General features: G+C 38.6%; 1 protein-coding gene and 1 non-coding gene across 2 annotated transcripts; one reads left to right on the forward strand and one right to left on the reverse strand.

The window, feature by feature from the left end:
• The first annotated feature begins 2,989 nt into the window (after positions 1-2,989).
• TEX11 (testis expressed 11) lies at positions 2,990-121,541 on the forward strand. The gene is made up of 29 exons (XM_053656654.1): positions 2,990-2,996; positions 17,828-17,949; positions 22,768-22,852; positions 26,740-26,819; positions 28,822-28,902; positions 28,994-29,113; positions 36,051-36,131; positions 45,354-45,439; positions 57,539-57,593; positions 58,961-59,056; positions 63,747-63,828; positions 66,124-66,202; positions 73,518-73,669; positions 75,755-75,840; positions 79,733-79,870; positions 79,983-80,085; positions 87,005-87,129; positions 89,764-89,849; positions 92,501-92,557; positions 95,799-95,839; positions 96,956-97,042; positions 98,591-98,661; positions 100,086-100,202; positions 105,850-105,922; positions 110,460-110,609; positions 111,867-111,975; positions 112,909-113,029; positions 120,421-120,585; positions 121,464-121,541. The coding sequence occupies exons 1-29, from the start codon at positions 2,990-2,992 to the stop codon at positions 121,539-121,541; spliced, it is 2,733 nt and encodes a 910-aa protein (XP_053512629.1).
• Positions 11,155-11,259, reverse strand: LOC119040227 (U6 spliceosomal RNA). Its single transcript, XR_005080804.1, has one exon. It is a non-coding gene; the product is annotated as a U6 spliceosomal RNA (small nuclear RNA).
• Positions 121,542-143,773: the final 22,232 nt, after the last annotated feature.

The following is a 143,773-nucleotide window of genomic DNA, read 5'->3' on the forward strand; positions in this document are numbered from 1 at the left end:
CAGGTAGAGAGGGGGAGACGAGAGTGTGGTGGTGGCCAGAGGAGAGGGGGTGGGCATAGGTAGAATTGGGCAATGGGTACAGAAAGAGGGTGTTCCCGGGGGCATAGGAGCCGATGCAGCGTGCGGAGGGTGCTTCATTGGTATTCTTTTGAAAGATTTCATTTATGTATTCATATTTAGAGAGAGGGGAGGGGAGGGGAGGGGGAAAGAGAGGGAGACAATCCTGAAAATGTGGCTGCCTGTCACATGGCCTGTGCCTGGGACCTGGCCCCACAACCCAGGACCGTGTCTGAGGCTTGGAAGCTTACCACGGAGGTGCACAGGCCCCGTGACTGAGGTGCACAGGCCAGCACTGAATCCACCGAGGCAGACGGGCTAGGGCCCTTTATTGGATTTTATTCTTCAAACCCATGTGAGTTTGGGAAGCAGTGTCACAGCACTACATTGAATTAGAAAAGGGGTTTGTGAGGGCAGACGCGGGAAGGTTTGCGAATTGTTCAATTTAGGGCCATTCTCCAAACTTGGAGGCATCGTGCCTTAACACTCGTGCGAGTGGAGATTTCGGTACAGGCCGGTTCCCTGGTTGCAAGCATCGCCCACGGGTTTAGCGACAGACATGCTGACTTACGATTTCTTCCCCGTCCCTGAAGCCTTTAGTGTGGGAATAGGTGAGAGTCCTGCCCCTACTGTGAGCCTGTCCAAGAGTCGTCAGTTTCCTAGGGATTCGGCGAGGGCAGGGCAGCAGGAAGAGTCTTGGACTTGGTTTTCTTCTCTCTCCTTCACTTGCGATCTTTCCAAATTTTTCTTCGCTTTCATAGAAAAAAGGTTTCATTTGTTTTATTTTTAGAGAGGGGGAATGGAGTGAGAAAGAGAGGGAGAGAAACTTCAATGTGCAAGAGCACCCTGGGTCCCGTGGCGGGACCAAAGGGCAAAGCAGGCTTGTGCCCTGAGCGGATTGGAACCGGCAACCTTTTTTACTTTCTCGGGAGGAAACCAAGCCACTGAGCCACAGCAGCCAGGGCCGACCCTTTGCCACTCTCAAATAAGCAGTGGGCCACTTGGCTCATTTTCTTTTCCTCCCTTCATTTTCTTTTACTCTATCTCTCTGTCCTTTTTTTTATCTTTTCAAAGCCTGAGGTCTTTTCTCCTGTTATCCTAGCCCCCTGCAATCTTCCCCTGTAATTGTATGAAGGGCCATAGTTCCTTACACTGAGTGCTTCTGACCCTGACCCTCTGCAAGGCAGTCCCAGGATTTAAGGGCTGGATTGGGCCAGACCTCACTTTAAGGTTTAGCCAATGCAGTAGTGACTGAAGGGCAAGTGGGTGTGGCATTTGATGGACATCCCTGAACCTGGGAGGAACCTCCCAAGACTGAGAAGGGCACAGTGACCCCTGGTATTAAGAAGGATTCCCGGGTCATGTGAGCTGTGGACAGTTGGAGAGGATTCCGTGAGGGCAGCCTGTGCAGAGGTGAGTGATTTCGTAAAATAAGAAGGGTAGAGGAGGGTCCGGCACCGATGAGCGTGAGTAGGGAGGCTTATAACTAGCATGAGACCTGGCCATTACATGATCACTTTTTAGAGTCCCCTAGGCAATGGTTTGGAACTGGGGAACTGCCGAAGTTGACTCACTCTAAGGTGACGGAAGATGGCCAAAGACAAGTTTTTTGTGCTTTTTTTTTTCACTTAGGTAAGACTTGAGGTGCTGACTGGTGTGGCTCAGTGGGTTGGGTCCTGTCCCACCAGGCCAAAGTTCTCCAGTTCATTTCCTGTGTGGGCACATGCCTGGATATCGGGCTTTGTCCACTGTTGAATGTTTTGCAAGAGGAAGCCATTAGTGTTTCTCTCGTCGTTTCTCCCTTTCTTTTCTCCGAGAAAAGTAAAATGAAACCAAGCCACCGAGCCACAGCAGCCAGGGCCGAACCTTTGCCACTCTCGAATAACCAGTGGGCAACATCGCTTAGGCCTTTTCCTCTCTTCCGTTCCTTTCCCTCCATCCGTCCGTCCATTCTCTTTCTTTTGCCAGGCTGCCATCTTCTCTCCCGTTACCCTGTCTGCCTGCCATCCTCCCCCTGTAAGAGTATTATGCGCCCTAGTGCCTTCGTCTGAGTGCTTCTCACCCTGACCCTGGGCAGCGCGTCCCCAGGACTTAAGGGCCAGAGTGCGAAGAACTTGGCGCCCAAGTTTAGCGGTGCGGCAGAGGCCTTAGATGGCGAGTGGGCGTGGTCTTGGACTGACGTCACTGCCCTGGCGGGGGCGGGGGTGCGGTCACCAGGCGGCTGGGCGCGCTGCCAAGCCCTGGTATCCAGGCGGATTCCCGGGTCGCTGCGCGCGCGGGTGGTTGCGCGCACGCGGTCAACTGTTAGCGGGGAGGTTCTGCGACGGAGGCTTGAGGCTTGTGGCTTGCGGGGCGGTGAGTGATTTACTACAATACGAAGGGTCCAGGGGTTTGCGGTACCCGTGCGCGCGTGAGTGGAGGGGGTGGGGTTGCTAGACTGAGACTTGGCCATTAAGTTAGGAGTTTTTTGAGTCACTCGGAGGCACTGCTTGTGAAATGGGGGACTGCGGTAGGTGACTCAGTCAGGTGAAGGACGAGGGGAAAAGACAGGTTTCTTTTTTTTTTAAGGCTCATATAAGGCATAAAGTGCGGACTGGTCCGCGTCAGGGTGTTGGGCGCCGTCCCGCCAAGAGAAAACTGCCCGGTTCGATTCCCGGTCTGGCCACATGTCTGGGTTGGGAGCTCGTTCCTCGGTCGGCGACATTTTGAGAGGCAGCCATCAGTGTTCCTCTCCCCCTTCGACGTTTGTCTCCTCCTAATTTTCGTTTTCTCCCTCCCTTCTCTTCTCTCCAAAAAAAGTAAAATGTAAGCAAAGAAATCTTGAATTATTGCCCTTTTCGTTCATCGCTCATCCACCAAGCAGAGGGCTTGGGAGGGACGCATGGAATTCGGGTATCTGAGTTTGCCTACCAGGAAATGATGACGGGAACTAATGCGTGGTAAGTATCTGCTGTGTGTCAGCCACTGTTCTAGACGCTTAATTTGCAGTATTGCATTGAACCGCAAGCCTAGAAGCACTTTTTATTCTCCCTTTAACGGACGAGGACATTGATCTGCTGAGACTCTTCAGGGAGCTAGCTGGCACCAGAAGGCACAGTATGTGGTGCCTGCTCCCCCTTCGACGTTTGTCTCCTCCTAATTTTCGTTTTCCGGTGTTTAATAATAGATAAATTAAAGATTTGAAAACGCGTAGAAAATGAAACATTCCAATAGTTGAGAAGTCAGAAGAAGATATTTTTCCTTTTCTCTACGAATAACTAAAGATACAGAAGTCGGTTCATTAATATCTATGAATAATAGAAATGTCGTTCTTATGGGACGCGCTCCAGTGTGATTTGTTTAGGGGTTTTTGTGGTAGGAAAGGACGAAGCTGAATCAGCGACCCGGTTTTCAGGGAAATAAATTTAATATTTTAATCTAAGTGCGGCGCATTTGGGGACCATTGAAATCTTGAGGGATAGTTTTGTTAATTTTTATGTTAAGGACCTAAATTCTGTGGGTGCCATACAGTTTGTTCATTTTCAGGAGCAGTTTGTGACCTACAGTTGGCGGGAAGCAGAATGGGTGCTAAGTCTGTCTGGTAGGGCGGGTAATTTTGGCGCGCTGAGAGGAGTAACGTGTGTCATTGGATGCTTTAATCATTAGGCCTGGGATTTTCAACAAGTCAGAATGTGGCAATGGGCAACAGTCATACCAATCAGAGAGTGTGTTTCACTGCGCCGTGGCGTGCTTCGCTGGGCAGATTATGCTAATTGATGAGAATTTTCTTTAAGCAGGGCTGTGGTTGCTAGCCGCCTGTTTCCATCTCCCATTAAGTACTTTTTCTGAGATTTTAAATTTTCTCAGCTTTTCCTCCTATGAATAGCAAGTGACTGAAAAAGTTTTACTAAAAAGCAATTTATTGTGAAATAGTAGTATAAAGGATCTAATATTAAATTATTTTCTTACTTCATAGGTGTGATCCAGAGATTGAAAAATGGAGGAAGTGGATTTTCGTTTCTTGGACTTTCAAGGTACATAGCTTTACATGGTAGTAAAGAAAATGTGAAGTATTTCCTGCATTATCGAAGATCTTGTAAATGTAATTGTTTCCTGAATTTCATCTCTTTGCAGTAGCCAGAGCTCCACCTTTTTTATTAATGTACCATACAAACAATATGGATGTTTAAGACACTGGAATGTTTTTATAAACTAGTATAAGGAAACAATTTTCTATTTTTAGCTTATTTTCTCAAGGTTTTTGTGGCATGCAAAATAACATTGGTTTAATCTGAAATAAAAATTGGTGCACTAAAAATACATTAAAAATATACTGCTAGATCCTGGGCCTTTCTATAATTATTAGTGAAAAATAAATTATATCCTGTGTGTTTTAGGTTTAAGTCCATTTTTGTATCTTTATTCTTTTGAAAATTGGTAATCTTTGTTGCATATTTATGGGAATTCTTAGGAAACAAAAGGAATTTGAGTAGTCATACCAGATTCCTCAGCTATGTCAAATATGGGAGAATTTATGATACTTATTAAATGGAACTATGTCGTATCTAGGGTGGCTACAGATCTATGATTTTCAAAAGTTTAGGTCAGTGGTTTTTTCTTAAAGACTTTATTGATTTTAATTCTTAGAAAGAGACAGGGAGAAAAATGTGGAGGTGTGAGAGATACACTGATAGGTTGCCTCTCGCATGCACTCCAACTGGACCAGCTCAGCAACCCAGGCATGTGTTCTGACCAGGAATGAACCTGAGACCTTTTGCTCTGTTGGACAATGCTCTACCGATTGAGCCATGACCTTCAAAACAGTTCTGTTATTTAAAACAACAAAAACAATGCCCTGTACCACCTGCTTTAAATTTTAATTTAGGATATAATATCTTAAAGATTTAAACATAAAATAGGGATTATGAGTTTGATATTTACAGAAATACAAGGATTGAGACCTTGTATTTATGTAAATATTTGAAACACAAACAAGTATATAGAAAAATATAATTATCACCAGTATACCTATCACTAAGTTTCGTTGAATCTTGAAAGTTTGCCATGTATTTCAGATATTTTATGTTTGAAAGAACTGAAAGATTACATATATTAGTTTTTCATCTTTTAAAGTTTTACATAAATTGTATCATTTAATGTTATACTTTTCCCCCTGCGATTTGTCTTTTTTTACTCAACATTATTTTTTGGATAATACCCATATGGATATTTTAGCTTTAATTCATTTCTTTCCACTGCTGATTAGTACCATTACATTGAATATAATTGTACCACAAATCATTTATTCAACTTCTCTCATTGGATGTATGAGCATTTTAAGTAGTTGCTGTTACAGATAGCAATGAACATTGTGCTTCAGAGAATTTAGTGGGAGCTTTCAAATAGTTTTAACCACCACTTATGACAGGGAAATACAGTACATCAAAAGTTTAATGAAACAGTTTTACCTGTATTATATGCAGTATACCACCATATTTTCTATTTATGCTTTTTTTAGTTAAAATATTCTGGTTATAATGCACTAGGCTGATTTATTTCCTGAGCACTGGGGGCTGAGGGTCTGGGTCAGTGATGTCCAATTAAAACAATGTGCAAACACAATTTTATATTTCGCAGTAATCACATTAAAAAGGTTCATCGGCTGAAATTAATATAGTAATCTTAGGAATACTAAATACAATGTAATAGGAATATAATATTTAGTAATAGAATAACATATTACAGAATATAATTTACCTAATATATGATATATAATAATTACTTAATATAATGTAATAATATAATAGTTCAACGGTAATATAATATAGTAGTAATATAATATTTAGTAATATAATAATTTTTAGTAATGCAAATTATATGGATTAGAATATCCCAAATACTATCATTTCAGCATGTAATTAAAGTTTTTAATGCGAGAGTTTACATTTTTTGATACAAAGCTTGAAGTCTGGCTTGTGTTTTATACTTCAGGCACATCTCGTTTGGGACTTGCCACAATTCAAGTGCTCAGTGGTCACATGTATGTGGCTAGTGGCTTCCCTATAGTGGCAGTGATGCTGTAGGGCATACATTTAGGTTGAACTACTGAATGTGGAACTGCTGGGTCAAAAGCTGTCAGCATCTTTAACTTTATCAATATTGCCAAATTGCTGTCCAAAGTAGTTTTAACAACTTATATTCTCCGTTTTTCTTTTTCCCGTAATCTTGCTAATATCTGGTATTGTCACACTTTAAAAGTTTTGCGATATGAAAGGTGTCATGGTTTTTAATTAACATTTTATTTTGGAATGATTTTAGATTTACAGAAAAGTTTCAAAGATAGTACAGAATTCACATATACCCTCCAGCCAGTTTTATTTTCCCTGATGTTATTATCTTACATTGGTGTTGTTTTAATTTCTATTTCCCTGGTAACTATTGAAGTTGGGTAAATTTTCTTTTTACATTATTTTAATCCTCACCGAAGGACATTTTTTTCATTGCTTTTAGAGAGAAATGGAGAGAAACATTGATTTTAGAGAAAAACATTGATGGGTTGTCTTCATCCTGTATGTGCCAGACAGGATCCTATGGACCCAGACTGGGAATCAAGCCCACAACCTTTTGGTTACAGGACAGCACCCCTGTAACCACTGAGCCTCACTGGCCAGGATGAAGTTGGTTGTATTTTCATAGGTTTGTTGGCAATTTGAGTTTTCTTTTTTGTATACATGACCTTCAGTCAAGTTTTTAAAAAAATGGACCACAAAAGGCCCGTGTGATGGCCCTATAGCTCTTTTTTTTTCTTCATAGGGAGAATCGACATAATGTCAACCTTCTTGTACCAACAATTCCAATCAGTTTCATGGGCAAGAAGAAGTTGAAATTTGTTGAAGTTATACCCATTGGGGCTAAATAAGTGTAGCTCTTTTTCTGCATGCCAGCTCAACTATTTAAAGATACTTATGTCCCCTGGAAAGTTTCTTCTTCAAATGAACCATTCTCAGTTTGCTTACTCATTCCCCATATTACATGGTTTCTAGTCCCCTCATCATTTTGTGTGCTGTTCTCCAAACATGCTCTTTTCTTCCATGTTATTTCTTAAAGTGTGTTACCCAGAACAAAACACAGTTTTCTAGGTTTGATATGATCATCACAAAATAATCTTTCTCTTTAGATTTGGGAGTGATCATCATTCTCTTTAGCTAAGATTGAAAATTTTGGAAGAGGGCAGTCATACCACACTGATGACTTATTTTGACCATTTTTCTTCTAAAATGCTCTTGTTTTTACAAAATACATTCTGCTGTTAAGCTACATCTTGCCTGGCATATATTGGTGCAGTTAGTTTTGAAGACTTAAATGCCGGACTAAGATTTTTTGTTACATTAATCCCATTGCTGCAACTAGAGATTTAACTTTTGTTCCTGGTTATATCATCTTTGTTCTTTTTCAGCTTCTTCATCCAAGTCATTGATAAGACAGTTAAATAGGACAGGGCCAAGGACAGAATGTTATGCCATTAAAAACCTCACTTCAGATTGGCATCAATCTATTAAGCAGCATGTTTGGGTATGCTTGTTTAACCTATTAAAAAAAGATTTTATTCATTTATTTTTAGAGAGGGGAAGGGAGGGAGAAAGAGAGGGAGAGAAACACCATGTGGTTGCCTCTCGTGCACCCCCAACTGGGGACCTGGCCCACAACTCAGGTATGTGCCCTGACCAGGAATCAAACTGGCAACCCTTTGGTTTGCAGGCCAGCACTCAACCCACTGAGCCACACCTCTTTATCTCTTTGAAAGGCTCTTGGGATTCTATGTATATGCACTTCTGATACCAACTCTTCTGTTTACCCCACCCCCAGCTTTTTTGAGATATAATTGACATATAGCATTCTGTAAGTTTAAGGTATATGGTGTAGTGATTTTATATATGTATAATAAAGTGATTACTACAAGAATGTTAATGAACACATCCATTACCTCATGTAGTTATAGGATTTTTGCCATGGGGGTGAGGAAAATGGGTGAAGGTGGGCTAAGGGGACAAATCACTTGTTTACCTTTTTTAAAAGAAGATTTTATTTTAGTTAAAAGATTTTTAAAATTTATCTTTAGAGGAGAAGGGAAGGAGAGAGGGAGAGATATATCAATGTATGGTTGCCTCTCGTGCATCCTCTGCTGGGAACTGGCCTGCCACCCAGGCATGTGCCTCGACTGGGAATCGAACTGAGATCCTTTGGTTTGCAGGCCCATGATAAATCCACTGAGCTACACCAGCCAGGGCTAAAAGATTTTATTTACTTATATTTTTTAGAGAGAGGGGAAGGGAGAGAGGGAGAGAGGGAGAGAAACATTGATCAGCTGTCTCTGGTATGTGCCCTGACTAGTCCAGGGATTGAAGTGGCAACCTTTTGCTATGTGGGACAACGCCCAATCGAGTCACACTGGTCAGGGCTCTGCTGTTTACTTTTGAGGCTGCCTTCTTGATGTTGAAGAAAGATTGATACCACACTGTGCTATCCTGCTCCTGACCTGCAACCTCTAGGATTTCAGGTCTATGGTACTTTTTCTTTCCCTCTTTCTTTTCTTTCTTAGAAATCAGCTTTAGTCCTGGCTGGTATAGCTCAGTGGATTGAGCACGGGCCTGCAAACCAAGGGATTGCGGTTTGATTCCCAGCCAGGGCACATGCCTGGGTTGTGGGCCAGTTCCCAGCAGGGAATGCAGGAGAGGCAACCATACATTGATGTTTCTCACCCTCTCTCCTTTCCTTCCCTTCCCTCTCTAAAGATGAATAAATAAAACCTTAAAAAAAGAAACCAACTTTATTGAGGTATAATTTACACATATAATAAAATACACACATTTTAAGTGTGCAGGTTGATACCTTGTTTTGAGGGGGGAACAAATGTAACCTGTATGACCACAATTCTGATAAAAAAATAGAACATTCTTATCTCAGAAAATTCCATCATGCCCCTTTGTGGTCAATCTATACTTCACATTTCACCCCAGGCATTCACTGTTCTTATTTCTATCACTGCAGATGAGTTTATATGTGAAACAGTACTGTATATACTTTTTTTGTAGTGTCTTTCACTAAGCATAATTATTTTGAGAGTCATCCATATGATTGCATAAGAGTAGTTACTTCCTTTACTTTGTTTAGTACTGTTCCACTGAATGAATATATCACAATTTCTCCATTTATCAGTTGATGGACATTTTTGGCTATCATTAATAAAGTTGCTATGAATATTCATATATATATATATATATATATATATATATTTTAAATGACTTAGGTTTTCATTTTCCTTGGGGCAAATACCTAGAAGTGAATTTGCTGAGATGTAAAGTGCCTTTGTAACCAGGTTTCAATAGACTTGTCTAGGGTATTTCTTTCCTGGAGGACAGGTTTTGAAAGGCCCAGATTCTTAACTTAAGAAACAATAACAACTGTGTTGGAAGGTTTCCTAAAGGTGTCTCTCCTGATTCAGAAAAAAGGTTTTCATCTCGGCAAGCACCAGGAACCGTCCATAATAGAAGGTTACTTAACGAGGGAATAGCAAACAGTTGAGTGGGGTTAACAGAATATTCATTCATACTGCCCTGCCTGGGTAGCTTAGTTGGTTAGAGTGTCTCTAGTATGCGAAGGTTGCAGGTTTGATTCCTGGTCAGGGCACGTATAGGAATCAATGAATAAATGCGTAAATGAGTAGAAAACAAATCTATGTTTCTCTATTTCTCCATTCTCTTTCTCCAAAAGCAGTACATTTTTTTTAAATTAAAAAAAATTCACACCAAGATAATTTGGCCCAGTTTTCCTTCTCAGCGTGAGGGTTATTTCTGCTTAAAGTATGGCAACAGTTTATGAGACTTTGGAATCCCCTTTCCTATGGTTAATTTGGAGATAATTTTCCTTTTTCTAGGTTTCTAATATCTTTGTATTTGCTGTTATATAAATGCTCTTATGGTCTATCAAAATATTCAAGTTCATACTTTAAAAAAAGATTTTATTTATTTTTAGAGAGACGGGAAGGGGGGAGAAAGAAAGGGAGAGAAATATCAGTATGTGGTTGCCTTTCACACGGGCCCCCACTGGGGACCTGGCCCACCACCCAGGCATGTGCCCTGACTGGGAATTGAATCAGCAACCCTTTGCTTTGCAGCCATGCTCAATCCACTGAGCCACACCAGCCAGGTACTTCTTTTTTCTTTTCAATCTATGATAACTGTCAGGGAGGTAGATATTAACTAATTGGTGTCATTGAATATTCAGCATTCAGTCACAATATATACTCTAGACAAGAGGTCCCTAAACTTGTTGGCACCAGAGACTGGTTTCATGGAAGACAATTTTCCCACAGATCCAGGGAGTGTATGGCTTTATAGCCTGCCACCAGATACAGCCTAATTGTCACTTGCCACTCACTATGAGTCTGCAAGCAGTCAGGTCTCTGTGCAGTCAAACCTCTCTGCTAATGGTCTCTGTGCAGTCAGACCTCTCTGCTAATGATAATCTGTATTTGCAGTCACATTTCCCAGCACTAGCATCACCGCCTCAGCTCCACTTCAGATCATCAGGCTTTAGGGTCTCATAAGGAGCTGCAGCCTAGATCCTTCGCATGTGCAGTTCACAGTAGGGTTCGTGCTTCTATGAGAATCTAATGCCTCTGCTAGTGTGACAGGAGGTGGAGCTCAGGCAATACTACAGGCACGGGGAGTGACTGTAAATATAGATTAAGCTTCACTTGCTCACCCACCACTCACTTCCTGCTGTGCAGCCGGTTTCCTAATGGGTTGGGGACCCCTGCTCTAGACCAGCCCTGTCCCGTAAAAATAAGATGTGAGCTACGAATGTATTTTGTCAAAGCATTCTTTTAAAAAATAATGTCTTCTTTTAGAGAGAGGTGGGAAGGGAGGGAGAAAGAGAGGAAGAGAAATGTCGATGTGAAAGATAACACTGATTGGTTGCCTCTCCCAAGCCATCAGCTGGGGACCTGGCTGGCAACCCAGGGCTGTGCCCTGACTGAAAATCAAACCGGCAATATTTAACTTTGCAGGCTAGTGCTCAATCCACTGAGCCACACTAGCCAGGGCTAAAGTGTTCGTAAAACAAATAGAATGCTTCACGAATTTGTATGTCATCCTTGCGCAGGGCCCATGCTAATTTCTGTATTGTCCCAATTTTAGTATATGTGGCTGCCTAAGTGAGCACCAGAACTATAATTTATAAGTAATTTCTAATAGCTACATTTTAAAACTAAAGACAAATAGGTGCAATTATTTTTAATAATAATTTAATGCTATATTTTTAGCCCCACATATCGAAAATACTATTTCAACATATAATCATTATACAAAATTACTGACATTTTGAGTCATAATGCAAACTATTATGGTTATTTTTACATGCTTTTTTTCATACTAAATCTTTGAAATCTGGTATTTTACAATGATAGCACATCTCAATTGGGTCTAATCATACTTCAGGCGCTAAATAGCTATACATGGCTGGCATGTTAAACTGCAAATGTAGGCTAAAACCTTTAGTAGGAAAATTCACTCAAGATAATAGATTTTCAGCCCTGGCAGGTGTGGCTCAGTTGGTTGGAATGTGGTCCCATAACCACCCATAATCAAAACGTTGCATATTCATTTCCTGGTCAGGGCACATACCTGAGCTGTGAGTTTATTTTCCTGTGCTGGTGCATGTGATTCCCAGGTCTGAGGGTGGGATCACCAGTCCTCTTACATAGTGGGTAGAGGAGGCAACCAATCGATGCTTCTCTCTCAGATCTGTCCTTCTCATTTTCCCTTCCTCTCTTCTTTCCTCTCTCTAAAAAAGCAATGAAGGATCCTTGGGTGAGGATTAAAAAAAAAAGAAATAAATATAATAGACTTTCATTGAATCTCAAAGAACTTTATTTATTTGGAAGCCTCCCTGAACTATTTTTTCCCATGTCTTTAAATGCCACGATGGGATCCTCAGAATAGGAATAGCAGAGTTATTAGGAAATGTCTCAAGAGGGAGCCGCATAGTTCAGAGTCATAGCATAGTTTCTGTATGGCCTGTGCAGAAATCTCATTGAGATACTTGGTGGGGTCACCCGGTATACACATATTAGGTAGCTATAATATGGTTTATGAAATAAAGAGGTGGAATAACTAACTGAATTTAACCATCATAGTATATCATACAATATATTTCAAGCTCTGACCTCTATGTACCTTTCTAATGGTGTTTTCCTGTAACCTTCCTTTACTCTTTTCTTCAGCCATACATAAATAATTGTTTATGGTTATTTGAACCTGCTATGCTTTTCCACACCTCTCTGCTTTTTCCTTCTGGTATGCTGCTCGGCAAATCTCTAACTTATAAGATCCACCTCAGATAGGGCCCCAGTGAAGCCTTTATCCCTTTATCCCAAGTCTCAGATGGGAAGAGTTACTCAATTCTTCCTTTATATTTCTGTAGCATCTTGTATTCATAACACTTACTACATTATATTTCAAGTTTTTAAAATTTAATTTCCTGAACAGTGTGGTCCACTAGATGGCATAGACTGCCTCACTTATCTTAGCATTCCTAGTAAGATGCCCTGTATCTGCCTGATTGCAGACATTAAATAAATGTGTGTTGAGGCCCTGGCTGGTGTGGCTCAGTGGATTGAGTGTGGACCTGCGAACTGAAAGGTCACCATTTCCATTCCCAGTTAGGGCACATGCCTGGGTTGCAGGCCAGGTTCCCAGTAGGGGGTGCTCGAGAGGCAACCACACATTGATGTTTCTCCCCTCCTTCTCCCTCCTTTCCTCTCTCTCTAAAAATAAATAAGTAATATCTTAAAAACTGTTTTTTGAATTACCTTTTATAAGGAGAAATGTAGACACTAGCCAGAGCAAAAAGAATGTATTTGTCTTGGATTCTGTTCATGCTGTGCTACCAATAGCTTTGATCTTGGGCAAGATCATTATCAATGCTTTATTCTATTTTTTATTATTTTCTAAAATCTTTTAAATTATTTTTACTTTTCAGTTATAGTTGACATACAATATTACATTAGATTCATGTGTACACCCAATGATTAGGCATTAGATAACTTAAGTGATCATCCCAATAAATCTCACACCCATCTGACCCATACATATTTATTAGAATATTACTGATTATATTTCCTACACTATACATCTCCATGCCTATTCTATTACTACCGATTTGTACCTATTAATCTTTTCAATTTTTTCACCCAACTTCCCCACCCCCTCTCATCTGGCAACCATTGAAATATTCTATGTATTTTTTTTAGAATTTTAAAAAATGATTTTATTCATTTATTTTTAAAGCGAGGAGAAGGGAAGGAGAAAGAGAAAGAGAGAAACATCAATGTGTGGTTGCATCTCACATGCCCAAAATGGGGGACCTGGCCTGAAACCCAGGCATGTGCCCTGACTGGGAGTGGAACTGGTGACCCTTTGGTTCACAGACCCACACTCAATCCACTGAGCTACACCAACCAGGGCTATTCTCTGTATGTATGAGTCTGTTTCTGTTCATCTTGTTCATTTATTTTGTTTTTAGCTTCAACTTTTGCATGTCACTTGTTCTAGGTTCTTCCCGATTGTATAGTATAAGTTTCAAATGAGAAAGCATGAATTCAAGTCCTAGTTGCTACTTTCTTTGTGTCAGCTTTGAGAAGTCACTACACTTTGTTAAATATCAGTTTCCACATCTTATAAAAATAAAAATATCTGCCTTACAGAGTAGATTGATGATTAAATGAAGATGCATATGAAAAGCTTTGAGAGCATAAACCACTATGCAAATGTTCATTTTATTGTCATTTTTTTGTTCTTTTCTCAGTGACAAAGTTGCAGATAATTGTTGTGACTAGAACTCAAATCTTGAGTTGACCCTGGTAGGTCTTTTGGCCTTTGAAATGACTGGTTGAGCTGATGGAAGTCACAGGAGAGACTTGGCAGGACTGTTGATAGATTTTTTTTTTTGCCATGTTGTAGCAGAAGCTTACTTCCTCAAGGACAGGGAAAATGTTTATTTTTTATTAATACTGTATCTACAATGCTGTCTGCCTAATCACAATTAATTGGTATTGATTAACACAGTTGTCTTAATGGTGTGACCACCCCCACCCCCTGTTTTAACTAGGATGGATCTCATTTAAATTATATCAACTGAAATCATGTCGTAAATCATAGTTCACTTCAGTAGCCAGGAAGATGATTTGATTATTTTCTTTCAGAATGTACAGCCTTGCTTGATATAACCTTAATATAGCATGTTATCTTCAAATCTCAAGAATAGACTGTATTTATAGAAACTCCTTTCTTAGCTTCTGCCAGAAACAAGTCTTTTGCATAGTGTAACTCAACCATTTAGCTATGTGATCTCTACTAGTTACCCAGCTTTGCTGACTGCATTTTATTAAAGATCTGCAGTGCTGTCATTGCCTCAGCTGGTGTCAATCAAATTGCTCAAGTAAATGACATTGAAAATATGTTTTGAAAGTCCTGGAATTATTTTGACAAAATGAATTATATTAAACGCTAAGAGAACACGCACAAATCAAAATTAATGTCTTCACAGTCTCATACCATGTGACCACAAGTTATAATTGGTATTCTACTAAACTATTTTTGGAATTTTTTTAAGCAACTCAAATTAAACATTTATATATATTTTTTCTTTTCAAAATCATTTTAAGACATCTGTTTTTACAGAATGGTTGGGTTTCAAAAAAACATTTCAAAGTTTCCCTAATTTTTAAAAATTGAGGTGTAATTGACATGCAACATTACACCACTTTCAGGTGCACAACATAATGATTTGATGTTTGTATATATTATGAAATGATCACCATTCCAAGTCTAGTTAACATCCATCACCATACATAATTAACAAAGGTTTTTTTTCTTGCGATGAGAACTTTTAAGATTTACTCTCTTAGCAACTTTCAAATATGCAGTACAGTATTAATTATAGTTGCCATTTTGTACATTATATCCAGTGAATTATTTATTTTATTCCTGGAAGTTTGTACCTTTGATTCCCTTCACCCATTTTGTCTATCACCTAACCCTGTCCCCTGGCTACAATCAATCTGTTCTGTCTCTATGGGCTTGGTGTTTGTTTACTTGTTTTAAGATTCCACATATAATTGAGATCATATGGTATTTGTCTTTCTCTGACTCATTTGACTAGCATAACCCTTAAGGTCCATCATACTGTTACAAATGACAAGATTTCATTCTTTTTTAATGGCTGAGTAATATCCTATTGTATATATTCACCACATTTCATTTGTAATTAAATTTATTGGGGTGACATTGGTTAGTACATGATGTAAGTTTCAAGCGTACAATCTTGTAATACTTAACATGTGCATATAACATTGTGTGCTCACCACTCAAAAAGTGTAGCCTTCTTCTGTTGCCATATATTTGGCCCCCTTTATGCTCTTCATCCTCTCCCCATTCCCCTACCCCTTTGATAACTGCCATACTTTTGTCCATATCTATGAGTTTATTTGTTTTGTTTATTTGTTGCTTTTACTTTTATATTCTACATGTGAGTGAAATCATATGGTTCTTGTCTTTTTCCATTTGACTTATTTTGGTTAGTATGATAGTCTCAAGAGGCATACATGTTGTCACGAATGAAACTATTTCATATTTTCTTATGTCTGAGTAGCATTCCATTATATATAGAAAGAGTATACCACATCTTCTTTATCCAGTCGAAGGGCACTTAGGTTGATTCCATGTCTTGGCTACCATGAATAATGCTGCAATGAACATAGGGGAGCATCTATCTTTATTAATAAATGTTTTAAAAAATTTTAGGTAGATACTCAGAGGAAGAGTTGCTGGATCATATGTAGCTCTATTCTTAATTTTTTGAGGAAGCTCCATACTGTTTTCCATAGTGACTGTGCTTATCAACAGTGATGTTGATCAAAAAGATGAGAAATAACAGTGTGTTATTTCTCATCTTTTTAATAATAGTCATTCTAACCAGTGTGAGGTGAGATCTTGTTTTGATTTGCATTTCTCTGAAGATCAGTAATGTTGAGCATCATTTCATGTACCTGTTGGCCCTGTATTTCTTTTTTGGAAAAATGTGTAGAGATATCCTCTGCTCATTTTTTAAATTGGATTTAAAAAAATTTTGCTATTGAGCCCTGGCTGGTGTAGCTCAGTGGATTGAGTGTGGGCCTGTGAAGCAAAGGGTTGCCGGTTCAATTCCCAGTCAGGGCACATGCCTGGGTTGCAGGCCAGATCCCCAGTGGGGGATACATGAGAGGCAACCACACATTAATGTTTCTCTCCCACTCTTTCTCCTTCCCATCCCCTCTCTCTAAAAATAAATAAATAAGATATTTTGAAAATGTTTGCTATTGAGGTGTATAAGTTCTTTGTATATTTTGGATATTATCCCATTACCAGGCAGATGATTCACAAATATTTTTCCCATTCTAAACTTTGTTAATTCTGTTACCAATACAGGGTGGGGCAAAAGTAAGTTTACAGTTGTGAGTACGTGAAACACAATTTATTCCTGTATTATTTATTAACTATTGTATTATTTCTATATGAACAACTGTAAACCTACTTTTTGTCTCACCCTGTATTTTGAGCAAGGGTTGTAATACATATGCCTTTCAGCCTACTGCTTACCTAATCTTAGAAGAATCAAGATACAGTATGCCTTTTCACAAAGTTATGGGAGTAAGGAGGCTAGAGATTTTTCTTTTTGTATATATCTTATCACTTGAGGTGTATAAATTGTGGTATGTTTTCCCTAATATTGCTTCTCATGGGTAATAAAGATTCCATGAGCTATAAAACATTTTTTAGTATATTTGAACATAATTTGTTTTGTGAAATCTTTATGTGATTCTATTTTTTGATGTTTAACTCAAATTTTTTCACTTAGCAGATTTATTGTTAATTCTAGCAGGTTAAATAGCAGCTTAAAGTATCTTCCAGAAGTTGCTCTTATAGTATTTTTATGACTTTATGAATATTAACATCTTGCTAGTTGATGCTCAGATATGTTTCAAAAATTACAGACATGTAGGTTATGAACACTTCTGTTATATGAGTTTGGAAAATCCTCAATTTTGATAATATGAAAGGTGTCAACTCTATATCATGCTTGCATTTAAGGAATTCCATGTCTAAGTAAGATTCAGCACTATAGAATGTCAAGTTCAGACTGTTTAGAAAATGGTGATGTCATTTGCACAGATTCAGTAACTGGCTAATGTCTGTAATTGGACATGTCATTTTTTTTCCCCACAGTGTTAGGTTAAGACTTCAGAGACAGGATAAATTAGCTATGTCCACCTAATGCTCGCAAATATTAAAAAGTATTTCAGTTTTACAGGGCACGTATCTAACTCTCCCTTCAGAATCTCTACATTTTCTAGTTTTGTAGACATTATTTATTTCTATTTTATAGTTTTAAGATGACCTATAATAGCGTTACTATTTGTGAAATTAATGCATTTTTACTTCTTGAGAATGAAAGTAATGAGTGTTATGAACAAATGACTCCCAGAGAATATAAATTTTATTTGAAAATTATACTCTACCTTTATAGCTAAAAGAAACTTTTTCTTTAGTTTGGTTTTACGCTAAGGATCATTCACAGTTTATTCATGTTATATTCATTTGACAAACTATCTAAGGACAGATTTTAAAGTGATTTGCTATTTTTAGCCAATGGTGATAGCTGAAAGCACTTTTATCATTCATTGTTATTTCAGAAACCATCCAAACCCTGATCAGAAGCGATAATTCATCTGGCATACCTGAAGCAATTGATAAAATCTTCATGGACATAGGAAATATCAACAGAAACTCAATGGCTAACCTACCGGATGCTCAGGTTGGTATAGAAATAATTTTGTTTGAGCCCTGGCTGGTGTAGCGCAGTGGATTGAGTGCCAGCATCCCAGTCAGGGCACATGGCTGGGTTGGGGGTCAGGTCTTCAGTTAAGGGTGTGTGATAGGCAACCAGTTGATGTATCTCTCACACACTGGTTATTTCTCTCCCTTTTTCTCCCTCCTCTTCTCTGTAAAAGTAAGTAAATAAAAATCCTTAAAATTTTTGAAAAAATATTTTTGTTTGATAGCTTTTGATTATCTTTAAATTAATGTATAAGAAAAAATGATTCTTGCTAAATACAGAGAAATCAAGAGAAAATAGTTTTAGAAACCAATGGAAAAATATGTGCTTAAGTTTAATATTTAATGTGTAACCTCTCCAGGCTTCAGTTTTATCATCTATTAAAGGAGAATAACGAAACCCACCTCCCAGTGTTGTAAATAGTAAACAAAATAATGTATTTTAGGTCCTGGCTACATAGCACTTAGTCACTAAATAATAGTTCTCTTTTCCTTACCTTTGTAGTACAGTAATAAACTACCTGGTAGTGGGGAACTCAGCTGAATATAAGCCTTCAGGGGTAATTTGTTTGGGATATTTTTTATGGTGTTTAAATGAGGGTCTGTCATTTAATTTGGAAATTGTCTTGAGGTTGTGGGACACTTTTGGGAATGTTTACTTTGGGCTAGTTCTTCCACTTTGGTGATTGCGCATATGGAAAGGGGAGAGTAAAGTTTATTCTAAATATCTCTTTCTCTTTTTACATATAATAGATTTATTTAGATATAAATCACAACCATATAATTGACCCATTTCAAGTGTACAATTCAGTGATTTTTAGTATTTCACACAGTTGTGTACCTATCACCACAATGAATTTTAGAACCTTTTCATCATCTCCAAAAGAAATCTTGCATCTGTTCAGAGACACTCTCTATTTCTTCCCCTTCCCAGTCCTGGACAACCTCTAATCTACAATGTGTGTCTATGAGTTTGTCTATTCAGGACATGTTCTATAAATGGAACAATACAACATTTGGTCTTTTGTGACTCAGTTATTTCACTTACCATGTTTTCAGGGTTCTTCAATGTTATAGCATGTGTATCTGTACATCATTACTTTTTAAAAAATATTTAAAAATTTATTTTTAGAGGGAGAGGAAGGGAGGGATAAAGAGAGGGAGCAAAACATTGATGTGTGAGAGAAACATAGATTGGTTGCCTCTTGTACACCCGCAACAGGGGACTGGCCCAAAACCCAGGCATGTGCCCTGGCTGGGAATTGAACTGGCCGCCTATTGGTTTGCAGGTTGATGCCCAACCCACTGAGTAACACCAGTCAGCGCATGTACTTCATTACATTTTTCTTTTAATTATATTTTACTGATTATGCTATTATAGTTGTAGCAATATTTCCCCCTTTGCCCCCTCTACCCAGCAACCCCTCCTCTCTCAGGCAATCCCACCACCATTGTTCATGTCCATGAATCATGCATGTAAGTTCTTTGGTTACCCCATTTCCTATACTGTACTTTGCATCTCCATGGCTATTCTGTAACTACCTATTTGTACTTCTTAATCCCTTTTACCTCTTCACCCATTTCCTCACATCCCCTCCCATCTGGAACCATCAAAACACTCTCTGTGTCCATGATTCTGCCTCTGTTCTTGCTTCCTTTTTAGATTCAATTGTTGATAGATATGTACTTATTGCTAATTTATTGTTCATAGTTTTGATCTTTTTCTTAAATAAGTCCCTTTAACATTTCATATAATAATGGTTTGGTAATGATGAACTCCTTTGACTTGACCTTATCTGGGAAGCTCTTTATCTGCCCTTCCATTCTAAATGATTGCTTTGCTGGATAGAGCAATCTTGGCTGTAAGTCCTTGCTTTTCATCACTTTGAATACTTCTTGCCAATCCCTTCTTGTCTACAAAGTTTCTGTTGAGAAATCAGCTAGTGGTCTTACAGGAACTCCCTGTAGCTAACTAACTTCTTGTCTCTTGCTGCTTTTAAGATTCCCTCTTTATCTTTAACCTTTGGCATTTTAATTATGATGTGTCTTGGTGTGGTCCTCTTTGAGTCCAACTTGTTTGGGACTCTCTGTGCTTCTTGTACTTGCATGTCTATTTCCTTCACCAAATCAGGGAACTTTTCTGTCATTATTCTTTCAGATAGGTTTCCAATTTCTAATTCTTTCTCTTCTCCTTCCGGCACCCTCATGATGTGAATGGTGTGACACTTGAAGTTGTCCCAGAAGTTGTTTTTTTGGATTCTCTTATCTTCTTGTTTGATTGGTTGTTTTTTCTTCCTTATATTCCAAATCATTGTTTTGATTCTTGGCTTCATCTGCTCTACTGTTGTTTCCCTGTAAATTGTTCTTTATTTCAATTCATGTATCCTTTGTTTCTGACTGGAGCTTTTTTATGTTCCTGAAGTCCTCACTAAGTTCCTTGAGCATCCTCATACCTGGTGTTTTGAACTCTGCATCTGATAGATTGCTCATCTGCATTTCATTTAGCTCTTTTTCTAGAGTTTTGGTTTGTTCTTTCATCTGAGCCGTGTTGCTTTGTCTCCTCATTTTGGCAGCCTCCCTATGTTTGTTTCTGTGTATAGTTAGAGCTGCTTTGACTCCATGTCTTTTTAGTGTGGCCTAATGTAGTAGATGTCCTATAGTGTCCAGTGGTACAGCCTCCCCTATCACCCAAGCTGGGTACTCAAGGTGCATCTATCATGTAGCCTGAGTATACCCTCCTCTTGTTGTTGAGTCTTGATTGCTGTTGTCAGGTCAATGGGAGGGGTTTACCCAGGCTAGTCAGCTGCCAGAACTGGCTGTGACCACTGCCTACCAACCTGTGACTGCGGTGGAGGATCAGCTTTGCAGGAGCCCACCCCACAGAGCAGAATTTATTTATTTCATCATGGCTCTGGCACCCACTGAGTCAGTCCCTTGAGTGTGTCACTTGTGAGGTGGTTGGGTGGTTTTGATGTGGTCTTAAAGCTGTCCACTGGGTGCCCTGGCTCTGAGGCCTCCAAGGAGGTACAGGTTAAGGTCAGCCACCACCTGAGTTCTGCCCAGGGATGCCTGGCATAAAGCTACAAAGCGATAAGCATATGGCTGCTACTCGTGCTGGGTTCAGAGGGGCCCAGGTGAGGCCATTATGTGAACTAAAGCTTTCTGCCCATAGTGCCAGGCCTGGAGCCACTGAGTGAAAGGTACAGGGCTTGCTGAAGCTAGATGCTACTTCTTTGAGAGAATTCAGGAAAATCTAGAGCATGAGCAAACAAGCCATTTGTATAGAAAAGCCACTGGAAATAGCTTGGGAGGGCCTGCAAGTTGTGTGGAACATGGCCTCAGGGAATCACCAGGGTGGGGCAAACAGTGTGAGCCAGGTTGATTGAGCCTCAGATATGGTATGGTACCTGCTGGCTGTGTGAGGGGATGGCTCAGTAAAGGAATGATGGCTTTTGCCGGCACCTCTGTCTTATAGCAAGCTGCTCCTTCAGCTCTCACTCTCATGCCAAATAATTCAGTTCCTCCCCATATGTCTCTGTTGCCTTTCAAGCTGCTCCCTTGTGCTGTAGTTCAGAGGGAATGACTCCATGTAAGTCCATGCTGGTCCTTTAAGAGGAATTGTTTGGGACTCCTAAAGCTTCCATCTTCATCATGCTCAATCCCCACTGGTTTTCACAGCCAGAAGTTATGGGGACTTCTCTTCCTGGCACTGAAACCTTGAGCTGGATGGCCTGGTATGTAGCTGGGACCTCTTGCTCCTCATGGGGCACGTCTGCAGCTGAGATTTCCCTCCTGATCTTTAAGCTCCACACATGGATGTGGGACCAGCCCATTCTACATCTCTGCCCCTCCTACCAGTCTGTATGTGTTTTGCTTCCTTTAAATTCCATAGTTGTAGGCCTTCCATTCAGCTTGATTTCATGTGGTTCTTAATGATGTTTATTCTATAGTCTAGTTGCAGTTTTGATGTGATTTTGGAAGGAGACAAGTGCTGTGTTTATCTGCACTACCATCTTAACTGGAAGTCCTAAGTATGTATCTTTATTTAGCACTTTGGTAGGTACTAAAAGGGCTGTGTAAGTCATAAAATCTTTAAAAAATCCTCACCAAGGAGATATTTATTGATCTTAGAGGGGAAAGGAGAAAGACAGAGAGAGAGAAACATCAATGTGAGAGAAACATCGATTGGTTGCCTTTTGTATGCACCCTGGCTGGGGGTCAAACTCACAACCTAGGTATGTGCCCTGACTGAGGCTGGAACTCACAACCTCTGGTGTACAGCATGATGTTCTGACCAACTGAGTCACCTAGCTAAAGCTAAGACAGGATCTTTGATATCAAGGAGCCTGGTTTGGAAATAAGACTAACACTAAAATAAAGAATAAATGATACAAAATAGTATAATTAATTGCTTAATTATGTGAAACTGAATGAATATAGGAATTCAAGGAAGAGAGAGATCAATGTAAACTGTAGTGGTTGACTGAAAGCATCACGGATATTCCTGGTGAGACTGGACTGGATTTGAGTTATGTAAAGAGAATGGAGGGAGTTATATCAGGTGAAGTCAATGGCATGAATAAAAGTGAATAAATAGGAACGAACAAGTTATGTTCATGGGACAGTGAGACAATTACTGTAACAGTGGGTAAATTTGGTAGGGGGGAGGCAAAATATGATTAGATTATGAGGGGCCTATAAATGACTCACAGTAGTCACATAAGCATAAAACATGCAAGAAAAAATATTGGAGGTGAACAGTATTTTGACTGGCTAAGAAAATGTTTCTCTTGTCTAGGTTGAAGAAATGGCAATAAGCCTGTGGAACTGGGCACTTTCCAAGAAAGTTGGTTTGGATGTAACTGGAGAGCAGAGAGCTAAAGGTACGTATGTATTTTATGATTCATTGTGAGGAGTATTTTTATCAGATTGTGTTCCTGTAGTTTAAATAAAAGTTTGACCAGTTCTTAGATGGAAATTTGTTAAAAGACATCTAAGCAAAATAACCCATTAACAGAGGTTTCTCGAGCAAAGACCCTTCCTCAGTTTTATGATTTTTCAGAAATTAGCTCCGTATTAATAAAAGTTTAAAAGTACTACTTCAAGAAATTGTCTGGTGATGAACAACAAAGATGATTAAAGGGTGGGAAAATGAGAACTTGAGGAAGTGTTAAAAGACACAGATTATTTTCCTTGGAGAAGATATGATCTGGATTCTGAAGTACTATCAAATAGTAGTTTCCTCTCTCCATTAAAAATAGAAAGGAAGATGTTGCTATGTGAGGGATTTAGATGGAAAACTCTGTAATGGTTAGTTTCCTCATGAGGTTGGCTCATGAACATTGGACTGAGTTACTGAGAAACACCAGACAAGTTTTTTTCTACCTGTGAGAGCAAATAACAAGAGCAACAACAAAGCAAAAGCCCACAACCAAACTCATCTGCTTGGGTGCATTAAATGTGGTTCACTGGCAAAGTTCTAGTGCTTAAGCTAAATGGCCAGGGTCTAATGTGCTCACAGGTGGTGATTGCCAGCAAGGATAGTGACATTTAATGCAGTTTTGGAAATTCTATTGCCCAATTAATATAAAGGATACATTGAGGGAAGAACCCAAAGGGGAATCTCTGGACTGGTTTACTTTGTAAAGACAAATTTTATTGGTATGTGACAAATAGAGTTTATTACCAAGTATTATCTTTATGAATATAAACCAAACTGTATACAACTTGAGTATAGGTATAGGGTAATTAGTGGTTAATAATGTCAATTATATACTTACTCATTAGTCCACTCCTCTATTAGGATGTTTTTAGAGAACAATTTCTACCTCTTTAACTCAGAAAAATTGTTCAGATCATTGCTCCTAGGAGCCTTAGATCCTGTAGTTATGGGGAGGGAAGAGTTAGAAATTTATCCGTGGAGAAACTTTTTACACAGGTAAACCGTGTAATAGCAAAATACATTAATTCTAAATTCCCACTATTCTGCATATTAAGGAATGTTGCTGTGGCAGATTTTCACTGCTTGTCATGTAGTAGGGATTTGGTAGATGAAGTGGGAGCTGTAGGCCTAGGACCTCTCCCAGTGTACTGACTCTGTGCATGTTGCAGTTCTTAATCAGATATTTGGGTATATACACACATGCATACACATATGTATATATATACATAGTATTTTTAAGATACAGTGGAAAACAGGATGTAATGCAGGAAGCCTCTGATTTAAAAGAGTTTTATTTCAAAAGTATTATGTTGGAAGATATTTTGTCTCCTTAAAAACAAATTCAGTGTGCCTGGTTTATGTTATATGATGAAAAAAGGCATCAAGATTTATAGACTATCATTTTTATTACTGGGAAGACTTACTGAACAATGACAAGAAAGAGGGAAGCCAGAATAGAGGAATGACTTATAAATTTTCATTTTAGACATGTTGTGTTTAAGGTTACAGTAAGGTTGGAGATATGAGAAAGGTCAGGCTGCCTGTAGATTTGCTAGTTATTCACATGGAGGTGATTATTGAAGTCATAGGTGTAGTTGAATTATCTAAGGGAGAAAATAAAGAGCAACAGTTCTTTTTTAAAATTGATTTTTAAAGAGAGAGAGGGACAAAGAGTGCATGAGACACCCATTTGTTGTTCCATGTATTTGTGCATTCATTGGTTGACTCTTATATGTGCCCTGACCAGGGATTGAACCTGCACACTTGGTGTATGGGGATGGTGCTCTAACCAACTGAGCTACCTGGCCAGGGGAGAGCAACGGTTCCTAAATATTGGTATAACTAAAGATTACCTGTGGAGCTTATTTACCTATAGATGCCTAGGCCCTGCCATTGGTGAAGAAAATTCTCAGGAATTCTCATGCCTGCCAAATTTTCAGAACCAGTGGTGTGGAGAGAACAGAGTAGTGAGACTTTTACCCTTGAGTCTTCCAAGTCTGGGGAGAAAAAGAACAAGGGTATAAGACCAAAAGATAGTCAAAACATTTTCAGCAGCCAATCTCCAGAGGAGACTCACTACCCATTTATTGAAAACATAGTTCCAATAGGATTGTCATACCATGTTATGGGAGGCCATAGGAGAATGGGACAAGATAAAGCTCCAGAACAAAACTACCAGGAATACATTATGCTTGAGGATCTGGGAAGGAATGAATGAACAAGAAAAACAAAGAATTCACAAATGCCAGAGGAGACAAAGCTATGTGTTGTCTCAAGTCTATTCAAATGTCAAGCTGTGGGCACTGATGGAGCAGAGTAAGGCAGATATAAGGAGTCAATCAGCAGTCACCTATCCAAGATGTTTATAATATAGAGGGGCCAAGGACGGACTGAGAAGACAAGGATAGAGCAACAGCCACAAAGAGCACATCTTTATACTAAAGGAGCATTCTGTCTCAGCTTTAGCTGCCTTTGGCTGAAGGCTGGTTGGCGATAACTATAAAGAGCTGGATCAAGAATGTGGAGATGGGAGCAAAGTTCTTAGGCTATAAGACATTTCCCACAGAGGGACACTGCTCAAAGCTATGAGGTCAAGGAATTAGTATTTTTCAGAAAGGTTATGATCACTGTGAAATATTGCTTGTGAAGTCAGGGAAGGTGATCTTTGGGAGTGCGGTTTTAAGCGAAGTGGTACAGCTGCGAAAACATTGTAGGGGCTTAAGGAGATGAGTGAGTAGTAAGAAAATAGAGGTAGTAGATAGACCATTCAAATCAAGAAGCTTGGCAGTGAAAGGAAGGGGAGAAATGGGATGAAAGCTTGAAGCACTGTGGGGTTGATTTTTTTTCAAGGAATGGAGATGGATATGTTTGAACATAGAAGGGAATGCATTGAGAGGGAAGTGCTGATGGTATCTTGGGAGATGGGAAATAATTAAGAGATCAGGGTCCTTAAGAATGCTGAAGAATTAGTGAACTTTGGAAAAAATAAAGGAAACATTTTAAAAACTGGAAATGCAAGACAGTATGCATATGATCATTATTATACCACAAGATTTTTTTTCAGGAATAAATTAACCTCATTAAGGGATGAATAGATTTTATATTTTATGATGGATCATAAAATGATGTTTCTACTTCAGTTACCCTGCAATTTTAGCTGGAAATCTCTTTTTAACTGAATACGAATTAAAAGTGGATTTAGCATAGGTAGTGTGGCTGCTGAGACCTAACATCAAGGCAGCTAGTGTACTTATAGGGGAAGGCATCCTTTAAAAAACTGATTGTTTTATGGTAAAAGAAACTACACAAATAAGGAGGTTACAGTTATTCAAACTTTCCTGTTTTCAGGGGAACTGAACTGTATCATGAAGATATCTGTCTAAATTATATTTTAAGAAATTTTACGCCATCTACAGCAAAGAATATATTTAGAAAGTTTCAGTTTTAGGAGAGTAATCCATAATTACCCTGTTGTTCAGAAATTTTGTGAGATGTTGAATAGCTTTAGATTCTAGTTCCGGTTAGGATTATTTTGCTCTTCATACACACCAGAGCATCATGTGGAACCAGGTATTTTCAGTGAATCTTTGGGCTTAAGACCTGCAGAAATTAAACTGAAAATTCAGTCTTTGTCTGACTAGAGCCTTAAGCAAATGATTCATCTGATAAATTGCAGATCATTGCTTTTGATAACTAATTTTTAAAAAGCCTTTAAAGTTCTTTTTTTAACAACAGTACTTGTTTCACTTCACATCTTTCTCTCTGTAGGTTTAGATAAGAGGAGAAGGAATTCTTTGTGTTCATGGGTGTCTAATTACTGTTTTGCAGTACGGCACGTGGCTTGCAAGATGCTATGCATGTGTGAAAACCCAGATGCTACGGAGGAAGTTATTCATAGGCGGATTGTGGTAAGTCCTAATGAAGTGAGGACAATGTGTAGATGCAATGAAATAGTCACGACTCCTGTGAAGATGGTTGAAGTTGCGGTGAACCCGGAAGCAAGTTATAGCCTTTAGTGTATCCATGTTCCTTTTAGGATAATTCTGTGTATTAAAATGAAAGGTCTAAGCAGGACTATCAGTTATTAGAGTGATTCAGTGGACTAAATATTGAATTTATAATTCAAGATTTGTGAAAAGTAATGAAAAGTTATTGTTTTCTGATCCATCCTTCCCTACCCTCTACTTCACTCCCTAGAGGCAAATATGTATTTCTAGTGGAAAGTATTTCTCCAGTGTTTTAAAACAGTATTTTATTGAAAGTATCAAATGTACACACAAAATTGACTGATCCACCCATTTACTCATTATTCAACTAAAGGAATCATCAGCACATGACAGCTTTTGTTTCTTCTGTATCTCCTCCAACAACAAACCCCCATGGATTATTGTGAAACAAATCCAAAATACATCATTTCACCCATAAATGTCTCCATATATGTCTCCAAAAGACAAGGTATCTTTTTTATTCAAACTAACCCAATACCCATTGTCACACCTAATAAAATTTAACAGAGATTTTCTAAAATTATAAATGTCCAGTATCCCCTACTCTGTCTGCCCTCTCCTTCTCCCCACCTCCACTTTGTTTCTTACAATCAGAACTAAGGAAAATCCACACCATATATTTTATTAGTAGGTCTCTTTTTATTCATTGATTTATTATTTTCTACAAAGATTTTATTTATTTACTTTTTAGAGAGAGGGGAAGGGAAGGAGAAAGAGAGGGAGAGAAACATCAATGTGTGGTTGCCTCTCTTGTGCCGCCCTCCACTGGGGACCTGGCCCACAACCCAGGCATGTGCCCTGACTGGGAATTAAACCAGCAGCCCTTTGGTTTGTAGGCCATCACTCAATCCACTGAGTTCCACCAGGCAGGGTTCTTTCTGTAAATCTACATCTTTCTCCCCACCTTAAGAAATCTGTTGAATAAATGTATTTATTGGAGAAACAAGTTGTTTATAGTTTTCTAAATTCTGTATTCTTTTTAAAAATATTTTATTTATTTATCTTTAGAGGGGAAGGGAAGGAGAGAGGGAGAGAAATATCAATGTATGGTTGCCTTTCACGCGTCCTCTGTTGGGAACTGGCCTACAACCCAGGCATGTGCCCTGACTGGGAATCGAACCGTGATCCTTTGGTTCGCAGGCCTGTGCTCAATCCACTGAGCTACACCAGCCAGGGCTAAAATTCTGTATTCTGATGACTGCATCCTCAGCATTGTATAATATAATTCTCTATATCTTGTTTTTCCTGTACTGGTGGATTTAGAAGCTTGATCTGATTCAGGTTCAATTTTGTTGAGAATAATTCATAGACTGTATGGTATAATTCCATCAAAAAGCACTAATGTCTGCTTCTTCCTTCTTTCTTACCTTAGTGACCTTTGATAATTTTTGTTCCCGGATTCATTATTTCTGTAAGGGTTTGCATATTCTGAATTCTGTATTTCTTTGTTTATTAACTGAAATAGAGAGAAACTTCTCCTCATCAACTATGTGGTTAGTCTGAAATATACTTTTACAGGAAAGACAGTCTTGATTCTTTCCTTTTATTTAGCATATTTTAACTTTCTTCAAGTATGTGAGGCATTATTTTTTTAGAATTTTATTATCTAAATTATCCCAATATTCTTTTAATATTTCCTTCAAAGATGTGTTTTCAAATGGTTTTTATTAATGCTTTTCTCAAGACCATTTCTCCTTAATTACGAAGTTCAAAGCAGAACACAAAACTCTAATAAATATTGATTGTTGCCTTTTTGTTTTCTGTGGATTATACTACTGAGTATGGACAGAAAATGAAACACTTTCTCCAGTACCCTCCTCAGCCAGTCTGGAGAAGGTGTGATTTTAAAAATTTTCTTTAACAAAATAAAAAATAAAAATCTTTTCTAATTTCTCTCTTCCAGATGAATATGAAAACAGGAAAAGAATGGGTAGATGTTGGAAATGGTGTGATGGCTGATACATTTTTTGAAGTTGCCATAAATGTAAGTTACCACTGATTTTAAGTCATAGCAATGATTTATAATAGTTATGGTGTTTCTCATTATTACATAATATTGTGGTTTTATTTTTCAGGGTTTGGAGCAATTTTATGCCAGATTAGTAGAAAATTGCCTTACTGAGCCTGCAGTGGCTATGCAGAAGTGTGCTGTGGAGAAGGAGCTTTTCAAAGTGCTTTCTTACCAAGCAGAGTCAGTAAGTATCATAGTTTCCATGACCTCACAGGGCATTTTGTATATGTAAATGAAAAAGTGATGATGCATAACCTATTCGAAGAAGGTGAGGTGTCATTGGCCTTTCATAAGAATATATTTGACCTTTTTTTATCTCCGTTTTGTATCTGATTTTGTATCTGAAGGTAACATTAGTAATGGCAATTGGTATCTATGTCAGGGTAGATGAGTTTGGAAAGACTAATATATAGCTAAACATCATTTTAACCACTGTATGTATATCATTTATTTATGGCAGTAGCCTCTACTTGAAACACTCAACTCTGTGACACTTTTACATCCAGAATGTGCCTAAAATATGTGCCTTCATATGAAAATAACAGCCTTCCCATTTGTGATTGTTCTGGCGGTTTTTGTGAAGTCCATTGCTGTCACCCTGGCTGGTGTGGCTCAGTGAGTGAGTGCCAGACTACAAACCAAAAGGTCACTGGTTTGATTTCCGGTTGGGGGCATGTTCCTGGGTTGTGGACCAGGTCCCTAGTTGCTGGTGTGCAAGAGGCAACTGATTGATGTTTCTCTAGCACACTGATGTTTCCCTCCTTTTCTCTCCCTCCTTTCCTCTCACTCTAAGAAATAATTAAAATCTTTAGAAAGTACTAAAGTCTGCTGTTATCAGTGTTCAAAGTTGTGCTTTACGTTCGTTTAGCTTCTGGTTCCCTCCTTTAGTCACCATCAGTTAGGTGTGCATTTTCAGTTGACAAAATATAAGCCAGGATGAGTTTGTGCTCTGTAATTATGTAATTCTAGAAATAAAAGCGACCTTAAATATCACCTAGTATAATTCTCTTATTTTATTTTAACATATTTATTGAGATATAATTCACATGCTATGAAATTCACATGTTCAGAATGTATAATTGAATGGATTTAGTATATTCACAGAATTATGTAGTCTTTGTCACAATCTAAGATTGAAGCATTTTTATCACCCCAAAATGCAACCCCCTATGTGTTACCAGTCATTCCCCATTCCTCCTGATCCCAGTCTAGCAATCACTAATCTCCAGTCTCTATAGATTTACCTCTTATGCACATTTCATATAAATGCAATCATACTATAAGTATTCTTTTGTGATTAGATCCTTTCACTTAGCATGTTTTCAAGGTTAGTCCATGTTGTAACATTTATTAGTATTTCATCTTCTTATTACCAAATAATGTTCCATTCTATGGTCATACCACATTTTGTTTACCCATTCATCCATTGATGAACATTTGGGTTGTTTTCAATTTTGAGCTATTGTGAATAACTCTGCTGTGAACATTTCATGTACAAATTTTTGTGTGTACATGTTGTCATTTCTCTTACATACATACCCAGGAGTAGAATTGCCGAACAACACAATAACTCTGTGTTTAACTTTTTATGAAACTTGATGACTATTTTCCATAGTGGCTGTACCATTTTACACTTCCACCAGTGATATACGAAGGCTTCAGTTTCTCCACATCTGAGAATTTTATAGTTTCAGCACTTACATTTAGATCTATGATCAATTTCAAGGTAATTTTTAGGTATGGTGTGAAGTGGGGGTCCAACTTCATTTTTTTGCTTGTGGTTATCCAGTTGTCTCAGCACCATTTATTGAAAAGACTATTCCCATTGAATGGCCTTGGCACCCTTGTCAAAAATCAGTTTATCATAAATGTGAGTTTATTTTTTGACTCTTGATTTTATTCCACTTTGATCTTATGCCAGTACCTCACTGTGTCGATTCTAGTAGCTATGTAGTAAGTTTTGAAATCAGAAAGTGTGAGTTCTCCAACTTTGTTATTTTTATGATTTGTTTACACTATTGATTTTTAAATTTTATTTCTTTACTTACTTTTAGAAAGAGGGAAGGGAAGGGGAGAGAGAGGGAGAGAAACATCAGTTGGTTGCCTCTTGCATGCGACCAACCTGGCCTGCAACCCATGCACGTGCCTGGAATTGCATGTGCCTGGAAACCAGGAATCAAACTGGTGACCTTTCAGTTTGCAGGCTGGCGCTCAACCCACCAAACCACATCTGCCAAGGCTTTCATGATTATTTTGAGTATTTTGGGTCACTTACATTTCCAAATGAATTTTAGGGTAAGCTTGTAGATTTGTACAAAGAAGTCAGCTGGAATTTTGATAGGAATAGTGCTGAATCTATTAGTCAGTTTGAAGAGTTTTGCTATCATAAAAAATGTTAAGTATTTTAATTTATGAATATGGGGTGGCTTCCAATTTCTTTAGGTTTTGTTTAATTCCTTCAATATAAATTTTTTTTATTTTAAAATATTTGTTTATTTATTTTTATGGAGAGGGGAAGGGAGGGAAAAAGCAAGGAAGAGAAACATCAATGTATGGTTGCCTCTCGCATGCCCCCTACTGGGGACCAGGCCTTCAACCCAGTCATGTGCCCTGACTGGGAATCCAACTGGTAACCCTTTGGTTCACAGGCCAGCACTCAATCCACTGAACCACATCAGCCAGGGCAGAATCTGCTCTCCTATTATGTCTCTCTGACATTCTGGTCCCCTCCCCCCTAAAAAAAAGAGTGATAGCACAATATTTCATATGAGATATGAAATATTGGGAGGTACTGGTTTAGACAAGTGCTATAAGAGTGTAGAAAAAGGAAGGAGATTATTGTGGACTGGATTGGTAGGGGAAGACACATAAATGATTTAGGACGTGATTTGGACTTTGAAGGAAGGAACAGATTTAGAAAAGTAGAGAAGGGGCACAGGATATTCCAGACAGAACGAAGGCTTGAGCAGGAGCAAAGTTTATAGGCAGAAATATGCATGTCTTACTTAAGGCGTGTTGAGTGACCAGTTTATTTGAAGGAAGGTATTTGTACAAGGACTAAGCTTGGAGAAATAAGTTGGGCCAAGTTGAGAAGGCCCAATATATCTCTTGGAAAAAAATACTTTTTCTGTTTTCCTAAAGGACCTGGAGTGGTTGAAGGTTTTAGGAAAGAGGCAAAGTGGCATAAATTGAAGAGTAATCTGGCCATAGTGCTTAGGATGGGTGAAAAAAGTGAATAGATTGGAGGCATGGTGTAAGTGTGAAGTAATGAGAGCCTGGACTGCAGTAGTGGCAATAACAATGGGAAGGAAGGGAGTAGGTGTAGAAGAAATTGTAATGGAAGCAAGCAAGCATTTACACTCCATGAGAAGGTCAGAATCACTCTGTTCTTGGAGGCAGGAAAGGGAGGATAACAAGAAAGCTGATTCATTCTGCAGTTACATGTTGGGGAGGGTATAGTAAAAAGTAGAGCAAACAAAAAGGACAAGATGACATGAGAGACGAAGGAGGAGTAGAACAGTGAGAAGAGAAAAAACATTCCAAGGAAAATGGGATGATCGGATGTGGCCAGTGTTTCAGAGAAATAAAGGAAAATGAGGTGGAAGAAAGGGCTATGGGAACTTGCATTTATGAAGATGATAGTGGCCACACAAAGCAGTTTTAGCAGCAAGATAAAATTGGCAGACTGTAGGAGTTTAAAGACTCAGTGGATAGTGAAGCAATTCAAGAAATTAGTACTCTCCTGGTCCATTCATGTTGTCACTGTGAGGTCAAAACTATTTTCTTAATAACTCTAAGACATTATTTGCCTTTTTATTTGCTATGTTGACATTTGTACTAGGGGTGCAAAAGCAATGGTAGGTAAAATTTCTGGCCCTTTTAACATGAATCAAGACAGTGGCACACTCTTTCCTAGTCATTATGTTCTTTACCGCTACACACTTACAGTAACAAGAACACCAGTTTTAACTTAAAAATACCCTTTGTGATTTAGTAAAAATAATTGATTTTACTAAATCTTGAAATTTCAGTACATATTGTTTTAATATTCTACATAAAGAAAAGGGAAGAGAGCACTTTGGCACAGCGGTCCAAATAATTGTCTTCAGGAAAGGCCCTTATGTGATTGTTTGACTTGTGAGCTGAATTAACTACTTCCGTCTTCACAGAATACCATTTGTACTTGAAAGAATGACAGGTAAATTTGTTTATTCAGACTTGGGTACCTAGCAGACATTTTCACAAAAATGAATGAAGTGAGAAAGTGACGTCAAGGAAAGCACTGACAGTATTTCTTGTCAGCAATAAAATTTTAATTTTTAAGTAACAATTAGAATTTTGGAAAATTTGTACCTCCACCATGAACTTGACAGCCTCCAGATACTTAAACTTTTTTTAAAAAAAGATTTTATTTATTTACTTTTAGAGAGAGGGGAAGGGAGGGAGAAAAAGTGGGAGAGAAACATCAATATGTGGTTGCCTCTCACATGACCCCCACTGGGGACCTGGCCTGCAACCCAGGCATGTGCCCTGGCTGGGAATTGAACCGGCACCCCTTTGGTTCACAGCCCGTACTCAGTCCACTGAGCCACACTAGCCAGGTCCAGATACTTAAACTTTTATGATAAAAGTGATGGTGACATTAACTAATGTGATTTTTAAATAGTTTTATTTTGAAAAAATTAGAGATCCACAGGAAGTTGCAGAAATAGTAAAGTCTGGTGTATGTGTTGCCCAGTTTTCCTCAATGGTAACATCTTGTATAAATATAGTGCATTGTCAAACTAGTAAATTGGCATGGGTACAATCCATGAACCTTACTCATATTTCACCAGTTTTATACGGCCTTGTGTGTGTTTCTATAGTTCTGTGTAGTTTCATCACCTGGATAGATTCATGTAACCACCACAATCAAAATACAGAACAGTTCCCTCACCGAAAAGATCCCTTGTGCTTTCCCTTGTAGTTATATACATTCCCTCAACCTCAGTACCATGCAATCAATAACCTATTCTCCGCCTCTATAAATTTTGTCACTTGGGAATGTTATAGAAATGTAATGTATGTAACCTTTTGGTATTGGCCTCTTTAACGTGGCATAATTCCTTTGACAGTCACCCAAGTTTTGCATATCAATAGTTTGTTCTGTATTTGTAAGTAATATTCTATAGTGGTATAGATTTACCAGTTTGTTTAGCCATTCACTGTTGAAAGACTTAGGGTTGTTTGAAGTTTTTGCCTATTGCAAATAGAGTTGGCATGAACATTTATATACAGGATTTTTTTGTGTGGACATAAAATTTCATATTGTGAATTTCACTCATAGTGACATTGAATATTTTTTCATGTATCTACTGGCCATCTGTATTTCCTCTTTGGAAAAATGTCTAATAAGGTCCTCTGCCCATTTTAAAATTAGGTTCTTTTTGGTCAATACCAAAATTTTGTGAGTTCTTCATGAATTTTGGATATTAACCTTATCAGATGTATTGGTGAATATATTGTCCCATTCAGTGGGTTGTCTTTTTATTTTGTTGGTCTCCTTTGCTGTGCAAGACCTTTTTAGTGGGACGTAGTCCCATTTATTTATTCTTTTGTTCCTTTGCCTGGGGAGATATATCAGAAAAATACTGCTACAAGCAATGTCTGAGATTTTACTGCCTATGTTGTCTTCTAGGATTTTTATGGTTTTGGGTCGAATATTTAAGTCTTTAATTCATTTTGAAGTTATTCTTGTGTGTGGTATAAGAAGGTGATCTAGTTTCATTTTTCTGCACGTATGTGTTCAATTTTCCTAGCACCGTTTATTGAATAAAATATCTTTAGCCCATTGTATGTACTTGCTTCCTCTGTCAAAGTTTGACTATAAAGGTTTATTATATGGGTTTATTTCTGGGCTCTCTATTCTGTTCTGTTGATCTATGTGTCAGTACCACAGGTTTGATTACTCTAGCTTTGTAGTGAGTTTCAAAATAGGAAAGTGTGAGCCCTACATCCTTGTTCTTTTCAAAATGGTTTTGCCTATTCTGTGTCCCCTCGATTTCCACATGAAGTTTAAGATCAGCAAATCAGTTTCTGCCAAGAAAGCCAGCTAGAATTTTGATGGCAATTGTATTGAATCTGTAGTTCAACTTAGGGAATATTGCCATCTTAAGAGAATTAAGTCTTCTGATCTGTGAACATGGGATGTGTTTCCATTTATTTAGGTCTTCTTTAATCTATTCCAACAGTTTTTTTGGTCAGTGTACAAACCCTAACAGTTCTTTTGTTAAATTTATTCCCAATTATTTTGGTTTTTGACGCTAATTTAAGTGGAATAAATACTTAATATCATTTTTGGTTTACTTATTGCTAATGGAGAGACATACAATAGATTTTTGTATATTGTACCCTGTATCCTGGTTGAACTTGTTTATTCAAGTTTCGTGGACTTCTTTGGATATTTTACATACAAGATCATGTCATTTGAAAATAGGGATAATTTTATTTAGAAATTATACTTACAAATAAATTTCACAGGAGGAGGTGCAAGACTAGTGCACTGAAAATTACAAAAATATGGAAAGAATTTAGAGATAAGCTAGTATGGTGTCCTAATTTTATAGATGAGGAAATTGAAGCCATGAGAGCATAAGGTTCAAGGCTATGCATAATAAATATCAGAGTAACTCTTCTGGCTCTAAGATTAGGTTGTACTAAACTGCCTTTATGGCAATAGCAGACATTCAGAGCAATTTAGACTGTGAAGTTATTGTAAGCCTGTTTTAGGACAAAAGACTGCTATTTAACATTAAAAATTCCTCTGATACAAGACCTATTCAATCCCAGGAAGTATCTGTTAGATGTGGCATTATATCATAATAACATAGAGTTGTACACCAATTTTGACGTTTCCACAAGAAGTAAATGACTTCCAGTCATTAGTGTCAATTTTGTGTTACCCAAGACTCTTGCCTTTTATTTCTTTGTATTTTGTGCCAGTTATTATGTTTAGCAAGACTAAAGAATTAGAAAACAAATTAAGACTTTTAAATAACAGTTAAAATATGTTAAAATTGACCTGTAGACAAATAGCTTGTTATTTCATTTGAACTAATTATTGACATTTTTCACTTTCCTAGGCAGTTATTCAAGGGGATTTTCCAAGAGCATCTACATGCATACTGCGCTGCAAAGATATGTTGATGAGGGTCCCTAATATGGTGAGTGAAATTTCTGCATTTAATCATGAAGAGTTTGAAAATATGTCAAGTTTTAGGAAGAATTATTGCTATTTTATGCAACCCTTTAGAGATTATATTGAAATCAGTTCTACTTAGCTGATCTTTGAAATATTTTTGCTTCACTTGTTGTACAAGAGAGGACCCCCCCCAAAAAGCAGAATTTATTTATAAAAAGTTGTACATTCATTCTTACATGTTTGAACTTTGGGCACCTTCAGAGTGTTCTCCATTTGATGCAGTACACTTACTAAGATATTTTTTCCTCTGCTCAAAACAGTTTTTGAAGTCATCAGTTTTGATGCCTTTTAGTGCTTCTGCTATTTTTGTTCACCTCTTCCACATCAGCAAAATATTTCCCTTTGACGACTTTTTTCATCTGGGGAGCCAGAAAAAGTTGCTCAGGGGGGAGACTGGGTGCATAGGGAGGGTGGGGCATGGGGGTCATGTTGTTTTTGGTCAGAAACTGCTGAACACTCAGCAGTGTGGGCAGGTGTGCCGATAAATCACACACCATGAAGTGGGCAAACGTGTTGAGTTTTCAAAAAAAATTTTACTGAAGCTGAATACAGCCTCTCACAATAACACCAGTTGGTGCACTGATACAGATGGGTCCCCAGAACACTCACCTAGTTGGGGAAGTCTGTACTATAAGGGGCCCACCATCTAGAAGATAATTCCAGTTTTGGGGGGATCATTCTTATACTAGAAAAGGTGTTTAAAAATAAATATGGGGTATTTCTTAAAATTTCTTTGCTTTCCCTGTTATTATCAAACCATCTTGATGGTATTTCCTCCATATTTTGTGCTATGTGATAAAAAAGAAAAAATAAGTTTATTTCTCTGCTGGCAAGTTTAACAAGCAGTTGATGATATCACTGCTATAGTATTTTACTATATTGGGATTTGGAGGTGTGAGATATTTGATAGGATAAATAAAACCTGCTTTCTAGCGTGTATCTCATGAAATTTCCAGAGTTAGTAAGTTTTTATTTTTCCACTTTATCTGCCTTTTTCTATTCTTTCTCCCCCATTTCAGTGCCTATGTCTACTTCATGTTTATTATCACGGAGGGAATTGGTAACAAAGATATATTTGGATGTTAAGGAGAATGTTCCCAGGGCTCCATAAATTATGCTTGCTTGTGAGACTGGTCTTATTTTACCCCTAATTCCATGTTATCATGTAGAAGTTAATTCAGTAAATATTTATATATTGCCAATTAGATGCTAGGTATTCTTCTCAGCTGTAAAAATTTTAAAGCAATTTCATATTTATAAAAATGTTCCAAGAATAGTTTAAGGAACTGCTGGAAACCCTTTGCCCAGAGAACCCATTCCAGTTTCCCAGTACTGTCCTTTGTACAGAATGACTTCAATCTGGGATTGTACCTGGTCCCTAGTTTCTTTTTATCTGGAACACTTCCTCACTCTTGGATTCACTTTCATAACCTTGGCAGTTTAGAAGATTAGAGACCAGGCATTTTATAGAACATGACTTAATTTTTTTAGTTAAATTTTTTATTGAGATAAAATCAGCCATATAACATTGTGTAAGGTTGAGTGTATGATGTGTTGGTTTGATACAGTTATATACCATAATATGATTACTGCAGTGGCATTATCTAACTAACTAACACCTTTACCAGGTCACAGATCATTTTCTGGTGTGTATTGAGAACAGTTAATCTCTGGTCTCTCAGTAATTTTGAAATCTATAATACAGGACCATTGACTCTGTTGTGCATTAGATCTCCGTAACTTATTTATCTACTAGTTTCAGATTTGTGCCCTTAAATAATATTTCTTCAACTTCACCACCCTTAATTTGGGTGTTCAGAGTTTTCTTGTGATTAGACCATGTTATAGATTTGGGCCAGAAAATCACAGAAGTGGTAGGTGGAGACGAATCCTGGGGTGCCTTGGGACATTTGCAGGCCCACCTCCAGGCCCGGTCCTGGTAAAAGTCAGCCTTGAAATTTACCTTGGATCTTTCCACGTGCAGCCAGGCCCAGAGCAGACGCAGCCACAAATGTGGATTGCTTGTATCTTCAAGCAGATGCCCAGGACCAGGCATGGACAGTGTCTGACATGGGTCTATGCTGGAGTCCATCCCAAGGGGCCCAAAATCAACATACCAAGTGACCAGATTCATACAACATTAGATTAGCATCCAACAAACTTCACAGACAAGTCCTTCTACTTTGTTCTTCTTCAATATTGTCTTAGCTGTTCTTGACCTTTTATTCTTTCACATTAATTTTTTGAGTTAGCGTGTCAACTTTGGTAAAAAACTATTAGGATATTGATTGAATTGCCATTGGATTTATTGATTAATTTGGACAGGTTCATTATCTTTATAATATTGAGTCATCCTATCTATGAGTTTGATATATCTTAATTCATATAATCTTTAAAGTATTTCAACATAGTTTTGTAATTTTCACATTTGATCATTAGCATAAGTGATATACTAAAGATTATATATTTTTAACTTTAAAAAAATCCATACCTAAGGATATATTTTTTATTGATTTTAGAGAGAGAGGAAAGGAGAAAGAGAGAAAGAAATATTACTTGGTTGCCTCCTACATGTTCCCCAACCGGGGACCAAACCCACAGCCTAGGTATATGTTCTGACTGGGGATCGAACTCACAAACTTTTTGGCTCATAGGATGATGCTCCAACCAACTGAGCCACCCGGCCAGGGCTTAAAGATTATATTTTTGAATTTTTTGTCATTGCTGTATAAGGATGCAGTTTTTATAAATGCTTATTTAATATTTAATAACTTCTCTGAGTTCTCTTACTAATTCTAATGATTTTATCTGTACAGTTTCTTAGATTGTTTGCACTTGCATGTTTCTACCATCTCTTCTGTTGCTATCTATTTAACATTATAAATTACTAGAGGACAGAGAATTTTCTTTAATATGCTTTGTAGAGTTAATAGATATTGAATTGTGTATTGAAAGATATGATGGGAGATTCTTAGATGGTGTGTAGAGAAAGAAAGCTTTTGATATGTCATGCAGTGTTAGAGCTGATGAAGGGAAAAAGAAATGTACAGAGAGAAGAAAGAGATGAATTAGAGAACATAGCATATATAACAGAAGAGTATGTCTTCATCAAGATGGGGCTACTAGTAAAAGACCTTTTTTTAAGTGCAGAGAGTTAATAGTTGTTGTTTTTTTTGGTTGATAGGACTAAACTGTTAGCAACGTCATTTTAATTCTAGAGGTCAGTGAAAGTATTTAGGGTGTTTTTTTTTTTTTTTACGTGCTTAAGGTTTAGACAAGGGACCTGAAAACCTAGAACAGGAAATCTGAGAATGAAAGGAAATGATCAGGTAAAGGTTGGAGAAGAACTAACATAGTGGGGGTTTTTAAGAGAGAGAGAGAGAGATGGATTTTGTTGTTCTACCCATTTATGCATTCATTGATTTCTTCTTGTATGTGCCCTGACCAGGGATCAGATCTGCAACCTTGGCATATGGGATGGCACTCTAACCAACTGAGCTACCCGGCCAGGGCCTAAAACAATGTTTAAAAGGAATTAATTAGTTAAGTAAGCCAGCTCTTTTTTTTTCCCCTTGAGACATCATTCCTGTATCCCAAGACGAGATTAGGAATTACTGTAAGGTGTTGACTTGAAGGCAGAGGTAATGCTTATTGTTCAGAGGTAAATAAAGTGTTTTGAAAACTGTATTTTAGAGTATCAGGAGAAATAACTAACAGCTTATTGTTTTACTGAGATAATCTGAGAATTAGAGAAAGCTGAATAATGGAGGGATTAGAAGGTAAAGGTCTTAAAGCCATTAAGAAAGAAAGCCAGGCAATTATCATTTAATTATTAGTATACTACTGTATAATAATTGAATGATTAGTATACAGTAATTGAACCTATAAATGTTTAATAGACAACAAAATCACACAAAAATAGTTTAGAGTTTGGAATTGGAAAAATAAGAGCAGGTTGGTTTTTACTAAATTAAAAAAAACCAATTTACAAAATAATTTGCAGAAAATGAAGTTACCTAGTTAATTAAAAATAAAAAGCCTTGTAACAGTGGAAAGTTAGTGCTCAATCTTCTATATAATCTCATTTTAGCATTGTAAAGTAGGTATTCAGTTGGAGCTAAAATTTCTGGGCCTGGAGATGCAGCAGTAGCAGAGGTTCTAGAGATCCCATGGGTCCTGAGGATCCCATAATGCACTAGTAAAATGCAATATACAATAGACTTAGAGATCTAGCTTTGTGTTTTTATTTTCACTGTATATTGCTTGCAAAATGAGATGTTAGTACTCTATAGAAGACTAGGAACATATTTTTGAAAGAGATATTTTTATGAATCTTAGTACTTCATACCCCATTAGAAATGTTTCACGAGGACAGATTTTTGTTTTCTTTACTGATGTATCTCCGATGCCTAATAGTTAGGAAATGCTTAGTAAACATTTATTACTGAATGCATAAATGAATGAGTGAATAAGGAGTATTGGTAGTCAAAAGGTTATTTTTGTCATTACATTAAAAATATGCTGTGGGTCTCTTGAAATGTATTTCAGGATTTTGTAGATTCTCATAAGTTTATTACTGTGTATCGTTTTCTACCCTAGGAAGTAGCATTTATTGTAAGTACATTTGTAGGGATTCTGAGGGCAGACACAAATACTGAGGAAATTGAATAAAAATGCAGTATGCTTAAATGTTCATCAGAAGCTTTATTTTCCATTTTGCTCTGTATGATTAGTTGCAGGCCTCTCTGCAGCAAGTGGGTGTTGGCTTCATAATTCCAGGATAACTACATAATTGGTGTGTCCCTGTGTGAACCTATGGGTTCTGGGACATATAATGAGTTCAGCTTTTTCCACTGAAATGCCAAGAATGTGTTTAAATACTTCTGAGTTTTGGGCATACATCACTACCAAGACTATCCTTTATTTTAGATTTAAAAATACAGTAGGTCCGATATACTCAGTCATGCATACTGGACTTCTGAGTGTACTTTAATTCAAAGGGGAACCTTTTTTTCTTTTTGAAGCAAGACAGGTCTTTACATAGTAGTTATGAATAACTGGCCTCAGAATTCAGAATCCTAAGTGGCGATCTGCTTCTGTAGTCTCACTGAGGTAAAACGTGCAAAGGACTGCTTTATATGGGTGTAATCAGATTCTGATAGAGGGTTCCTGAAGGGGATACTTGGATAAATTATTAGAATTACATTTTTTTCTCTTATGTCATTTGCCAGTATTTTGACAGATGGAAACCCTGGAAGGCATGGCATTGAGGCAGAGACTGAGATACTGATTAACTCATAAAAGGAGTATTTCCCTGTTGCATCATTCACATGCTTATTCCTAGTTTTATCTAACTGGTAATTTATGTAAAGAAAATGTTTGTTGTTAAAGAGGGTCCATTAAAACTAATTCTTTTTAAATAAGTCTTAGGACTAAAAAAAGGGCTTTGGTCACATTTCAGAATGTTAGAATTTTTTGAAATTGTCTTAAATTGGGGGAAAAAACATTTTTTCCTCTCAAGGTGAACTTTTTTGGCTTTGAACATACTCTCTAATCTAAAGCCTTTTTCTGAATCTGACAACCTAAGAAGCATTTTAGCCTGTCCTTTTGATGGGAAATGATTAGATTTTCCAGTTCCTGTTATTAAAGGATTTTTCAGTTTATTAGTAACATATCATATTACTTTTTCATTCATAACTAATGTCCCGTCCTGAATATTTTGTAGTTCCTTTTTAAATAGATTCAGACAGCTTGATAAGGAACAATGGGTTATTTTGATGTACAGAACACTTGAAGTATGTCTTAAAGACTGAACTGCCATTATAATTGGACACACTAATTATGTGGCCATACTGGATTTCTCTTTGCTTAAAAAAATAGAAATTTATTCTCTTCCACTTCTGGAGGCTTGCAGACTGAAGTCATGGTGTCCGCAGGGCCATGTGCCCTCTAATGGCTCTAGGGAAGAATTATTCTTTGCCTCTTCCAGCATCTGGGCAATCTTTGGCATTCCTTGGTTTGCAGAAGCATCACTCCAATCTCTGCCTCTGTCTTCACAAGGCAATCTCCCCTGTGTGTCTGAGTATCTCCATGTGACTTTTTTTGGCTTCTCTTTTCTTTATCGGAAGCTTTATAGATGTCATGTCACATGGCTTTATTTTTTGAATTTTATTTATTTATTTTTTGCCATTTTTATTTAATTATTTTTCAACTACAGTATTCTGTCTTTTGTGAACATATGGATGCATAATGTGTTTTCAATATAGTGTTTTGGGTTTCTTCAGAGAAATGCCCAGAAGTGGAATTGCTGGGTCTTCCATTGTCTCTTGTTATAGCTTTTATTTTAAAGTCTATTTTGTCTGGTATAAGTATTATTGCTGCCCCAGCTTTTTTTTTTTCATTTTCATGAATATCTTTTCCTATACCTTCACTTTCAGTCTTTGTCTTTTGATATGAAGTGAGTCTCCTATAGACCGAGTATGTCAGAGTCCTGTTTTCTTATCCATTCAGCTACTGTTTGTCTTTTGATTGGAGCATTTAACCCATTTGCCTTTCAAGTACTTCTTGACTGATATGTATTTGTTGTCATTTTATTATTCATATATTTTTTAAATCCTCACCTGAGAATAGGTTTATTGATTTTAGTAAGAGAGGAATGGTGAGAAAGAGGGGCGAGTTAGGGAGGAAGGGAAGGAAGGAGAGAGAGAAAAATATATTTATGTGAGAGAAACACCAATTGGTTGCCTCCTGTATGCACCCCGACCAGGGACCAACCCCACAACCTTTTGGTGTACAGGATGATGCTTCAACAAACTGAACCACCTGGCTAGGGCTTATTATTCGTATTTTTATTCTTTTTTTCTTGTTTTCAAAGGTGATCCTTTCACATTTATTGTAATACCAGTTTGGTGCTGATAAATTCCTTTAGCTTTTGCTTGCCTGGGAAGTTTTTTATCCTTCCATTCTAAATGATAGCTTTGCTAGGTAGAGCAGTCTTGGTTGTAGGTCCCTGCTTTTCATCACTTTGAATACTTCTTGCCAGTTCCTTCTAGTCTGCAAAGTTTCTGTTGAGAAATCAGCTGACAGTCTTATGGGAACTCCCTGGTTGGTAACTAACTGCGTCTCTCTTGCTGCTTTTTAGTTTTTCACTTTGTCTTTTAACCTGTGGCATTTCAATTATGATGTGTCTTGGTGTAAGCCTCTTTGGATCCATCTTGTTTGGGACTCTGTGCTTACCTGATTTGTATATTTATATCCTTCACCAGGTTAGGGAAATTTTTCATTATTATTTTTTCCAAATAAGTTTTCTCTCTCTTCACCTTTTGGCACCCCCATGATACAAACATTGGTGTTCTTGAAGCTTTCCTGGAAGTTCCTTAAACTATCCTCAGTTTTTAGGTTATTTTTTCTTTTTGATGTTGTGCTGGGATGTTTTCTGCTTCCTTACTTTCCAAATTGCTGATTTTATCCTCTGCTTCATCTTCTCTGCTGTTGATTCCCTGTAATGTATTCTTCATTTCACTTATTGTATTCAAAGATCCTCTACTCTTCCCTTAAGTTCACTGAGCATCCTTATAACCAGTGTTTTGAACTCTGCATCTGGTAGATTGCTTGTCTCCATTTTATTTAGTTCTTTTTCTTGAGTTTTGTTCTGTTCTTTTATTCAGGATGTGTTTCTTTGTCTCCTTGGGTTAATTGTCTCCATGTGCTTATTTCTATGTATTAGGTAGAGCTTCTATTTCTCTCAGTCTCGGTTGAGTGGCCATGTGTATAGTAGGTGGCCATATGTATCTGTAGGGCCAGGTGGCACAGCCTCCTTAGTCACCCAAACTGGGCATTCCAGGTGCATTCCTCTATGTGGGCTACGTGCATACTCCTCTTGTAGTTGAGCCTTGATTGCCATTGGCATGTCAATAAGAGGGATCTACCCCGCCCCCTGATCAATCAGTTGCAAGGACTTGCCCTGACTGCAAATGCTGTGTAGGTGCTGACCCCAGGGAGCAGAATCCTTCAGTAAGACTCTGGTGTCCACTGAGTTTGTCCCTTGAATGTGTTGCTCATGGGGGTGGTTTGGTGGTTCTCTGGCACAGTCTGAAGTTGTCTACCAGATGTGCTGGCTCTGGCATCTCCCAGGTGGTGCAGGCCAAGATCAGCCACTACCTGTGCCCTGCCTGGAGCATCCTGGTATGACCTACAGAGTGATATGCAGAAGGCTGCCACTAGTGCTGGCTTGGGGCTGCTTAGCGAGAGGTATGGGTAACACTGAGGCCAGATGCTGTTGTTTGGGGTTTTTGACCTTTGAGAGATGTTCAGAAAGTCTGCAGCATAAGCCAATACAGGCTGTTCATATGGCATAGTCACTGGAAATGGCTTGCGAGAGCCTGCAGGTTGAGTGGGGTGAGGTGTCAGGGAATCATCAGGGCCGTGTGAACAGTGTGAACCAGCTTAATGGAGATGCAGGTAGCATGCCTGCATCTATGGGATGGCTCTATGGGAGGAGGAATAAGCAAAGGAATCCCCACTGGTTTTCACAGCCAGAAGATGTGGGGAGTTCTCTTCCTGGCACTGGAACCCTGGTCATGGGGGCCTGGAGTGGGGCTGGGATGCCTCCCTCCTCTAGGAGGACCTCAGCAGCCAAGATATTCCTCCCAATTTTTAACTGCCATAGGTGGCTGTGGGGCTAGCCTGTTCATGACTCTGCCCCACCCACCAGTTTCAGTGTGGCTTCTTTTGTACATCTTTAGTTATGAGACTTCTGTTCAGCTAGATTTCAGGTGATTCTGAATGATGGATGTTCTGTAGTTAAATTTTAATTTTGATATGGATGTAGAAGGATGCGAGTACTGCATTTACCTTTGCCACCATCTTTACCAGAAGCCCAGTATGATCTCTATAGATATATATTTTTAAAGACTTTATTTATTTTTAGAGTGCAAGGAAGGGAAGGAGAAAGAGAGGGCAAGAAACATTGATGTGTGAGAGAAACATTGATTGGTAGCCTCTTGAATGCGTCCCCAACCAGGGACCTGGCCTGCAACCCTGGCATGTACCCTGACCAGTAATTGAACCAGCTACTTCCAGTTTGCAAGACAACATCCAGCCCACTAAGCCACACCAGTCAGGACTCTACAGATATTTTAATGTTAAGGAAATCATAAATCTGACATATATTTTTTTATTGCAGGTCAACTATCTTCTTGTTCTCTGTTACAACTTTGGAGTAGAATCCCACCTGGTGCATAAATATGATGAAAGTTGTTTCTGGCTCAGGTAATATAACCAAAAATAATGTAACTTTAAGAATATTATCATAAAGTTTAGTTAATACTTACTATATGGTACTTTGGCAGTTTAAACATTTTCTGACTTCAAAAGCCAGCATGCTAAATTTATTTACACCTTTGACATGTATTGTTTATTTTTATTACAAGTTGCCAGTGACAGAAAAATGTATTATACTCATAATATAACATAAGAGTATGTTCTCTTTCCATTCTTTGTATCTTCATGAAGAATATAGAATTCTTTTTTTTTTTTGCTTTGGGAGATATTACAGTCTGCTAATCCCACAATACAAGGGTGGGAGGGGTGAGCAAGGGTGGAATAAACTAAAATTATTAGTTTTAAATGAATTTTGGTATTTTACTATCAGTCAAGTAAGTATATATTTAGCACGTACTGTATGCTCAGTACTGTGCTAAAATTTGTACTGTTTTGTTGACTACAGAAATATCAAGGGAATAGTGCAAAAATGTGTCAGCTCTATACACAAATTCTGCCTTTTACTGAATACCTGGGCACAGCACAGGTTCTGACACACAGTAGATGCTCATTTATTTCTATTTCTATAATTTTATGTGAAATGTATTCTTCTGGAGATGCTACATAAGGTGCTATGAATATTAGGGGATCACAGAATAAAATACATCAAATGAATTCACCAAATATTTTCTCTTTCTTAGTACAGAGTTATTTCTGGTTGCTTGGATACCTCCATGATTAGTTTAACTATTGTGAAATTTGTATTTGCCATTAATGAAATAAACATAAAGATGGTCATTTAGATTATGCTACTTGCAGGCAAATATATCTCTAAGAAACTATTTATGAAAATAACTTGTTTATGTAAAGGACTTTAGAGCTCAAAGATTGATCAAACTCTAAAGAACTATGCTTCCACTTTATTGTACCTCCGAAATTGGTATGGATGGTATTGAATGTAGATCGTGGTTGACAGAACAGGTTTATGCAGTTATAAGGACTATACTTGTCTTAATTTAGAATGCTTCGTGCAAGTGCAATATACCTGAAATTTTTATTAATCACATTTTTATAAGTTGAATTACTTAAAATATACCAAAGGAGCTAAGTAGTTTAACATAGCTTTTACAGCAGGTTTCCTTTAAAGAAACATCTTTGTCGTTGTTGTTGTTATTGTTGTTGTTGTTATTCTATTACAGTTGTCCCAGTTTTTCCCCCTTTGCCCTCCTTGGCCCAGCCCACCCCCTGCCCCCACAGTCAATCCCCACCCTATTGTCCATGTCCATGGGTCACTCATACATGTTCTTCAACTAGTCCCTTCCCCTCTTTCCACCCTTATCCACCTCTCCCCTCTGGTCACTGTCAGTCTCCTTTTTAAAAAGTAAATAACCAGTGAGTCCTATTTGGCAGGCTTTGGAAGGATTTAAGGGTAGTGCACTTACAAAGTTTATGGCACACACTTATCAAAACACTAGTATGCTAAGAATACAGGAATGGGAAGGATAAAAGCAACCTGTTGGTGCCATAGATGGATTAAGACAATGGAGATGAACTCGAAGTTTATGCTAAGAATGAGGGAAACTGTTCCTTGGGAACTGGTCATAAGAGTAGGCTGGGCTTGAGATGGCATGACATAATACTTTATTTTCACCTATACCATGGATTATTGACTCCTTATTTTTTATTGTTGTGCAGTTACAATTGTACTGCCTTTTTCCCTGTTGCTCTCCCCTGCCCCATCCCCCACTCCTCACCTGTCATTATTTTTTAGAAGACCTTACAGAAAAAAATGACAATGACAGGATATGACTGACATCAATATCATAAGTTAATTATATCAAATTTTTACTATATATTAGAGGGTGTATTTTTAAAAATATAATTTAACCTGCAGTCATATTTTCATCAAAATCTTTGTAGAGCACTACTATATTTTGAGTCTCTTGTGTTCTTTCTTTTCCTTTTAATTTGATTTTGTATTGGTTCCAGGTGTATAGCTTAATCGTTAGACAATCATACTTTACATAGTGTTCCCCTCAATATTTCCAGTGCGTAACTTGTACCATAATACATAGTTCTCACAGTATTGCTGATTATATTCCCTGTGCTGTACTTTATGTCCCTGGGACTGTTTTGTAACTACCAATCTGTAGTTCTTAATTTTTTCACCTCTTTCACATGGAGCCCCAAACCCCTTCCCTTCAGGGAACTGCCAGTCCCCTCTCTGTGTGAGTATTTTGTGTTCTTGTCACTAGAATGGGCTTGGGGAACACAGGCAGCACTTGAATTCTAGCCCTAGTTATTATATACAATTATAATTTCTTTGCCTGATTATTTTTTCCATATTTTTTGAGATATAAAAATAACGGAGAGTTATTTTCAAATACTTTGAAACAATTATATTTTATGTGTTTTAGAAAGTTAAAATAATTATCAATATAATTTTTACAAGTGTATTTTATTGATTGTGCTATTAGAATTGTCCCATTTTTTCTTCTTTTTATTCCCCTCTGCCCTGTACCCCTCCTCCCACCAGCATTCCTCCCCCTTAGTTCATGTCCACGGGTTGTACATATAAGTTGTTTGGCTTCTCCATTTCCTATACTATTCTTAACCTCTCCCTGTCTATTCTGTACATACCATTTATGCTTCTTATTCCCTGTACCTTTTCCCCCATTCTCCCCGTCCCCCGATAACCCTCCATGTGATCTCCATTTCTGTGATTCTCTTTCTGTTCTAGTTGTTTGCTTAGTTTGTTTTTGTTTTTCAGATTCAGTTGTTGACAATTGTGAATTTGTTGTCATTTTACTGTTCATATTTTTGGTCATCTTTTTCTTAGATAAGTCCCTTTAACATTTCATATAATAAGGGCTTAATGGTGATGAATTCCTTTAACTTGACCTTATCTGGAAAGCACTTTATCTGATCTTTCATTCTAAATGATAACTTTGCTGGAGAGAGTCATCTTGGATGTAGGTCTTCACCTTTCATGACTTGGAATACTTTTATCCAGCCCCTTCTTGCCTACAAAGTTTCTTTTGAGAAATCAGCTGATAGTCTGATGGGAACTCCTTTGTAGGTAACTGTCTTCTTTCCTTTTGCTGCTTTTAAGATTCTCTTCTTATCTTTCATTTTGTGTAATGTAATTAAGATGTATTTTGGTGTGTGCTCCCTTGGGTCCACCTTCTTTGGGACTCTCTGAACTTCTTGGAAGTCTATTTCCTTCATCAAATTGGGGAAGTTCTCCTTCATTATGTTTTCTTTTTTAATATATTTTATTAATTATGCCATTACAGTTGTTCTATTCCCCCCTTCATTCCCCTCCACCCTGCACACCCCCTCCCCCACCATTCCCCCCCTTTAGTTTATGACCACATGTCTCAAGTTCTTTAGATTCTAGATTTCCCCTACTATTCTTGCCCTCCCCCTATCTATTTTCTACCTACCATCTGTGCTACTTATATTCTGTACCTCCCCCCTTCTCCTTCTCCCACTCCTCCGTTGCTAACCCTCCATGTGATCTTCATTTCTATGGTTCTGCTCCTGATCTAGCTGTCCTCTTAGTTTGCTTTCGTTTTAGGTGTGGTTGTTAGGTTATATACAATTTGGAAGTACCCATTCAGTCTAAGAGGAAAAACCCTGTTTTTACACTAGTGGTAAGATATGAAAATTGCTGTTGTAGTGTGCAATTTGGTTGAAATAAAAGCCTAGCATAAAGGGTGACAGTGAGTATTGTTTAAAAAGCTCTTTTCTTCCCCACAGTGTTTGTTAACAAATCTGTTTGGGACTTTTCTCAGTTTCTGTCTCTTCTCTGCCTAAGAAAAGTTCGCTGCTCTCCTTGCTTTGGGCCACACTCTTTTGACCATGTCCCCTTATTAGAGATGTCACAGATTAAGAGAAGGCCCCTGTACTTGTGAATGAAAGTGGGAGTCCTTCAGCTCACTTTACTGTGGGTGTCCAGGTACCTACTTTGATGTATTTAGTGACAAATTGAGTTAGGATGTATAAATATAGAATTTCAGATCTTTGAAGTCAGAATGCCAGCTTTGGAAATATGTTTTAGAGCGTTTTTGTTTAATATAATGTATCTTTTCTACTATTCTTCTCTTTTGTGATTCTTGCTATAGTGAGCACCTCTGTTTGCTCTTGGCAGAAGGCAGGAAGAAGTAAATGGGAAAAGACTTGATATAGAACTTTCTTCCACAGTCTAGGAGAGTTATTAGGGATCTCTCAGTTGCCCTGGTAGAATTTAAATTTGGTGCTTATCTTTTAAAGTCTTATCTAATAATTTGAACATATATTATGTTGAACTTGGCTTTTTATAGACGGTGTACAGAAATGACACTGTAACTAATTAGTATTCTACAAGAAGCACTATAAACCAAACAAATACCAATTAGTCAAACTCTAGTATCTTTGGAATTACATTGATTTACTGCAAAGATTTTACACATTTTTTTCCCTGGGAAGGAAGTGCTCCAATCCCAAACCTTAGTTATATTCTTAATCATTGATGACTTTTTAAAAGTTTCTAGTAGTTTGTTGTAATTCACTCACCTGGAGCTACTGGCTGGTAAACAATTGGAAGGCGTACTTTTTTCCTTTTGCTTTAAGAAGATCTATTTTCTAATGATGGCAAACTAAATTTAGGGGAGAACATTCAAAATGAAAAGACAATACCCATGGACATAGTAAAAATACTGTTTAAAACTTGTTTACTAATTAAGGAAATTATATATGCTATTTAAAAAATTTAAATATCACAAAAGTACATAATATGAAAAGAGAAAGTTCTCTGTAACCCTACACTCATAAATGCTCAGTATTAAGTTTGCTTTATGTTTTTATTTTTCTTCAAAAAACCATTTTAAAAAGCTCTTTCAATATATTTAAGTGACAAGGAAAACATGAGGATCATCACATTGTATTTGGAGGATGTAAGGAGTGAGGGCTTTCTAGAATGGACTGTAAATAAAGAAGATTCATGGAACAAAGCCAAGCCAAAGAGTATACATAGGAAAATCTCAACTTTGTGATCTCTTGTTATGTTAGAGACAGTGAGCTCAAGTGGGAAAAGGACAGAAGATACTTGAATTTGACAAAGTCCTGGAGAATTGGATAAAACCCTGAAGGTGTTCTGTAAAAGATAATCTACCATTGATCTTAATAAATGAAATTGAAATGACCTGACTTCTTTAATCTACATGTCAGAGACTGAACGCTTATAAATTCCTGAAGATGAGAGTCTTTTTGTAGTTTAACAAAAATGAGAGTATTTCTCAACCCCTTGCGTTCGGATTTCTGTCTGTGCTGCCGTTCTTTTTTCAGGATCCAAAGAAAGCATGATTTCTTCCGCAGCCATTGTTACAGTTTACGTTATCTTAAAGGAAACAACAACCTAAACTTAGAATTGCTAGATGTTGTTTTTGGATGTGAATAAGTAATTGGATTGGCTGGTAGTCTGTCAGAGAAAGAGTAATTTTTGAGCTCCCTTTCTAACATTATTTTTAATTTCTCTGAAACTAATTTAAACCTTTCTCAGTTGGTAGCTAATGTGAATTGCTTTCTATTAGTTGGGAATCATTTTTACTCTGGCTGTAGTATCCTCAAATGGAAGAGAAGTATGTCTTTTCTCTGCTTCTATAAAACTTTTTATGTTTCTCATGGAATCAGAAGAGAATAATTCAGCAAAAATTACACTGGTTTTCTAAATTCATAGCACTTAGTGTTAGTGAACACAGATTATGTAATTTCCATGTAAATTCCATGGATTATGTAAATCCATGCTGGATTTAAAAATGGCTATTATATTTACAGTAAAGAGAGTATTTATGAGATTTTTTTATTCATCAATGTTTAGCCTTTACTGGGGTTATATAGAAATGTACAGGGTCCATCAGAAGTAGGGCCTGCTTGAGTGTGGTTGGTAGGGTAGTAATATGGGTGTAATAATTTATAGGTTTTTTTTAAAGATTTTATTTATTTATCTTTAGAGGGGAGGGGAAGGGAATGAAAGAGGGAGAGAAATATCAGTGTATGGTTACCTCTCATGCATCCCCTGCTGGGAACTGACCTGCAACCCAGGCATGTGCCCTGACTGGGAATTGAACCACGATACTCTAGTTCGAAGGCCCGCGCTCAATTCCCTGAGCTACACCAGCCAGGGCTTAATTTATAGTTTTAATTTGAACATTTCACCTAAAATGTCATGGTGTGCTTGAGTGTAATTTATAGTTTAAATTTGAATATTTCACCTTAAATGTCATGGTGTGCTTGAGTGTGATGTTGTTATGTTACAGAATGACATGCTTATGATTTTGTAAGAAAAGAGGCATTATTTGTGCTGGACAGTGTATATCCCCAGATGTCTTCTAATAAGAAGTAAAGGAAATAACAAATATAAATGTATTTATGCGCACAAATATTAATCATTCAATACTTGGGCCCAAGAGAAGTTTGTGTCTGTTTTAATGTTACTTAATGTTTATTCCTTTATTTTCCCTTCTGTTTCCTTGAGAATTTGACAATATTATTCATAGGCAGTGAGATTTAGGGAAAGATTACAGAGCTAGTAGAAGAAAATCTTTTACTAGTCAACTGTGTGACTTTGTGTCACTCACCTACTACTGCTACCTTCTGGGCTGTTTGTTATCTGTGTCACAGGCTTGTAATGAAGATAACAAAAGTAACATAATAGTACTTGGAATAATTAAGGGTATTATCTAATCATAGACTATGATAAAGTTATTAACTGTAAAATTAATAAATTTAATAAAATATGCAACACCTGTTTTAAGGAAAAATGGAGGTATTAGCACCACCTTGTGGAAATAGAATGAATTGTATAGTGTCCATTTTAATAAGTTAATTTACTATAATAACACTTTAGAGTGATGAGAATCCTTACAGATCATGTAGTTCAGTAATTTAGAACCTTATGTTCTGTAATACCCTAGGTTTTTATGAAAGGCAAAAGATTTATATGATCTGAAGAGAAATCAGAGTATGATACCCTAGGTTTTTGCCAGAAGAGCTTCGAGTCTCCTTTAAGAGGATGAGGACACTTACCCACAATTCTCTAGGATTTCCATCTTGATGCAGAAAAGTTAGGCTTTTATCAATTTTCTGTGTAGTGTGTCCTTGTAAGATTTTGCTTGAGAAAAAAAATGACTCTCCTGCTTTATAGTATGAAAATGGTTGATAACACATCAACTTCATTTTGTTGATGTGCAGATACGGAAATGGAAATTTAGAGAGATTAAGAGATTTATACGAGGGCACCTAGTTGTGGCACTAGATCTCCAGTGTTTCAGGAATAGTCTTTTTCCAAATGTTAGGAGTGATGTTCCCTCTTTGATTGCTGATTTTAGTAATTTCTTTTCTTGGTCAGTCTAGCCAAAGATCCATCAATTTGTTGGATCTGTCAAAACACCAACTTTTGGTTTTCTTGATTTTCTCTGTAGTTTTCCAGTTGTCTGTTTCATTTATTTCTGCTGTACTCTTTATGATTCTTCCCCTCTGTGCTTGCTTTGTTTGGGGTGCTCTTTCATTTTCCCAAGGAAGGTTGAGGATATATTTATTGATTTTAGAAAGAGAAAGACAGACAGATATCAGTCTGTTGCCTCCCATATGAGCCCTGACTGGAGATTACACCCACAACTTAGGTGTGTGCCCTGATCTGGAATTGAACCTGCAACCTCTTTTTGGTGTACAGATGACACTCCAACCAGCTGAGCCACCTGGCCAGGGCACCACTTCTATGCTCTTGCTTACTTGAAGTATATCTGAGTTTCTGAGCTGTGTTATTTTCTTTTCTCTAAAGAACTTTTTGTAAGGCTGGCCTACTGGAAACAAATTCCCTCAACAGGAGAAAGTCTTTATTTTTTTACTTTTGAATATTCTCACCAGGTACAGAATTTTAGGTTGGTGGTATTTTTCTGTTAACACTTTAAATATTTCACTGCACTCTCTTCTTACACAATTTCTGAGTGTTGAACTGAATTCTTGGCACCTTTATTGGTGAGTTTTTCCCCCTATGGTTTGCTTCAGGATTTTTTCATTTGTTTTTGATTTTCTATCATTTGAAAATGATATGCCTAGGTGTAGTTAATTGTTATTTATCCTGCTTTGTGTTTCCTAAGTTTCTTGTATATATGGTTTGGTATTGGACATTCATTTTGGTGGGAATTCTTAGTCATTCTTTCAAGTATTTCTTCTGTTCCTTTCTCACTTTTTCCATTCCACTTAGTTTATTCCTTTTGTTAGTTCTCCCATAGTCCTTGGCTATTCTGCTCGCCTTTTTTAGTCTTTGCTTTCTTTGCTTTTCAAGGATGCTGTTGACATAGTCTCCAGCTCATAGATTGTTTCCTTAGCCATGTCCAGTTTATTAAAAAGCCCACGAGAGACATTCCCTGTGTCTGTTACAGTGGGTTTTTTTGAAATCTCTAGCATTTCTTCTTCTTTTTTTTTGTTCTTTCTTAGGATTTCCATCTCTCTGTTTACATTGCCCATCTGTCTACTTTATGCATTAGAGCCCTTATAATGTTAACTAGAGCTATTTTATATTCCCAGCTTGATAATCTCAACATCTCTGCCATGTCTGGTGCTGATGCTTGCTCTGTCTCTTCAAATTGGGGGGGGGGTGCCTTTTGTTATGTCTTGTAATGTTTCTTTATAGGTGAATATGATGCACTGAGTAAAAGTAACTGTTGTAAATAGGCCTTTAGTAATGTGGTGGTTAGGTTTGGGGGGGAATGGAAGCGTTCTGTAGTCCTATGAATATTTCTCAGTTTTTTGGTGAGCCTATGCCTTTGAACTATTAGCTTCACAAGTTTTTCTGCTTCCCCCCCCCCCCCCCCGTTAGGTGGTATGGAATGGCTAGAATAGGATGGGGGTGAGTATTTCTTTTCCCCAGGTCAGTTAGGCTCTGACAAATATCTCAAGAGGTGAGGATCTGGTTAACTGGTTTCCCCTGAGGGCAGACCTTGCTAAAATAAAGAGTGCTCTGGGTCATTTCAGCATAGTTTCTTTTAATCTCTCCTGCCAAGGCCCCAGGGGATATTTTTCTGTGGGAATCTGGTTGAGCTCCTGTAGATCCGCCTGACAGTATTGTGGGTTCCCCTCTATAGCTCTGTTCCCCTGGAGTTTTTAACTCTCTGTACTTGTCCACATTGAGCTTTCAGCAGCCTATCAATTTCACAGTTCACAATTTTCTGTTCCAGCACCGGTTCCCTTGGCAAGTTTCTGCTTTTGAGTCAAACTCCTTGTGTTTGCCTGTTCGCTCTCCAGTCTAGAGGGCAGTGGCTTTACCCTGTGTCTTCCCTTCTTTTCTGGATCCAAGAAGAGTTGGGTTTTTTTTTTTAGTCTTTTCAGTTTTTTACTTGTTGGAATGGAGTAGTGACTTCCAAGCTCCTTACAGGTGGAACCTAAAACCAAGGGTGTGATTTGCTTTTTAAGCTCAGCTTCCTTACCTTTGTAAACCAACATTAATTTTAGACTATGATAGAGAAGGAAAGGCATTTATTTGAGAAAAAAGGGGCTGTTGCCTGGGAGGTACAGATTCAGGTAGCAACTTAAATTGTGTTCCATCGAGATAAAGGGGAGGTCCTCTTTTATAGCAAAACTTCTCACCCAGGGGACAGAGAGAGACTTTGCTTTGGGCAATGGGTTCATGAAGCAGTGTGCAGTTGATGTTTTGTTGAGTTGTACACTCGAAACTTGTGTGGTCTTGTGAACCAGTGTCACTCCAATAAATTCAAAGAAAAAAGTTTTGGCCCAGCTTCTGTTTTTGTTTAAGTTGAGTCAGACATAAACACACAGGCATAGAGCCTGAAGGAAGCTGAGATTTCAGTCTGAGGTTCTTCCAGGAATACAGATAGCCAAAAACCTGTCATTAGTGGCCATTTGCTAATGGAAACTAATTAGTATTTGCTAATGGCCACTAGGCTCTTGTTATTTACAGTGTTTGGGGCCTTGATTGACCATGTAGAGTCCGTCTCAGCACATTAATTCCTTCTTGGGGTACATCAAATGAATCATTTTCCTTTGGGTTCATACCATCACCCCTGGATCAGAATACCTTAATTTTTAGTTATTGTATTCTAAGAGGTTCTCCTGGAGCCATTTGAGCCATTCCAGCCCTTGGCTCTTCACTGATGGATCTGTGTATTTCTTGAATAATGCTTTTTAGTCTTCCTCAGACCACCCTCTGATTACTCCTGCCTTGCCACGCACCTATGCATAACGTATGCATAACGTTCTGTATCCTCAGGGATGAGTGTGACCCCAGGATTGTTGTTGGCCATGTCTCTGTGAAACTTGTGTTTATTTTTCATTTCACTTGTTGCTATTATTATGGTGGAGCTGCTGGTCCCCTCTTAATTACTCACCACCAAGATGTCTATTGTTTTTGACAATGCCCCTTAGGCAGGAACATCTCCTCCTGTGTTCTAAATAAAGTCAGTCCCTTCATGCAGAGATGCTGAACTTTCCCACTTTATTGCATGCTTTCCCCCTGGGAAGAACCCCTGTGCCACACTACAGGAGTTGGGGGCTGGAAATGGCGTGCTTCTAGAGTGACACCCCTGCTGTTTGAGTGGATGCTGAGGAGATGGTTGCCCCACATCTTATTAGCATGCCCTGCAGGCATGGAAGCTCTGCCACTTGAGCCAGCCTGGGTGAAGGCAATTAGGGTCTAGTATTCTTAATCTGTTACACTTGAGGTAGAGCCCTTACCCTAAAGAGTCAGAATTGGGTGGAGAAAGACCCAGTTCTTTCACTGTGGCCCCTCCCAAGGTGAAACTATAGCCTGGGAGTCTAGGAGCTGAAGGAACAGTGAATTCCCGCCTTATCTACAGTACTCCTCTGCGCAGCTTCTATTGCATGGAGCTGGGTTGGAGAGCAGCAGGTGTGGATAGGAGAGGAGACAGGAGCTCAAATACCACAGGTTTGCACTGTTTTGAGATTTAGTTGTTGTTTTGGATAAATATTTTTTCATTTGCTATAGACCCTTTAAGACAATTTCCAGAGACTTTAAATGGTCATTTATTTTAACGATTTCCCTAGGAAAGTGGTTGTTTCAGTGGGGAGAAGGTCTGAGAACTCCATATACCACCATTACAAAAGTTCTATCCTCACTGGTTATTTTAAAAAACTGGATGTAGAAGGTTTAATGTACCAAAAGAGGCATCTATGAGATAGATTTACAACGACTAGGCCAGCATTATAGTATCCTTGTTAGCAAGAGGAGAACTCAGTTTGGTAGTTCTGGGTCTTTTTAGGGTTTTAAAAAGGAATATTTGAAAGTAATGTCTTCAATTTAATTCATTTTAACAAAATTTTATTAACATCCTCCCCTGGAATATCAATTTTATGGTGAGTGATCTTTGTTTTGTGTTTTTTAAGTTTTAGGTTTTGAAATCCTGATGCTCATATTAATATACTACTTGTGGTTATCAGCGTGTCCCATAGATAACATGGTTTTGTAATTAAAGCAGAAAACTGAAAGTCAAATTTCTCTACTCCCCATTCCCTCATTCTCATTTTTAATATCAATCCAGGAAATATTAGAAATCGTTTAACTGCTAAATTGGTTCTTTCAGCTACAAAATGGAACTAATAGTGCTTCACAAGGGTGTTGTGAAGCTTAATAAATATTGCTAAGCATTTGTTTTCATGGAAATGCTATATTTGTTTTATTTTAAAATATATTTTTATTTCTTAAACTTTAAAATATGCCTATTAAGAGTTTGTATACATATGTAAACTAGTTCAATGCAGTATGCGTGTGTATATATATATATATATGGTTATGTATATTTCATAAATATATAGATTTCATTTGGTTTTATATATATATAAACACTAATATAATTATAGCATTGATTTATTTGACAAATATCCTCAGAAAATTGTGGCTTTTTGTAGTTAGAAAGTAATGCTTTATAAAATTGACTTTCATAGGTTAATTGTCTAATAATCTCTTGTAGTGCAAAATAATTGGAATAAAGTATGATTATACCATGTCTGCTTAGTAATATATAATCTTGAAAAATATAATCTAAAATGAATATATATTCTTTTCTTTTCTTTTTTTTTTTTGATGATTAGCCAAAGCTATGATATTTCGAGGATGGAGGAGGTTTCTGTTGAACCCGAAATGGTGGTAAGGATCATATTATGTATTGCAGAATTAGAAGAAATGCAGTTTATATTATTATAAAATTATAATAATCTATACCCCCAGTTATGAATAGATTATCTACTAGGCACATCATTTAATACCTCATTATATTAGTTTCTGTAAAATTGATATACTAATACCTGTAGGGTAGATTCCTGTACCCATTAGTTAATATATGTAAAGTGCTTAAACAAAGTTTGCCTTTGTAAATATCAGTTTTTCATTATTGCATATTAAAAAATTCTGGCTTTTCCTCTAGCCACACAGCTAGAATGTGCTTGGTATGGGAGTTAATTTTAATATTTAATCAAGCAAAATGTGATATGTAAACAAATCTGATGTAAAACTAATTTAATACGTGCTACAGCAAAATTGAATGTTTTGAGTATCCATTTCTGCTTCTTACCATTATAGTATATCAGTCAAAATGTGACTGAATATCACCCTGGCTGATATGGCTCCGTGATTTATAAGTTGAGAGTCATTCCACAATGATAATACTGATATTAAGTACATATATACATCTTATTTGATCCATATTAGCTACTGAATTAATAAACTCAAAGATATAATACCCTAAATATCATTTCTCTAGTCTCACAGAGCCTTAATGTGCTTAACATATATATTTTAAATGTTAGAACATCATTTTTGTCCTGTTTTACTATACTTATTATACTTAGAGGCATATTCTTTATTGAAATAGGGCTCCTTCTTTCAAAATGTGAATCTTTGATTAAATATGTTCATATTGTATAGTTACTCCCCTTATCAATGTAGAACTGGCTGGAAAAAACTGACTCAATTCAGCAATGCATTATTAATTTGAAAACTTAGCTGAGTTGAGAGAAGTCTTCTCTGTAGGAAAGTATATCTGTCCCTACTGAAATGGTGGTGTGTGCCTTGGTGCACTTGGTTGTTCTCTACTAAGCTATAAAATCTGAGAAAGGGATTATATCTTCTTATGGATTTACCTCTTTATACAGACTGAATACAATGCTACCTATGCAGTAGGTGGTAAGATGGTTAAATTAAATATTTCTGTGACTTAGCCTTAGTTTCTTTTATTTGTAAAGTGGGGATGATAAAGTACTCTAATGCTAAAACACTTATGCAAACAATTAGATTAATATAACTATATTAAATTAGAATAAGCTATTACTATAAAATCCTTAAACAGTATTGGGTGTGGGTAGCATAATGAGGAGACATATCCCAAGACTATATGGTTATTTAGGAAATGATGACTTATATTGGAGAAGATGACTGTCACTGTGTAAGTGCTAATGAGCTGTTGTATTGCAATTTAACCCTTAGCTGTGTGCTTTTTTTAATATTTTTAATTATAGGCTAAAATTCTACGGTTACTGGCCATTGTTTATTTCGATTGGGAAGGTGAAGATAATTATGATAAGGCTCTCCACGCTATAAACCTAGCAAACGAGGTATGAGATGTTTTTACTGTTAAATATTAGATTAATGAACTTTTTAAAGCTTTGATTCATATTTTGAACTCCAGTTTAGACACTTGCTTTAGTATCCCTAGGGTTTTTTTTTAAGACAACAGATTGTAAGAATCTTTTTTACAGCACAGAAAGGAGAAATAAAATATACCTCATTGACAATGGATATTTTTTAAATAAAGGATTTTGTATGAAACATAAAGCCTTTTCTGTCTGCTGTGAGTTTTTAGGGTAAAGAAGAAAATAATGATCAAGTAGGCAGACAATGGAATTTAGTTTAAAAACCAACACCATGAGAGTGAAGGCAGGCAAGGAAGAAAGAAGGAAGGAGGGAATAGTAGTTGAGTAAGCCAACCCACTGTGTGGACCACCACTGTGCATCAGGTTAAATATAATATTTCATTTATTCATTCAACAAGTGAATATTGAACACCTCCTGTGCCCTGAGCTGAGTGTTGGGGATGATTGATGGAGAAAATCAGACTTGATGCTAACGGGGATGATGAATGCTTTATTGTAGGTGGTCGTGGGAGCAGCATCAAAGTTTAGGGGGAGGGGATAAAGAAGATTTCCTGGGTGGGTGCTGGCAATGAGTAGGAGTAAGCTAGGTATTTGGAGTGGAGGGAGGTGGGGAGGCTGCCCATGTGGTTCCAGGCAGAGAGAACAGCATGTGCAAAGACTTAGCAGCGAGAGAGATTATCACAGGCATTTGGGGAATTGAAACAAATTCCCTGAGGCCATCAAAGTTTATTCAGATAAGAAAGATCAAAAGCAGAGCCCACAAATGTGAAGTGGGTAGATTGGACTAGCAGGGCCATTAAACAGTAGCCAGCCAGTCTCTTCCCATGGGAAAGAGAAGGCACTGGCAAGTTTCTTAAACACAGAGGCTGCAGAAGCAGCAGAAACTCTGGGGAGCTGCTGTGGGCAAACTCAGCTGCCCTGCTGGCAAGGTCATTTGAGAGAGGAGAGACTCTAGACCTGGCTAGCTGGGTCCTGCAGTCAGGGGGGTATCTACCCTTCATGAAATCCTTTACAGGAGGCCTTGGCACCTGCTGTGCCCTCACCCCCCTAGTGTGCATGCTCCTCATTCCCCATCCCCGCCCTTCAGAATGCAGTTCTGGCCACACTTCCTCATGATGCTCTTCTGAACAACACCTGTCCCGTAATTCAATTCATTAACTCAAGGACAGCCCATGCACCAAGGACTTTAGCTTGTGGCTATTATCACAGTTGTGATATTATATGTGTTTGTGTGGGATTTTAAGAAAATTAATGACCACCTCTCCTGGTAGACTGTAAGCCCAGTGAGGGCAGCAACCAAGGCTGGTTTTGCCCACTGCTATACCCCAACTACTTGGCATTGTGCCTGGCACATAAGAGGAGCTCAATAAATATAACAAGCTAGACCATATCCAAAGGACAATATTAATCATCTGTGACCTATGGAATGACAATTTAATATGATTCGTCCTAATATTAATTGAATGAATAAATAAATTTGATTTTTTTCTGAGCACTATACACTGCAGTACTGAGTTCAATATAAGGAGGGTCTACCTAGGACCTGTTCAAAGGGCAGATTTTTCTTGAAATTACAAAGAGCTGAGTATTTGGTCCCTGGTCACGGTCTAGACTTGAGCAACACTTCTCACACTTCAGTGTGCATTGGGAATATTGTTCATGTGCAGATTCTGACTCAGTGTCTTAGACCTGACATCCTGTATTTGTAACAGACTCCCAGGTGATGCCTAGAGGGAGGGAGGCCAAAAGGCAGACTTGGAGCTGGTTGGTGAAGGTCCTGTGTGTCTCACCAAGGAGTTCCCCATAAGGTTCCTTTCTCTTTTCTTTCTCAGCCAATACAAAATTCAGAAATTCATTTGCAAAGAGATGTGACTCCAGGTCACTACCGTAGTTTCTGGGGAAAAGGCTGAGCAGCTGTCACATATAAATGGAAACTTTCCAGATCACTGAAACTGAGCCGTCCATGTGCCCCCAAAACTGTTTTTTCCTTGTTATTGGAAATATTTCAGATTGATGTTACGAACACTATCTTGCCTTCTTAAGCAGAGTAAATTGGACAGAACCTGGAAATAACCAATACCAGTTGTTTTCTTTCATCTCATGCTCATACGAACATGCGTACCTATGTATATACATATATATGAAAGTACATGCATATGTACCCCTACACTCTCTGATGAGGAATATTGATAGTCAGGCCCGTGACCATTTAGGGAGATTCAGTTAGGATCAATATGTTTTACTTAATGAGGGAATTGAATATACTGAATACTAGGAGAAATGTACATAAAGCTGATGCCTGGATTGTTCATAATAGCAATTGAGTTGAAAGCAACTCATGTCCAAAGTAGACCTGGTAAATAAACTGTAATACAATGGAATAGTATAGAATAGTCATTTGCAAACTTTAGCATTTATAAGTATTAACTAGAATGCCTGTTAAAACACACTTTCCTTATTGCCTTACTAAACAGGTACTGGAATTTATGTTGAAATGTAAACTTTCCATAATGCAAATCAATAATAATGATTTTACACATTTTTCTACCCCCCCCATACACACACTTTATTTGCTGGGCCCCACCTGCAGAGTTTCTTTTTTTTAATTCTTTTTTTATTTTATTGAATTTTATTGTATTTTTTTACATTATCTTTTCGTCCCCTTATACCCCACTCCCCCCCAGCAATCACCACACTGTTGATTCAGTAGGACTGGTGAGGTCTGCATATCTAACATGTTTCCAGGTGATGTAGACAAAGGGAATACACTTTGAGGACCACATTGCAGAGTAATGAAAACAAATACATTAGTTTCATGCAGCAACATAAATGAATTTTAAAATCATGATCATGAAAGAAGCAAGTCACAGGAGCATTTGTATACATTATGATTGTTTGAATGAAGTTTAAATGCAGGCAAAATGAAACAATATATTGAGTATATAAAGAAGAGCAAGGAAATTAACTGCACAAAATTCAAGGTGGTGTTTACCCTGTGGTGAAGTGAGGAGGATGCAAGTGGGCAAGGGTAGATTGGAGGCCTCTAATGTGCTGATAGTGTTCTGTTTCTTATGTGGTGAATAATATGGGTGTTTGTTTCATCACTATTCTGTAAATTATACATACATATTTTCTATAATTGTGTGTGTTTGTGATACACTTCACACTAAATCATGGAAAAGTTGTCTTTAGAGCTTGCAGGAGAACCAAACAGTATAGGGATGGGAAGGTCAAGGGTAGAAAGAGCCTCAAGGGAGGCAGCCATTTATGGTCTTTAGAGTCAGAGAGACCCAAATTCAAATTTCATTGCTAGTGCTTAGCAATTGTGTGTCTATGGGTGAGTTACTTTATGTAGGCCTCAGGTTCCTTATCTGCAAAACAGCATTCACAGCACATGCCTTAGAATTTGTTATACCTGGATTCTGTTTTCCAATAACTATTTGGTAGAAAGAAAAAAAGCAAACAAAAATCTAAGGAAGAAGAGTGAGAAACAATAGTGAGAAAAAATTAACAGATAGCACAAGCAGATTGATTGCAGGGAGAAAGCTGATGGATTTAACGGGTACTTAGTTATGTGTTTTGAAAGCTTAGTTTCAAGACATAGTAAGGATAGACAATACAGTGTGAATATTCATGGAAGTGAATAGATGATACAATAAAAGCCAAGTACTCTCCATTCTCTGGAGTTGTTTGATAATGAAATAGAAGAGAAAAACATAATATTAACTTGTGGGAGTATCATAGATGGAAGGAAAACATCCCACCAAGGTCTGGAAGACCTGTATATTCTGAAGGTAAGGTGGAATTGAGCCTAAGACATATTTCAGCATGCCCATTACGAAAAGCAGTAATGGAATAGATTCACATTTGCAACCTTAATTTATTCTTTGTATTAATGTCATCTGCATTTGCAAAACCTTTTAATACCAGTGTTTACTTTCTCTAACTTTCCATTCTTAAGACATCTCATACATGAATGGCTATAATCATTTTCAGAGTTTGGATTTAATGAGTACAATGTTCATATAGAGGATAATTGGTTTTGTAGAGAGAAAAGTTCTGTGGATCTACACTGCACTTTTAATCTTAGCCAGCTGTTTAAAGATGTGCCCTGTCAGGCAAAAGTGGAACCAGGGTAGAGATCACAGATGGCTTAAGGCCAGCTAACAGGACTTGGAAAAACCATTCAGAGTACATTGTTATGAATAGTAAATATGACAGGCATATCCTATAGGAAAGACAATATGTTTTCTGTTTTTTCAACCATTGTTTGCAGAGTATGGTCATTCTTATTAAAGTCTCAAAAACAAACCCAATTCTAATTGATGTTTAAGGTTTTGCTTACCAAGACAACAATATGGATATGGCCTTATATTCACACAGTTGAAGTATTGACTTTGCCATTTAAATGCTTGCCACTCAGCGGAAATGTTTACATGTTCTTTTTCTTGTTTCATTCCATTTAGATTGAATAAAATATCAGAAAATGTCCTCAGGGATAGACTGAATGTTATGACCTGATCTTTTGTAATTTTGATTTCCTTTGATCATGAGTCATCCTGCTGTAGTTGAATAAAACAGGCAATTACTTCAAAATTGTCTTTTACATTCCACAGTTTTAAAATAATCATGATTTCTCTGTTTAAAATAGGAACATTTAAACTCAGCTGGGATTTACTTGAAGATCAAAATCCTCATGAAGAGCAAAATAGTTAATGAAGAACTCATGGAAGGTATTGTCTCTCTGTGTAAAGTGCAATTTTGAAATTTAATCACCAATTTGTTGAACATGACATCTTTCGTAGTATAATTTGATGGTGACCGAAAAGGAAATTGATTACATAAGAAAGGGAGAAGATTGTTATCCAGGAAGAAAAAGAGAAAGGAGAGAATAATAGCAAATTTAATAGGTAGTAAAAAAAACTGAATAAAAGCTATCAGGCCCTGGCCAGGTAGCTCAGTTGCTTGGAGTATCATCCTGTACACAAAAAGTTTGTGGATTCGATACCCAGTCAGGTCACATACCTAGGTTGTGGGTTCAATCCCCAATTGGGACACTGAACCTACTTATGACAACAATTACAACCTACTTATTACAATAATTTGCAATAAGTAGGACAATAATCAAATTTGGATGTATCTCTAAATTTAGTGATAATTTAGTACTACTGAAACTTTCTGTGACGTCTTGAATCTTACCCAGTCACTACGAGACCTCAGAAGCTGAGATGTACAGAGGATTCTGCATCTCTAGGTTGTTAACATCTCTAGGTTGTCATCTCAGTATGCAAAGTTTTAAAAATGCTAGCAACGAGGAAGACAACTCCACTTTTTTACACTAGGGGAATAAACAAACCAACTAACCAATTAAAGGAACAGACTTACTCAAACTAGTGCAATGTAGAAAGACCAGAGCGATTATTGGAGTTACCTAGTGTAAAGTTGTTTAATTTGTACTAGATTTCCCCATTACAGTTTTTATCAAAGTGCATATAAAAAGCTGAGTTTAAAGTGAAATTATTCTTTATTCCCAGATTGTTTTACTTAACTCAATCTAGATATTGTTTTTTTTTCTGTTTCAACAAAACCAATTTATTTATTTTTCTTTTTTTATTTTTATTTAATTATTTTTCTTTTTTTAAATTTTATTGTTATTTTTCAAGTACAGTTTTTTGTCTATTTCTCCCATCCCAGTCCCCCCCCACCCCGTGCTCCCCACCTCCCTCCCATTTCCTCCCCCCCAGTCCTCATCCCTGTGTCCTTCATTCTTGTTCCTCCAAATCCCTCCCCCTTTTCCCCCCCTTAAATTCCCTTCCCTCTCCCCTCTGGTCACTGCCCCCTTGTTCTCTATTTCAGTGTCTTTGTTTTTATTCTGCTTGCTTGTTTGTTTTGTTGTTTAGCTTCCTGTTAAAGGTGAGATCATATGGTATTTGTCTTTCAATCTAGATATTGTTAATATTCAGAGTAATGAGGTTGCAGTGTCAGATTACAAATTAGGAGGCTTCCCTGACTCTAAGTTTTCCATAGTTTAAAATAATAAAATTATCTTTTACTTTGTTGCATTGAGAGAATGTATGAAACTTGCATTTTTATTGTCTTTATTCATTTCTTTGCTAGCGAAAGTACTTTATTCTTAGAATAAGCAACCTAAATGCTGGCCTTAGAATTTCACTGATATTTCTTTATTGTAGAGAAAAAAATTAAAAATACATACAGTTCTTTAAATTATGAAAAGATAGCACATTCCCATTAAGGAAGTTTTTGGTAAATACTAAAAATATCTGTCATCCACCATTTACTGGAATATATAAACACCTTGACAGCAGAGATTTTGTGTTTTGTCCACTGCCGGCCAGCACTAAGCACACAGTGCCTGGCCCTATAGTGTGGACTCAGTATATTTCCTTTTGTTATAATCTACACTGCTTTTAATATCTTTGTTCATAAACATTTTCCTATATTTATTCCAGGTGACTTTTCAGAAATATTTCTGAGGTACAGGGAATAATAATAATAATAATAATAATAATAGCATCTATCACTTATTGAATGCTTACTAAGTACCAGGTACTTTGCTGTGTAGTTTACATATATAATCTCATGTAACCCTCTCAATCACCTCAACAGATTAGTGATCTAGTCCCCATTTTACAGATGACAAAACTGAGGTACAGCAAAATCTAAGTAACTTGCTTATGGCAATATGGGTTGCAAGTGATTTCAAGTATACATTTTTCTGATTTCATATCCCAAGCTTTTAACCACTGTGTTCTTAGCATATAATATTGCCAAATTGCTTTTCAAAACAATGGTACCAGGCTACTTTGTCATCTATTTAAGGGTGGCTGTTTCATTGCACTCTCTAGCATTGTATTTTTTATGTCATAAAAAGATGTTGATATATTTTTAGGCAAGACATGGTATGTGGCAAACATTTAGAAAGTAGATTTTGAGCAGAGAAAAATTATTGAAAATAGCTAAGCTTGCTTCAAAATGAAACTGACATGATTATTTTTTCTCTTTGTTAGCTGTCAGAAGTGTACTGCATTTTGACGTGTCTTTAGACTTCTGTCTGAGCATTGCTAAACTGCTGATGGATCATGGAAGGTACAGAAGAATTGATTTTCTTTAAAGACTAACATGTTTCTAAGGTTTCCATGTACACGGATTGAATCTATGTCTTTCTACCTATTTCCATCCATATCCACGGAGCACAATATTTGCCATTGTGCTGATCAAATTAGAAAATGGAACTTTTTGGTTGCTTTAAACAATTAATAGGTAATTTAAAAAATTTATTTTAAATTTTTAAAAAATAAAATGAAAAAAGAAGATAGGCACGGCTTTATCAAATAGGAGTTAGAAGAGGTTAACCTGCAGGTCAGTGTCAGGTGGAACAGGAGGGTGTGAGCAAAGTATAGTCCTCGAGTGATATACCTCTCTGGCACTATCTTTATGGGATCATTAATGTCAAAAGGGACCTTAAAGTACTTACAGACCTCTTAATGCTTCTCAAACATCAGTTGCATCAGAATTTCTGGGAAGTGAACACTTCAAAAGATGCTCAACATCATTAGCCATCAGGGAAATGCAAATCAAAACCACAATGAGAAACCACTTCACACCTGCTAGGATGGCTAGAATCAACAAGATAGGTAATAACAGATACTAGCAAGGATGTGGCGAAATTGGAACCCTCATAACACTGCTGGTGGGAACGTAAAATGGTGCAGCAGCTTTGGAAACAGTCTGTTAGTTCATCAATAAGTTAGATAGTTCCTTACCACATGGCTTTTAGCAACATTATTCTTAATACTAAAATGTGGAATCAACCAAAATTTCTATTAACTGATGAGTAGATAAACAAAACACAGTTTATCCATACATACCATGGAATATTAGTTGTCAATAAAAATAAACAGAGTAATGACAGGGGTGTCCAACTTCTAATGTCTCTGGTCCACACTGGAAGAAGAGTTGCCTTGGGCCACACATTAAATACATTTCAACTGGTAATCACCAAAAAAAGTCTCATAATGATTGAAGCAAATTTATGATTTTGTGTTGGGCCACATTTATAGCCATCCTGAGCTGCATGCGGCCTGCGGGCCACAGGTTGAACACCCCTGTAACATGGATGAACCTTAAAAACATTATGCTAAGTGGAAGAAGCCAGCTACGAAGACCCTATATTATATCATTTCACTTATATGATATTTTTAGAATAGGTACATTTATACAGACACAAACTAGATTAGTGTTTGCTAAGGCTGTGAGAGATTGGGGAAAATGGGGAGTAACTGCTAATGGGCTTAGGGTTTCTTTTTGGTGTGATGTAAATGTTCTAAAATTGATTGGGTGGTGGTTGTATAACTGTGGATATACTAAAAGGCAAAAACTGTACTTGAAAAATAATTAAATAAAAATTTAAAAAATAAATTAAAACCAATGAATTTCTAGTCTTTAAATGGATAAATTATATGATATGTGGCTTATACTTCAATAAAGCTGTTAAAAATATAATCACTAAGGAACTTGATAAAAATAAAGAGACCAGGCTCAACCTTACACCAACAAGCGCAGGTCTCTGTATTCTTACTAGATCTCCAGGGAGTTCTGAAAGCCACTATTTTAGATCAGGGATCAGTAAACATTTTCTGTAAAGGACCAGGTAGTAAATGTTGTCAAGTCTATCACACTTACTTAATCTGTTGTTGTAATGTGAAAACAGCTGTAAACAATCTATAAATTAATGAAAGTGGCTTTATTTACAAAAGAAAACTTTGCCTATAAAAACAGATGGCTGGTTGAATTAGGTCTGCAGGCTATAGCTTGCCAACCATTGTTGTAGACCAGTCTCCTACTTGTACATGGCTTCTTGGGTGAAAAGCCACTCAGCCTCTTCTGGAATACCTGTGGAAGAGATTTTCATTATTATATTTTTAAGAAAGATGAAATATAAAATTCTCCCTCACATAGAATTTATACGTATTTCCAGTAATCTCTACATATTTATACATATTACACAGTAGGGGAAAACCTAGTTCTTCCCTACTGTGTGTTTTTCTCCTATATACATATTTTTCCCTGTGAGTCTCCTTTACTGCTTACACAAAATGTTTTACTTCCGGTCACCAAATGTGTGGAGGTTTTTGTGTACACCAAGCAATTCTCCGTGACACCAACTGGGTATTCTACAATTTGACTCTATTCTGACACTGTCTACTTGGACATAATGTCAGATCCCACAAGGTTAAGTAAGGGCTCAGTCTCCCCACCACCACCACCCCAACATACTTCAGACACCAGTTGCAAGCCCAGGTTTCTGGCCTACTGGCTATGTAGATCAGAGGTTCCAACAACCCCCTGCTTGGGTTTGAGTAATTTGCTAGAGTGACTCACAGAACTCAGAGAAACACATTGACCAGTTCATTAAAGAACATGATAAAGGATTCAGGTGAACAGCCAGATGAAGACATACATAGGGCGAGGTCTGGGAGGGTTCCAAATGCAGGAACTTCTGTCCTCATGGAGTTGGGGTGTGTAGTCCTCCCAGTGTGAATGTGTTCACTAGCCTGGAAGCTCTTTGAACCCCACACTATTGGAATTTATGGAGGCTTCCTTATGTAGGTGTGAACAATTGTTAATTCCATTTCCAGTCCTTCTCTCTGGAGGATGTGGGGGTGAAGTTGAAAATTCTGTTTCTACTTACATCTTGGTCTTTCTGGTGACTAGCCTCCACCCAGGAGCCCACCCAGAGTCACCTCAGTAGGAAAAAAGATGCTCCTAGTGCTCTTATCACTTTGGAATTTACAAGGGTTTTAGGAGCTCTGTGTCAGGACCCGTGGGGTAGAAACCTATATATGTTTTCAATTATCTCACACATATTTTAAGCCATTAAGTTTCAACCTAATTTTACAGCTTATTTTTTCAGATGTTCTGATCTTTGTGAATTTTAGTTCTATCATGCAATGTGTTTAACTGTTCCTTTAGTTCATCTTATGTTCAGATAAGACAGTATACCTGTCTTATCTAATCTGTCTCCACCTGTCTTCATCTAATTCACAGTGACATACTTTTTAAAGGACAAGATAGTATATATTTTATTTTTTTAAGATGTTATTTTTTTATTTTTAGACAGAGGGGAAGGAAGGGAGGAAAGAAAGGGAGAGAAACATGAATGCGTAGTTGCCTCTTGTACACCCCTACTGGGGGCCTGACTTGCAACCCAGGCATGTGCCCTGACTGGGAATCAAACTGTCACCCCTTTGGTTCACAGGCCAGCACTCAATCCACTGAGCCACACCAGTCAGGATGATAGTATATATTTTAGATTTGGGGGCTGCACAGTTTCTGTCACAATTCCTCAGTTCTGCTGTTACAGTGAAAAAGCAGCCACAGATAATATATCAATAAACATGCATCCCTGTTTTCCATGAAAAACTTCAGTTTTTTTGGTGGTACAGTACACACCATAAAATATACTTCAGTGATATTAAGTACATTCATATTCAGCAAACATCACCACAATGCATTTCTGAAACTGTACCCATTGTACAGTAACTCCCTATTTCCCCCTTCTTCCAGCCCTGGCAACTACCATTCTGCTTTCTGCCTCTATGAATTCGACTAGTGTAAGGTACCTCATATAAGTGGAATTATACTGTATTTGTGTTTTTGTGACTGGCTTATTTCACTTAGCATGATGTTTTCAAGGTTTATCCATGTTGCAGCTTGTGTCAGAATTTCCTTCCCTTTAAAGGCTGAAGAACATTCCATTGTATGTATACACCACATATTGCTTATCCATTCAACCACCAATGGATGATATAATACATGTGAATTTTAGCTGTTGTGAATAATGCTGCTATGAACTGGGTGTAAAAAAATCTCTTTGCGAACCTGCTTTGTGGTAGGTAAATACCTAGAAGTGGACTTGCTAGATACCATGATAATTGTATTACTGATTTTTTCAGGAACTGTCCTACTGTTTTCATAGTGAATGTACCATTTTACATCCTTACCAATAGTGCACAAAGGTTCCAGTTTCTCCATGTCTTTGCCAACTCTTGTTCTTTTCTGGGTCTTTAATTTTTTTTTTTTACATTCTAATGGGTGTGAGGTGGTATCACGTGCAGTTTTGATATGTATTTTCCTAATGACTAATGATTGGTCATCTTTTCATGTGAGTTTTGGCCATTTATATAGCTTGTTTGGGGAAATGTCTATTCAAGTCCTCTGCCCATTTTTTAAATTGAATTACTTGCCTTCTTGTGTGGTTCTCTGTGTATCCTGGATATTAATCCCTTATCATATATATGATTTACAGCTATTTTATCCAATATTGTGGATCACCTTTTTACTTTGTTGATGGCGTCTTCTGATGCACATTTAAAATTCTTTCAGGAAATCCAGTTTATGTATTTTTCTTTTGTTTTCTGTTCTTTTGGTGTCACATCTAAGAAATCACTGCCAAGTCTAATGTCATGAAGATTTCCCACTTTTTCTTCTGGTGTTTTATAGTTTCAGGTCTTATGTTTGGGTTATGGACCACTTTGAGTTAGTTTTTTTGTATATGGTATGAAGGTAGAAGTCGAACTTTATTCTTTTGTGTGTGATATCTTGTTTTCCTACTATTATTTGTTTAGAAGACTGACTTTTCCCATTGAAGGTCTTGATATTCTTGTCGAAAATCATTTGACCATATATGCAAGAGTTTATCACTGGGTTCTATAGTTCACTGCCCTGTATGTCTTTCTTTGTGCTAGTACCACATTGTTTTGATTACTATGTCTTTATAGTAAGTTATGGAATCAGGTAATGTGAGTCCTCCAGCTCTGTTCTTCTTTTTTCAGAACTGTTTTAGCTATTCAGAGTCCCTTGAGATTCCATGTAAATTTTAGGATGAATTTTTCTTTTCCTGCAGAAAACATCATTGGGATTTTGATAAGGATTGCATGAAATCTGTAGATCACTTTTTATAGTATTCACATCTTAATCATTTTAAGTCTTCCAATCCATGAGTGTGGAATCAAATGTCTTTCCATTTATTTATGTCTTTGTTAATTTTGTTGAAAAGTGTCTTACAATTTTTACTAAGTCCTCCAGCTCCTTGGTTAAATATTTTTATATCATTTTATGTGAATTGTTTTCTTAATTTTCTTTTCATAATGACCCAAGAAGGTAGTCAAAAGGTACAGACTTCAGTTACAAGATAAATAAATAAGTACTAGAGATGTAGTGTACAACATGGTCACTATAATTAACATGGCTGATTGGTGTATTTGAATGTTGCTAAGAGAGTAGATTCTAAAAGTTCTCATCACAAAGTGACTGGTGAATTTTTTAAAAATATATTTTATTGATTATGCCATTACATTTGTTCTATTTCCCACCTTCATTCCCCTCCACCCTGCACACCCTCCCCCACCATTCCTCCTCTTTAGTTTATGACCACGTGTCTCAAGTTCTTTAGATTCTATATTTCCCATAGTATTCTTGCCCTCCCCTATCTATTTTCTACCTACCATCTGTGCTACTTATATTCTGTACCTCCTCCCCCCTTCTCCTTCTCCCACTCCCCTGTTGCTAACCCTCCATTTGATCTTCATTTCTATGGTTCTGCTCCTCATCTAGCTGTCCTCTTAGTTTGCTTTCGTTTTAGGTGTGGTTGTTAATAACTGTGAGTTTGCTGTCCTTTCACTGTTCATCCTTTTTATCTTCTTTTTCTTAGAGAAGTCCCTTTAACATTTCATATAATAAGGGCTTGGTGATGATGAACTTCTTGAATTTGGTCTTATCTGAGAAGCACTTTATCTGTCCTTCCATTCTAAATGAAAGCTTTGCTGGATAGAGCAATCTCGGGTGTAGGTCTTTGGATTTCATGACTTGGAATACTTCTTTCCAGCCCCTTCTTGCCTGTAAGGTCTCTTTTGAGAAATCAGCTGACAGTTTGATGGGAGCTCCTTTGTAGGTGACTGACCCTTATCTCTTGCTGCTTCTAGGATTCTCTCCTTCATTTTAATCTTGGCTAATATAATGATGATATGCCTTGGTGTATTCCTTCTTGGGTCCAAGTTCTTTGGGGACTCTCTGAGCTTCCTGGATTTCTCGGAAGTCTATTTCCTTTGCCAGATTGGGGAAGTTCTCCTTAATTATTTGTTCAAATAAATTTTCCACTCTTCCCCTTGTGGTACCCCTATAATTCGGATGTTGGAATGTTTAAAGATGTTCTGGAGTTTCCTAAGCCTCTCCTCATTTTTTTGAATTCATGTTTCTTCATCCTTTTCTGTTTGGTCATTTTTTTCTTCCTTCCGGTCCACTCCTTTGATTTTAGTCCCAATTTCCTTCCCATCACTACTGGTTTCCTATGCATTTCCCTTCAATTAGTTTAGCCTTCATATGTTCCTCTCATTTGTGACTAAAATCAACCAGTTCTGTGAACATCCTGATCACCAGTGTTTCGAACTGTGCATCTGTTAGGTTGGCTATTTCTTGGTCGCTTAGAGTTATTGGCTCTGGGGCTTTAAGCTGTTCTTCTTGAGCCATAATGTTTTGCTCTGTTCACACCTGTTAAGTATGAGGAGCAGAGCCTTGGGTGTTCACCAGGGTGGGGCTACCCAGGTGGCTGATTTGTGACACTGTATGTGGGGGCGGGGTCAGAGAGGGAAAATGGCGGTCCCCTCTGCTGCTTCCCGCCACTGGGGCCTGTGTGGTCTGTCTCAGTCTCACTTCTCACTCCTTTGCCGGTTATCTGTGCACGAATATGTGACCGCGATCTGCCCTCAGTGGGTCCACCCGCTGCTACTCCACACCTGGGATCCGCCCACTGCCTGCGTGCCTGGGTCACGCGCCCGGGTTGATCCGGTGGATCTTTCCTGCCCGACCCCAGTCTGCTGCTGGCTCTGCCCCTCTTACCAGTTTGGCTGAATGGTTTGTTGTTGTCAGACTTCCATATAGTTCAGTTTTCTGTGGTTTGGCTGCGTTTTTGTTGCTAAAACTTTGTTGTTTTTAAGCTTGGTTGTGAGAGAAGGCAGAGTGTTTCCACCTATGCCTCCATCTTGGCGGAAGTCCCTGACTGGTGAATTTCTAATGTTCATGTGTCTTTTTACATTGCTCATAAAGCAATTGTTATAAAGTAGCATCATTTTTGGTAAAAAAAATAAGACATTAGGAAAGAGATGATTATCTGACTATAGGTGTTCATGAAAAGAAAATATTTGTGGCTTAATAAATTAAACAGAAATTGAATTAAAAGTTTCATTTTGGCAAGTAGGCATATTTAGACATTTAGTAATATTACCTAAGCTCAGGTTTAATTTTCTATTGCCTCTTTTACTCATATTCAAATAAAGTTTAGTCCTACTGATTAAAAAAATAACTGTTCTATTCACACCACTTATAATTTTGTTTCATTAAACAGAGAATTTGTTGGGTTTCATTTCCTGAAGATCATCTGTGATCATTTTGGATCATCGGAAAATGTTGGCAAAGCTTTACTGTTCCAAATTGAAATACTTCTACGGAGGAAGGAAGATGAGCTTGCCAAGGAGAAGGTTGAAGAAATCATTATAGGTCAGTGGGATTTCTACAGATGTTTTAGTTTGTAGTGTTAATTTAGTGTTAGTTTAGTGTTAATATGCATGTAATTCCAGGGAACAGTAGCAAAATACTCAGGTCAACAGATTCTTTTTTCCTTTTTCTCACTCCTCTTTATTCTCCCTAATAACCTTTAACTATAACACCTCACCTATCCAGATTCCACTTGTTTGGCAAGCTAGAATGAGACAATCAGCAAAAATATCAAGGCATCCACAAAACCAAACCTTTGAACTTAAAACTCATGTATGGTGGAAAATTGTGATGTTAGAAACCCAATTTCACGTTTCCAGTGTGATCTCAAATTTGCTGTGCGCTTTCGGGCAAGTCAATTGTATCACTAGATCTTGTTTTTTTCCAACTATGAAATAAAGCTTGTGAACTACAATTCCCGTTTTTTTTTTTTTTACTTTTTTTTAGCAGCAGTATCCTTTTGTGACACACTCTTATGTGAACCCTGTCTCACATAAAGTACTCTGGAGTTGCTCTGATTAAGGCAGAGGCAGCTGCTGTAGAGCCAAATCTAAGCATTCCCTGATCCCCCATCTCTCTGTGGAACACTATATCCTGAAGAGCACAGATAGTATGATCCCTTTCTTAGAAAATTCTCACCCAAATTTCTTCCAACTCTGCGAATATATATAAAGTCACTAAATGTTTATTTTTATTTTTATTGTTCTAGTACAGTTGTCCCAATTTTTCCCCCTTTGCCCTCACCACCCAGCCCACCCCCCCACTCCCACAGTCAATCCCCACACCATTGTCCATGTTCATGGACACAATTTAATAAGCTTGGTCATTTCATGAGCTTTAATAAGCAGGTTTATTCAACACTTAGCATTTTAATGGTAGTATATTTAAAAGAGTGAAAGGGCGTACAGGGAAATATACGGCTAAGCTGACAACAAGGTAAGAAGAAAAACTCTACAAATTTTATTTTCAAGTTCCGAACATTAAAAAAATATAATAATCTGTACTATACTCTATAATAGTTACCAAAGACATCACTGTGATTTATTAATAGTACAATAAAATGCAGTACTTGTTAGTGTTGTTGACTTTGAATGGTCAAGCAAAGGTTAAATTGTGCTTTAGAAACTAGAAAGTATATTTAGAAAAATACAATGGGTAAAGCATAATTTTAGAAAAATTAACTTAATGAAATGATTTAGACTTTTTAAAAGAAAAATGTTTTATGTTTAGTTAAAGTAAATAGTCAACTAGAAAACTTGGTTATTCAGAATAACTAATTTCCTCAGATTATAGTTAGGGAATCTTAGTTTCATTGTGATATCTGATTATACACTTATACTTTCAAAATATTTTAACATTTCAAGTAGCTACATTAAGTACATTTTTACTCTCCTGTGGGTATTTTTAACTAAATCCCGGAACAAACTACATCTGCTGACTAGGCTTGAGAGGAGTTGGAAACTCTGTCTCCTAATCAAGTCTTTGTGGAAATTGATAGTGCTAAAGGGGTGAAAGAGAAGTGGGTATGGAATTGTATTATTATTTTAAAGTTTTCCTTAATGTGTGCTAATATATTTGAACTCTGTAAATGTCTAGACCAGAAACAATCAGACACAAGTTACAATTTAAAGTAATAAAGTTTATGTGTAAAGATTGTCTTAAAGTATTCTACAAAGGCTTTAAGGTATAATTGGCCTTTCTTGTGAACTTTATCTGATCTGGTTAGTACACAATAAACATTTCTTAGTAATGATTTCTAGCATTGCTGCCTATTCATTCACAATAACATTAAGGCACCAGATGATGATCAAATTTGGAACATGGGAAAGATGTTAAAGAGAGATTAGGCTGGAAAACTATAACAGATTGATTGGTGAATCACTGTAATTCTACCAAACTCTTGACTGTATCGTATAATCAATTTTGCTAGTAAACCTAAAATTGATGATGACAGCTGTCTGAATGCGATTGTATTTGTAGCCATTACTTAAATATTATAGGTTCTGTATATACTTAGCTGTTTTATTTAATGTAATATAACTTGATTCTTGATTCTAGATCTTGAGAGTTTTTTTTTTCTTTTTTCAGGTCTGCAAACAGGAAGAAAATTGTCGACAGGATTAATAGGATATTTACACAACCTTCTGTGGAAGAAAGGTTCCCATTCTTTTCAGGTTTGGGAATAATGTCTTTTTATTCTTTATATTCTCCCTCAACCCCAACAAAGAAAACAGTGTGTTGACTATAAAAATCATAGAGCATCAAATACTTTAATAATCTATTTATTAAATATTCATAAAGTAGCGTGTTAATGGGCATTGAAGAAGAATTTATTTTATGTTTTTATAAATTATATTTTATTGATTATGCTATTACAGTTGTCCTAATTTTCTCTCTTTGTTCCCTTCCACCCAGTACCCTCTATTCCCTCAGGCAATCCCCCCACCATTGTTCATGTCCATGGGTCATATGTATAAGTTCTTTGGCTACTCTATTTCCTAATACTGTACTTTATAGACAAGAATATTTTTAAATACTAACACATGCCCTGGCTGGTGTAGCTCAGTGGATTGAGCACGGGCTTGTGAAACAAAGGGTAGCTGGTTCAATTCCCAGTCAGGGCACATGCCTGGGTTGCAGGCCAAGTCCCCAGTATGGGACACATGAGAGGCAACCACACATTGATGTTTCTTGTCCTCTCTTTCTCCTTCCCTATCCCTTTCTCTAAAAATAAATAAGTAAAATATTTAAATACTAACACATGATTTGTCCCCATTGAGGCTTTACAATGTAGGAAAATGACACCATGGATATTAAACTATAGGAAAGTAACTTATTTTAACATGGGGAATGAGAAACTCTGAGAGGGTTTCATTCCTTTTAAAAATTGTGGTGTGGAGCATAGTATTTTTAGGGTAGTGAAAAATACTTTGAATGATATTATAGTGGCAGATATATATCATTACACATTTGTCTGAATCTACAGGAAATGCAACATCAAGTGTGAACCCTGATGAAAAGTAGAGACTTTGGGTGATTGTAATGTGTCATTTTAAGTTCAAATGTACTGCTCCAGTGCAGGTTTTTGATAGTGGGAGAGGCTATGCATGTGTAGGGGCAGGGGGTTCATAGCAGATCTCTCTACATTCATCTCAATTTTGCTGTGAATCTAAAACTGCTCCAAAGGAAACCTTCCAAAACTTGTGGTGCAATTAAAAAGATACAAAAAAAGTAGTAATATATTTTTTCTTTCCAAACCAATCCAGCTTTACAGTAGAAAAATTTTAAATGACAGATAAGTTTTTTAAGTAGTTATTTGTAATCTAATCACTTGTAAAATTTTCATATACTTCCTTTTAATCTTTGTGTGCATTTGTGTATGTGTGGAAAAAGGGGATGTACTGTTTTTAAAAAGTTATATTGGATTTGCACTTCAGGAAGTAATAGAGACCAGATTTATGTCTTTGCCTAAACACTCACCCCCCCAATTTGGAAAAAAAAAGACATTTTTAAAAAGACATTGGCTGTCCGACAGAGAATGATCTCTGGGAGACAGGAAACAAACAAGGTGAGCACTGTAGTTGTGCAGCTTACTACCTTGAGTTTCCAGGCTGTAGTGTTAAGAAGAGGAACTGAAAGGGATTCTGGCAGGCTTTCTGATTTGAGGAGATGGTGCTGAGAGTCTGGAGACCGAAGCAGCTAAAGCTCACAGAACAGAATCACAGAGGGGAGAGCTTAGCACAGAAAGAGAACCCCAGCAATCTGCAAGTCCTCCTCCAGTTTTTAGCAGAGTACTCATCTGGACAACATGGAATGAAAATATAGTCAACAGTAAAAAACTGAAAGCTTTTGCTGAAAGATTGAGAAGACAAGGATGCTTTTTCTCACCCTTCTAGTCAACAAAAGTACTGAACATTCTAGCCAGAGCAATTAGGCATCTAGATCGGAAAGGAAGCAGTAATAGAATTGTCTCTGTTTGCAAATCACAAGATCGTATATATAGAACACCTTAAGACCCCACCAAAAATTCTGTTAGAGCAGACATACAAATTCAGTCAAGTTATAGGATACAGCATCAACATACAGAAATCAGTTGTATTTTTATATGCTAACAGTGAACTATCCAAAAAAGAAACCAAGTAAACAATCCAATTTATAATAGTATCTAAAACAACTAGTTAGAAATAAACTTAACCCAGAAGATAAAATATTTGTACAATGAAAATTATGACATTGATGAGAGAAGTTGAAGAAGGCACAAAAAGTGGAAAGATATCCCATGTGACTGGATTGGAAAAGTTAATGTTGTTAAAATGACCATACTACCCACAATAATCTAAACAGAAATACCTGCCATCTGTGACAACGTGAATGAACCTGGAAGACATGCTAAGTGAAGTAAGCCAGACAGAGAAAGACAAATATTGTATGATCGCAGGTCTGTGTGGAATTTGCAAGAATCAAACTCATAGAAACAGTGTAGAATGGTGGTTACCAGGGTTTGGTGGTTGGGGAAATTGGGTATATATTAGTCCAAGAATACAAACTTTAAAGTTATTACATGAAAAATTTTCAGAGACCTAATATAATGTATGGCATCTGTAGTTATGTAATGTACTACATAATTGAAGTTTGCTCAGGAAGTAAACTTGTGTTTTCACCACAAAAAAAGATAACTAGGTGAGATAGCTTGATTGTGGTGAACATTTCACAGTGTATATCTATATCAAAATGCCTTACTCTATACCTTAAGGTTAGCTACTGCAAAATAGAATAGTATTCTTGCTTTTCTTTGAGAGCAAAAATTATTTTTTCTCTTTTTTAAAATTTAATTATTTTTCAAGTACAGTTTTCTGTCTATTTCTCCCATCCCAGCCCACCCCGCCCCGTGCTTACCACCTCCCTCCCATTTCCACCCCCGTTAGTTATTGTCCCTGTGCCCTTTATACTTGTTCCTCTAAATCCCTCCCCTTTTTTCCCCTTAAATTCCCTCCCCTCTCCCCTCTGGTCTCTGTCCCCCTGTTCTCTATTTCAGTGTCTTTGTTTTTATTTTGCTCGCTTGTTTGTTTTGTTGTTTAGCTTCCTATTAAAGGTAAGATCATATGGTATTTTTTTATTTTCTTTCTTTATATCCTGTATTTCCTCACTCAGTTGATGAAAAAAGTACTTTAGAATCCCTTCTCCTATTGAGTCTTTTTCTTTTTCCTCACTTTCAGGTCTTGCAGAATAATTTTTAAACTCTCACTTCCAACAGCCAGAGTAGAATGTAATCTTAACTCTAAATAGTCATAGGCACTGCTATACTTACGCAGCATAGTTGTTTCTAGTTGAAGAGTGTCTTATTCCTTTTAGATCCTAATGACACCTGTTATTCCCTGAAAAAATGTGAAGCTTCTTGTTTCACATTTACAAGGGACTCATTCTATACCTTACCTTGATGTGCATGAGCAACCTGAATTTTCTTAGCTTAAAAGTCATCCAAGTTATTTCTGTTAGATTTTTCCCATTAGCTTGTTATCATTGAAATTTTTAGTGCCTCAAAAGTAAAAACAGCCCTCACTGGTGCAACTCAGTGGATTGAGCCACACCAGCCAGTCAGAGAAAGACAAATACCATATGATCTCACTTATATGTGAAATTTAATGAACAAAATAAACTGAACAAAATAGAAACAGAGGCATGGACAGTCCATGGAGCAGACTGACAGCTGTCAGATGGGAGGGGGACTGGATGAAAGAAGAGGAAGGGATCAGCCAAAGAACAGATACTAATGAACCACAGACACAGACAACAGTGTGCTGATGGCCAGAGGGAAGGGGGGTGGGGCTAGTGGGGGTGGGCAAAGCAGGGGGGCAGGGATTGGGGACATCTGTAATAGTGTCAACAATAAAAATAAAAAATAAATGAAAAGTATATAAACAATAAATGATGGAAGTTTCTTAGGTTCTTTCATTAAAAGAAAGAAAGAAAACAATATCATTTCTCTGTTTCTAGAGGTAACTTGGAAATATTAGAGCCAAATGTAGAGATATCTATGTGATTTTGTTATTTCTTTTCAAACTTTAGATCCAAAATTATCTTGAGGCCCTAAACTGGTACTACTATTCCTTGAGAGTCTATGAATCAGATCAAATGGATGAGGAATTTCCTAAACTGAAGAGGAACATGGCTTCCTGTTACCTGCATATGAAACAAGTTGAAAAGGTCTTTTTATTATGAGTATAAGTTAGCCATTGTGATTATGTTAATAATATTAACAAAATACAGTAAGATCTTCCTTAAAGCTTTTGTAAAAGAGACCAAATATTTTTTTCAGGCTAGAGGAGCAATGGAAGAAGCTGAAAAACTTGATCCTGGAAATATTTTCACTCAGTTTTATGTATTCAACGTTGCAGTCTTGGAAGGCAACTGCGAAGCAGGTATAAATGTTATTTATGAGATGCATTTGATTATTAACGCAAAGAATGCAAATAATCCTTTTTGACCATAATAGGAAAAATATTGTTTGCAAGACAATGAAATATATATATTCTAGCTTTTCTGCATAAAGAAAATACAACCATGCTAAAAAGAGATTATGAATAGTTAAGAATAAAAGTACAGGGGCTACCTCAAGGGGATAGGATCTAGGCAGGTGTGGGACAAAAAGAGGGGAAAGTCTTTTCATGGTATACTTTTTTGTATGTTATGTTATTTGGACCAACCTATTCAAAAATTAAATTTACAAAGCTGTGGGGGCAGGGGACAGTATACTGCAAACATCTGTCAGTTTAAAATTGTCTTTATTGAAAGGAAGTCTTCAGAGTACCTTTGGACTGTTTTCACTTATTTGGGAAATGATTGGTGAGAGATCAAGCTTTGAAAAGGAGTTTCCATAATGTTGACAGTGTTGGAATTACTCACATGCATCTCATCCCATTAGTGCTCTGTCTTTTCCATTAAGATAAGCATAGTTTCCTAGCCTGTGTGCCTGCAAGCACGTGTATCTTGACTTGGTTAGGATATGCTGTGATGTTATTCCTGTTCAGCTGTCAGAGGAGCTGAGCATATCCTGGAGCAGCATGAGCTCCAGTCTGGTTGCTCTTCATGAAGGGCACAGGTTGATGAATTGAGAAACTTGAATCCAAACAGAATTTACACTAATTCAATCAAGTAACTATGAATGCCTTTTATGTGCATCGGAACTCCATTACTCAATTCATAAGAGAAAGGAAGATGACTTATTCTACACTGAAAAAGAAATTGTCTAGAATAGTAACAATACCTGTGTATTAATTAAGCAGTAGCAAATTGAAGTCAACTCTTTATCAGGGTTAATACTGGTGTCATGTCCATCATTGATGTTTTCATTAGACACTTCTGGGCTTTTGCTTTATTTGATGTATTATGTTGAAGCATAAAAGAACTTGAAAATATTTGCCAGCAGAAATTGCAACCCCCCCCCAGATTTCCTGTTAAACCTTTTATTTTAACATTCTATTAAAATAATTTTACTTTTAAACATAGCATTAGCTCAGTATTTTTAAAGTCATATTTATTGAAAATACATAGAATTTGCTCTTGCTAGTAGCTTGCTATGAGGTTTATTTATATTAATAATTCTATGAGTTTTGACAAATGCATTTAGTCATGTAACCACTAGTGTGATCAAGATACAGAACCAAAAAATTACTTCAGGCCTCTTTGCTGAAACTCCTTCCTATCACTTCCAGCCCTGGAAACTACTGATCTCATTTGTATCTCTATAGTTTTGCCTTTTCCAGAATGTCATATAAATGGAATCATGTATTTTTGAGCCTGGCTTCTCTCACTTAGCATATTGCATTTACAACTCATTTATACTGCTATGTTTCCATAGTTTGCTCTTTTTCCATTCCTCAGTCCAAAGTAATCACCCCTATAAATCTAGTACCCATCGATACCATATACAAATTACTATATTATTGAGTATATTTTCTATGCTATATTTTATATCCTCATGACTATTCTGTAACTACCAATTTGTATTCCTTTTTTTATTTTTGTTCAGTTACAGTTATCCCACTTTTTTCCCTTTTGTTTTTCCTTGCCCCCGACCCCTGCTCCCACAGTCAATCACCACCCCATTGTCCATACTCATAGGTCCTTTATATACTGTATGTTCCTTGACTTGCCCCTTCCCCTTCATTCCTCTGTTATACCCCTCCCCCCTCTCCTCTGGTTACTGTCGGTTTGTCCTTTATTTCCATGTCTCTGATTCTGTTTTGTTTGTTTGTTTGTTTGCTTGCTTGCTTGCTTGCTGGCTTGCTTTGTTAATCCCTTCACCTTTTTCTCCCATTGCCCCAACCCTCCTCCCATCTGGCAACCATCAAAATGTTCCTGTATCTATGCCTGTTTCTGTTCTACTTGTTTGCTTATTTTGTTTTTTAGATTCTACATATAAATGAAATTGTGGTATTTATCTTTGTCTGACTTATTTAACTTAGCAAAATGCCCTCTAGGTCCATCCATGTTATTGCAAGTGACAGGATTTCATTATTTTTTTATGGCTGAGTCATATTCCATTTTATACATGCAGTACTTCTTTATTAGTTCATATATTGATGGACACTTAGGCTGCTTCCATATCTTGGCTAATGTAAATAATGTTGGCAATGACAGTGTGGGTGTATATGTCTTTTCAGTTTAGTGTTTTTGGATTTCCAAAAAAAGGAAGTGCTGGGTCCTTCTTTGTGTCTTTTTGTAGCCTTTCCTTAAAGTCTGTTTTGCCTGGACTAAGTGTCGCTACCCAGCTTTTCATTTTGTTTTCTTTCCATCACATATCTCTTTCCATCCCTCCGCTTCCAGTCTACGTGTCTTTCCATATGAAGTGAGTCTCTTGTAGACAGCACATGTAAGGGTCTTGTTTTGTTATCCATTCAGCCACCCCTATATTTTTTGACTGGGGCATATAATCCTTTTGCATTTCAAGTAATTGTTGATGGATATATATTTATTGCCATTTTATTGTTCATATTTTTTTTCTTCTTGAAGGAGACCCTTTAACATTTCATATAATACTGATTTGGTGGCGATGAACTCCTTTGGCTTTTTCTTATCTAAGAAGGCCTTCCTTTATCCTTTAAGGTTCAAGGATAGGGTTAGGCCTGTGATTCATTTTGCATTAATTTTTTATTTGATTTAAGGTACGGATTGAAGTTCGTTCTTTTACACATATCTATCCAGTCATTCCAGTGTCATTTATTTTAAAACTGTCCTTTCTGAACAGAATTACACCGTTTCTGAATGGTGCAATTTGCACCGTTATTGAAAAATCACTTATCATAGATGTATGGGTCTCTTACTGGATTCTTCATTCTGTTCCATTAAACTATTCATCCATCTTTACATCATTATCACACTGTATTGATTACCATAGCTATGTAACAAATTTGAAATCATGCAGTGTTAGTCCTTCAACTTTGTTCTTGTCTTTCCAATTATTTTGGCTAAAGTCTTTTGTATATCTCTATGAATTTTATAATTAGTTGTTCAATTTCTACAAAAGTGAATATTGGATGAGATCATACTGAACCTGTATATTGGTTTGGAGAGAATTGTCATGTTCCAATCCATGAACAAGTTGTAAAACTCCATTTATTTAAGTCTTTAATTTCTCTCAGAGATGTCTTCTTTCAGTATATAGGTCTTGTGCATCTTTTGTCAGATTTCTTCCTAAGAATATAATATTTTATGCTATTTGAAATAGCATTATAAAGCCCTGGCTGGTGTAGCTCAGTAGATTGAGCGTGGGCCTATGAGCCACACGATCCTGGTTCAATTCCCAGTCAGGGCACATGCCTGGGTTGCAGGCCAGTTCCCAGCAGGGGACTCACAAGAGGCAACCATACATTGATATTTCTCTCCTTCTCTCCTTCCCTTCCCCTCTAAAGATAAATAAATAAAATCTTTAAAAAAGGAAATAGCATTATAAAAATCTTTAGTTTCTGATTGCTCATTGCTAGTATGTAGAAATACAAATGATTTTATATATTGACCTTATATCTTACAAACTTGCTAAATTCACTTATTAGTTCCAGTAGCTTACTTGTATGTTCTCTCAGATTTTTCTAGTGAGATGATCATGTTGTCTGTGTATGAAAATAATCTTACTTGTTCTTGTCCAATCTGAATACAATTTTTTTTGTTTTATTGTATTTGTTAGTATCTCCTGTTCAGTGTTGAATAAAATAGGTGAGAACAGACATCCTTATCTGAGAGGGAAGGTATTTATTGAGTCCTTATCTATTAAGTTTTATGATGTGTTAGGTATAGGCTTTTCACAGATACCTTTTGTCAGGTTGAGGAAGTTCCCTTCTATTTCTAGTTTTCTGGGAGTTGTTTTTTTTTTTTTTTAATGGGAATGGATGTTGAATTTGAGCATATGATTTTTCTGCATCTACTGAAGTAACCAATTTTTTAAGTTTGTTAATGTGATCAGTTGCATGGATTTTCAACTGTTAAACACTACATTCTTGGAATAAACACTTGCTCATAATATATTCTTTTTTAGACTTGGAAGCAGAATCTCTGGGTCAAAATGCAGTTCCATTTTTAGTTTGTTTTTTTTTTTTGATGGTTTAACAGGAGAATTTTATTTTTTAAAATTTTATTTAGTTATTTTTCAAGTACAGTTTTTTGTCTATTTCTCCCATCCCAGCCTCCCCCCGCCCCTTGCTCCCCACCTCCCTCCCATTTCCACCCCCCTTAGTTCTCGTCCCTGTGTCCTTCCTATTTTTTCCTCCACCTATATTATTCTTAATATCTATTTTCTACCTGCCCTGTCTATTTTCTACCTATCATTTATGCTTATTTCCTGTACCTTCCCCCCTCCCTCTCTCCCTCCCACTCCCCTGCTGGTAACCCTCCATGTGATCTCCATTTCTGTGATTCTCTTTCTGTTCTAGTTGTTTGCTTAGTTTGTTTTTGTTTGTTTGTTTGTTTGTTTGTTTGTTTGTTTTTAGGTTCAGTTGTTAATAGTTGTGTGTTTCTTGTCATTTTACTGTTCATATTTTTTATCTTCTTTTTAGATTCCCTTTAACATTTCATAAAATAAGGGCTTGGTGATGATGAACTCCTTTAACTTGACCTTATCTGGGAAGCACTTTATCTGCCCTTCCATTCTAAATATAATAACTTTGCTGGAGAGAGTAATCTTGGATGTAGGTCCTCGCCATTCATGACTTGGAATACTTCTTTCCAGCCCCTTCTTGCCTGTAAGGTCTCTTTTGAGAAATCAGCTGATAGTCTGATGGGAACTCCTTTTAGGTAACTCTCTCCTTTTCTCTTGCCGCTTTTAAGATTCTCTCCTTATCTTTTATCTTGGCAATGTAATTATTGTGCCTTGGTGTGTGCTTCCTTGGGTCCCACTTTTTTAGGACTCTGTGAGCTTCCTGGACTTCCTGAAAGTCTATTTCCTTCACCAGATCGGGGAATTTCTCCTTCATTGTGTTTTCAAGTAAGTTTTCAATTTCTTGCTCTCCCTCTTCTCCTTCTGGCAGCCCTATATTTCGGATGTTGGAATGTTTAAAGTTGTCTGGAAGTTCCTGAGCCTCTCCTCATATTTTTGAATTCTTGTTTCTTCATTCTGTTCTGGTTGAATGTTTATTTCTTCCTTCTGCTCCAAACAGTTGATTTGAGTCCCAGTTCTCTTCCCATCACTGTTGGTTCCTTGTACATTTTCCTTTATTTAACTTTTTTTTAAAGAATTTTATTTATTTACCTTTAAGAGGGGAAGGGAAGGAGAGAGGGAGAGAAATATCAGTGTATGGGTGCTTCTGGTGCACCCCTTGCTGGAAACTGGCCCCTGCTGGGAACTGGCCTGCAACCCAGGCATGTGCCCTGACTGGGAATCGAACCGCGATCGTCTGGTTCACAGGCCCGCACTCAATCCACTGAGCTACATCAGCCAGGGCTTATTTAACTTTTCATACCCTTCATTTTTTCCTCTATTTTGTGACCATACTTAACGAATTCTGTGAGCATCCTGATTACTAGTGTTTTGAACTCTGCATCTTGTAGATTGCTTATCTACTTGTTGCTTAGTTGTATTTTTTCTGAAGCTTGGATCTGGTCTTTCATTTGGGCCATTTTTCTGTCACAGCATACCTGTTATGTAGTAAGAGGCGAAGCCTTAGTTATTCACCAGGGTGGGGCAACCCACATCACTGCATTGTGACCTGTGTGTGGGGGAGGAGTCCGAGAGGGAACAATGGTGCTTGCATGGCTCTCTGCTGGATTTCAGTCACTTCCTCTGCTACCCACAATCAAATTGGGCCCTTCTAGTGTTGATTCCTGGGTGGGTGGGTTTGTGTATGTTTTAGGACCCTGTGGGTCTCTCCAACAAACTCTCCTATGAGGCTGGGAATTTCTCCTGCTGCTTCAACCCTCACAGGATTTTTCAGTGAGAGGTTTGAGGCTTTATTTCCTGGCACTGTGACCTTGGGTTGCACGGTCAGTCTTGCTCCCTAGTTGTTCCTCATGGTTATTCACACGCAGATGTGGGACTGCCCACTCTTCCAGCTGCCGCCTTTCCCACCTGGGTCTACCAGCCACCACCTTGCTCCGAGATCTCTCTGCCCCTCCTACTGGGATGAATGTTTTCATGAATGTTTGATAGACAAATGTTTTTTCTTTAACTTCTGGGTTGTTGGACTTCCATACAGTTTGATTTTATGTGTTTTTTTATTTGTTGTTGTCCTTCTTTTGGTTGTGTGAGGAGGCACAGTGTGTACTACCTACACCTCCATCTTGGCCAGAAGTCTCTGTTAATTAGTTTATTTTGTTCATTAGATTCTACATATTAGTGAGATCATCTTTCACTGACTGGCTTATTTCACTTAGCATAATAGTGTCCAGGTCCATCCATGCTGTCTTTACTACATATATTACTACATTATCATAGTCTACCTTTAAGACATAATGGAATACAATACTATCATTCATTTATTCTACTACATTCTGTATTCCACTTTATGGATATACCAAAATGCATTTAGCCTATCCATTGTTGGTGGAATTTAGGTTGCTTCCATATTTTATTCTTATAAATATTGTTAGATGAACATACTTGTTTTTGCTTGCTTTTGCATATATGTCTGTGGGATAAATTCACAGAGGCGAATTGTTCAGTTGGGCATTTTTCTGACATTTAAGTCTTCCTTGAAAGTTTAGTAATTTAGATGACTATGGAAATTAATATTTTGGAGATATTAATGCTCATAAAATGTGTTCCAAAGTCATTGTGATATAATTAATCATTGGTAACTATTATCTTTTATAAGAGCATCTCATGTTTTGAATTGTTTTCTTGTTTTTCAGCTATGCGAGCAATTACCGCTTTCAAGGATACACTAATGTCTGAAGAGCCAGCAGAGACTGACTTATTTACAGATGCTCGTTCACATGTCAGGCTTTTAGGCTTAGCTGCCCAGTTTGCTCTAGAGGTAACTCTTATGTATTATTTATGAAATTTTTACCTATTTTTCATTTTGAGAGACAATTTAGGCACAAGAGAGACCTGCGCTTACTCCTTTTAGTATTTGGTCTCATATTTTCACACCAGCCTTGATTGCAGAATTGTTATATTTCTCTTCATTTCTTTATACTGTAAATGAAACAAAATGAGGTAACAGATTTGTGCTTAAGACTATAGAAAAAATAAATATAAGAAAACATTAAGTTTAGAAAGAAGCACCCAATTTAAAATGCTATGCCATGCAAACAAATTCAGTGGTTATCTATTAAGAAACTTATTTTTCTCATCAATTTGAAAAAAATAAAACCAGTTTAAATGTCCACGGACCTCTTCGGTTCTTGACCACAAAGCACTCTTGCTTCAGAAGTAATAAGTATTTGCACCCTGTTTTTCACCTGCAGAATTCTAGTCCTTAGTAATATATAAGATTAGGAAAAGCATCATAGCAACTGTGGAGCTCTTAGACCCAATGATGGACTAGATTCTTAATTTCATCATTTGTAAAAATAAAGGTAATACGTACCTACAGAATTGTGGAAATTAACTGAGAAGGTAGCTAAAGATGTGATTTGAAGCTTGGTCTACGAATACAGTATTTCTGTTATTATTAACACATGTACATCCTGGCCACAGCAGCTATTTCTTCTACTTTATCTCATATTACTCCCCTACATCATCATCATATGTTCAGTGCTGGGGTGAGTGAGAATGTATCTTAAGACTGAAAAATGAAGCAGGCAACTTCATAGAATATAACAGAATTTACTATAAAACAGTTTACTCATGGGAAGATTGGGTCAGAGTGGAACAGATGACCCAACTATTATGCACAGATTATTCTCCACTACTAGACCCCTGTTACAGTTTTATAGTATAACTTTGGTGCTAATGACTGACAGAACAAAGGGACAAAGAAAGCAGTAGTGCCAGGGGTCATACCTCCTAGTGGTCTTGTGACACGTGATTGTTTATAATTGATGCTATTGCTACTTTAATATTTATCTCAGTTGATGTCATTCTGGGTGTTATAACAACAATATTTATAGCTATGTTTTAAGCAATACAGATAATCATCAATTAGAAGTCTTTGATATGCTTTCTAAGAGCAATGATGTTGGTCAAAGATCACAGCATGAAACTTCAAATGAAATCTGAGACATAAAGATGGGGTTAGTTTTGTTTACATCTACATGTAGACATCATAGTAATATAAGCTACCATTACATTAGCCAAAGATCTAGGATGGTGAAGACATAAGTCCTCTATCACTCCAACCAAACATAGTGTCTCTCAAACAGGCCAATCACATTCCTTTTTACATGTTTTGTTTATACCATCTTTAAAAAAGCATTCTTGCTTATTTAAATGGTACCCTTTTCAAAGCCCAACCTAAGGTTTCCCTCCACTGTGGAGACTTCCCAAATCATTTCCATCCTCATGTTCTCTATCTATTTTGAATTTCAGTAATTTGTAACATGCATGCTAGTCATGGCCTTATACTGCTAATGTATGGCTTGTCCACCCAAATCAACTTGTGAAATCTTTGAGGACCATATTTTTAGCACCTAGCCCAATATCTTGCCCATAGTGGTTACTGAATATGGTTTGAATGATCTATGTCTTAATGTTAATAAATAGAATAACAGAACTCTTAGAGGAGGAAAAATATTTGGCAGATGCAGATACAGGATACGTTTGTGTAGGATGTTAAAGAGGAGAAGAAATGAGAGGAATTTGGTAGTGGGGAAGTCAAAGGCAAATACCTTTTTAAGTGAAGGTTTATAAATTTATATTTTATATGGAAAGCAGAAGAATTATGGAACTGTACTTCTGAACAGTAAAATGGCTTTAATGAGGTGGAGAAAATTTTAAAAAATACCTAAAAGTAGTTTGAATTAGAGGATGGGTGACCAAACCCAAGAAATTGAATATATACCCACAAAGGAATAAGTATAGTATCCAGTTTTCACTCACTACAGTTGCTTTATAAATGGCATTTGAAATGCTAGTGAGAATATCATACACTTGGCAAATATTTGTTGAGTAACTCCTATGTGCCAGGCACTGTTCTAGTATCTTGGGATAACTAAGGAAATGAAACAGTGATAGGCTTTCTTGAAGCTTACATTCAAGCAGAAGGAAAGCAGATAATAAACAAGCAAATTTGTATATGTTAGAAGTTGATGGGTCATACAAAAAATAGAGCAGAATAAAAAAGGATCAGGAGTGATAGTGGGATGGATTGGTGTGAGTTATCATTTTAAATAGGGTAGTGAGGGTAGGTCTCATTGAGAAGATAACACTTGTGCAAAGAATTGAAAGCCAATACAGAGACCCTATGGTAAGGTTCCAAGTATAGCAAGGTTGGCAGGGCTCTTAGTGTTTCTGCATAGGGAGGAATGGGTTTCTGACACCAATATGAACCTCTTCTGTTTCTGTCAATGAGCTGTATTATTCTACCATCTTGCAAGACCTCTTTTGAGAATACAAAATGAACAAATTGATATATTTTTCTTGTCGTTAATGGGCAGGAATATGGATAACATTTTGTAAATATCACTTTGAGGCATAATTTAACATAATTCTATTTTGTCCTTTTTAGAATGGACAACAAGCTGTGGGAGAAAAAGCTTTGGAATATTTAGCTATATGTTCAGAAGACCCAGAACAAGTCTTGATAGCTTTAAAGTAAGTAATTCACATCCTATAGAGAGGAAGGGATTTCCTGCATGTGTGCATGCCATGTTTTATCTGTTCATCCAGACACTTAGATTGTTTTCATAATCTTGACTGCTGTGAATAATGCGGCAGTGAACATGAGAGCACAGATATCTCCTCAAGGCAGTGATTGTCTTTCCTTTGGATATATAACCAGAAGTGGGAACTGCTGTCTCATGTGGTAGTTATGTTTTTAATTTTTGAGAAACCTTCTTACTGTTTTCCATAGTGGCTGTACCAATTTATAATCCCACTAACAGTGCAAAAGTTCCCCTTTTTTCACATCCTCACAAACACTTAGCTCTTATGATGCCATTCTAACAGGTGTGAGGTGATATCTCACTGTGGTTTTGATTTGCATTTCTCTGATGATTAGTGATGTTGAGCATCTTTTCATGTACTGCTTGGCCATCTGTATGTCTTCTTTGGAAAAATATCTTTTCAGGTCCTTTGCTCATTTTAGAATCAGATCGGTTGGGTTTTTGTGCCTTTGTTTTTCTATTGAGTCATATGAGTTTCTTTATTTAAAGTTTTATTTATTTTTAGAGAGAGAGGGAGAGAGAAAGAAACATTGTGTGCAAGAGAAACATCAATCAATCAGTTGCCTCTTGCACACCCCCAATTGGGGACCTGGCCTGCAACCCAGGCATGTTCCCTGACTGGGAATCGAGTCAGTGACCTTTTGGTTTGTGGGACGATGCCTAACCCACACCAGTCAAGGCATATAAGTTCCTTATATACTGTGGATGTTTACCCTTATCAGATACATGGTTTGCAAATATTTTCTCCCATTCTGTACGTTGCATTTTCATTTTGTTGATAATTTTTTTCTTTTTTGCTGTACAGAAGCTTTTTAGCTTGATGTAGTCCCACTTATTAATTTTTGCTTTTCTTGTTTATGCTTTGAGTGTCATATCCAAAAAATCATTGTCAAGAAGCTCTTTTCCTGTGGTTTCTTCTAGGGTTTTTGTGGTTTCAGGTTTTATATTTGACTTTAGTCCATTTCAAGTTAATTTTTTGAGAGTAATACAAGATATGGGACCCAGTTTCCTTTTTTTTTTTTTTTTTTTTGCATGTGAATATCCAGTTTCCCCAACACCATTTATTGAAAAAAAAACTGTCTTTCATCTTTTGAGTATTCTTGGCTCCCTTGTCCAATATTAGCTGATTATATATATGTGGACTTATTTCTGGACTCTATTAATTTTATTACCTTGGTCTGTATGACTATTTTTATGCCAGTACCATGCTGATTACTATAGCTTTGTGGTATAACTTTAAGTCAGGATGAGTGATCCCTTCAGCTTTGCTGTTTCTCAAGATTGCTTTGGCTACTTGGGGTCTTTTGTAGTTCCACAGAAATTTTAGGATTTATTTTTTATTCCTGTAAAAAAATACCATCAGAAATTTGATAGGGATGCTTAATTAAAAAAAAAATCCCTGGCTGGTGTGGTTCAGTTGATTGGAGCGTTGTCTGGTACACTGAAAGGCTGCAGGTTCGATTCCCAGTCAGGGAACATACCAAGGTTGGGGGTTCAACCTAGATATGTTTCTCTCTCTCTCTGTCTCTGTCTATCTCTATCTCTACCTCTGAGCCTCCTTTTTCCTCTAAAAGCAATGAAAAGATGTTCTCGGGTAAGGATTAAAAAAGATAACTGTTGAACCTGATTTCCCCCCTTTTCTCTTTATGAGGGAAAATAGTTTATCAAAAGGGAACTTCTACAATAGTAAGGCAGAGGAAAGTGAGGTAGGAAAGTGATGTGACTGAGAATATGCCAGTGGGAAAAATTGGAAACCAGAAGGGCTACTTGAGGCCACGCTGCCAAAGGGAAGTGGAGTCCCAGAAATACAAGTATCAGAAGGAGTCCTGAGATACTTGCATGCTTTCAGTCAGATAAATATCTAAAATCATTCAAAATAGATGGTATTTTTGAAAGATTTTTTAGGATCTGGCCCTGGTTGGTGTGGCTCAGTAGACTGAGTGCCCACCTGCAAATTAAAAGGGCACCAGTTCGATTCCTGGTCAGGGCACATGCGTAGGTTGTACACCAGGTCCTCAGTTGGGGACCTGTGAGAGGCAGCTGTTAGGTATTTCTTCCACATTACTGTTTCTCTCCCTCTCTTTTTCCTTCCCTTCCCCTCTCTCTAAAAGTAAAGAAAATCCTTTTTTAAAGATTTTTGGCATTTGAAACTTTACAAACTGACATTATTTTGTCCATGTATCATTATGCTGCCAGATTTGTTCAAAGAATAGTCATCCTAGTTTGTGTGGAATCCAAATGCTGCTCCAGATTCCTTTATGGGAAGAAAAAACACATGAACACTTGTTTGTATATGATACTTGATGTTCTAGCAGGTGATTTGGAACAATGATGTACACTGTGGAACAATTTGCGAATTTGTCATAAACATCGCTTTTGTTTTTAAATTATTTAATTTACCCTTCCAAAATTACAAATTGGTATATTTTCATTATAACCATTAAAAATAATACAAAGATTCATAAATAAAATAGAATTAATCTCCTTTCTGCCTTCTGAGGTAAACAAGGTTAATAATTTGGTATGTATTCTTTGACATGTCTCTTCTTAAGTGTCACTGTATATTACTTTATCATACAGGTGCCTGTGCCGTCTTATTGTTCCAAAAGTTTCTGATGTGCAGGAATCTGAAAACAAGTAAGTTCTCTCAATGGAAGCAATGTATTCATCATTAGAAAAATCATAGTAGTAGCTTTCAATAGAAACTTTATATCAAGAGAGGTATAGTATAGTGGGTAAGACCATTATAGGCTGTGGGGCTAGTCTTCTGGCTTTATATCCTGGCTCTGCCACTTACTACATGTGTGACCTGGGCTAGTTTCCCTGTCCACACAAAGGGAATAATTATACTGCCTACTCTATGGGGTTGCTGTGGTGACTGGATGAATAAATACATGTAAAACATTTAGAAGAAAATTACTAGGAACTTACTAAGCCCTAAACAATGTTAGCTGTGATTTCATTATGATATTGCATCTGTTTCCTTCTTTCTTAAGAGGAGACTTAAATATTGATATATCCCACAGAAGCATATGACCTTGTTGACTTGTTCATGCTGATCCTGATTCTGTATCAGTTCAGCTGAGAGTATTCAAATACCTCTCTGCTCATAGTTTCCATGGCATAAGATATTAAGAAATTAACAGTTTGTGGGAGAATTGGGTCATTGATATTTTCCATTCACAAAATTCACAACGTCCTAATGATTTGAAAGAAAACTCTATTCAAGGCCTTGATTGGGGATAGCTTTCAGAGAACTATTACCGTCTTTGCATTCTCTAATCGGACAAAACTCTGCTTTTTGTGTACCTCTACTTCACTTTTGCTTTATACATTTGGACCTGGAGATAATATATTTTTCAGCTAAATTATTTGGGAAATATCTGTGATTGAGATAATATTGCATTGATGACAAGTCTTTTCATAATACAAATTTTACCCAAGCATGTATGGTTTTACTTCTTTACAAGCCCTGTGAACCCATTGCAAGGCAACTCAATCAACACCCACAACAAAAGCTATTGAGACAAATGGAAATTTGAATAATGACCAAATATTTGATTGCATTAAGAAGTTATTAATTTTTAGGCATATAATGGATTAGTGGTTATATTTCTTTTTTTAAAAATCCTTGACTGTTAGAGACATATCCTAAAATATTTATGGATGAAATGATGTGAAGTCTGGAATTTGCTTCAAAATAATATGGGAGGGGAAGGAGTGGAGCATATTGAAGTAAGCTTGATGATGAGTTAATAATTATTGAAGCGGAATGATAGGTACATGGGAATTCACATGTATGTTAACATATAAGTATCTTTGAAATTTTATGCAAAAAGTAAATGAACTAACAAAATAGAAACAGACTCATAGATACAGAGAAAAGACTAACAGCTGTCAGAGGGGAGGGGAGTTGGGGGGCTGGGTGAAAAGGTGAAGGGATTAAAAAAAAAAAACCACTCATAGACACAGCAGTATGGTGATGACCAGAGGGGAAAAGGGGTAAGGAGTGGTGGAAGGGGGTATTAGGGGATAAATACTGATGGAGGGAAACTTGACTTGGGGTGGTGAGCACAGAATATAATATACAGATGATACATTATAGAATTGTAAACATAAAGCCTATATAATTGTATTAACCAATGTCACTTAGTAAATTCTATTTTAAAAGTTAAAAAATAAAAAAGGAAACTGAGAGACTAAACCTTAATAGTTACTAGATTGTAAGAGCTCCTTGAAGGCTAGGAATATTTGTATTTACCTGGAACCTCAGGTAGTATTTGATACATAATAGCAACTCAATTTATTTAAATTGCAGAATATTTGTTCTTTAAAATAAGATCTTTATTGCTAGACTTACAAGAGGCTTTGGAACCCATGTAATTGTAGCATACTGTGAAATCCCACTGATTGAAACCAATTTGGAGATGGAGAAAAGGAAAGGCATCCTGTTTGAATTAAAGATAAACTTAAATTGCAGAAGACTTTATATCCTTATTGTTTTAAAAAATATATAGTAAGAAAAAACATTTGCTAGCAGTGATTTCAGGTAGCGGTCAGGACCTGATTTAACAAATTGAATATACTAACTTTTTTTAAAGCCTAATTCAATAGGAGGAGACAGAATTGAATTCTAGTTTCAGCTGTTTCACTAACTTCTGCTTTACCTTAGGCAATAGCAACTTATTTAACTTCTCTAAGCTGTATTTTCTTCATCTGTTAATTAATGAAAAGCTGGACTTTATAATTACTGAAGTTTCTTTCTCTTCTAAAAATCCTGTGTTTTTTTTTAACTAGCAGTATCTACCTAAATATTGATAAATTTGCGGGCTAAAATTTTAAAAGCACTTTGTCTCTTAAATAAACCACACATCCCTTTTTCATATCCTCATACTTATTTGCATTATTTATTTGCATTAATGGACCCTTCCTAGATAATTTTATATGCTTACCAAATTAAATAGGAAAGAAAGTAACTAGCTTAGCTGTAATTCAAATTAATAAAATTTACTGGAAGAAGTTACTTAATGTAAACCAGAATTCTAATTTTTATCCCTGAGAAAGCTGTTACTGTTCCTAAAGAGCAGTATTATTATATAATACTAGACCTTCTCCTGAAGAAGCCAGTCTTATAGTATGCCCTACCCCGCTTCCTCTAACCTTTCTTCATTGAGTTTGCCAATACTTCCATATTCATTCCTTTGTTTAAGTGGAATATTTTCCTCTGTTAAAAATTATATACCCATGAAAGAAGTTTGACTAAGGGTCAACAGACCTGGGTACTAGTCTTGACATTGTCATTACTTTTATGACCTTGGACACATCATCCCCCTATTTCCAGATTTGTTTTCTCTGGATGGAACAAGTGGTTTTTAAACTAGATTTCTCAGAACCCTGGGAATTTCAGGGCACAGACTCAGGGACTTTCAGGAAGCTGAGGCTCTAGGCCTCCATCCACCACTGGTTCAACCAGAGCCAGCTATGCTTTGATCTTTTCTGGTATATTAGACTTTTATAAAATTTTATTTGAAACAAGGGTTTTAATTTCCCCTTTTCAAAAAAAACCTCAAATCACAGAGATCATTATCTACTATTGTATTCTATGACCCTGTCATGTAAAACCTTATCAGTCATTGAAATTCTTTGTTGCAAGAAGGTGTAGAAGAATAGAGAAAAACCATGAGGGCACTGGGGATGAAGAACAGGATTCTGTGGTGGGGGAAAATAGTGTTGAAATGACATGTTGGAGGTTTGAACAGTGCACTTCACAATTTTGCACTTTTGCACAGCTCTCAGACACAAATAGGGTCTCATTGTGGTACTTTTCTATAGTAAAGCCTTGGAATGGTAAGAAAATACTCTTTTCTTTATTTTTTAGAAAAAGAGAAATTGATAGACTTTTGAGTGCCTTGAATACAGGTAAGTATCTCCTGCCATTTTCAGTCCTTCATCTTGCTTCTATCTTTTGTTAAATTCTCCAACTATGTTAAGCACACTGACTCAGACTTCATGTGTCAGGTAAGCTTCATACTTTTGTTAACACTGGTCACAGCAGTCTACTTTGGTTTCTTTTTTCACAAGCAAAGACAAGTTTGTCATCCCTACCATTCATCTCCAAATGTGATTCGGCTTGTTTCTATTCCAATGTGTGTGAAGAGCATTTCCTCCCTTCCTCCCCTGCCAGTGTTCATGTCCTCTGAATCAAATTCAGATTGCTTATTGTCATTTTGAAGCTACCCCTCCATCTACCCATGTCTATGTTATCTCCCCTATCTACTAATAATTCCTGTGTCTCCTCCATTCAAGCTACCACGATTTCTTCCGTGGTGTCTCCCTTTTGCCTAACAGGTCTACCCACATCTGCTGCTCACATACCTGTTTCCTTATGTCCAGAACATACCAGCTCCACCTCTTAGAAACTCTGTTTATTGCAGTAGTTCAATTTTATACCTCCAATACCTGTCAGCAAGGTGTTAAATGTGGCAAAGTGGTTTAGAAACCAAAGCTTTTCAAAAGAGAATGACTTTGCTGGTTGATACCCTGGTCTCTCGGAAGAGCATGCAGGTGTGTGGTAAATGCTTTCTGATGGCATCATGTTCTTGGTTCTGTAACGTGCTTGCAGTGGGAGCTCAGTAAATATTATGCCAGCCTATCGATACTCTTCCAATTCTCAGTCTCCACTTCAGTCTTCTTTCTAACTTTGTGTTTATTTGTGTACATTAGTATGATTGTTCCAATTATTTATTTCCTTACATGTAAATCATATCTTTCTACCTCAGGTTGTGACTGATTGCTTTAATTAAAATTATAAGTCTTTCCAAAGATGTGTTTATTTCTCAATGTTTGAATTAACAGCTTCTTGGAGCTTGGTAATGCTTTTTGTCACTTTAATTACTTTTGATATGCACCACTGTGCGTGCACACACACAAAAAGAACTCTCTAAATTCAAACTCATGTTCCACTGTTTTTAAAGCAGGATTAACAACTTTGCTAGAGCAAAAGACCTCCATATCAAATTTTCTTGTTTCGTGCAGCAATCGTGACATTTTCCCAGGCTTCTGTTACAAGAATTTCAATCACACAAGCAAGGATTAATGAAGCTCACTGGTTCAGAAAAATAGGTAAATGAAAAATTCTGTGGCTGTGGGCAACATTATGGGTCAGTAGAGTCAACAGATGTGGATTCAAATGTTAGCTCTTTCATTTGTATCTATGGGTACGAGAGTAATCTGCTTAACCTCAGGTTAATTATTTGTAAGATGAGAACAATTATATATACTTCACAAGATTATTAATGAAACATTGTATGTACCTGGAACATCATAGGTACTCAATCAATATTAGTTTTCTTCCTTTTGTATAAAAATGGCTCTAAAAATAAAATGATGAATTATAATTGCACATCTCCAAGGTTATGCTCCTAAACTTGGTTTAGAATGCCCAATTTATCTCTGAACATGATTCATCAAAATAAACTATAGGCAACAATATGGATGAATCTTACAAACAGAATGTTGAGTACATAATGTATGTACTCAAAGAAGCCAGGCATTGAGTACATATTGTATGATTCCATTTATATATGGTAAAAAAATAACAATAGGCAAAACTAATTTATGATGTTAGAACTGAGGGTAGTGGTTACCCTTGAGAGGGGTTAGACTTTGAAGAGTGTTGATGGGGTTGCTTCTGGGTATATGGTTAAGATCAAGATTGTTCTTGATTTGTATTGGTTACATGGATATATATTCACTTTGTGAAACTCCATCAAGCTGTAGAGTTGAATTTTGTGCAGGCAGTCACTACAGTGATAAGTAAACAGGAACAATTCAGCAGCAATATCACAAAGTGGACGGAGTCTACATGGACCCTTTTCTGTGTTATGGAGTTTACTAGGGCTCTAATGTAGGAGAAAGGGGAATAAATACAGCAGTCTGGCTTCTGAGAAACTTATGCAAATAAAGGTTTTAATGACTTTCATTTTGTGAAAGTTTGAAAAGTTACTTTCCAATACTTTTTTTAGTGAATTTTCATTTTGAAATTTCAAGGTGAAGCTCATGCTGAATGTTGCCTAATGGGGGCTTCCACTGCTCTGTAGACGATGTCAAACTTTATAGCAGCTTTCCTCAACCCTTGATTATAGTATACCATGTTCTTTGCTAAATTTTAACTTCTTTTCACCAATGCCAATTACTGAGCTCCTTGGTGAGCCTCATTTTTTTAGATGGATTTGTGCTAAGAATTTATTGTATATCGTCCAATTTTTAAAAAGATTTTAGTTATTTATTTTTAGACAGGGGAAGGGAGAGAGATAGAGAACGAGAGAAACAGCAATGTGTGGCTGCCTCTCACACACCTCTCCCCACTGGGGACCTGGCCCACAACCCAGACACGTGCCCTGACTGGGAATCGAATTGGTGACCCTTTGGTTCATAGGCCAGTGCTCAATCCACTGAGCTACATCAGCCAGGGTCCTCCAATTTTTTCTGAAAGCAGCACTACCTCCATTGGTCATTGGCCTAGAATTGAAGATTGGAAGGAATAGAAGTCTCTAAATTTACCTGAAAAAACTTCTCTAAAAGCTGCAGTTAGCTTTTTTTTTAACCCTGATAATGGTACTTATTAAAGAGTAGATCTTCATAACCATATTATTTCACATTAACTTTCAGCTTGGAATTTGGCTGTGCAATCCAATAAAGAGCCACTGCTAATGAGAGAATTTTTCATACTTTCTTACAAGGTGAGTCTCTTCTGATAACTATCTCATGAATGTCACACAACAAGGATATAACAATGATGGCTAAATATAGAGTGGCATTGGCTTTTAATGTAGGAACTTTTGATACATGTCTAAGCAGGAATGACCTAGAGAGAATGTGAACCCTATAGGGTATAATGTGAGACCATGAAGCAGGTCTCTCCATCATTAACGATGGAGCTTGAAGTTTTACCATAAGAGACTGACTTCCTTGCCTTTGAAGGAATTTTGGTCTCCCAGAGGCCTATATTATTAACATGTAACCACCTTTAAGAGGGGGAATCCTCTAAAAAATTATCAGTTATCAACATTAGGAAAGTTTATGGGTATAAGTCTAGAGGAATATAGAATAGGTATCTGGAGACAACAGGGAGTAAAAAGGATGCTAAGAAGCCTGGGCCAACTTCATAATTTTTCCTAGAGCGGGTTCTGTGTGTAAAGGTTTGTGAGCTTGTTTTGTAATTATAAGCATTTGTACATAGTCATTGGCCTCCAAGGTAGAGGTTAAATCCAGAAAGAAAGCCAGTATAGCATTCATGAAAAATAAAAGGAGAAGTGCTAAAGAATATTGCTCACACATTCAGGAGAATACAGTTTGATATAGTGAGATAGATTAAATGGTAAGAGTTTTCAAACTGAAAAGAACTATAGAGATAATCTAGCACCACTGCCTCATCTTGTATATGAGTAGCCTGATACTGAGAGAGACTGGGTATTTTGAAATGCTATTAGTTCAATGGTGGTAATGGTTATAATCACTAAACATTTGGAAAGATTAAGAAATAGTCTTTGGAAAATTAGGTATAATTTTAATTAATTAAGTGAAATAAATTACTTTTTGTTTCGACATTTGTGATAGCACGTGTAGGATTCCATGTGGAAATCCCAAGTGGCCCAGAGTTTTATTTTAATACAAAGCAGGGACTTTTTTCCCCCCAAAGCTAGAGAACAAATTTTAATGATGAGGTTATGTCTAATGCCTGTCAAGATTTGGCATTGTCTCTTTCAGCCATGACAATCTATGTACTAATTTCAGCTGTATTCAGTGCAAAGGGGAAATCTATTTGCCGGAAGGGAAAAAAACTTAGAAATTACAACATAAACCAAGAAGTAGATCACTAGATAGAAATACAGGGCCGAATGACAGTACTTTTCATGGAGAAGACTAGGAAAACTGTGAAGAAATGAAGCATTTTATCTCTAGAAAGGTGCTTAAAAACAATGGAAAGTAATATAAAATTGAAACCATAAATTAATGTTATAGTCTATATTATTCGTAAGGTGGGATGTGCTTTTCCAGCTGAGTTTTCTCATTCAGACAGAATATTGCTGATTTTCATTCTGATTGTTGGTGTTCACCTGCAGAATTCTCACTATTCATTGATGTTTTGGTTATTTCTTATCAGCTGTCCCTGTTTTGTCCTTCTGATGAAGTAGTTATGATTGCACAGAAAACGTGTTTACTGATGGCAACTTCAGTTGATCTTGAGCAAGCGAGAAGAGCTCTAACACCTTTTGAACAGGTAATGTGTAACCTTCGAATAAGACAAAAGAGTTCAGTGTACTGTTTGGTACGTTTGCCTTCCCTGATGCAGTTCTTTTGATTCTCTGTAGAAAATTCTTTCCTCCCTTCCAGCAAGCATCTTGATTTGCAAAGGTTTATAATGGCTAATTCCTTCCTAAGGATAGGTTACCTTTGGCTTGGCCTCTTCTTTCAAAAAGATTGAATGTCTAAAATGCCCCTTCCCATGGACCACTCTTTCTGAATCTCTTTTTAAATATTCTCTGTCTTCATCATCTCCCTGTGATCATATGTGATCCATAGGAGTTTTTCCTCTTATGTTTCATTTCACCTATTTTCTAAGGAAGAACTCATCTACCCCCACAGCTTTGATAAGCCATCTGAAATTATTTACCTGGCCTGTTGTTCTTCACTCAATTGCATTTGGCCCACGTCTTTAAATATTTTATCATTAACTCAATTTTATCAAAAAGACAGAATTCCTACATTTGCCTAAGTTCCACTCTGACCTTTTTAAACTTTACCCCCTTCGGGAGATACCAGTATCAACATCTCAGTCCCCCATACACCAGAGTATCGGTTTGCCTGTAGTTCCTTACCTTCCGCTCAAGCTATGAAAATTCTCTCCAAGTTGGACCACTATCATTTTTGTATGATTTTAAGGTCTTGATACCTACCATTTTTCTCTTTCTAGGTGGGAGAAGAAACCTTCCCAATTTCCCATATTTGCCAGCTTCTTTTTTTTTTCCTACTTGATGTAAATCCTTCTTGATGGCTATTCACTTCCTTCTGTTAATCTCTTTTTTTCATAGGGTTCTTCAGATCTGCAACAAACTAACAGATCTTTGCTGACACATTTTCCTTCCTTTCCCTTCCCTTACTGAGTACAACTTAAAAATCATGAGTACCAAGCACTCTGCTAAGTCCTGGAGGTCAAGAAGGCAAAATCCTCACCCATAAGGAGCAAAGCGTCCTCTTTTTAAAAATCTTTACATTGTACAAAATGAGAAAAGTATCTGCGTGCCCCAGAGCAAAACAAAACAACAACCATTTTTGCTTCTTAACAAGCAAGGGCAAATGTAATTTTATTTTTGATAACATTTTATGCCTTACTAGAGAATAATTATGGCATCTTGTTTTTGCATTGTGCTTTTAACTTTTTTAAAGTTTTCCTTTTAAGCTAGTAGTCCTAACTTTGTTAAATTTTATATCTCAGTGAGTAGAGACCAAACTGACCTGAGGGCAATTTCACAAACTCTTAAGTACTATTCTTAATTATTTTCTTTGTTTCTAACAGCTATTCTTTTTTCTTCCTGTTCTTTCTCTTACACATCCTGATGTTTCATAAGAACTCTCTAATTTAGTAACCCTTATGTAACTTTCTTTGCTTTTGAAAGGGTATCTATTTAGGTAATTGAAGATGCACTTCTGCCTTTTACCATATAAATTCAGTCCCTATGAATGATGCTCTGTCTCTCTAATGAGGACTTGTTGAATTCTACAAATACATCCACTCCTTGTTCTCTAAGTCCTCATAAATTGGAATATTTTTAAATTAATGGATGATGAAGGACTACAGATAGCCTTCATAATCTTATCCAACATTGTCTCTACTCTCTTGAGCATGAGGTTAGGGGAAGTGAAGGATGCTTTAAAAAATATACAAGTGTAGTAATTGTAATTTATGAAGGAACTACATCTTTTTCCTAGAACGGGGGTGGATAAACTACTGCTAACTGGCCAAATCAGGCCTGTGGACTCTTTTACTATACTCTGAGAGTTAAGAATGGTTTTTACATTTGTAAAAGGTTATAAATTAAAATACAGAAAAATATGTGAGAGTTTATGTGGCTGGCAAAGGCTAAAATATTTACTGTGTGGCCTTTTACAGAAAGGTATCCTGACCCCCATCCTAGAATTTTTTTTAACAGACTTTTTGTGGTAAAATTCACATACCTTATAATTCACTCATTTAAAGTATACAATTTAATGTTTTTCAGCATATTGACAGAGTTGTGCAACTGTTAACACAATCTAATTTTAGAACTTTTCCTTCGCTATAAAAAATCCCTGACCAATTAGCAGTGACTTTCCATCCCTACCACCATGTATTTTTTCATGTAAATGTCATACTATTTATAGTCTTTTATAATTTTTCAGTAATTTTTCTAGGTTCTCCGTGTTGTAGGTTGGATCAATACATCATTTCTTTTTTTATGGCTGAATAATATTCCATGGAATGAATACATCATAGTTTGTTTAGCTATTCATTCATTGATGGATATTGAGGTTTTTCCAGTGTTCAGATATTATGAATAATGCATGTCCAAATTTCATGTAGACATGTGTTTTCATTTCTCTTGAGTATACATACCTAGAAGTGGAATTGCTCGGCCATATAGTAACTCTATGTTTAATCATTGGAGGAACTACCAGACTGTTTTCCAGAGCACCTGCGCCATTTTACATTCCCACCATCAATGAATGTTGGTTCCACTTTCTCTGCCTCCCTGCCACCACTTGCTATTATATCCTTTAGATTATGGTCATCCTAGTGAATATGAAGTACTATCTCATTACAGTTTTGATGTGCATTTCCCTAATGATGTTATTACTAATGATGTTATAACTAATGACAAAAGAAAGCATGCTGAGCATCTTTTCATGTGCTTATTTGCCATTTATATATCTTTGGAAAATGTCTATTTGGATTTAAAAATATATTTATTTACTTTAGAGAGAGGGGAGAGAGGGAGAAGGAGAGGGAGAGATACACCAATGTGCAAGAGAAACATAGATCAGCAGCCTCTCACATGCCCCCAACCAGGGACCTGGCCCACAACCCAGGCATGTGCCCCAACCAGGAATGGAACCACCTGGATGATGCCCAACCCACTGAGTCACACCAGGCAGGGCATAGAGATCTCTTATAAAATCCACTAACCCAATTCATGACCTACCAATACCTTCACCTTTGGGGGCTATGATTTTAACATATCCATTTGGGAGGGACACATTCAGACCATAGCACAGTGCATAAGCAGTATCTCATTAGTTTTGACATGTTGCATTTTTTCATTTTATTCATCTCAAAGTATTTTATACTTTTCATTTTGATTGTTTGACTTGTTTATTTAAGAATCTATTGTTTATTCTCTTCTTGTTCTAATCTTTCCCCCCTGTAGTCAGAGTACATACTTTGTGAGACTTTAAGATATTTTAAGTTTACTTGAAGTTTCTTTGGTGGCCTAGCATATGGTCTATCCTGAAGAAAGTGCTGTATGTGCTTTGGAAGAACGTGTATTCTTCTTGGGTTGGTGGGAGTCTATGGATATCTATTAGGTGTAAAACCCTCTATATAGTTTTATACAATTGCCTTTTAAAAGTTAAGAGAGGACAGTCCTGGCTGCTGTGGCTCAGTGGATTGAGTACTGGCCTGCAAACCAAAGGGTCGCTGTTTCGATTCCCAGTCAAGACATGTGCCTAGGTTGTGGTCCAGGTCCCCAGTAAGGGCCCCACGAGAGGCAACCACACATTGATGTTTCTCTGTCTCTCTCCCTTCTCCTCTCTCTAAAAATAAATGAATAAAATCTTTAAAAAAATAAAAGTTAAGAGAGGACAGAAGAAATATATCTTTATATTGTCTTCTAGAGTTACACAATTACTTTTACTGGTGGACTTTTTCAAAATTCAAATTACTATCTGATGTCACTTGCTTTCAGCCTGAAGAACTTCTCTTAGGTTTTGTTTGTTTGTTTGTTTTTGTAAAAATGGTTCTGCTAACAACAGATTCTCTCATCTTTTGTCTATCTGGGAATTTCCTTATTTTGCTTTTAGTTCTGAAAGATAGTTTTGCTGGACATTAGATTCTTGCTTACTGTTATTTTCTTTAATCAAGTTAAATGTGTTATCCCATTGCCTTCTTTATTGAGACGGTGTATTTGCTGAGGCAGTGTCATCAGACCTTCTTTCTTTGTGTGGTTTCCTTTAGTTGTTTGAACATATTTCAAGTAGATTCTTTGAAAAAAATAAAATAGATTCTTTGAAATCTGTGTCTGCTATGTTCAACATCTGCACCTTTTCAAAGTAAGTTCCTGTTGCCTGTTTTTTTCCTGCATATGAGTCACACATTCCTGTCTTTGCATATCTCATCATTTTTGTAGAAAAGTGGACATTTTAGATGATATATTGGAGCATCTTTGAACACTGATTCCCCTCGGGGGCTTGTCGTTGTTAATATGTGCTTATTAACTTGTTTGGTGACTTGCATGAGCTAATCCATTGAAGTCTATTTTCCTCACGGCTGTATCACTCCTCAGAGGGCACAGTCTCTGCCTGCATAGCTGCCCTGGCCCCTCTTCCCCAAAGGGATGAAAGTGGTTTTTAGCAAGGACATTTTTTACTATCTCTTTCCCTAACCTGCCTGTTAAGCTTCTAAATGGCCTTCCATTGGTAGTATTCCCAGATATTAGTCCTGACTCTGTGTGTTTGAAAACGCTCTTCAGCAGAAATTGAAGAAGAAGGGATCTTCTTAGGTTTTTTCTTCCCCTGGTTTTCTCTGTAAACTGTGAGCTAGTCTACTGTTTTGCTTGTTGATATCATAGAGCTATCAGCCACCTGTTAAATGTTCAACACTAAGATCTCTATGGTTTTTTTTTATAGTGCCCTTAGACTGGAACATTTCCATGCTCTGTTCCAATTAAAGTCAGTCTTTTTAGGGAGAACTACAAAGCTCACTCTTCTAATGGCCTGCCCTACCTCCTGAGCAAAAACTCTGTACCTCTTACTTTGTCGCTGGAGGCAGGGACAGTGGCTCATTTCTATCAAAGTGACAATACAGCTCTGTGAGTGGAAGGCTGGCCAGGAGTCATAGTCCCTGACATTCTTGGCTTACCTCTCCAGCATGGAAACCCTATCCTATAAGCAAGCTGAGGCAAAGGGAAGTTGAGACCTAGTATTCTCAGGATGCTATGCCTGATATGCAGTAGGCACTGGGTAGAGGGACAGAGCTCCAGGCCTCTCACTTGGGCTTGTTTTATAATAGAGCTTCTGCAATACACACCTGGGAAATAGAGATGAGAAGTAATGACAGTGTGCTCCTTCTGGGAATTCCTAGCATGGAGACCAAGGATAGAGGGAACCCCATCTTCTTGGCCACACTCACTTAAAGTAGTACTTACATCACACTGAGGGGGGTGCTGGTGAGCATATCATGACTAAACTGCCACAGGTGCTCGCTGTTCTTACTGAGACTTAGTAGACTCTTGGAATAGATTTACTATATGCCCTTAAACCAATTTCCTGAGACTTTACATGATCGTGTTTTGTAATTTTCAGTTATGGTTGTTTTGTTGGGGAGAGGCTTCATGGAGCTCCTCACACCACCATCCCGGAAGTGCTTCTCTTCTCTCCTAGATTATTAAAAAAATTGACAATGCTCAGATTTTCTACTTAATCCTCATTTTCCTGGGACATTAAGAAAAAGTACAAATAGAGGCTAATGTTTCTATAGAAATTCTAAAATGTTCAGTTTAAACTATCATTCTATTTTTAACTGTTTTTTCATGAGAACAATGTCAAGATTATATTAATTTGGTTAAAGTTCTGTTTAGTTGAAACTAATTTTGTTGTTCATTTTTGCCAAATAGGCCAAATTTCTGAATCGTGCACTTGAACAGATCCATGAATGCAGAGACATCTGGACTGTCCTGAAACAAAAAGGTATAGTGGGAACCGGGAGTGTGGTAATGCAGTTATATAAAGGGTGTTTGAAACCTGAAGAACTTAGTCTCTTATCAGCAGAAATTTGTGCCACTGCAGAACTTGATAAACAATCAAAAAAATTTTTTAGAACTAATTTTTCCCTGCTGTATGTCTGTATTTTGACTCCCTGGCACACTGCTTGGAGTAAAAATATTTTTTACTTCGCTCTTTATACAAATATGGTGTTGAATATATATGACATTATTGCTCTAATTGTCTAATTTAATCAACTTTTAATGCCGACTAAATATAGGCTAAACAGTCTTCCAAACCACAATCCTGACATCAGATACTGCTAACATTTTGTTATAAAATAGTAATCAAAATAGTAGTAAATATTTTAAAGTTACATAGTAGCTTATTCCTGTTTCTTTACTGAGGATGGTATGGCTATTAGGCTTAGGTAGATTTTTTAATATTGTGTCCATCTGTTCCTGTTTTAGTTAGAATTTAAAAAAATCGATAGACCATTAATGAATTACATGTCTTTTCAGAATTAATATTTTGAATTATAGTAGATGTCCTCAAATTAAGTCATCATTGCATTTCTTGAACAAACCTTATTTAGTCATAGTGTTTTTATTTTTTAAATGTCGATGAATTTTGTTTTTTAATAATTCTAAATTATTGGTCTGTCGTTTTCATTTTTTTATTGTTCATTTTTGTTGTGTTTTTTCCATTACCATTTATCCCTCTTACATCCTCTTCTACCTCCACCCCTCCCCACCGCAGTCAACACACTGTTGTCCATGTGCATGAGCTCTTTTTCATTTTTGCTCAGTCCCTCCATCCTTTCAGCCCCTGCCACGGTGGCATCCAGAGCTGTCAGCTTGCTTTCTCTGAGTCTGTCTCGATTTTGCTTGTTAGTTCAATTTGTTCATTAAATTTCACATATGAGTGAAATCATATGGTATTTGTCTTTCTCTGATTAGCTTATTTCTCCTAGCATAATTTTCCCTAGGTTCATCTATGCTGTCACAAAGGATAAAATTTTCTTCTTTTTTACAGCCAAATAGGACTACTTTGGGTAAATGTACCACAACTTTTATATCTACTCATCTACTGATAGACACTTGGGCTGCTTCCATATCTTGGCTGTTGTAAATAACACTGCAATGAACATAAGGGTGCATATATTCTTTTGAATTAATGTTTTGGGTTTCTTTGGATAAATTTCCAGAAGTGAGATCACTGGGTCAAAAAGCAGTTCCATTTTTAGTTTTTTGAGGAAATTCCATACTGTTTTCCACAGTGGCTGCACCAGTCTGCATCCCCATCAGCAGTGCATCAGGGTTCCTTCCCTTTTCTCCAAACCTTGCCAGCACTTGCTTGTTGATTTATTGGTGGTAGGCATTCTGACAGCTATAAGATGGTATCTCTTTGTGCTTTTAATTGTGCTTTTAATTTGTGTCTCTGTGATGTTTAGTGACATTGAGCATCTTTTCATATGTCTATTGGCCATCTGTATATCCTCTTTGGAGAGTGTTTATTCAGGTCCTTTGCCCATTTTTTTAATTGGATTGTTTTCCTGGTGTTGAGTTGTATAAGTTCTTTATATACTTTGGAGATTAACCCATTTCAGCAGCCATATTTACAATAGCCACCAGAACCTTGAAACAGCCCAAGTACCCATCAGTAGATGAGTGGATAAAAAAGCTATGGTATGTTTATACAATACAATACTACACAGCCATAAAAAGGAAGAAAATCTTTCCTTTTGCTACAGCATGGATGGACCTGGAGATTATTATGCTAAGTGAAGTAAGCCAGGTGGTGAAAGACAAATGCCATATGATCTCACTTATATGTGGAATCTAATGAACAAAATAAAAACAGAGGTGTGAATACTTGGAACAGAGTGACAGATCTCAGTGGGAAGAGGGGAGTGGGGATGAAAGGAGGTGAAGGGATCAGCCAAATAAATTACGTGCATAATGACCCATAGACACAGACAACAGTGTGGGGATGGCCACAAGGATGGGGCAGCGAGGCCTGGGTAGAAGTGGGCAAACAGGGGTGGGGAATGGATACATCTGTAATAGTGTCAGCAATAAAATTTTTTAAGAAAGTAACTTCTCATTCCCTTTCTCCCAGCCCCTATTAACCTCTAATGTACTTTTTTGTCTCTGTGATTTTGCCTCTTCCTGATATTTCATTTAAGTGGAACTACACAATATTAGTCCTTGGGCGACTGGCTTATTTCACTTAGCATAGTGTTCTCAAGGTGTAACCATGTGGTCACATATCAGTACCTCATTGTTTTTATGGCTGAATAATATTTCATTGTATATACCACATTTTGCTCATCAATTCATCTGTTGATAGACACTTGGTCTGCTTCCATCTTTTTTGCTATTGTGAATAACGCTGCTATGAATATTGGTGTACAAGAGTCCCTGCTTTCAATTTTGGGGGGTCTATATCTAGTAATAGAATTATTGGGTCATACAATAATTGTACATTTCACTTATTGCAGAAATGTGCATTGTTTTCCACAGTAGCTGCACCATTTTACATTTCCACAGGCACTGAATGAGAGTTCTCATTTCTCCACCTCCTTGCCACCACTTGCCACATAATTGTCTTTTGGATTTTAGCCATCCTAGTGAGAATAAAGTGCTATTTTATTGTGGTTTCACTTACATTTCCCTAATGACTGATGATCTTGGGTATCTTTTCATGTGTTTATTAGTCATTTATGTATCTTTTTTTGGAAAAAAAGGACTTGCCTGCCAAGCCCTTTCCTTATTTCATTGGCTTCTTTGTCTTTTTTATTGTTAGGTTATATCAAACCTAAAGAACAAAAACGTAAAAGTCTTTTTTCTACTCCTGTGTCTGTCTTGTGTGTCTCCTTTGCCTTCATGGAGAACACTTCACTTCTGACATTTCTGGTCACTAAATGTATGGAAAATTTTTTCCACACCAAGCAATTCTCTGCAACACCAGCTGGGTGCCCAACAATTCAACTTGATTCTGACACTGTCTACCCAAAGACAGCATTAGATCCCACAGTTCATGGGTTCATTCCCACTTCAGATGCCAGTAGCAAGTCCAGATTGTCTCCTGGGATTCTGACCAACCAGCTATAGACTGGAGGTTCCAACAACTCTCACCTTGGGTTCAATCAATTTGCTAGAGTGGCTCACAGAATTCAGGGAAACATTTTATGTTTACCAGTTTACTATCAAAGGATGTGATGAAGGATACAGATGAACATCCAGATGGAAGAGATGCACAGGGAGAGGTATGTGGGAGGAGGGTATGGAGTTTCCACGCTCTCTCCTGGCGTTCACCAATCCAGCACCTCCAGGAGTTCACCAATCCAGAAGCTTTCCATACCCTGTATTTGTGGTATTTTCATGGAGGCTTCATCATACAGGCATGATAGGTCATTAACTCCACTTCCAGCCCGTCTTTCTTCTAAAGAGAATGGGGTGTGGGGCTGAAAATTCTAAGCTTCTAATCACAATTTGATATTTGCAGTGACTAGTCCTCATGTAGGAGCCATCCAGGAGCCCACTCAGAGTGACCTCAGTAGAATAGAAAACATTTCTATCACCCAGGAAATTACAAGAATTCTAGGAGCTATGTACTAGGAACCAAGAAACAACATTGTTTTTCTCAGGAAAAGATGTTGGATTTTTTTCATATGCTTTCTTGACTCTATTGAGATCATCATTTAGCTTCTGCCTATTATATTGATATGATGTATGACATTAATTGATTTTCAGTTGTTAAAGAAAAGTGCAATAATGTGTCTATGTACCAGCAATGAAATTCAAGAACAGGTAATAACAATCAGTAGTGATAAAGTCAAAATAGTTGTTTCTTCTGCTCAAGTAGTATTGACTGGAAAGAAACACAAGTTTTGAAGTACTCTATATCACGATCTGGGTAGCGGTTATATGGACTGAAACATATATAAAAATATATCAAGCTGTTTCACATCAATGCACCTCATTCAGTTTATCACATGTATACTAGACCTCAATGCTTTTTAAAAAAAGTTCAGTGTACCAGGGTGAATGAAAACCATCCTACATAGTATGGTACATGCCCCCTGATACAAAATTTTGTCCATGCTGATACCCAGGAAATATTGTTGACTGACTAAATGGAACAATTTGCAAGCTTTCCTTTCCTTAAAATAAAACCACAGTTAGTTTATACAACCCTGTATCTTCTGGTTACCTCAGTCATTAAAGTGAGACATGTTAACAATGGATTTGAATTAGACAACAGCAGGACATTTTCAGGCTGTTTAAGAATATCACGGCAATCATTTGGGAAAATATGGGCAATGCTAATGATCACAATACAGGGTATGTAAAGTATTGATGAATTTACAGACTTAAAAATGTAAAAAATATGTCCACAGAAGTTGGAATAGCCTTCAAATTGTAAGTAAAATTAATTTTATTCAACAAGGAACTCTTCCCAGAAGAGAGATTAGAATAGGAGAGAATAATGAAATGCATTTTTGCCTCTTTCGTAGGGGACTTCTCCAATGATCCATGTGAGACATTGCTTCTGCTATATGAATTTGAAATTAAAGCCAAAAGGAATGATCCATTACTGGAAAGCTTCCTGGAACCAGTGTGGGAACTGCCTCATTTGGGAAGCAGAACACTAGAAACCATTGCAGGTAAGAGAAATTTATGATTTCTGCATAAATCAAAATTTATGATTGTGGAAGGCTAGTACCCCTTTAAATTGCACTAAATTTTTATTTCTCTTCTCTGTTCTCTCTACATTTCCTCATAGCACTCTGCTTTTCTTCCTCTAATGGCATTCTTGAACCATTTGGTATTATAATTATTTAAGCATTACCTTTTTCTTTATATAAGATTACAAGCTCCTCAGGATCATAAAGAATAATTACTTAGATTTGTTGTACAGTACTTATTATAAACCCTTACTAAGTGCATTGCTTACAATAGGTGCTCCTATTTATTCTACATGGGGAATTGAGGTCTGTAACTATACAAGGGGGGGACTCAAAACTTAGTTCTGCTTAGCTAGCTAGAAATGATAAATGACTGCTTCATTAATCAAAGGTGTTGGAATTGAAGCAATTTATTAAAGTATGCTGAGAAATATTGGTAATATGTTAACACAATTGCCACTCCCAAATTTCTGGTTGGGCTGTAAGTGGTATTTGGGGGCCCCAAACTTCTGTAGGGATATGCTGCAAGAAACAACCTAATTATCTCTTCTTTTTAACTCTCACCCTCCGTGGGAGCCTGTGTGTGGTTCATAGGTAGCTCTGAATGAACAAAAGTCATATTTGCCTTTCCTTATCTTCTGAAGGCAGAAGTCCCAGAGACATGGGGCAGATGGTATATTCTTTATGGGTCATGTGATGGTTGCCACTGCTCATCGTATAAAGGAATTCCAATTCCAGAGGCCTGGTAAATGCATCTGGAAGTTTTAGTGTCTGTTATCTTGGACACTCACTCTCATGTCAACTGTTTCCTCTTTTTAGTATCAGACAAAAAAGCAGTAGATTGTAGTATAAATCCATTTTTGACTAGTGCCCTTTTACTGATCTGTTTTCTGTTTCTGTCTTACTGTGTCCCTCCTTGACTCTGGTTTGTGAGATTATTGCGTCACCTATATTACTATGGGCAGGGTCAGAGAAACAATAGATTTTCTGGTGATATTTGCTGAATGAAAGATATAACCTGGTCATCCTACTGTGTTACTCTGTCTAGAAAGTAGAAGCTATTTCTGAAAGTCACCATGGACTCATCATTTTATAAGATGTGTGTGTGTGTGTGTGTGTGTGTGTGTGTGTGTGTGTGTTAATTTCTCTGTTAGACAAAGGAAGTTGTAGCCTGGGACGGAAACTATAATGGATGGGATTACTATATTCATAACCTTCTTTCTTCCCTTCCTGTAGCTTTAGCATTGGAAACGCCTGCCTACTATCCTTCCATTGCTGTAAATGCCTTAAAGCGGGCTTTATGGATATACAGAAAGAAGGAAACACTGGATGTTATGAGATACAGGTTAGTAATTATAATTCAGCACTGTATGCAGGCCTTCTGATAGCCAAATGAACAGTAATCATCGATCATACTCCACTGGCCTGTTTAAAAAAAATGACTGGGGCGCTCCTGTAACTCCTGAACTGAAAAGCCTTCAGAACAGCTCCACATTCAGGGTTGTGTTATGGACTAAGACTTAATTAGCCAAGGCAAGGAGTCTGGTTTTCCCAAAGGAGGAAAAGAGATAGAAAGTTGCTTCTTTGTGTGAGTATGTATATACTAAAATTACTTAAAATATGCCGAATGCAGGCAGAGATTAATATAACAGACAACAATGCATCCCCCACCAAAGTTTAACAAATGTTAACTAACATTTTGCTATATTTGCCACAGAATTTCTAAAGCACTTTTTTTTAAGGGCCAGTAAATGCTATGCATAATATGACCTATTATTTATTGGAGATTTTGTGTTTTCTATGCTTAGGAATGTGTAAGAATAGACTTTATGTGATTTTTCTCTGGAAAATATCATTCAAGTCTTCCTCTTCTGAGATTTGAGAGACAGTTCTCCTGGAATTATTTCCAATTTCAATCCCAGTGCGCTTGCCTGTTTGAAAATGTCACAAGATACTATAAAGTGCATATAGATTCAACCAACTCATAAAATATAGTAAACAGCCATAACTCCACAGTGTAGCAAACTCCAAAAAAAAGTGAAGGACTACCATAATGAAAGGAAGGGTTGGTCATCCCCTTTTACAGCTTCAAAAATCTATCTTCTGAGGTTGGGGGCCAGATCAAATTGGGTAAAGATCAGACCTGTTTTGAAGCTCTTAGTCTGGGATGGGATCCAGATTTTACTTACCTTAGCCATGGAACCATGATTTATTGGTTAGCCCTTCCTTAGCCATGATTTATTTCCTTATGGGATACATTTTTTCTCTTTGATTTCAGCAACTGCATGCGCAAGTTGGTTAACCTGCTGGTGCCAGAAGGGGTGCCAAAGGAAGAAATCTGTCCCATTGAAGAACTTTGGAGCTTTTTTGATGACACTTTGAGCTTTCTTAGCTACACCGTAAGTCCAGCAGTGAGATTACACTTTCTGCTAATTTTAAGGATATGAACTGTATTATAGATTAGAAATTATGAAAAGGCTACAGGGTCAAGATGGAGGCATAAATAGGTGCTCTTCGCCTTCTTGCACATCCACAAAAAGAATTACAACTAAATCTCATAACAGATAACACCCAGAGCTGTTAGAAAACCTAACTGTATAGAAGTCCAACAATGAAAGATTTAAGGAATCCACAAACATCACAGATGGATAGCAAGGGCAGAGACATGGAGACAGGTGGAGAGGCGAGGGGACGGGGTGTGGCACAGAGAGGTGGCTGTGGTGGTAAAACGGGCATGGGTGGTCCCACATCCACATGTGGCAGATAAAAATCAGGAGGGATGCCTTGGGAGCAAGCGATCCCAGCCCCAGGCCAGACCACACGGCCCAGGGAGATAAATCCCTATAACTTCTGGCTGTGAAAACCAGTGGGGGTTGGAGTGGTGGAAGAAACTGCTGGATTTTCAGGAAACCATTGAAAGGGCCCACATGGTCTTAAAACAGACAAAACCCCACCCACTCTGGGATTCAACACCAGGGCAACAGCTGGAAAAGCATCAGTGCCATACAGGGAGTGGATGAGTGACTGGAAACAAGGGCAAGTGCCAGGCAAACCTTCAGAAGCCAGGCAGGGTCACAGTCTCCTTTTCGAACCCTCCCCACACACAAAGCCACAAAGCATTGAAGCAGGTTGCCCCACCCTGGAGATTACCTAAGGTTCCACCCCAGATAATTTTCAGATGCCTTTTCTACACTAGGCCACACTACTAAGACAGGGAGTCAAAGCAGCTCTGCCTAATACAGAGAAGTCTCACCAAATTGAGGAGGCAAATATGGCCAAAATGAAAGAATAGAACAATACCCCCAGAAGAACTAAATGAAACAGAAATAGCTAACCTATCAGGTGCAGAGTTCAAAACACTGGTGATCAGAATACTCAAAAGAACTCACTGAATACAGCAATAAAATAAAGGAAGAAATGAAGGTTACACTAAGTAAAATAAAGAAAAATCTACAGAGAACCAACAGTAAAGAGAAGGAAGCCAGGATTCAAATAAACAATTTGGAACATAAGGAAGAAATAAACATTAAATCAGAACAGAAAGAAGAAATAAGAGTTTTAAAAAAAACAAGGATAGTAGAAGACAACTCAGGGACATCTCAAACATGCCAACATCAAATCATAGGGATGCCATAAGGAGAAGAGGAAGAGCAAGAAATTGGACACTTACTTGAAAAAAATAACGAAATAAAACTTCCCCAACCTGCAAAGGTAGTAGATGTACAAGTTCAGGAAGCACAGAGAGTCCCAAACAAGTTGGATGCAAAGAGGAACACACGAAGACACATCATAATTAAAATGCCAAAGGTTAAAGATAGAGAATCTCAAAAGCAGCAAGAGAAAAACAGAGAGTTAGCTACAAAGGAGTTCCCATAAGACTATCAGGTGATTTCTCAAAAGAAACTTCGCAGGCAAGAAGGGGTTAGAAAGAAGTATTCAAAGTGATGGAAAAACAAGAACATAAAACCTAGATTACTCTATCCAACAAAGCTTTCATTTAGAATGAAAGGGCAGATAAGTGCTTCCTAGACAAGGTAAAACTAAAGGAGTTCATCACCACCAAGACATTATTACATGAAATATTAAGGGGACTTACAAAAAAGAAGATCAAAACTATGAAAGTTAAAAAGGCAAAATATTCACAACTGTCAACAACTAAATTTTAAAAAATAAGCAAAAGACCAGAACAGGAGCAGAATCATAGGTATGGTGATCATTTGGAGGGTTATCAGCTGGGAGGAGGGAGAGGGAGAATGGGGGAAAAGGTGCAGGGACTAAAAAGCATAATTGGTAGGTATGGAATAGACAGGGGGACATTAAGAATAGTATAGAAAATGGAGAGGCCAAAAAACTTATATGCCTACCATGGACATGAACCCAGTGGGGGAGGAAATGCCAGATGGAGGAGAAGTACCAGGCATAGGGGAGTATAGGGTGAAAATTTGGGACAACTGTAATAACATAATGTACTTAAAATGTACTTAAAAAAGAAGTTATATAGAATAATGCTTTCTCATATGAATTTTAAGGTAAATAAATCATACACTACCAAATTTTCCTGGGTTTATGAAATGTAATTAGTTGATAGTAAAAATTTTCTAATACGTATAAGTATACTATGGATTAGGTCAAAATGGCAGTACTACCTAACATTTTGGGTTATTTTGTATTTTTATTTTAAAATTTTTTATTGTTGTTCTATTAGATTTGTCCCAATTTCTCCCCATTGTTCTTCCCTGCCCCACCCAGCCTCCACTCCCACAGTCATTCCCCACCCTGTTTTCCATGTCCATGGGTCATTTATACTTTTTAATATATAATTGTTATTATATTTTTCCATTGCCATTTGTCCCCTTATAATACTCTCCTCCTAGCAACCACTACCCTGTTGTCCATGTCCATGAGTCCTTTTTCTTTCTTGTTCAGTCCCTCCACCCTCTTCCCTCTCCCCACCAAATAGCTGTCATCTGCTCTCTATCTATGAGTCTGTCTCAGTTTCACTTGTTAGTTCAGTTTGTTCGTTAGATTCCACATAAGAGTGAGATCCTATGGTATTTCTCTTTCTCTGACTGGCTTGTTTCACTTAGCACAATGTTCTCCAGCTCCATGCATACTGTTGCAAAGGGTAAAATTTTCTTCTTTTTTACAGCAGAGTAGAATTCCAATGTGTGAATGTCCCATAGTTGTTTTATCCACTCACTTAGGATGGATGATCTTGATCCCTTGCTCTCTCTCTTCTCCTCCTGGTATTCCCATAATATGGAGGTTGTTACACTTCATGTTGTCCAGGATGTTTCTTAAGCTCTCCTCATTTTTTTAAAATTCTTTTTTCTTTTTGCTGCTCTGCCTGATTTTTTTTCCTACCTTGTCTTCCAAAACACTGATTCAATCCTCTGCTTCATGTAGCCTTCTGTTTATTCCTTCCAGTGTATTAGTTATCTCAGATTTTGCATTCTTTATTTCTGGGAGAAATAAAGAGTGACTGCTAATGGTCCCAGGGCTTCCTTTCAGGGGGATGTTAATGTTCTAAAACTGATTGTGGTGATGGTTGCAGGACCGTGTGAATATACAAAAAAACACTGAATTGTACACTTTAACTAGGTAAAGTGTGTGGTGTGTGGATTATATCTCAGTAAAGCTGATGTACACAATATTCACTTCAGGAACCCTAAGAAAAGCCTAATCCCTAGAAGCATTGCTTTCCAGTTTCTTCTTCACCAGTATGAGCATTCTCGCAGCCATTCAAACTATGTACTTTAAAGCCATTTTCTCTTTTATTGTTTCATGGTTCATGCTATTACAGATGTCTCCGTCCCTCCCCTTTGTCCAGCCCCCCACCCCCTCCCTCTGGCCATCCCCACACTGTTGTCTGTGTCTATGGGTCATGAATGTATGTTCTTTGGCTGATCCCTTCCCCTTCTTTCATCCAGTCCCCCATCCCCTCCCCTCTGACAGCTGTCAGTCTGTTCCATGTGTCCATGCCTGTTTCTATTTGTCAGTTTATGTTGTTCATGAGACTCCACATATAAGTGAGATTATATGGTGTTTGTCGTTGACCTAGCTTACATTCTTCATATCCAGTAAGTTACCAGGTTGTCTTGTTTCTTTCATGTTTCACTTTCCATAGTCACTGTTTTCGCTCTGACCCTCATCACTTCATCTTTAGACTTATAACATTTAAACAGATCTTGCTGCCTGTGTTTTCTCTCACCTGGGTGTATTCTAAACACCACTGGCATTTCAATCTCATTAAAGCTTCAATTTTATCGTATCACTTACCTTCTCATAAAGTTTTAGTGACTTCTCATTACCAGCGGAAGAAATTCCAAGATCTGTGACTTATAATACAAAACCCTTTATATTCCTGCCCAGTATTTCACAAATTGTATTATACAAAATGTCAGTACCCTGGATTAAACAAAGTTATACAGTTTCTTTGCTGTAATATTTCCCAAAACTTCATGAACTAATATGCATTACAGTGCTCCAAAGGGGTATATACAGAATGCAATATTTCTAAAACATAATTTAACTCAAGAACCCTAATTTTATGACCATCTGTTAGCATTTTACGTAACGCTCATGTTGTGAGAAAAAGCATTTAGGAAATGCTGAGGTCACCCCCTCTTACATTTCTAGTCCTATTTCCAATGAACTGCCCTACATAAATTGTCTGCTTAGGCCAAATAACTATTAGTCTCCCTGAGATATGCTCAGTCTCAGGCACAATCCAAGTTTTAATTTATTCTGTTGTGCCTGTATGGAATGCCCTTCTCTTGCTCTGTATGTCTATATATTTGTAATTTTTATTGACAGAATTCATATACCATAAAATTTACCATTTTAAAGTATACAAGTCCATTCAGTACATTCACAAAATTGTGCAACTATCACCAGTATCTAATTCCAGAACATTTACATCAGCCCAAAAAGAAAGCCCATAACCATTAGTAGTGATTCTCCATTACTCCCTCTCCCAACCCCTGGCAACCACCAATCTGCTTTCTATCTCTATCTGTTTGCCTATTCTGGACATTTCCTACAACCTCTGTATATCTAGATCTTATTTACCCAAAGACCATGTTTGTGTGTTCAGTCATTTGTTCATTCTGTTAAAATCTCACTGTTGGACGCTGTGCCGGCCTGTGAGTATAGAAAGGTAGATAACACTGTGCCGTGAAGGAAACTCCCAGCCTAGTGGAGGAGACAGACTGCACAATGTTATAAGCGCCGTTGTACTGTAGTGCTGTGAACAAAGTGCCAGAGGAATGAAGTGGTGGGAATGATACATTGCAGACAGGGAAAGCCTCACAGAGTAGGTTGCATTTGACTAGCTATCGTTTCATTTGTTCATTCGTTGATTCATGCATTCAGCAAACAACTACTGTGCCCCCGTCATGTGCCAGGAACAGTATTAGGTTCTGTGGATACAAAGATGAACATGCAAAATTTCTGTGCCTCAAGGAGATCAACAGTCTGCAGGAGATAGATGTATAAACAGTTTCAAAACAACCTGATAAGTTGTGCTTTGGCCGGTGTGACCAATTGGAGTGTCATCCTGTACACCAAAAGGCTGCGGGTTGGATTTCCGGTCGGGGCACATACCTCAGTTGTGGGTTCCTACCCTGGTTGCAGCACGTAGGAGAGGCAATTGATCAATTTTTCTCCCTCACAATTGATGCTTCTCTTCCTCTCTGCCTCCCTTCTCCTGTCTCTAAAATCAGTAAAGCACGGCCTCTGATTAGGATAAAAAACAAACTTGCTAAGTTGTGTTAGAAGAATGTAATACTTGCTATGGGAACAGACAAAAGTAATTAACTCTGCTTGTAAGTTCGAAGAAAAAATAGAGGTTTACCAAGTGGATAGGTATGGGGGTGGCATTTTAAGTAGAGAAACTAGACCTCTTCTGACCGTGCTGACCTAATGCTCATTTCTTTTACTGAACGGGAACACCTAATGCCTGTGTTGCTCTGACTAGCTCTTAGTCACACACCGCGTTGTAGTCCTCATCACCCGTGGATATCTTGTCACCCTCCCCAAAGGTACTTTGTGTCCTTTAGGATAAAAGCTTTGTCTTGTCCCTCTCAGCCCCCTCATTCTCATAGTGTTTTCTGCATAGGAATTTTTAATACATCCCAATGAGTGAATTACAGCCAAGATGCCAAGTCACCTGTCGCATTTCCCCTTTCAGGGACCTGAGACCCAGAGTGTAGATGAAGGCCTTAACATGGAATGGGCACATGGATGTTCCCTTTGTGTCTATCTCCTATGCAAGAACTGAGAAAGTTGCTCCCTAGACTAATCCTTTTCACTAGTGCAAAATCTTTTCACCAGCCATATTAAAGACGTAAGGCAAAGGGACCATATTAGAAATGTACCCTTTTTTCATAGTCAGATAGATTTTATCAACACCAAATATTAATATTTATTAAAATTTACAATCAGCCCTGGCTGGTTTGAGTCAGTGGATTGAGTACCAGCCTGTGACCCAAAGGACTGCCAGTTCGATTCCCAGTCTAGGACACATGCCTGGGTTGCAGTCCAGGTTCCTGGTAGGGGGCACACAAGACACAACCACGCATCGATGTTTCTCTTTTATCCCTTCCTCTCTGTCTAAAATCAATAAATAAAATCTTTTTAAAAATTACAGTCAGTTGATATTAGCAAAGCAGATTACCCTCCATAACCAATTTTTGCCTTGGTTATGGCAAGAACTGAGTTTCCTGGAGAAGGAAATCTGCCTCAAGACGGTAATGTAGAGCTCCAGTCAGTGTGGCTCAATTGGTTGGGCATCATTCTGCAAGGTGAAGGGTCGCTCAGTCATGGTGCAAGCTTGGGTTGTGGGTTTGGTCCTTGCTTGGGCCACATACAAGAGGCAGCCCATCTGTGTTTTTCTCTTTCTTTCTCCCTCCCTTCCCCTCAAATAAATAACTTATTTTTTTTTAAAGATTGTAACAAACAAATCCTGCCTAAATTTCCAGCCTGTTGGCCTACCCTACAAATTTCAAACTTGCCAGTCCCCACAATTGTGTGAACCAATTCCTTAAAATAAATCTCTCTGTCTCTCTCTCTGTCTCTCTCTCTCTCTGTTAAAAAAATAAATATTAAAATCTGACCAGCATGGCTCAGTGGGTTGGTTGTCATCCTGCAAAGCAAAAGGTCACAGGTTTAATTCCTGGTTAGGGCACATGCCTGGGCTGTGGGTCCATTGGGCGTGTAGGAGAGCAACCTATTAATGTTTCTCTTGCACATGAATATTTTTTCTTTTTTTCCCCCTATAATGGCTCAGCACGTGAATATTTCTCTTCCGTTGTGTCTCCCTCTGCTTCCCTCTCTCTAAAATAAGTAAAAATAAAGATTCATGCAATTCCTATTCCAAACACAGACGGATTCAGGTCAAGGAAATTAAGAGATTCAATAAAAATACCTCTTGACAGCCTTCTTTGAAAATCAGAGGTAAGGTACTGGGGAGATCATTGACCGAGGACAGCGCCAAGGGAAGCCCCAAGCGGGACACAGGTTTTTCTCCTGCTCAGGGAGAGCAGGTCAGTCCAGGAAGGCCTCATTGCATCTTTAGTTTATGTTGCTTCATGAGGCCTGACCCAGACCATTGTACAGCTGACAAAGCTCCTAAGTGCTCTTCTCCTGCACTCCAGGAGCACAGGATTGCTTGTGGAGGCTATGCCTCCCTCTTTGGTGTTAGCAGAGCACCCATTATTTCCCAACAGTGGGATGCAGCACCCATACAGTCCCTGATGGTGACAGTAAAGACACTTTTCTTGCATTTCAGGAAGGCTACCCGGAAATGGAAGTTCTCTGGCTGATGATCATATCTTGGAATACTGGAATATTCATGTACACCCATGAAAAGTATCTGTCTGCCGAAAAGTGGTGTGGCCTGTCACTGCGTTTTGTTGACCACCTTGGCTCCCTCAAGAGAATCTATGAAACTCAAGTAAGGAAGGAGAGGGCTAGAAGGGGGGCAGCATGACCCAGGGCAGAGAGCTTCTCTCTGGCCTCTCAGTAAGGCCTTGGTGCTACCTTCCTGGGCTGGAAAAGGATTTTGATGTTTGTTCCTGTCAGTGGTTCCATGGGGAACTTAGCTTAGGGGACTGTAGCCAGTAATTTCTCAGAGTGAAAACCAGGAAGGATGAAGAATTGTCAGAAACTTAGGGACAGTGGATGGAGTCTAATTAAGACGAATACCCAGAGTGAGTGCTGGAAAGATGTATCCCTCTCCGTGCCAAGTGCATGCAGGGAAGTGCTGGCCTCTGTGACTGTCCGAAAAGGCATTTTCTCCAGGAGCTCTTCTGAGTTGTAGGCTTCTGGGCCATTAAGCTAACCAGGAGAGGCTTGGTGGAGAAAAAGACTTGTTGCTAAGTAGGAGCAAAGGATCATTTATGCACCCTGACTGGTATAGCTCAATGGATTGAGCACTGGCCTGCCAACCAAAGGGTCACTGGTTTCATTCCCAGTCAGGGCACATGCCTGGGTTGTGGGCCAGACCCCCAAGTCAGGGGCACCCAAGAGGCAACCACACAGTGACGTTTCTCTCCCTTTCTTCCTCCCTTCCCCTTTCTCTAAAAATAAATAAATAAAATCTTTTAAAAAAAGAATCATTTATGCTTTAAGTACCTTATCCCATGTGATAGCTGCCTGTCCCTAAAAAATGGACCTAGTGTGATGGGCCCCCCCTTCCCCAAGTGAGTACTGTATTTTTGCCCCAGTGTGGTTTGAGTGTAGGTTAGACTCCTGTGCCATCACCATGGGTTGGGGAGGCTTTCCCACATATCCTTTCCCCTGAAGAAATCTATTTGCTAATCTCTTTCCCAGATTCATGTTCTGTATGGTGAGCTGGCCCAAGCACTGGATAAAAAGAAAAGGTCTCACTATTTCATGAAGAAGAACTGAAGACTGCTGGAAGAGGAGGAGCATGGCCTGAGATGTTCAATGTTTCAATTATAGTTAAACTTTTCAGTTTTTGTATCTGTTTTCTCAGGCCCCATTTTCATGTAGTTAAATTGCATGTTCTAGAATAAAAGCATCAGAAAATAACTTACTGTTGTGACCAGCTCATTTTCCAAAGTGCTAAGATTTATATATGGAAGTAGCCCATGTGGAAGCAAGATGATTGTCTAGGAAAGGATCTTGCACATTGGTCCTCTCAGTAGTTCCATAGAACTGCAAGAGTTAGGGGGCTCTCAGCTGGCTGGTGTGGTTCAGTGGATTGAGTGCCGTCCTGTGAACCAAAAGGTCGCTGGTTCGATTCCCAGTCAGGGCAACCCATGCCTGGGTTGTGGGCCAGGTCCCCAGTTGGGAGCATGTGGGAGGCAACTGACTGATTTGATATTTCTCTTCCTGTCTTTCTCCCTCCCTTCCACTCTCCCTGAAAATAAATAAGCAACATAATTTTTAAAAAGTTAGAAGACTCTTGCCCCATGTGAACAAAAAAGAATGTTCATCCCAGTCCAACACAGGTTGCATTTTATCCCAGAAGTGCTCAATTCCCAATACATGAAGACAACAGAGAACCACACTCTTTCATTGGAAAGCCCTTAGTGGTTCCTGGGCCCAGCATTGACTGGATTCATGAAATGTCTTCATGACACTCTTGAGGATTGATTGTCCAGTCTCTGTTAGAACATGTCCTATGACAGGGAACTCCCGACATTGCTCAATCCACCTTATTACCTGTCTCACTGGCAAAAAGCCCTTCCTCATACTGAACAGAAATTTGTCTCCCTCTACCAAGTCTGCTTCCCTGTCCCAGATGCCCTTTGGAGAACTGAAGACAGAAGTTGGACCCTTCAGCTGTTTCTTGTATGATGTGGTTACATCATCCAAGAGCCAAATCCCATGTTCCAGTGAGGTTTGACCCACACACAGTTCAGGGCCTCACTCTGGCTAGATTTGCACTAGTGTACTGTGAGATCACATTGGCTTCCCCCCCACTAGTCAACTTGTATTAACATTTTCAAATTTTTGATTTTTGAAATACTTTCACATTTATAGAGAAGTTGCAAGTAAGCACCAAAAATTGCCATACATCCTTCTCTTAGCTTCCATCGTTAACATTTTATCATTCTCTCTTTGTGTGTTTCTTTCAGAACCAATGGAGTCATTTTGCCCCATTACCCTTAAATACCTCAGTGTTTATTTCCAAAAAACAGGGGTAGTCTTCTCTGTGACCACAGTGCAACCATCAAAATTAGAAAATAAACAATACAGGTATACCACTCACCCACAGACCTCATTCAAATTTCATTGATTGTCCTAATGAAGACCTTCCTAAGTTGTTTTTAGTTGTCATGTCTCATGTGCTGCAAAACAAAACAGTTCCTCAGTCTTTCCTTATCCTACATGACCTTGAGATTTTTGAAGAGCACAGGCAAATGAACCACTTTGTAGCATGAACCTCCACTTTATATCATGAACCTCAACTTGGATGTGTCCGATGTTCCCTAACGATTAGATTGAGTTGATGCATTTTGGGTAAGCATACCACAGAAGTGATATATTCTCAGTGCAACATACCAACAAACACATGAGGCCAATGTGTTCTACCAATGATTAAAGGTAACATGGTGTCTGTCACGTATCTAGCAATTGATAAGTAAATATGAACTACTTTCTGGAACATATTTGAGACCAAATATTCTGTTTCTTATTAAACTTGCACTCACTAATTTTAGCATTCATTGATGATTCTTGCCTGAATTAATTTTTACTGTGATGGGTTGCTAAATGTGGACATTCAAATTTCCATCATTCCCTTTTTATTTATTAGTTGGCATGTTAGCTACAGCAATTTCTACTCTCCCACTTAATTATTTGTTTTTAAAATATTTCAGTACAGACTCATGGATTTCTATTTTATTCAATGAGTTATCCACTATTACCGTTATTTTATTTCTCAAAGCTGGCTCCTACGTCCTTTAGACATGCCCCCCTCATTCTTTGAACTCTTCCTTTGTGACACAATAAGATGTATTTTCCGCCCTGGCTGGTGTGGCTCAGTGGATTGAGTGCCGGCCTGCAAACCACAGGGTTGCTGGTTCAGTTCCCAGTCAGAGCACATGCCTGGGTAATGGGCCAGGTCCCCAGTCGGGGCACTCAAGAGGCAACCACACAGTGACGTTTCTCTCCATCTCTTTCTCCCTCCCTTCCCCTCTCTCTAAAAATAAATAAATACAATCTTAAAAAAAAATGTATTTCCCCTGCCCCAGCACTGGGATCCTTTTAATGGAAAATGGTAGGTAGTGCCCAAGGTCTGAGTGCTAGGTATGCTCATTGTTACAAGAGTGCCATTATTTCTAGGTCCTCTCAGTGGACAGAACTAGGAAATACATGTATGTGTACACACACACACACACACACACACACGCAAGTTCTGTCCAGAAGGTATCCAGCCATATAACGGAAAAATAGGGACACTTACTGAAACAAGATACAAGAAACAATGTACAGAGGACAATGACACCTCAGTCCTCTTCATAGTAGGCACTTTGAGACCTCACACAGTTCTCCCAGTCGCCATCAGCTGCCCTGTCGTATTTTACTGAATCTCATTAAAGGCCTGAAATCTCTTCCCTTTCAAAGGTGATTGTAGTTTGGGGAAAAGCCAGAAGTCACGGGGCACCAAATAAGGAATGTAGGGGGGCTGAGTCACCTGGGTGATTTGATGTTTTGCCCAAAAAAAAGCTCTGCAGGGGCCCTGGCTGGTGTGGCTTAGTGGATTGAGTGCCAGCCTGAAATCTGAAAGGTCACCGCTTTGATTCCGTCTTTGGGGCATGTGAGAGGTAACTGATCAACTTATCTCTCACACACTGTTTCCTTTTTCTCCCTCCCTTCCCCTATCTCTAAAAAACTAAGTAAATAAAAACCATTTTTAATTTTTTTAACATTAAAAAAGCCTGCATGAGTCCTGGCAAGTGTGGCTCAGTGGATTCAGTGCCAGCCTGCTAATGGAAGGGTCGCCAGTTTTATTCCTGGTCAGGGCACATGCCTGGGTCGCAGGCCACGTCCCCAGTTGGGGCATGCAAGAGGCAACTGATCAGTGTGTCTCTCACACATCGATGTTTCTTTCTTTCTCTTCTTTCTTTCTTCTTTCTTTCTTTCTTTCTTTCTTTCTTTCTTTCTTTCTTTCTTTCTTTCTTTCTTTCTTTCTTTCTTTCTTTCTTCTTTCTTCTCTTTCTCTCTCTTTTCCTCTCCTTCGCTCTGAAAATAAATACATAACATCTTAAAAAAAAAAACTCTGTGCAAGACATGAGACATGAATGGCGTGTTGTTGAGATGAAATTGCCAGTCACCAGTTGCCCACAGCTGCAGCCTTCTGAATCATCTGAATAGTTTCCACAGAGGAATGTTCAAGCTTCATGAGAAATTTGATGTAGATCTGTTGCTCTACTTACTGAGTCATTTTGAATACAACGACCACACAGTACACATACTAACTCAACAGTGTCTACTGCCCCCATTGACCAGTATAGTGAAGTCGTCATTGTTCACACATGCACATTCCAGTCCACTCTCCTTGGCTGCTGGGTTACATCGACATCATGGAAGCTGTTGTCATTATATTAATAATGGCTGGACTTGCTGGACAGAACTCGTATACTCTGCAGCTAGGGAGTGAAGTGATCTGAAAATATCAATTAAATCCATCTGGTCTGGTGTGTCATTCAAGCCTGCTCTTTCCTCATTAATTTCCTGTATGGAAAATCTATCTATCAACATTGATGGGGTATTAAAAATCCTTTACTATGGCTGTATTATTGCCAGTCTCTCCCTTTATGTAATTTAAGGTTTGCTTTAACATTAGATTATCTTTAAAATAAAATTTTTAAAGATTTGCTTTATATATTTAGGTGCTCTTATGTTGGGTGCATAAATATTTACAAGGCTTGTATCCTCTTGGATTGTTCCCTTTATCATTATGTAGTGTTCTTCTTTGTCTTTTACCATAGGCTTTGTTTTAAAGTCTGTTTCATCTGATATAAGTATTGCTACCCATAATTTATTTTTATTTCCATTTGCATTAAATATCTTTTTCTATCCCTTTACTTTCAGTCCGTGTCTCTCTTTCATCCTGAGAAGTCTCATGTACATACCATAAATGTGGGCCTTTGTTTTTTATACATTCAGCCACCCTATGCCTTTTGTTTATTTCTTTTTTAATTATTTTAATATATTTTATTGATTATGCTATTACAGTTGTCCCATTTTCTCCCCACTATTACCCTCTACCATGCACCCCCCTCCCACCCACATTCCTCCCACTTTAGTTCATGTCCATGGGTTGTACATATAAGTTCTTTGGCTTCTATGTTTTATATACTATACTATTCTTAACCTCCCCTTGTCTATTTTCTACCTACCATTTATGCTACTTATTCTCTGCACATTTTCTCCCTCTCTCCTCCTCCCCCTTCCCTACTGATAAGCCTCCATGTGATCTCTATTTCTGTGACTCTGTTCCTGTTCAAGTTGTTTGCTTAGTTATTTTATTGTTGTTCAAGTATAGTTATCTCCATTTCCCCACCGCTCTCCTCCCAACCCTAGCCATCCCCACTTCCCACACTGGATCCTATTCCCCTTTGATTTTGCCCATGTGTTCTTCATACATGTTCCTGAAACCCCTTTTTGGGTTTTTTGTGTTTTTTCTAGGTTAGGTTGTTACTAGTTGTGAGTTTGTTGTCATTTTACTGTTCATACTTTTGATCTTTTTTAGATAAGTCCTTTTAACATTTCATGTAATAAAGGCTGGGTTATGATGATCTCCTTCAACTTGACCTTATCTAAGAAGCACTTTATCTACCCTTCCATTCTAAATGAAAGCTTTGCTGGATAGAGTAATCTTGGATGTAGGTCTTTGGATTTCATGACTTGGAATACTTCTTTCCATCCCCTTCTTGACTGCAAGGTCTCTTTTGAGAAATCAGCTGACAGTCTGATGGGAACTCCTGTGTAGGTGACTGTCCCCTTATCTCTTGCTGCTTCTAGGATTCTCTCCTTCATTTTAATCTTGGTTAATGTAATGATGATGTGCCTTGGTGTGTTCCTCCTTGGGTCCACCTTCTTTGGGACTCTCTGAGCTTCTTGGACTTCCTGGAAGTCTATTTCCTTTGCCAGATTGGGGAAGTTCTCCTTCATTATTTTTTCAAATAAGTTTTCCATTCCTTGCTCTTCCTCTTCTCCTTCTGGCAGCCCTATGATTCAGATGTTGGAACATTTAAAGTTGTCCTGGAGGTTTCTAAACCTCTCCTAATTTTTTTTTTTGAATTATTATTTCTTCATTCTGTTCTTGTTGAATGCTTATTTCTTCCTTCTGCTCCAAACTGTTGATTTGAGTCCCAGTTTTCTTCCTGTCACTGTTGATTCCTTTTATTTGAGTTTTCATAGCCTTCAGTTTTTTTCTCTATTCTGTGACCGTAGTCAACCAATTCTGTGAGCATCCTGATTACTAGTGTTTTGAACTCTGCATCTGATAAAGTGGCTATCTCTTCATCAGTTAGTTGTATTTTTTTCTGGAGCTTTGATCTGTCTTTTAATTTGTGGCATTTTTTTTGTCTCAATGTGCCTGTTACATAGTGAGGGGCAGAGCCTTAGGTGTTCACCAGGGCGGGGCAATCCACATTGCTGTGTTGTGATGCTGTATGTGGGGGAGGGGTCCGAGAGGGAACAATGCTGCTTGTCCAGCTCTCACTGGTTTTCAGTCACTTTCCCACTGCCCACAAGCAAACTGGGCTCTTCTGGTGTTGATTCTTGGGTGGGTGGGTTTGTTTACCTTCTAGGAGCCTGTGGGTCTCTCCAACAAACAAACTGTGAGAGACTGGGAGTTTTTTCTGCTGCTTCAACCCTCACAGGGTTTTTCAGTCAGAGATTTTGAGGCTTTATTTCCCAGCTCTGGGATCTTGGGTTGCATGGTCTGTCTTGCTCCCCAGATGTTTCTCCTGGTGGATTTGCACACAGATGCAGGACCTCCCACTCTGCCAGCCACTGCGTTGCCCAGAGTCCTCTTCACCCGGCTGCCTACCTCCACCCTTCCTACTGGTCTGGATGAATGTTTCTTCTTTAATTCCTTGGTTGTCGGACTTCCATACAGTTTGATTTTCTGTTAGTTATGGTTGTTTTTTGTTTTTAAATTTGCTTGTCCTTCTTTTGGTTGTGTGAGGAGGCGCAGTGTGTCTACCTATGCCTCCATCTCTACCCTATGCCTTCTGATGGAAGCGTTTAAGCCATTTCCATTTAAAGTGAGTACTGATAGGTGTGTATTTATCACCATTTTATTCTTTAGAGCTATCTTTTTTATTTTCTTCTTCTTAAAGAAATCCCTTTAACGTTTCTTGTAATGCTAGTTTCATGGTGCCAATCAGGCTCCAAGCCTGCTCTTCCATCCACTTCTGGTACTGGTCTTTCCCATCCTCTTTGTGTTTCCTACTGCTGTCTCACCAACAGAGAGTCATGGGTGAGGAATGCATCTCAGTAGTACAATGCAACTCTGGCATGCTTCTCTGCAGGCCATTGGCCACTCCATTCTGCATGGCCAGATTCCATTTTTTTTCATCTAAGTGCATTTATCACCATTAAGTTGCTCTTGACAGTTGTTCTTTTTAGATAGACTCTATTATATTGTTATCCCTCTCAGACCCTCATTATCTGCATATTTGGTCAGCATGCCAAGTAATGTCTTTATCCAAATAAATGATAAAACATACTGAATAAGAGAAGCCTGAGACAAAGCTTGGTAACATGCCAAGTGCTACCTCCAAATTCATTCATTCATGCAACAGAAAATTCTTGAATGCTTTCTATTATGTACTGGACACTGTTATACACACTGGGGATAAAGTTGTGAGCAAAACAGAGGGCAAAGTCTCTCTTTTGAAGAGCTTACATTTGAGTGGCGGTGACAATAATAAACTACTACATAGATAAATTGAGCATTGATCCCTTACATAGCAGATTTGGGGCTGATCATTCACCCATTCAATAACTGTACTATCTATGTTTTCCAAATTTTTCACAAGGATAGCACACTTGACTTTGTCAATACCTTCTTGGAATCCATTTCCCTGCTTTACCCAGGTACATTTACTAAGGTTATTTCACAAATGAAAATGAGCTTAGGCTGTCTTGAACTATTCTTAGGTAAAGGGTTTTATAAACCTTTTGTGATCACTATTTCCCTTGTAGGTCTCAAGCAAACCATTTCATCCCATAATGTATTCTGGAAGGTTGCCTGTAAGTAAGATGAGGTCTACCTGTCTGAATTGTGTTATACCCATCATCTTCCCTTTCAAAGGAACATATGGCTGGAACTGCTATGGCTCAGTTGGTTGGGCATCGTTCTACAAAACAAAAGGTCACAGGTTCGATTTGCCCTCAGGGCACATGCCTGGGTTCTGGGTGTGGTCCCTAGTCCGATGCATTCCACAGGCAACTGATCAATGTTTCTCTCTCACATCAATGTTTCTCTCCCTCTGTCTCCCTCCCTTCCCCTCTCTCTAAACATAAATAAATAGCCCTGGCTGGTGTGCCTCAGTGGATTGAGTGTGGGCCGTGAACCAAAGGATCTCAGTTTAATTTCCAGTCAGAGCACATGCCTGACTTGAGACCAGGTCCCCAGTAGGGGGCATGCAAGAGGCAACCACACATTGACGTCTCTCTCCCTTTCTTCATCACTCCCTTCCCTTCTGTTTAACATAAATAAATAAAATAAAATCTTAAAAAACATGAATACATAAAATGTTTTTTGAAAAACAATAAAAATAAATAAATAAAAAGGAGCATACGTCTTTCTCTAGGCTTTTAGCATGTTTCTTATTCCCCGTGGTTCCCCAAAGATTACAGACAACAGTGCAGGGACCTCATCTACATCTTCTCCCAACATCCAGAAATATAATTTGGGTCAGGATACAAAATCATTCAAAGCACCTTGATACTTTCTTATAACTTCTTATTTACTATGACCCTCAGTTCCATCTAGCCTGCTTGGCCCATTACAGTCTGATAGCAGAGAAGACTAAAGCAAAGTAAGGAATTAAAGAGGTCCTCTTTATCTTCATTGTCTGGCAATTATCTCATTTCATCTTTCCTTTTATATATTACAGTACTACTGGAATTCTTTTTACATGCACTTATATTATGTTTGAAAACTAATTTTTAAAAAGATTTTCTTTATTTATTTTTACAGATGGGAAGGGAAAGAGAGAAAGATCAATGTGTGGTTGCCTCTCGTGCACCTGCTACCGGGAACCCGGCCCACAACCCAAGCATGTGCCCTGACTGGGAATCAAACCAGTGACCCTTTAGTTCACAGGCCGGCACTCAATACATTAAGCGACACCAGCCAAGGCTGAAAACTAATTTTTTAACGTTATTTTTATTTTTTTAATTATTATTTAATTTATATTTAGAGAGAGCGGAAGGGAAGGAGAGAAACATCAATGTGTGGTTTCCTCTTGCGTGCCCCCTACTGGGAACTGGCCTGCAACCCAGGCATGTGCCCTGACTGGGAATCGAACCGTGATCGTGTGGGTGGCAGGCCCGCACTCAATCCACTGAGCTACACCAGCCAGGGCAGATGCCTTTCTTTCCACCTTTTTAATGTCTTGTTGTCAAAGAACTCTCTGTGTATTTATATCACTTTCTTTAGATACCTTTCCTTTTACTTCATTACAGCACTTCACAATTATATGGTCAGAATTTAGTTTCTAAGAGCCTTTCAATCCTTTTGGGAGGGTGGCCAAGTACAAAGTGCAAGAAAACCAATAATTTTTTAAAATATTTTATTTTTTTGTTTTTAGAGAGAGGGGAAGGAAGGAAGAGAGAGAAGGCGAGAAACATTAGTGTGTGGTTACCTCTCTCGTGCCCCCTACTGGGGACCTGGTCCACAACCCAGGCATGCGCCATGACAGAATCAAACCAGTGAGCCTTTGGTTAGCAGGTTGGCACTCAATCCACTGAGCTACACCAGCCAGGGCAGACAATGAATAATTAATACATACCTACTAAGTGCTAAGCAATTCACATGTGCGCTCTCATTTAATTGTCTTAACAAACCCGGGAAGTAGGTGGTATCATTCTATTGTCTGTCTTTCCTCCCTCCTTCCCTCCCTTCCTTTCTACCCATTCCCTCCCTTCCTTCTTTCTCCTTCTCTCCCTTGTCATTTCTGTGAGAAACTGAAGCTCAGAGAGTTTAAGTAACTTAAACAAGGCCACCCAGCTGGAAAATGGCAGAGCCATGATTTAAAGCTGCATATGAAGGGATTTAGAAGTACAAATGGCAGTTACATAAGTCCTGGGGATGTCAAACACAGCATAGGGAATACGGTCAAGGATATCATAATAACTCTGTATGGTGCCAGGTGGGTACTGGAATTATCAGGAGGAACATTTCACAAAATATATGATTGTCTGACCACTATGCTGTACACCTGAAACCAATACAAAGTACTACTGAATGTAAACCATAATGGAAAAATAATAAAAATAAAGCTACATCTATTCAACCTCTCCTCTTCTTTGTTCTCATGCTGTATTTCTTTTCTCTAGACCATTTGAAGTGCACTTTCTTGAACTCTAGGGCCTTGAGCTCTCAGAAACTCTGAGCTAATAGGGTGGTGCCTCTTCAAGTTTCCACTTGACCAATCTGTTCACTTCACTATTGGTTGGAATTAGGTCACAAAGAGCCAACAGTCCCTCTTGTTGATTTCTCTACTTGCTGAGGGGTAATATTATTTGCCAGACAAGTAAAGCACTTTTTAAATATTGTGCTTTTAGGCAAATGAAACTGAGAGCAGCCCTGCACAGAGTCAGCCCTTCCCTACGGCTCCAGCTGCCCTGCGCCTGCTTCTGTGGTCTGCATCAGGAACACACTGCCCATCTCCCCCTGGTGTGGGGCGCTGTGTGATGTACTGGCACTCCATCACTCCCATCTCTTTCTCCTTTTCACTTCGCCAGAACTCTGCAGGGGGCTCCGTCCTCACACTTGTGCATTTCTATCCAATAGCTCAATGTTCCCTCCCATTCTCAAGAGCACCTTTCTTCTTCACCATGTGCTCTTCCTGATGCCAAATTCTAGTTCTAAGTTTCATTTCTCCTGGTCTTAATGATCCTTTGGGCCGATTTATTACCTTGAATTAAGATTTCCAGTTTGCCTCATAATATTAGGTTGAACCAAGTGAAGTTGCCATTTTTTTGCACCAAAACAGTTGAATATTACAGTTTTGTATGATTCAACACAATGCATGTGCTGTGCATTGATGTAGAAACAACTTAAGCCATAAGTTCTATTTCTGTTTTTATAAAAGATTTTAACTATTTATTTTTAGAGAGAGGGAAAAGGAAGAAGAAAGAGAGGGAGAGAAACATCAATGTATGGCTGCCTCTCAAGCATCCCCTGCTGGGACCTGGCCCACAACCCAGGCATGTGCCCTGACTGGGAATCGATCCGGCGACCCTTTGGTTTGCAGGCCAGCACTCAATCCACTGAGCCACACCAGCCAGGGCCATGAGTTCTATTTCTGAGTCTTTCCCCAGATGTATTCTTCTATGACTGAATGGGCACCTCTTCAAGGGCTGTTCTTGATGTCATATCTGATCTCACCCATAGTAATTGATTTTATAATATTATCAAGGCATTTCTTTCCCCTCCACTTCCAATTTAAAGTTCTCTTTATTGGATCAGCAAGACTCTGGGTAAACACACTTTCCCCAGTTACCAGAGAGAACTCTGCCCCTAGCCTAGAGCCCAGCAATCCATGATTTGAAACTACGGTCCAGACAGACAAAATCTGTTCAGAAATCCCATGTCTATAGGCAACCATTTCATCTTTCCCATGACTTTCTGTTTCATAGCACCAGCTTTCTTCTGTAAGAAGAAAACACCACCTGGTCCCCCAAGTCCTCGAATTTTCTGCCCATAAAGTCACAGTCCTTGGAGATGACTTCCATTCTCTTGGGGTGAGGGACATCATCCCTACAGAGATACAACTGGTAGAATAAGAGGTGGAGGAAGGTGGAAATGGGCAGCCTTTGTTTGTTCTGATGGCTTTCCCATGGCTCTCCGTTAAACTGCCGTGAAAATCCATGATCAAAGCATTCATATTACGCCCTGGCTGGTGTAGCTCAGTGGATTGAGCATGGGTCTGAGAACCAAAAGATTGTGGTTCGATTCCCAGTCGGGGCACATGCCTGGGTTGCGGGCCAGTTCCCAGCGGGGGTCGCATGGGGGGCAACCATACATTGATATGTCTCTCCATCTCTCCTTCCCTTCCTTTCTAAAATAAATAAATACAAATCTAAAAAAATATTTTAAAAAAAGCATTCATATTACATTTGTGTACTGAGGGTCCCCTTCATGTTGTCAATCACAAAGCTACCAACCATCCATTAATCTTTATGCATGTTGTTCATTTGTTCATTCATTTGTTCATTCATTCATCTGTCCATCCAGCCAGTGAATAACTGGCTAACCCAGATCCTATCCTCAATGAGCTTATAATCTAAAAAGGAAGAGGTGAGGTTTACATGGACTGTATTAGAGTGATTACAATATTAAAGATAGAGCACGAAGGCTGTAAAAGGGAGGGGAGTGCTAAGATTCCGGAGCAGGGATCTGGACATGCTGTATGGGGAGGGTTGGACTTTCACAGTGTGTAGGATCTAAACATAAAGTATGAGGAAAAGGGTATTCCAGGCCAAAAGTAGTAGTAATAATAATAATAATAATAATAATAATAAATCAGCAAGACAAAGTCACACTGTCTCCGAGGACAAGGAACAGTGAATGGTTCGGCTGATTTGCAGACAGAGCGCTTGAAGAGAAGCAGGGCGTGGGAGCTGGAAAAGGTTGGTTGGAATCAGATCCCAGAGGATCTCAGACATCTGGCTAAGAAGTTTTTGCTTCAATCTGTAAAGCATTGAAGGAATTTGAGGTGGGGAGTGGTAAGGTCAGAAGACAGACTCCAGGAACTTTAATCTGCGCAGCAGTGGGTATGTTGGATCGGAGAAGGGAGAGTCTAGAAGAAGAGTAATTTGGAAGCCATTATAATTTCCCCCTTTTATAAGGCCCCACATTTTCATCTACAACACTTATCAGTTTGTAAAGCTATACTTATTTGTGTAATTATGTGTTTAACGACTATTTCCTCAATAGTCAGCTTCATAAGGGCAGAGACCTGTCTTGCTCACTATTATATGCCCAGGGGCCGACACAAAGAATACTGTGTATGTTTGTCGAATGAATGAAAATAACAAAGAACTGAATTAGGATGATAGCAGTGAAAACAGCAATGGTGAAAATGAGGATCATTGTAGAGACATAATCCAAGATGATGCACAGGTTTCAAGCCTCGGTGGGGAGGTGTTTTAACAGTGTCAGGTGTGGCTGACAGGTTGATGAGGCTGACGTCTGGTGAATTGGAAGCCATACTGAGAGCACGGTTTCAATGCAGTACTGACGGCAAAAGCCAGGCTACAAAGAAATGCCCCTGGAGGGAATTGGGAACTAAGGGAGGCAGCGCAGCACAGTGACAAACACCCTGGAGCCAAATGGCCTGGATTCAAGTATTTGCTCTTTTGCTGAGCTGCACAACTTTGTCCAGGGTATTTAACCTTTCCCTGCCTTGGTTTCTTCATCTGTGAAATGCTAGGAACAACAGTCACGGAGATGTAAAGAGTAAACAAGTAAATACACCCAAAGCTCTGAGAGCAAGCGATGTCTGACACGTTTCAAGGGCTTTTGGAAAGTCTGTTGTCATTCAGCTCTTGCTCTCCAGGAGAGTTATATGTTTCCTTCCTGCATGCACTGAGTCTTTCTGTTTTCATTTTTTTTCTGTTTCAAATTTTGTTTATTTATTTATTTACTTATTTATTTTTAAGGTTTTATTTATTTATCTTTAGAGGGGAAGGAGAGAGGGAGAGAAACATCAATGTATGGTTGCCTCTAGCGCATCCCCTGCAGGGAACTGGCCTGCAGGGAACCTGCCTGCAACCCAGGCATGTGCCCTGACTGGGAATCGAACCGCGATCCTCTGGTTCACAGGCCCATGCTCAATCCACTGAGCTACACGAGCTACACCAGCCAGGGCTTGTTTATTTATTTTTAGAGAGAAGAGACAGAAAGGGAAAGAAACAACAATGTGTGAGAGGTACATCTACTGATTGCCTCTCGTATATGCCCTGACCAGGGATCGAACCCAGGCATGTGCCCTGACTGGGATTTGAACTGGTGACCTTTTTCACTTTGTAGGCCAACACCCAACCCACTGAGCCACACCAGGCAGGGCTCAGGGCAAAGTCTTGACTCATGTTGTCATACTCCATGAGATCTGGATTTCCCCCAGAAAGGTTCCTGTTATAGGGTAGCCACAGAGATGCAGGGCTTTCTACCATTTTTGTTGTTGTCGTGCATTCTGCTACTCATCATGTGACAGGGTGCAGCCAAGAGGGGAGCCCCAGAAAAGGATTTGGAATGGGGTCCAGAGTTCAGGATATCCAGGAAATATTAAGATGTTCTCACCATCCCCCTGCCAGGGGGAAGGCACAAGTGGAGCCAGGGCCATTGAGAGCTGTTTTGCACAGCAACAGTTTTGTAGCTAACCTCTGGAATGATTATTTAACATATCTATAACATTTAACTGGTTTCATAGATATGTTAAATAGCTGTGGCCATGCTCTGAGCCAGGAGGATGGAAGTGACTTCCACCCAAGAGGTAACTAGGGGGCAGGTCCTCTGAATTCCAGCACCTGCGTCAGAGCTTGGAGTTGATTGGCTCCACGCCATGGGGCCGTATCTGCCAAGACTAATGATGGCAGCCCAGTAAAGCTGGGAGGGTATGAGAGTCCTGGCAGGTGTAACTGATTGTAGGAGGAGTCGGAAATGGGGCTGCAAAGGAGGATGGGCGCAGAGATTTAAACCAAGATGCAGCAGCCAATGGGGAGAGAGTCATGCGGTTTCAGCAGAGTTAAGACCTCCTCTTGCCTCGGTGAAGAGGATGGAGAACCATGCGGATTTGGCCAGAGTGCAGACCCCTGCAGCCAAGTAAAGAGAGAGCCATGTGGTTTCGGCAGAGTGCAGACCCCCTCTTGCCCAGGTGAAAGGGAAAACCACGCAGCTTTGCCAGAATGGAGATCCCTGCAGCCAGGTGAAAGAAAGAAGAAAGACACATGCTTTTGGTGGAGTGCAGACCCCTGCATCTTTGGTAGAAGAGGCCCACGTAGCTTTGGGGTGCCCCCTTTGGCCGAGGGGCCTGGAAAGCAGGAGACACTTTGACTGGAACTGGGTACAAAGAACTCTTGCCAGTGGACCGTGAGAGGGTACCACAGTACTTTGGATTAACTCGAGATCCTGCCTGACACAGCTGACGGTGCCAGCGGCCCGAAACACAGACATGTGCTCTTTTTCTGATTTACGGTACCCGGAGTTGGGACAGTGGGAAAAGGGAGTGCTGTGTGGGTGTAGTGGAGGCGTTAGGCCTGATTAGCATTAAATAAACATTTCGTTTCCTTTTCACAAATCTCTGGCATTGAGAGATGTCTTTCCAATTGGCGGCGGACAGAAGAGCCCAGTAGATATTAGTATACCGTCCTTGGGGGGAGCCCCTGTTGTTCTGTAACAGTTTTTGGCGTCCCTGAGTGGGCCAAATATTGCCCTCCTCGGACCTCTGTTCGGTAACAATCACAGTCGTGAGCCTAGTCTTTATTCCCTTTCACCTTCCCTGTTGTTTCTTGTTATTTCTTCTCTGCAATGACCCAATCACCACTAGTGGACTGAAGTCTGGCAGCACGTGCAGGTGCAGGGAGGGGCCCGTTTTATCTCCTTTGACATTGCCGTACTTAACAACAGCCAGCTTTCCCCTTTGACCTTTTAAGGATCCTTTTACCTCCTGCTTTCTTTTGTCTTTATTTTTCTTTCATTTTCCCCCTTATTCTGTTTATGCATAATACCTCAATGTCTCTGATGAACCAGAATAGAGAGGTACTTCAAGAACTTTTATGCTTCCTCAAGAAAAATTTGAAAAGGTCAAAAAGCTTGAATTTCATTTAACGAACACAAAGCCAGCAATTGCTTTGATTACAGGACAAAGCTGGAACACCGTGCCCTGCAGGGTGCGAGGACAGCTTGCTGCTTCCTGGTTTATGTCCCCATTGCTGGCTGCCCTTCTGTGGCCCCTCTGCCCTCGCAGACTCCTCAAATAGATCTGGCTGGGAAGTACCACCAGGAATTACTATTCGCCCCTGAACCCTCCTTCTGAGAGCATCTGGTGGTGGTACGTTTCTCACATCCATTCCCATATTTCCCTGGCTCTGTCTTTGTTCAAATGTAAGTCATCAGAATCAGCACCCTATTCTATCAGAAAATTTTCTGTTTTTAAAAAAGATTTTATGTATTCATTTTTAGAGAGAGGAAGGGAGGGGAAAGAGAAACAAACATCAATGTGTGGTTGCCTCTCACACATCCCCAACTGGGGGCCTGGCCTGCAACCCAAGCATGTGCCCTGACTGGGAGTTGAACAGGTGACCTTTTGGTTTGCAGGCCAGTGCCCAATACACTGAGCTACACCAGCCAGGGCATTTTCTGTTTTTCAAACAAACTCTCATAGAATTCCTACTTGTCTGCCCAACTGGCCTCGTCCACCCGTGTCCCGTGGATCCTGTGCTTCTGCACAGCATGTGCCTAGCCCCTGTGTGTCTGTAATGTTTCATTGTGTATCAACTACATGTGCTCACACACCATGCTCTCTGACAGCTGTGTTTAAGCCTTTTATGTCATCGGCGTCACTGTTTGTGTATTGTCTTGAATGGAAAGTTTGCCCAAGGCATGAGCTGTCTCGGGCAGGGCATCCACAGCATACATGTCCTTTAGAATTCTATTTTATCATCAGTTTTGTCATCTAACAGAGAGGTCTTAGACATTCTGTGCAAGTTCCTCATGTTTTAGATAAAGACTGAAATCCAGCCCCGGTGGATTTCAAAGGTGGCCCCTTTGAATCCAAATCCAAAGGTGGCTCAGTGGATTGAGCTTGGGCCTGCAAACCAAAGGTTCTGTTCTCAGTCTGGACACATGCCTGGGTTGTGGGACAGGTCCCCAGTAGGGGGCGTTCGAGAGGCAACCACACACGGATGTTTCTCTCCCTCTCTTTTTCCTTCCCTTCTCCTGTCTAAAAATAAATAAATAAAATCTTTTTTTAAAAGGCTGTGAAATCCAGAAAGGGAGAGGTCATTCAACAATCACTTAGTGAGCATCTGGCATGTATTAGCTGCTTTCAGGGATTCAAAGGTGCACTGGATGCAGTCACAGGCTTGTAGAAGTTTTCCTTCAGTTAAAGAAGTACATTTGGAGCAAATAGCGCCCATGCAAGAAAACAAGAACAGAGAAAGTGCAGTCTGACCTGCTGGAGTGGTACATAAGAAGGGAAGGCAATGACCAGTGACATCATGGAAAGTGGCATTTGAGCTGGAGCTTGAAGTGGCTCACAGAGACGAGGCCTGCACCGTTCCTGCCAGAGGCCTCCGCCAGAGCTGAAAGGGCAAGAAGTCCGGAAAAGGAGAGTGGGGCCAGCAGAAGGTGTTCTCTCCTGCCCTCCCCCATGGCCCATGCTGCACCCCCCCACCAGGCTGATCTCGCTGACCTTCCAGGTCTCTCTCATCCCGAATGTCCACTCCTCACAGAAGCCTTCTCTGGGCACCTTCTGCAAGCAGGACCTCTCACTATGTCACCCTCTGTCACTGCTTCCTATTTTTTCCTTCACAGCGGATAGTAGAATGTGTAACTACATCCTCAGTCCTTTATTTGTCTGTTGCCCCACCCCGCCACTAGACTGTAAGGTCCTCGAGAGCAGCGCTGTCTTCACTGGATGTGCACCGAGCTCAATGCCCATTGCCAAGTGCTCAACCAGCTGTGGGTAGGGGCGGTGATAAGGAAAACAAAGGATGAAATGCAGAGACCTTAGAACAAGTTTTGGCAAGAGATTGGATATGATGATCAAAGGAGAGGAATCAGGTTTGGGGCCCGGGTGACTAGGAAAATGGTGGCGCTTGGGAGGTGGAAGAGGGAGGGGAGGAGTCAAGGAAAAGCGGAAGTGGCCCAAAGAGAAGTCACAGCTGAGAGTAGGGACGTGGCCTTTTCATGTGTCTGTCCCGCTAAGGCTGAGAGGGCTCTGGGCATGCCATCCGTGGGAGGGCGGGGCTGCCCCTGAGGGCTGTGGGCAGTCAGTGAACTTGTGTTGAATATACACACGAATGGATGGTCAGTGAGTGCAGGTAGAGAGCAATTCTTGGTGAGAAGACAGCAGAGTGAGAAGGGAGAGGAGCTAAAGATGTGGACATGGGTGGCGATGAGGAGTCCTCATTGATGGACAGAGCTCCCAGAGGCCTCCAGACTGGGAGCTCCTTAAAAGCAACAAAAGTCCTACTTCCCATGGGTTTAGCCCTGGTCCAATCTCTGCTGTCCAAGCTGGTGCCTAGGACTAGTGCATCTGTTCCCTTTTCCTGGGAACCTACTATGGGACAGATACTGTGCTAAAGGTTGGAGTCAAGGAGAAGACATGTAAAGAGATGGCCGCAATAAAATGTTCCAAGTGTGGCAAAGTGACAGCACAGCATAGCCATTAGGAGCACAGCTACTGCAGCCAAACAGCCTGTGTTTGATGGATAGCCCACTGTTAGCTGTGGGACCCCTTTGTGCCTCAGTTTCTTTATCTGGAACATGAGGATAAGAGCACCTACCTCATAGGACTGTTTTGTCAAGTCAATTAAAATGCATGAAGCCCTTAGTATTGCCTGTCAATGTGGTAAGCGTGTTACAATGACAAGCGTTCTTTTTTCTTTTTAAGATTTTATTTATTTTTTTTTAGAGAGAGCGGAAGGGAGGAAGAAAGAGAGGGAGAGAAACAACCATGTGAGGTTGCCTCTCGAGTGCCCCCTACTGGGGAATCTAGCTGTCAGCCCAGGCATGTGCCCTGATTGGGAATCAAACCAGCAACCCCTTGGTTTGCAGGCCCGTGCTCAAGCCACTGAGCTACAGCAGCTGGGATACAAAAGTTCTATGATCTAATAGAGCACAAAGAACAGAACTGCCAGTTAGACCCAGAGAAGGGAGGGAAGAAGAGGAGGTACTTCAAGAAAGGCAGACTAGAAAGATGGGAATTCTTGAATTGAGTGTTAAAATATTAAGAAGAGTCTTCCAGCTAAGCAAGATAGGGCGGCAACAAGGGCATTTTATGGGCAGAAAAAGAAGTGCAAGCAGCTGTGCCTCAGTGGGTTGGGTGTTGGCCCACAAAGTGAAAAAGGTCACCAGTTCAAATCCCAGTCAGGGCACATGCCTGGGTTGTGGGTTTGCCCCCCCCCCCAGTTGGGGGCATGTAGGAGAGGCAACCAGTGAATCTTTCTTTCCTTCTCCCTCCCTTCCCCTTTCTCTCTCTCAAAAAAAAAAAAAACCCACCACAGTCAGAGAACCACAATGGGGTCACAGCCAAAGATGATGCAGGACAGGATAAGGAGATTGGACTTTTCTCTTGTAGGTAACAGGGCCCCACGGGAGGGGGACAGAGCTTTAGATGCCAAGTTCTGTCGGCTAATCAGCAGCTAATCAGGATGAAATCAGGATGATTGTGGCACAGGAAGGCCAGTCAAAAGAATATCCTCTTGTACAGACTCTTCACTGCAAGCCAGCAGGTGTGAATCGTTTTTCTCAAACCACCCCCTTTCCGGTCCCTGGAATTGTGCTGGATCCTTCTGGTTAGAGTGACAAGGGAGATGGAAGGGCTAGGACAACGCTGCTAGTTCACCAGGCCGAATGCAGAAAGCACCGGTGGGCGTCATGCTGACTCGGCCTAGCTCCGTGGCTGAAGCTCTTCTGTTCTCTGACAGGGCACGCATACCCACACTCTGTTCTCTGGGGCGGGACTGAGTGCACAGCAGCCCGATCAGCTATTTCTAGGAAGTGATGAGGGAAGAGAGAGGCTTTTGAGGAAATTGGATTTTGAGCTTCAGAACATTATTTGCGGTGATAATAAAATAGCTGAGAGGAGACAAGGAACTGACTGAATGGATAAAAAGGATTAATGGAATTGAGGTCATAAAATCCTATGTGGGAACAAGGACAGAGGATAAAACTTGGGGAGACTGAGGCTGACTGAGTACTGCCAAGGCCCAGGTGGTTCACCAGGCACCTAGGTGCACTGCAAATCCCAGCATTACTTTTTTTTTTTAGATTTTATTTATTTATCTTTAGAGGGGAAGGGGGGAAGGAGAGAGGGAGAGAAACATCAATGTATGGTTGCCTTTCGTGCATCCTCTGCTGGGAACTGGCCTGCAGGGAACCGGCTTGCAACCCAGGCATGTGCCCTGACTGGGAATTGAACCGTGATCACGTGGTTTGCAGGCCTGCGCTAAATCCACTGAGCTACACCAGCCAGGGCAACTTTTTTTAAAAATTATTTTTTTAATGTATTGATTCCAGACACAGAGAAACATTAATCAGTTGCTTTCCGTACACGTTCCAACCAGGAAACAAACCTGCAACCCAGGTGTGTGCTCTGAACGGAAATTGAACCCACAACCTTTTGGAGTATGGGATGGACAACACTCCAACCAGCCGAGCATGGTGGCCAGGGAGTAAACCAGCACTTTTGTTGAAGGGCCTTGAGAAACATAAGGGCTCTCTGAACACCCACTCAGCTAATTTCTACAAGGTTTTCTCACATCTTGGCCTTCTGGTGGTTCATCATCCCTGTTGGAACAGGCTCCATTGGCCTTTAGTACTGACACCTGTGCTGGAGCCTGGGTCCCTTTGCAACCCCACCCTTTTTTGTTCTAGTCTCTTCCCAGGCCTGCAGCTCAACTCCCACTTTCTTCTGCAGCCATTATTAGCTTCATTTTGGAGCACTACTTCCACACAAAAGACTTTGGTTCTTTAATAAAAAGATTTTATTTCTTTATTTTTAGAGAGAGGGGAAGGGAGAGAAACATCAATGTGTGGTTGTTTTTCAAGCGCCCCCTACTGGCGACCTGGCCCATAACCCAGCCAGGTATGTGTCATGACTGGGAATTGAACTGGTGGGCTTTTGACTTGCAGGACAATACCCAACTGAGCCACACCAGTCAGGGCTAAAGATTTAGCTTTTATTAGCTAATTTCTCAAAGTACTTTCATCCTAAGATAAAGTTGGTCATTTGCACCTGAACAAATATTTTATATAGTCACAAGCATCACCCTATGAATGTTTCATTAATAACTTAAGGTTCGTTTACAGGTGAAGAAGCCAAGGTGCTGTGAGCTGTGTTCTCAGCAGCAGAACTGGGACAGAGCCCAGTGTTGACCACCGGCAGGGACAGGGCTCCAGCCATGAAGTCACAGCAGAGCTTAGGTCAGGGGGTGTCCCACCTCGATGTTTCCAAGTTGCCGGGGCCTGGATTTCCTTCAGCTGTACCGCTTCTAGGAGTGACAGCAGCTGTGAAGGATCTCAGCATAGTGTGGCTACAGGCCAGCTCTTTGCCCCCTTTGCAGGATTTCCCTTGAGCCTACAGAGCACTTGGGAGCCTCCGTTTGGACAGGCTGCCTTCCAGCGAACAGAATGTGTAAAAGGAAGTGTGCCGCCAACCGTAAAGCACCACACCTAGTAAGGCTCATCATCTTTGGTGTGGTCCAGCCCATACACATTGGGATTCCTCATTCACTTACTGCTCTTGACCTTAATTAAGACAGCACTTTTAAAAAATATTTTATTTATTTCTCTTTAGAGGGGAAGAGAAGGAGAGAGGGAGAGAAATATCAATGTATGGTTGCCTCTCTTGCGTCCCCTGCTGGGAACTGGACTGCAACCCAGGCACGTGCCCTGACTGGGAATTGAACTGTGATCTTTTGGTTCTCAGGCCCACACTCAATCAATCCACTGAGCTACACCAGCCAGGGCGAGACAGCACTTCCTCATGCTTCTCCCCACAAGTTGCAATGAAATCAACCACGTCATAAATATGTGATCTGAGCACACCTCCTTTCTTCAGAAAGCTGTAGGGGTGACTGCCACCCTGCGCTGCACACTGCAGTATCCTCTGGGCTCACCGCCCCTCCCTCATTTTCTCCTGAGTGGTCAATGCTTTCTGGGATCACCAGGAGCTGGCAGGCCAGCTTTTCCTCGCCATTGTCCTGACTCAGTTCTCTGCTGCTAACTGGGCCCTTGCTCTGTCAAACAAACCTCTTTGCTGCAGTAGGCATCTCCTATCTTGTGTACCTTTGGGGGAAATGTCAGCATTTCGCCACCAAGGACATGGGGCCCCTCTCCAGACCCGGCTGGTGCTATTTAAAGCAGCATTTTGGAGTCTGGGGTAGAAGACAGAGGATATAACTTTTGTAAAGGACCTGCTATGACCACAGGCGTCTAGAACCTGCCTCGGTCAGCTGATGCTCACTAACCAGAGAGCCTTTTGGCCCCCAAAGTTGTGACATTTCCCCAGTGATGTGACCCCAGCCCTCCCTTCCCACCTCCTTCAAGAAGGTCTCTGAGCCACGGTTCATTGCAACTATCATTTATTAAAAAATATATGTCTCCTTGGAAGGAACACTGGTAAACCAACTAGTGTCATGCGTACTTTGAATCTTTGCTCCCCTGGGAGGGGTAGAAGGCTGAGTGTCATTCCCACTTATATCACTCCGCATCAGAGAAATCCACATGCCCTGCTCACCCCCCCCACCCCTTCACCCGTCCTGATCAGCCACCGTCACTTCACCGCTTGCTTCCCATCCAGCACACTGCCCGGAGGAAGCTACTGCCCTTTCTTTACCCTCATCCCGGCCCCACACACTACAGCTGCCCTCACTGTGCTGGGAGGTGAACTGCTGCTAGACTTCCTTAGTTTGTCTGGCAGCACTCCAAGTGTCTTCACTGTGGCGTCATGCGCACTGCTCAGGCCACAGTGCCTGGGAAACAACAGACTCAACCCTCGGGGGCTGAGCATGTCCGCAGTTCTTTACGCCGTGTCACATCTCCTGTGTGGAGGTGAGGGAGGCGTGGTAGCTTCAAAGGGGCCCAGAGGGGTGGGGCCTGAGCCACACCTGTTGCCTGCATTTGTGGTCAAAGCGAAACTCCCTTGATTACAATCAGAGCCACGTCATTGTGGGAAAGAGGAACGAGCTTT

This window comes from Artibeus jamaicensis, unplaced genomic scaffold (assembly GCF_021234435.1).
Source record: "Artibeus jamaicensis isolate MK-2021 breed Jamaican fruit bat unplaced genomic scaffold, CSHL_Jam_final scaffold_2375, whole genome shotgun sequence".
Classification (NCBI taxonomy): domain Eukaryota; kingdom Metazoa; phylum Chordata; class Mammalia; order Chiroptera; family Phyllostomidae; genus Artibeus; species Artibeus jamaicensis.

Excerpts from the sequence above, each read along its gene's own strand:
- TEX11 (XM_053656654.1), top strand. Across the intron at positions 80,086-87,004 it reads GGAAGGCAACTGCGAAGCAG|CTATGCGAGCAATTACCGCT; the intron begins GTATAAATGTTA and ends CTTGTTTTTCAG. Across the intron at positions 98,662-100,085 it reads TTTTCATACTTTCTTACAAG|CTGTCCCTGTTTTGTCCTTC; the intron begins GTGAGTCTCTTC and ends ATTTCTTATCAG.